Below are 122572 nucleotides of genomic sequence, written 5' to 3'. Positions count from 1 at the left end.
CTCCCGGGGATGAGGGCTGTTACACTGAAGTAGACAAGAGCCTGATAGTTAAAAATCAGGAGACTGAGGTTCAGGTCTCACTCTGTTCCTTGTCCAGTTCAGTTCAGTTCAGTCGCTCAGTCATGTCTTACTCTTTGCAACCCCATGAATCGCAGCACGCCAGGCCTCCCTGTCCATCACCAACTCCTAGAGTCTACTCAAACTCATGTCCATTGAGTCGGTGATACCATCCAACCATCTCATCCTCTGTCGTCCCCTTCTCCTCCTGCCCTCAATCTTTCCCAGCATCAGGGTTTTCTCAAATGAGTCAGTTCTTCGCATCAGGTGGCCAAAGTATTGGAGTTTCAGCTTCAACATCAGACCTTCCAATGAACACCCAGGGCTGATCTCCTTTAGGATGGACTGGTTGGATCTCCTTGCAGTCCAAGGGACTCTCAAGAGTCTTCTCCAACACCACAATTCAAAAGCACCAATTCTTCGGCTCTCAGCTTTCTTTACAGTCCAACTCTCACATCCATACGTGACCACTGGAAAAACCATAGCCTTGACTACACGGACCTTTGTTGGCAAAGTAATGTCTCTGCTTTTTAATATACTGTCTAGGTTGTTCCTTGCTAATTAAGCCTTTGAACTTTAAAACAGATGGCTCACGCCCTTAAAGGCTATCCAGTTTAGCTCCTTCCACTGACGTCTCTAATATGTGGGGACACTGAGGTCAGTTAGATGAGAAGATACACAGTTAAGGACATAGATATCAGAGGTGGACAGTCTCGCATTCAAATCTCTACTTCATCACTTGCTGGTTGTGTTACCTTGGGCAAGTCACTTAATCTCTCCAAGTCTCAGTTTTCCCATCTGCAAAATGGGGTATGATAGCCAGGTTCCAAGATGTCCTCCAATGAACCTCACCTTCTGCTATTTATACCCTTTATCAATATCCTTCCACATTGTACCAGGTTTGGTCCGTGTGACCAACAGAACATGTCAAAAGGGATGGCATCCACTTCCAAGGTTAGGAGACTAGGTTATTAAAGATGCTGAGACTCTATCTTGAGTTTCTGTCTCTCCCTCCCACTCGCTCTGGGGGAAGCCAACTACCTTGTCCTGAGACCACTCAGGCAGCATATGAAGAGGCCCGCATGGTGAGGAACTGAGACCTCCCAATGGCCACGTGGATGAGCCTGAAAGTGAATTCCCTGACCCCCGTTGGACTTAGTGATGGGACAGCTACCCTGGCTGACAGCCTGCCTGCAGCCTCATGGGAGACCCAGTGCCATCCAGCTAAGCCGCCCCCAGATTCCTGGCCCTCCGAAGCTACAGGAGGTAATCAGTGTTTGTCATTTTAAGCTGTGAAGTTGTGGAGTAACTTGGTACACAGCAGTGGGTAAATAACATGTGGGGATAATGCTATCTGCCTTGTAGGTTTGTTGCGAGGGTGAAATTCAGGTGAGCACTTTGCATGGTACCTGATGCACGTTGAGGGCTGTGTGAAACATAAAACAGTGAGGGCATAGAGCAGATCATTGGCAACTCCGAGGTCACATGGCACGGAGGTGACAGGGTTGACGATCCTGTGGTTCCCAGATGCCCAGTGTTCACCATTTGTGTCCCCTGAGGCTTAAAGACCTTGGTGAGCACCGAAGGCTTTGCCAGAAAGGAAATGGCGGGACTAGGGGGTGTGGGGGCGGGCGGGAGATGTGATGGTGGTGGTGACCGTCCCTGGGCCTCTGGGAGGGAGAGCAGCCAGGGTATGTGCGTGGGGGTGTAGGGCTGAGCACAGGAATAGTGTCTGGGTGCATGTGTGTGCACACATGTATACATGTATGTGCATATGTGTAATGGTATATGTGGATGTGCATGTGTGCAAACACATGTGAGCATATGTGTATGCACACACATACATGTACATCTGTATGCATGTACATGTGAACGCGTGTGTGTGTGCATGTGTGTGCGTGCATGTGCGTGTGTGTAGGTCACCTCTGAAGACCCTTCAGCTCAAGAATGGCTGATAATCTGATTCACTGCTTGTTTCTGGGCCTGCTGTCTGTGGAAGGCTCTGGAAAACCATGGCAGCAGAGACAATTAACGAGCAGGAATGGGGGAGGCCAGGAGCCAGGGCATCTCTGAGGTGACAGAGAAAGAAGCCCAGGAGGAAGGTCCACTGGAGTTTGTTTCCCTGGCCCTCATGAGGCTTCTTGGTAAAGAGATACCAAAGAGGGTCTGAGTGGGAGGTAAGGCCCTGGGCCTCCAGTTCCAACATTCCAGGAAGCCCAGGGTTCTCAGTACCCACCAGATGGCTCCCTTGGGTCATCTTCTCCAAGGTCCTGGACCACTGAAGCTAGATGCATTGTTCTTGGGAGGGCTGGCCATGGTTTCCCCCGGCTTCTTAGATGGGACTGTAACCTGAACCATGGGAAATTCCTAGATATCACTCACTGCAGAGACAAGAGTAATGGGGGCACAGAGAGGCTAAGGAACCTGCCTCAGATCACACAGCAGGCTGTGACGGACTCAGGCCTGGAATCCAGGCCTCCTTGCTGAACACTCTCTCCCAGGGTGGAGCCTCTGCTAGGTGTCCTGGGATGCCCTGGTCCAGAGGCCTTCTGCGTGCATAGCCCCCTCTGGCTGGTAGGCCTACTGCCAGGAGAGTTGACACACCTTTGCCCCCTGCCTGGACCAGATGGGCCACTGTCTCACCCCCATCTTACCTACCTTTGTATTTTCACAGGGAAGAACTGGAGAAGACAATTCTGGGGGAATACAAAGTCTGCCAAGTTTGAGTCTGGCATTAACATGAGCAGCTGGATATCAGGTAGGTTGGAAATAGAATTAGCAAAAAGGGTCCCTCGGGAACTGCTGGGATCAGCTTGGCAACTGTCTCTCCTGGCTTCTGCCAGACCATCCATCTCAGGGATGTCTCCTCCTAGCCAGATCCTGCCTGCCATGTACCAGGAACATCAGAGAAAGAGTGTTCTGGAAGGTTCTAGAGTGTAGAAATAGGTTACAAGGGTCTCAGTTATGTACTTGATCACATAGAAAGGGAACTGGTGTGCATCTGGAGAGCCTGCTGGTACAGGCAGTGAGTGAAAGCCTTGCACACCCTTAGCTTCCCTCCTCATCACACCTGGGGTACAAGGCCCCGTGTTACAGATGAGGAAACCGAGACTTAGAAACTCTAGATTACTCCACCAAGGTCAGCCGCCTTCTAAGTCGCAGAGCTGAGATTTGAATCTAGATCTGTTTAACTCCAAACCTTGCCTATTTCCATCTCTGATATCTCTCTGAGTACCCTCTACACCCACGATGTCCAAATACCAGTCTGGATACTGGAGACACAGAGGTAAGTGGACCCTGGGCGTTGCCCTCAAAGCACTCATAGTTTAGAGAGGATATTAGCCATCGCTGCTTCGTTAATGCTGTGTAACAAATAGTCCCCCAAATCTCAGTGGCTTATAACTCTAAGCAGTTATTGCTCTTGCTCACAGTGGTTGCGTCGGCTGGAACGGCCTGCTACAGGCTGCAGGTTGGGTCCAGTGTGGCTTCTCTTGTCTCCATCTCCTTCTGACAGTGGCTACTTAGTTCTGCTTCCATGACTGGGCAGACATATACAATATCCTCTAAGGCTCCACGCTGAAATTGGCGCACTGTCCTGCTGCTCATATTCTAGGGCAAGTTACACGGCCAAACTCTACGTTGCTGGGGTGGGGAAATTTTCCTTTTCTACTTAGTGGGAGGCACTGCAAAGTCACAGGACAAAGGCACAGATGTATAACTTTCTAATAGGAAAGCAGGAAGAATAGTGAACAACAATCTAATCATCTTCTGGGGGAAGACAGACGGGCCTGTGATGCTAATACTGTACTGCCTTTCATTCAATCTAAGAAACCATCAACTGTAAGACACACCAGTAATTTATGTACCACCAAGAAAGAAAAGTGGCTGCCAACTGAAGTATGACATGACGCTTTCTCAGCTCACTGTATTTTATTTTATTCCTATGGAAAGAGCTATTCGATGCTTACGTAAACGTGGACGTGACAACGATATGAACCGTGTGATCAGGCCTCCTCCTGGCGCAGGCTGTGACAACTGTGTCACTGCAACCATTGTCCAAGGAGACTGTGAGATGCCATGGACTGCAAGACACAATCTGTTTTTAAGTATGTGAAAACACGTGGGTCTTAGAATCAGTGAAATGAATTGTTTACTCATGGTGAACACTTGTCCACAAATGGACACTGTGCTGAATAGTCTATGTGGATAAAGCACTTGTACTTTATGACAACTTAAGGGGAAAATATCCTCCCCATTTCAGAGATGAGAAGAGTAAGGCTCAGAGCAATCAGCTGTCTTCCCCAAGACCCACATTTCCTCATGTGTAAAATGGGGTTGCAGAAGTAACTACTGCATAGGTTGTGAGACATATTAGACTATTGAAAGCAGAGTCAAGCCCAGAGCGCTCACAGCATGCTGGTCACTCTGATGGGACATTCTGCCCTTCTGCAGTGAACATCAGTGTAATAAAAGCTATGACTGGACTAAGAGCTCAGGTCTGTGGGAACCCAGAAAAGAAGACTGGTGGCTTAACGATTTGGGGGGATTGTCAAATTAGATATGAGAAAAGAAAAAAAGAGTGTATGATCCATACACACATTTATTTACGCAGACACATTTGTTTACCTACCATGTGCAAGCCGTACACAGTGACTGAATTTGAAACCAAAAATTGGGGGGGGGAGCTAATTTTTAAAATTTGAGTTATAATTTATTTTCAGTTAAATGCACAGATACTGACTGTTCCCATTTGAAGATTTTTCACAAATGTAAATGCCTGTGTTACCACTGGCCCAATCAAAATAGACAATATTTTCATTACCCTAGAAAGTTTGATTGTATACCTTTTCAGTAAAATGTCTCACTCTCTATCTTGTTTTTAAAATTTTTGTCATTATAGATTAACTTGCCTGTATTTGAACTTGATATAAACAGGAACATACAGAATGTTCTGTTTTCTATCTGGCTTCCTTCACCTGACATAATACCTAGAAGATTAATCCCTGTATTAGTAATTCTGTCTTTTTCATTGCTGGGTAATATTTCACTGCGAGCTAGCTATTCACGATTGCCCTGCAGCTCTAAACTCATCCTTTTTGCCTGCAGACTGAAAGTGAATCTGGGCCCTTTAAACTACCCACCTGGCCCCGGCCACACGGCAAGCTCAGCCTCAGCCGGTAGGGGGCGCCGGAGTGGCTCGTGGCCACCTGCCCCGCCCCAGCTCGCCCCGCCCCCCGGCTCGCCCCGCCCCAGCTCGCCCCGCCCCCTGGCTTCCCCCACTCCCAGCTCGCCCCGCCCCCTGGCTTCCCCAGCCCCAGCTCGCCCCGCCCCCTGGCTTCCCCAGCCCCAGCTCGCCCCGCCCCCTGGCTTCCCCCAGCCCCAGCTCGCCCCGCCCCCGGCTCGCCCCGCCCCGGCTCGCCCCGCCCCTGCCTTCCCCCACCCCCAGCTCGCCCCGCCCCCTGGCTTCCCCAGCCCCAGCTCGCCCCGCCCCCTGGCTTCCCCCACCCTCAGCTCGCCCCGCCCCCTGGCTTCCCGCGCGCGGTCTCCTGAGCACGTGCGGCGTGTCCCGTGCGCCTGGGTGGTGTCTCCCGCCAGGTCTCCGCGGCCGTGGTGTAGCAGCCGGCACCCCGCACCCCTTTAAGGCGGTTTTGTAGTGGGGTGACTCTGGTGAGACGCCTCTAGTGAGCGGCCCTTGTGGCATTCCTCAGGGCAGACTTCTGGTGAGTCCCACAGGCTGGATTTCTAGCAAGTTCCGTGGGTGTGCGTCACGGACCAGCTTTCCGCCCCACAGGCGTGCCCCTCAGTGAGGTCCAGATGCCCGTGCTGGGGGGTGTGTGGGCACTGCTTTGGGGGCTCTGCTTCGCCCAGGGTCTTTTCCTGGGGGTTTCATTTCAGCTTTAGGAGGGGGCTCTTGGGGGCTCTGCCTCAGCTCTGGGTGGGAGGTCTTCTTTGGGCGGGGGCTCTCTCACCTTTTGGGGTTCTGTCTCAGCCTGGTGGGAGGTTTGTTTTTTGGGGGGCTCTCTGCTCCGTATTAGCCCGGGGATCAGGGGTGCTCCCTGGGGGCTCTGCATCGGCCGTGGTTTTGGGGGGGGCTCTTTCTTTAGGGCTCTACCTCAGTCCTGGGGGACTCGCTCTGGGACTTTTACCAAAGCCCTGAGAAGGTCTTCCTTGGGGACTGGATCTTAGCCTTGGGGGTGGGTAGTGGACGCTTTGAGGCTCAATCTCAGCTCTATGGGTTGTGCTGCTTCTTGTAGCTGCTGTTCTTACATTAACTATAGTTCTTTCTATTAGCCAGTGTTTGTTGGTTCAGTCTCCTGTTACAATTTAATAATTCTTCATTTGAAATGTTCCCTGTTAAAATTACTGTGTGATTTCTTTTTCTCAGTTGGACCCAAACCAATATAGAATTGGTTTCAGGAGAGATAACAGGAGATTGACCTGTAAATATGAGATTTATGGGTTAGTTTTTTCTTGTCTTTGGGCTTGAGCATGAGCCCTTGCTAATAGGAAATGGAATGCTGGTAACCCAAGGTGTGTAGTGGCCATACAATTAATGGAGATATTACGCGTGGTGGATTGAGATAAAGCGCCACTCAGGCAGATCCCTTGGGAGCCTGAGTGGTACTGCCCTTGACTGTTAGGGCGGTAATGATGGCTGTAAGGACTGTGGGATGGGGTGGATTCTTTGGAGGGCTCTTGAGTACTTACACAGAGAAAGCAACAAGCTCAGGTCCATTAACTCTCTCTTCTCATCTGGTGTGAGAACCAGAGAGCTTCCATGACAGCCCCTTACAAAAGCTCTTATTTCTTGCAGCCCCAGGGCTGATATTGCTGAAATTCAAATAAAAAAATTAATTGTGCTGGTTGCTGAATTATAACCACAATTGAATTCACATCTTGACAAATTGCTCATGAGGAAGTTAGGGCATTAACTGGGAAAGAAGGGGGTCCTGAAATGTGGGGTGGGGACATCTGTGGGGCCCAGATGAAACTGGTGGTCTCAAACTCCAAGTGGCTGGGAGCATCCCATATGGGTGGTGGGAGTTTTCCTTCCAGTGTCTGAGGAGGGTGTTCTTCCTCTGCTTAAAAACCCAGTAATAACCTCAGCAGAGGCAGATACCCTGAAAGGGGATGCCTGTTTTCCTTAAGATTCAACATAACCACCCCCTCTTGTCACTAGACTTTTAAGGGTCAAATCTCAGTCCATTCCTTGGTGACTGGAACTCAATAGGACCTATGAGGGAAAATTCAAAAGAATTGCCACACTTTGCTAATATATATCAGCAGAAATGTGGGAAATGTGTATGGAAGTGTATTATAAGAGTTTTTGACCCAAGAGGGCAGAATATCACACTGGTTTGGGCTGAGTTCATTGCTGTGGATGCCCTGACTAGAGATTCTGGGTTTGATTGTTAGCATGTGCAGCGGAGGGTGGCTCTGACAGTTTACTTGGTTGACTCACTGAAATCTGGACTCAATGGTACAGTTAATGGGGTTGTGGGGTCGTGATGTGGAGGAGGGAATTCAAGGGCTTGGGGAGACAGGAGTGTTGGGCTGGATGTATTCCATGAAACCTGCCGTTTCCAGATCCACGCTGATTCACAGACCCAGAAGCCCTCCGGAGGCCAGGTCCTGTGGAAGAAGGGGCCTGCATTATTGCCACAAGCACTTGCTATAAATATTCCTCCGAATCTGCCCCACAGGGACTGGCAGCCATTTACCAGAGTGGCTGTGCATTGGGGCACAGGAAATGTCCGCACGGTTCTTAAATTACTAGGCATAGGCTCTGAATTCGCGCTGATTCCTGGGGACCTGCAGTGCCGCTGTGGCCCATACGTCAAAGTGGGGCTTAGGGTGGGTAATAGAAAGAGCCTTGGCTCCCGTCTGACTCACAGTGGACCCACCCCGAGGTTATTTATGCAGTGTCTGAGTGAATTCATGGAATAAGCCCTCTTGGCAACTGTTTTGTTTTCTCCCCTTTCCAGTTTTATTTCACATGCAAGGTTTTGGAAGCTAGCTTTAAAGTATAGTCTTTAGGCAACAATATTCTGTGGAACTGTGACTGAACTTGAGGGGTAATAAACACAGTCTTATGACTGTGGGGCTGTTGGTTTCATTTTATGGAGAGGGTGAGAACTTTGCTTGTAAGAAGGATAGCTGTGTCTTCTTAGGTAGAGATACAGAGTTGTGTTGCCGTACAGGGGTTCAGTTCTACGAGAAGGGCTCACGTGGAAACCGAGTCATCAAAGAGGTGGGTATGCTGGATAAACTCACCCTTCTTGCCTGTGAACTGAAAGTGAAGCTGGGCCCTTTAAATCCCACCCCCGCCCCCGGCCACACGGCAAGCTCAGCCTCAGCCTGTAGAGGGCGCCGGAGAGCCACTCGCCCGCCCCGCCCCCGGCTCGCCCCGCCCCCCGGCTCGCCCCGCCCCCGGCTCTGCGCGCGCGCGGGCGCCTGAGCACGTGCGGCGTCTCCAGTGCGCGTGCGCGGCGTCTCCCGCGCACAGGCCCCGTGGCCGCTGTGTAGCAGCCGGCACCCCCCGCATCCCTTTAAGGGCGGTTTTGTCGCGGGGTGACTGGTGAGACGCCTCGTGTGAGCAGCCCGTGTGGCGTTGCTCAGGGCAGACTTCCGGTGAGTCCCCCAGGCTGGATTTCTAGCAAGTTCCGTGGGTGTGCGGTGTTTTCTGCCCGGGCCACAGGCGTGCCCCAGTGAGGTCCGGGTGGCCGCGCCGGGGGTGGGGTGGGGGGTGGGCATTCTTCGTAGGGTTCTCCTGCAGTCTTGGGGAGCTCCTCTTCGGGCGCGCTCATCCTGGGGGAGGGGTGCTCTCTCGGGGGCTGTGTTCGGTCCTGGTGGAGGTGGTGGAGGCCGTCCCTCGGGGTCTCTGTGTCAGCCCTTGGGGGGTTTTCCTTGGTACTGTTCCCTGAAGTTCTCTTTACTTCTTTCTAGCTAGGCCTTGTTAATACAGTCTGCTGTTACGGTTGATAATTCTTAATATGGAACTTGCTCTGTTCAAATTGCGGTGTGCTTTTTCCCTCCTGTCGGTTGGAAAGCGATATACATTGTACATATAGATCATAAGTTTGTTTATCCATTTTCATGTTGATATTTCCAATTTAAGGCTGTTACGAGTAATTTGCCATACATATTGTCAAATGGAGAAGATTTTCTGTGTGATATACTTTCATATTGCTTGGATAGATAACCTCGAATCAGTTCCTTTGTGAAGGCCAGGCTAATGGACTTTAACTTTGTCTGGAGGGTGCTGAGGAATTACTGGGAGTTTTATGGGGTGTTTCTTTTTTTTTTTTTTGTAGCAGTGATGGGATTCAGTGTGGGTCTTGCTTGGAAGGATTGCTTGGCCCTGTGTGAGTTGGTGGGGCACCAACCTTCCATTCCCTGGGATGAAGGTGGCAGCTCAGCTTGGTGGCTCTGCCGTGTGCTCTGTCTGCTGCTGCTGCTAAGTCGCTTCGGTCGTGTCCGACTCTGTGCGACCCCATAGACGGCAGCCCACCAGGCTCCCCCGTCCCTGGGATTCTCCAGGAAAGAACACTGGAGTGGGTTGCCATTTCCTTCTCCAATGCATGAAAGTGAAAAGTGAAAGTGAAGTTGCTCAGTCGTGTCCGACTCCTAGGGACCCCGTGGACTGCAGCCCACCAGGCTCCTCCGTCCACGGGATTCTCCAGGCTAGAGGACTGGAGTGGGCTGCCATCGCCTTCTCCATGTACTCTATCATCTATTTGTAAATCTGTGAAATGGGAATGTTCTCATGCATCTACAGAATTGTTGGCGGGACTGAGTGGGATGATGCCAATGGGGCCTTTAGCATGGGGTAGGTGTGCATGGGGCATTGCAGCCAAAATGCTGGTTTTATCGGGTGTTTTAAGCCTGGGTGTTCCAGTTTTTCCCTGGCACCAGCTCCCGTATATCCAGAGATCAGAGCCGAGAGGGGTGGACACGGGTCTCAGCACCCTGCCCAGAGGCACCTCTGGACCCAGAAAAGGCAGAGCACGGAGCGCGGCTGCCCACTGCTGCTCAGTGCCTGGCACTTTCCGACACCTTCTTGTGGCTTTCCTCTGGGGAGTGGACCCAGAGGTGGCCTTGGGTTCTGGGCTCTTTGCCCAGCCCCTTGACAGTCACCTCAGCTGGCACCCTGCCAGCCTGAGCCCCGAGCCACCGCACCCCAGCAAGTCAAACGGCCATGATTAGTCAAATAAAATTTCCATCTGTTGAGGAATTTACAAGAGTTATTACTGGCTATAAAACCAATCGGAGGAGAATGGCTCTGAGGGGGTAAGTGCCTCTAATTGTGCGGTAGTAACTTTTAAATAAGGTTGCAGATGTCCTTATCACAGTGATCCAGATCCCCGTGGTGAGCAGGCCGAGGGGGGCTGGGCTATGCGGGCCTCCTCCACTGCAGAGGGAGGAAGAAGAGGGCCCTCTGCGTTGGAACCTTGGGGGTTGTGGCATTTCAGCATGGTCCTGGATGCACGCTGCAGGCGCTTAATGAATGCATGTTTCTGCTTTCTCTGCTTCCCTCCATCTTCCTCTGGGGCCCGAGGCAGGCTCCTGGTCAGAGGCAGCAGTCTTTCTGGGCCAGGGTCCCGTTGTAATAGACTCTGTGTGACCAGCAGTGTATAACCCCCCTGGGCTTCCATAGCTTCATCTCTGAAATGGGACAATGAATTGCCAAGCGTCCGTCCCAGAGGAACGCCGAGAGGAACGGTGTTTGGGAAGGTGGGCCCAGCCTTGTTCTCGCACAATAGGCGGTTTTGCTCTCGTGCCTGACTCATTTTGCTGCCTCCGCGTCTGGGGGTGGAGGTGGCAGCTTCCGTCTTGGATGCGGAGGTTTGAGGTGGCCGAGGGACTCCTCTCAGGTCACCTGGATGCCGGGGCTCCTGAAGTCCAGCCCCTTCCTTCGTCCTTCCTGAGAGACTGAGAGCAAGACCGTACTTTGGGGCAAACCCGAGTTCCTGGTGGCTGGGGTGAGCCGGCGAGGTCGGGGTTCTTGCCGAAAGGGATTCAAACAGCACTGAGGGTGGAGATAAACTACCCGCTCCCAGAGAGGGTGGTTCCCAGGGTCCAGACCCCTGGAGGCAGGGCTTGGGCCTGAGACCTGAAGACACACAGTCCCCGGCCTGCTAGGCCAGAGGTCTCTCCGTGGTCCCTCTGTTCCTCCCTGGCCTTCCTGCCCACCTTGCGGTCAAGTGCGAATGCGCCTGCCCCTCCGTCTCAGGCCCTTTAAACTCGGGGGCGTGCACCTGGGTCCACAGCCGGCTACTCTCCTTAGAGCCGCTTGTCGAATAACCTACACCCGGGGCCAGGAGCCGTCGGGGTTCCGCCCGTACTGGCCTGGGCTCCCTTCTAGACAGGTAGCTCTGACGCTGGGCCCCTTTCCCTGCCAGGCACTTTGAGGCGGACCCTTTGGTTGGAGTGGCCGGAGTCCCTGGGGACGGCGGGGGCCGATGCTGATGTGTGAGGAGCCGAACCCTGTGGTGGGGCCTTCTCAGGGACGCCTTCTCTCTGGGTACCCCCCCCCCCCCCACCAGGCCTCGGACTGGGCGTTCCTGCAGCTTGTTCCTTGGGGCTGCTCGAGGCTGTGGAGGGGAGAATCGGCCGCGCAGGGGCTTCTGGCTCAGCGGCAGCTCCATGATCTGCTGTGTGAACCGGGGACTCAGTCTCCATCTCTGTAACGGGGAAGGTAGACCTGCCTTGTGGGGTCAACGTGACCATGCGGGAGAGAAACTCCTGGCAGGAGGAGCAGGTCTCCAATTCCTTGTTTCCCCTTCTGAGGCATGCGAGGATGCCTCTGGGGAGGGGAGGCTTTTGGGGCTGGAGTGAGGATCTAGAACTTTCCCTGGTAGTCCACTACGGGATGAAAGACCCTGTGATGGGGTTGGCGTCAGGGAAAGGCCTTGGTGCCTGTGAGCTTTGAATAACAGTGGGGTTTGCTTCTTTGAATGAACTTCCATCGTGCTGATGACTTCATCCCCAGAGGGGTCTCATGGTGTCTAAAATAGTGGGGGGTGGCTTTGTCAGTGTAACGCCTGGGGTGGTCCTGGCTTGGCCCTTGGCGCACGCGTGTGCCCCCATTGGTGCCCCACTCGCTCCCTTTACATTCCTCCCTCCCCCTAACTCCCACTTCTTCTGACATGAAGATAGCAGCACAGCCATCATCATTCCTTTTACAAATGATGAGACAGGCCTAGGGGCTGGGGCTCCAGTGGAGAGAGTTGGTTTCAGGTCTCAGAGCTCAGACTTCCTGTCTCTCTAACAAATACAGCATTTACATAGTGAATGTGCCCTTTGATGCCCGATGCTGTAACAAGGCAGGAGAAGCCAGCCTATCCAGTGCCCCTGGTGGGTGGGGAGACGGGCAGTGAACAAGCCAACCCAGGCATGGAAGGATTCCAGGGTACAGCAGCGCGGAGACCACTGTTCAGTGGGTGGCGTCGATGAGGTCTGGGGGTGGGAGAGGTGCGTCCGGGGTGCCCTCAGTCACGCTGCACGTTCCTGCCCCCGTGGTTCTCCCACCTCACCCTGGGGAAGCACGGGCTGGGCGGTGGGAGCCCCCGCCTGGCGTCTGGCCCTCCGAGCCCCTCCTGGTGCCCCCACCTCCCTTCCCTGGGGCGACAATGTAGGGCCTCTCGCCTGGGAGGAGAGTCTGGTCAGTCCCCTCTGGAGAGGATGGTGCGGAGGGCGCAGAGAATCCCCCTCAGGCTTGGAGAGGCTTTTCTGAGGGGCTGATTTCATCTTTTCATCCCAGTTTCTCATCAGCTGGAGGCCTTCTCTGGGGTTGCTGGGTTCATGCCCAGGCCTCGGGCCCTGGGAGGCTTACAGCAAAGTGTCCCTTTGTCTTATTCCTCTGTTTTCCCTTCTGCCCGCCACCCCCTGCCCAAAAGAACAGGGGATTGGGGGCTTCCAGCTGAGCGGTGTAGTGGGTGGTGGGCGTCCGCCGTCAGGAAACCTGAGTTTGAGGCAGAACTCTGAGCTTTACCGGCGGATGGCCCAGTGAGTCTGAGCTGGAGCTTCCTGTTCGCCGAGTAGGGGTGTGAGCTCCCAGGGCTGTCAGCAGGGCTAAGGAGACAGGGACTTCTCTCGTGATGACAGTGATTTTCGGCGATATGTCCCAGATCCAGTAGCAAAGGACAGAAACAGAGCCACGAGGCGTGGCGCTGGCTGAGGCCCCAGAGCTGGCGGCAGAGCTCACCAAGGTGCCAGGGCCCTCGATGCACACGGCGTCTGGCTGGCCGCTCTGCTCAGGTGGCCGGCCTTGGGCTGGTGCCCTTCTGTCCCTCCCCAAGGTCCCTCTGTCTTTCCCTGAGAGTCTGGCCCTCCTCGAGTTTATCGGTGTCCTCTCCAGCTCTGGATTTCTCTTCTTTTTTTTGTAGCTTGTTTATTTTAGGCTGTGCCCGGTCTCCGTCGCTGCGCAGGCTTTCCTCTGGTGTGGCGAGCAGGGGCCGCTCTCCGTCACGGTGCCCAGCCTGCTCACTGCCGTGCTTTCTCTTGTGGCACACGGGCTCTAGAGCACAGATCAGCAGTTGGGGGTCGCGGGCTTAGTTGCCGTGCAGCACGTGGGATCTTTCCGGGTCAGGGATCGACCCTACGTCTCTGCACTGGCAGGTGGATCCTTCACCTCCGAGCCGCCAGGGAAGCCCTGGATTTCCCTTCTTGACCAAAGGAAAGAGTGAGTCCTGTTTCAGTAGGAGGCAAAGAAAGTATCAGTCGCTCAGTCGTGTCCGACTCTTTGCGACCCCGTGGATTGCAGCCCGCCAGGCTCCTCTGTCCATGGGATTCTCCAGGCAAGAATACTGGAGTGGGTTGCCGTGCCCTCCTCCAGGGGATCTTCCCGACCCAGGGATTGAACTCGGGTCTCCTGCGCTGCGGGCAGGTTCTTTCCCACTGAGCCACTCATTCTGTTGCAAGTTCCCTGCGGGTCAAGGCTGGCCTGGGCAGGCCGGTGACTGCAGCATGGTCCTGCCTACAGAATGCTTAGTTGGAGTTACTTAGATATGATGGAGCGTGATACGGTGCATGGGAGCACAGAGAGTGTGCAAACTTCCCCTGGGGTGGGGAGTAGCAGGGAAGGCTTCCTGGAGGAGGTTACATCTGAGTGGACTCTTGAAACACGAACTGCAGAAAGCAGGCAGACGAGAGGATTGGAAGAATGACAGGCCAGGAACAAAGAAGGCTTCTGGGCTGGGATGACCTGGGCTGTGTTGCTGCTGGAGGGTCAGGCGTGGGACAGGGGACGGTGAGCGTTGATGGGGCAGAGCCTTGAATGTCAAGCCACGGAGCTTGGGTTCCATGCCGAGGGCGATGGGTGCCAGGGACGGTGTGAAACGGGGACGGTGAGATCAGGCTTGTTCTTTAATGGCTTTTCTCTCTCTAGCCCAGTTGTCTTTACTGTGCTTTTTTTTTTTTTTTTTTGCCCTTCAGGGGACTTTGGTTGTCAGAACTTGGGGGCAGGGGTGCTACTGGCATTTAGTAGGTAGAGGCCAGCGATGCTGATGAATCTGTCACACTGCACAGGATGCCCTTCCCCTACGACAGAGACTTATCCGGCCCCAAATGTCAATGTTCCTGGGCCTGTAGACGGTCCTCAGTAATGAGAATTACTGAATGAGAAGCTGGCGCGAGGCCGGGCGATGCGTATGGAGTTAGCCTAAAATTTGGGAACTTTCTTCCCCTTCACATGCTGTTTCTTCCTGCTGCTCTGATCACTGTGGCCAGGGATGTTCCAAGATCCCCACAGGCAGGACTGTTTGAGTCTGGGTGCCCGCAGTGGCCCAGCCTCCTGGGCCCCCCTCCGTGGACCCTCCTCCTGATGCCTGGGTTCCTTCCAGCCTCCTCCTCCTCGCCCCACCCAGGCGCTGCTGACAATCCACCAGCCCCACTGAGGATGCAGCCCCAGCCTGGCCCGAGAGCCGGGGTTTTAATGGCTGAATATTTCTTTAAAAAAACTCGGCTTGTGTACAGGCCCTCATTCCTCTGACCCTGCCCGCCTGGCTCCCTGTGGGAGTTCCTGCAGAAACCGGTGTGTTAATAGGCCCGCAGAGTCTGCGGGCTGGCTCCCACTTAGCCTCCCGCGGAGAAGGCCTTGCTTCTCTGCCGCTCCCAGCCCCTGCCTGCAGCCCAAGCTGTGCCTGATTCTGGGCCCCTGTCCAGGCACCAGGGGCTGGGTGGGCAGAGAATGTCAGAGTCTGCCGGGTGCCGTGAGCTGCGGCTCTGGGACTGCCAGACCCTGGTCCCGTCTGGGGCGCGGTCGTTTACTGGGGACGTGTCCGGTCACTCCCCTCTCCGTGAGTGAAACAGACAGACGCCTTCAAGGCTGTGCTGGGGGCAGACCCACCCCCTCTGCCCGGCTCTCCAGGCCTTGTGATCTGCCTGCCCCTAGTGCCTCCCTGGTCACTGCAGAATTCCTGGGACGCTTCTCAGTGGTAACGAATCTGATTGAAAAGCAGGGGACGTGAGAGACAGCAGTTCGATCCCTGGGTCAGGAAGACATCCTGGAGGAGGAAACGGCAACCCACTCCAGTGTTGCTTCCTGGAAAATCTCACGGAAGGAGGAGCCTGGCGGCTGCAGTCCATGGGGTCACAGAGTCGGACACGACTGACGGAGTGTGCACACACACTCACACACACAACAACCTTATGTAATAATGGACACACTGTTATTTCCCCCAGTTTACCAGGAAGCTGAAACGTGGAGGGGTCACTTGCCCAGGGTCACACCTCTGCTGAGTGGTGGTCCGGGCTTGGACCCTGGTTGCTGCTACTGAGCCTGCCACCCCCAGCCGGCCTTCCAACCCTCACAGGTCTCCCGTGACTTCCCTGCAGTTGGATGAAATGAGGAGCAGCCTCAGTCTGTGGAGTCAAAGGGCAGGACTGGCTTCTGAAGTGAGAACTTTCTAGCAATAGACCAGTCTGTTTGTGTGGTGGGCTTTCTCCTGAGGTGGTGAGTGCCCTGTTGCTGGGGGTATGCAAGCAGGGGGCTGATGGCCACTGTCCAAGTGGGTCAGAGTAGACTCTTCTCAGGTGTGTGAAGGACTGGATTGGAACCTGAGATCAAAATCCTCTGAGCCTGGAGCTCTCTGAACCTGGGAGTCAAGGCTCCCATTCTCAGGATGAGGAATTGAGGCTCAGAAGCAAGCGTTTCTGTGCCCAGGTCACCTGTCCTCCCCTCCCAGTGACCCCCGGGCCAGGTACGGAGCCAGTCACCCCTCGGGTCTTGTGCAGGGGAGGAAGGAGGCTTTGATCTGGTTAATAGTCTCCATCTTCTGTGCTGAGCACTGCCGTGTGCCCGGCCCTGGGCACTCAGGGCTGAGGGGGTGATGGGCAGACAGGTTTGCCTGTCGTCCTCTGGCATCCGGCCCTTGCTCAGACCTGCAGAAGCTCTCCTGTGGGGTGGGGCCCCGGGCTCTGTGTTAGTCACAAGCTGCCCAGGAGGTGGACGCTGAGACTGTGATTCAGGGACCGGGACACAGGTCTCAGTGGGCAGCTGTGCGGTGGTTGGAGGGAGGGGTGCCATTGGAACCCAGTTCAGAGGCAAGATGGGATGATCCGGAGGCTCGCGGGAAGGGACCGTGGCCCCAGGGCTCTGCTGGAGCTGGGCCGGGGCCTTCCTGCTGCGCTGGTCCCTGGGGGCCGGGGTTTGTATCTCCTCCAGTTCACCACCACGCCTTGGTGGCTGACCTGGGTCTGGCACAGAGGAGGGGCTCACGCTTCATCAAGGGACAGCCCCCCCCCGGCCTCCAGACCACAGTCTCCCCTTGAACCTAATGGACCAGACCCGGAGCTCAGTGCTTCGTGTCTGTACGCTCGTTACACCTTCCTCATAACCCCAGGAAGGAGGCACACCCTCCAGGAAGGAGGCACGCCCTCCAGGAAGGAGGCACGCCCCCCAGGAAGGAGGCACACCCCCCAGGAAGGAGGCACACCCCCCAGGAAGGAGGCACACCCTCCAGGAAGGAGGCACGCCCCCCAGGAAGGAGGCACGCCCTCCAGGAAGGAGGCACGCCCTCCAGGAAGGAGGCACGCTAGTTACACCCATTTGACAGACTAAGAAACTGAGGCCCAGGGAGGAGAGGGGGGATGCCTGGATCCCTCTCCATGGCTGGCTCCTTGTGATCCTTTAGGGCTCAGCTTCGGTTTTGCCTCCGGGGTCTGTCCTGAGCCCTGGGCCAGTGACACAGACTTCAGCCTCCTTGTTTTGTCTGTAGCACGTAGAAATGTCCTGTCTCGACTGCCCTGGAAGGTGAGGTCTCTGAGGACAGCGTCTGCCTCGTGGCGGTCCCAGGAGGGCGGAGCCCGCGGATCTGGTGTGCCATCTGGGCTCTGTTCTTCCCAGTCGCCTGGCCTGACAGGAGCTGTGAGTCTGGTATGGCCTTGGCGTCGTTTCCCAGGACCCTGACGTGCGGCAGAGGTTTCCCCGTGTGTTTATGGCCCGGCTCCCAGGCAGTTAAATCTCAGCCCAGGTTTCAGATCAGGCGAAGGTCATGCAGCCAGCCCTCCAAGGAGTAATTACTGTAATTTCCCCTGCATAACCCTCAGCTCTTGGCTGATATTGTGACCGAAATATAAGGAGCCGTGACACTCCCTGCCCTTGTAATTGAGGCTTTGAGAGCACAGCCGACGTCTCCAGAGGGAGATGGGGGATCGTGGAGTGTGTTGGAAGCGTCGTCACCTTTGGACTCGGGCTCTTTGGCTTTGTGGCTGCTGTGTGCATAGAATCGTGACTGAGGGGTGGGATGCTCTGGTCCACTGCCCCGCCCTGCTGTGTTCACAAGGCTGGTCCAGTCTGGAGTCCCGCAGCGGCCCAGCGAGACACGGTGCTTGGCCCTGACATGTTGGGCGGAGGAGCTGTGTGTCTCCCGGAATTGCACAGCGTGTCACTGGCAGCGCCTGGCTCGCGCTGGGTCTCCTGTCCCCACATCTTGTGCTCCCCTGCTGTCTCCCACCCCTTCTTCCCGGAGGCCCCCTTAGTGAGGACCTCCTGAGGATTCTGCCACCCGGCTGACATTTGAAGAGCAGTCACATAAAAGCAAAAATCATAACCTTGGGCACTCACGGCTCATCAGACGCCATCCGCTTCGCCTTGTATAGTAACGCATTTCCTCTTCCCAGCCCGCCAGGGTGGAGGCTGTCATTATCCCCAGTTTACGGATGAAGAGCTGAAGCCCAGAGACAGTGTGCTGACCCAGGGGCAGGCGGATGGGAGGTGATGGGGCTGGAACCCAGGCAGTCCCTAGGGCCAGGCCTCTGATCATCCTGCTGTGTGCACTGGTCAGGAAGTCAGCCTTCCTGGATGTACTCTGGTTTTTCTTCAGGGACTCCATTCATTCGCTCAGCCCTGTTTATGGGTCCCGACTGTGGCCCAGGCATTGTCCTCGGTGTTAGGGATTCAGTCCTGAACAGAACAAGGTTCCTGCCCCCATGGAGCTTCCGTTCCAGTTGGGGGAGACAAACCATAAGCAGACGGATAATTCCATTTTAGAATGGGAGAGCTGTGGAGAAAGATGAGTTAGGAAGGAGGCCACTGTGATGGGAGAGGGGAGACCTTAGCTAGAGAGGCAAGGGTGGGTTAGAGACCTGAGGGAAGCCAGCAGTGAGCCATGAGAACATGATGGGGAAGAGGTTTCCTGCAGAGGGAACAGGGTGTGCAAAGGCCCCGTGGTCGGGCTGTGCGGGGCCAGCCCAAGGACCCGTGGGGGGGGTGGTGGAGGAGGTGAGGTCAGAAAGATGAGAGTGGGGAGGTGCCGGGTGGCGACGAGGGCATTCGGGCAGAGGAGAGTGACCTGACGTGCGCTGCTGAGGACCGGCTGTGGGGTGATGCTGCGGCAGAGGAGGCAGGCAGAGGTGGTTGCCGTGGTGCGGAGGGGAGATGACGAAGGTCCTGGCTGCCTAGGCCACAGTGGTTCTGCGGACGCTCTTAGAAGCCTCTCCTCTCCCCTTTCGTCAGTCGGCTGGCTCTGAGCACCCTCCCTCGTGTCAGGCCTTCCCTGTGCTCTGGGGAGCTGCGTTTGGCTGCCTCTCTGCCCAGGGCCCCGGGTGCTGTCTCATCCTTTGGGCTCGCTGCGTGGTCAGCCCTGTGCTCGCGGACACTGAAGACCCATGTGTGCTGTGTTTATCCTACTTAGGTCCTTAGTGTCACTTTCGACATCTGCAGAAATACCTGCTTTATGTGTAGTCTGCTCAGTTACGTCTCATGGTTCCCTTTTATTGTTTTCAAGCAAGAGGTCCCACCCCCTCTTGGTTTCTCAGTGCGCTTGGATTCTGTTTTGCTGACGTGGGGGAATTAAGCTGTGTTGCTTAAGCCATTGAAATGTTGGCTGTTTCTCGAAAGTGTAAGGGTTTTGGCCTCTGTGGCTCCGTGGAAGTGGTGCCCATGAGCCTCTCTGATGGGTGTCTGTGGGCTCGGCTCTGGGAAGCATGTGGGAGCACGTATGTGATGTGGGTTCTAGAGAATCAGTGAGGGCTCTTTTCTGCAAACTTCAGCAGAAATGGAATTGATCAGAAGGAAGTTTATGGGATCAGGTTGAACTGAAGGACTGGCTTTAAAAAGCCAGGAGCTCAGGTAACTCTAGGGAGGTGGTCTCTTAGCAAGATGTGTTCAAAGTCTCTGGGACCCCACCAGGATGGGTACTGTGTGTGTGTGCAGTTGTGTCCAACACTTTGTGACCCCGTGGGCTGGAGCCTGCTGGGCTCCTCTGTCCATGGGATTCTCCAGGCAAGAACACTGGAGTGGGCTGCCATTTCCTATGCCAGGGGATCTTCCTGACCCAGGGGTTGAACCTGCATCTCTTGAGTCTCCTGCATTGGCAGGCAGGTTCTTTACCATTAGCACCCCCAGGGTGGGCAGCCCCACCTTTCAAGGACCTTGCAGGATGGAATTCTGTGTCCTGGGAGAGATGGATCTAACTGAGGGGGGCTTTGGGTGTGTGACCAGTCTGGGCTTGGGGGCGTTTAGAATTTGTGATCAGTAGTCCCGCCAAGACTGGATTTTGCAATGGAAGATAAGTCCTGGACAGGAATTTGGGGTGCTGGTATCAAAAGAAGAGGGGCTGGGCATGTAACCACTATAAACACCTAATGTTCCCTCAGAGGATCTCAAAGATGTGTGAGCTGCATCCTTCAAGATGCTAAAGGCAGAGGGTGGCACCTTACGGAATATTAGAGAACAGGACCAAATTCCTCCGGGCAAATGAAGGAGCAGAGGTCGGGCGGACAGAGGTTTGAGGGGCTGGGGATGGTTGTGGGAACTCTGAATCGGGGTGATCTTGAGTTGGAGGGGCAAGTGTGGGGAATGGTATTCAGAGCGAGGCTCACCGCTTGGGTTAAGTCACAGAGGCGGGCACGTGCCTGCTGCGTTTAGTGGAGGCGAGTCCAGCCGGCGACTCACGCTGGTGGGGAGCGGGGAGTGTGGCTGGAGCTGCAGGTGGAGGGTGGGGCTGATCAGCAGGCGAGGGAGGGTGACTGGCTGGCTGGGGTGGGAGCGGATTTTGAGGCGTCGTGGGGCACACTGATTTATGGGGGACCTGGCGACTCAGACAGTAAAGAGACCATCTGCGATGCAGGAGACCCAGGTTTGATCCCTGGGTTGGGAAGATCCCCTGGAGACGGGAGTGGCTACCCGCTCCAGTGTTCCTGACTGGAGAATCCCATGGACAGAGGAGCCTGGAGGGCTGCAGTCCATGGGGTGGTAAAGAGTCGGGCATGACACTTGACTGCGTGCCCGACACTCTGCCAAGTGCTTCGTTGTGGCTTTGTCTGACCTCCCCAGCAAGACTGCCCAATGCTACTGTTACTCCTGCCTGCAGGTGAAGAGATGGGCTCAGAGAGGTTAAGTGACCTCACCAAGGGCACAGCAAGCAAATACCAGAGAGGGGATTTGAGCCCGGCCCAGCTGATGTTCTCTGCTCATCTGAGCTGCAGTCATCAGCTGTGAAGGTAGGGGCTGCCTGGCCGCCTGTCCTGGGCTGCGGCCCCATTCTTTTTCCCCCAGCCTTTTCTTCCTTGGTGTTCCTAGATGGCATTGGGTGCGGCCGTGGGCAGGTAGGGGTGGTGGAAGACAGGGGGTTTGGGAAAGCTCCGAGGAGACTTTCTCCCTGTCTCTGCAGAGCTTTCCCTCCTCCTTCCCTGCTCCCTGCAAAGAGCTGGAGCGAAGCTGGCAAAATTGGAGTCAGCAGAAAAGTCTAATTTTTACCTTAGACACGTTTGCAGCTGACAGATATTAACCCAGCATCTTGGCTCTCCTTCCAGACAGGTCTGAGCTCAGTCTTGCCCTGCGTGTTGGGAGACTAGCTTTGTCATGAATCTGCTGTTGCACTTTAGGCATGACGTTTTTCCTCTGTAGGCCTCGGTGTTTCTGCCAGTAAAATGGGGGTGCGGGTCCTCGGGTGGGACGTCACAAATTCAGAAGCCTACAGGGACCCTCTGGAAGAGACGAGGTGTGAGGAGCATGCTGGGGACAGAGGGGCCTGACACGCGGGCGCCTGCCTGCAGGGACGGTCCCTCGTCAGGGCCAGCCGGTGGCTGCTACCTAGTGTTGCTATCGCCCAATCTTTAGGTTCTTTTCCAAAAAAGGCAGAACTCTGAATTGTGCTGGAGAAAGATTTCAAATGTTAAATGTTAGCAGCTTAGTTAGACATTCTGTGGAGGCCGGTAGGAGCGGCCCCCGCTCTGACGCTGGCCCGTGGGCGGCCGGCTCGCGGTGCCTGGGCCGCTTTGTTTGGGTTTCTGCTAGCCGGCTGAGACACGGCTGTGTTTAATATGCATATAAATAAAAGTCAAATATTTGCCTTCCAGATATATTGATTTGTATTTATGGATGAGCTCTGTGGTTTATAATGTGCATCTAAGCTCAGAGTTAATAATGGGGCAGAAACCTCGTTGAGAAACTTTAATCTCAGATTAGGGACCCGTGTGTCTGGACCTCCCTCTGGAGTACTTCCGCCTGGAACGTCTGTCTTTAATCCTTCCTGATGCAGATGTAGCCTAGCCTAGTTTCCATGGCAACAGAGCATGCTAGCGTCTCCCCTCATCGTATATTCACAGACAGCGAAGAACTGGGAGGGAGGCCTTGAGATTTCCATAACCTGGACAGCAGTCCCAGGGACTTCTGCTTTCTGCTTCTGGGAGATCGTGGGCAGGACGTGTTTATTCGAAGCCAGTGGGCAGCCCAAGAGCAAGATTTATTGGCTCTCATAAAGTTTTAGAGGCCTCTGGCGAGAGCTCCTGACTTCTTCATCATATTTGCTGCTGTCCTCAGACTGGCGGGTGCTTGTGGATCGATCTTTTTTTTTAGTATCCAGAGAGCAGTGGGTTTATAGGCCCATTTAAGGGTGGGCTTGGGAAAGACCGCAAAGAGCCACGAGGATCAGAAGATGATCCGGAGGTCATAGTGGCCGAGGAGCTGGCCAGGCAGTCTGGTCATTCCCGTGAGGCACGGTGAAAGCCACGAGGGCTGATAGGCAGGGGAGGGAGACGGCGCCACGGCCTGCGGCGTGTGACAGACGTCAGCCCTGGGCTCCGACAGGAAGAGGGGAGTGGGTGAGACGCTGACACTGGCATCAAACTGTCTCGGTTCCAGCCTGGGTTCCACCACCACGAGGCAGTGGGACTGGGCAGCTGGGCGATTGAGCTCCTGCCTCTTTGTCTGTAAAGTGAGGGTCGTAGAAGTCAGCTCCTTGTGGGTTACGCTGAGGATTGAGATGATACATGTAAAGCGTCTAGAATAAGAACCTGCAAACTGTTCCTGTAAAGGTTCCAGATAGTAAACATTTGAGCCTTTTTGGGCCTTGGAGTCTCTGCCAAACTCCTCAACGCTGCCGTAGTAACTTGAAAGCAGCTGTAGCCAATATGTAAATGATGGACAGGGCTGTGTTCCAATAAAACTTTATTTTTATAGGCACTGAATTTGAATTTCATATACTTGCCATGTGTCACCAGTGAATCCTCTTTTTTGATCCCCCCCCAACCATTTAAACATGCAAAACCCATTCTTGGCTCACAAGCCATACATATAAAAACAGGCAGGCGGGCGGATTTGGCCCACGGGCCAGAGTTTGCTGATTCTTGATGTAGAATAATGCCTATTCTATGTTCGTTAAATGTTAGTCACTGAAATTACCTTTATCTTCTTCATTATCCTTTTCATCCCTGGAGGGTGGGTTGAAGGCAGTAAAATATTTGGCCCAGAAAGAGCTGTGGGGAAGTGAGGGTACGCGGTGCCTGTGCTCAGGGAGGGGCGATGGAGTTTGTCCCCCAGCCCCCAGGGGTGTCCTCTGCGCCTGACAGGGTTTTGGGTCTGAGGCCTCCAGCAGCTCGAGGTACCTGCAGTTGGAGCAGACTGCCTTGGGCGTGGTGGGCTCCTGCCCCGGAAGTGCCCAAGCAGAGGCCAGATGCCGCTGCCGCCTTGCTGCAGGGTCTCGTCACTGGGGGATGGACGCGGGATGCTGGGGTCCGAGCTGGGTTCCTGCAGCTCTGGCCAGGGACGGGGAGGTCGGGCAGGTTCGCCTTCTTCCATGTCCCCTTTCCTGATCCTCAGCACCTTGCCCTCTTGCTTCTTGAGTCATCTGGATCCGGCATTGCTCCTCTTTAACGGGAGGGGGCTGGGAGGATAGAGGATGAGCTGGCCACATGGTCGGAGCCGCCAGCTAGGCGGGGGGCATGATGGGAACAAAGACTGTGTCCCTGACCTGGCTCGGACCCCAGCTCTGCGGAGTCCTACCTTTGTAAGCCGTTCTGAGCCTCAGTTTCCCCATCTGTGAAGTGGAAGTGTATTACCTCCTTGACAGGGCGGTCACGAGGCTGAAATGAGTTGTTGTTGTTCAGTTGCCCAGTCGTGTCCGGCTCTTTGTGACCCCATGGACTGCAGCACGCCAGGCCTCCCTGTCACTCACTGTGGAATGAGTGATTGCACGTGAAATGTAGCATCCCTGCTGACGGACGGTCGGGGTCCAGTCTCTGCTCTCGTGTCCACCCTGGGCCCAGGCTGCTGGGGTGTCCTGGGAGGGTCAGGGAGGAGCTGCCCTTCGGGATGTGGCCGGTCCACTGTGGATGGCCGTATCACTCCTCTCTTGGCCTTGTGTGCCGGCATCGTCAGGGCACGGATGGCTGTTAGGGATTAAGGGACTCCAGCCCAGCGCAAACCTCTCTGGGCCCACAGGGCAGTGGGGCTGGGTCTGGGGCAGAGTAGCTCACCATGGGAGTCAAGGTGACAGCAGATGGGGGTGGGGGGGTCCCAGGTTTCATGCTCTGGGCCCCCTGCACGAGCGACTCACGTGGGGGAGTCCATGAATCCTCAGCTGCTCAGTGAGGAGGGTTTAATTTTCACCCCATCACGTGGATGAACACACTGAGGCTGAGCCCAGATACCCATCTGGGGCCGCAGAAGAGGAAGGGAGAGCTGAGATTTGAATCTGGGTCTGGCAACAAGAACCTGCACCTGCTGACCTGGCATCCCCACCTGCTTCCATCTTTCAGCTGCCGCTGGAGTTTACGGGGGGACTGATAGTGTAGCCGACGTTTTGGGGGTGGTGATGATGCCCCAGGCATTGAGCTAAGCAACAGTGTAAAAGGGTCAATGGTCTGCTACGTTGATTAACTTTATAATCGTCACAACCACGCTGAGCTGTTCCCATTGTATAGCTGAGAAAACTGAGGCCCAGAGAGGTTGTTACAGCTCGCTCGGGGTACAGAGCTGAGCAGTGGAGCTGGGACTTCACTCTGAAGCCGGTTCTCACTTGGCTCTCCTGCCGTCACTGGACACAGAGCAGGTGAGCTGTTAACGTAAAACCTGCGACTGCGGCCCGCATGACGTTATTGGTGGGTCTTGACCCCCGCTGGGCGTCACGTTCCCACCTGTGTGACGGCACGTGATCCCCATCACTGCTTCTGTCCCACGGGATGGTTTGTGCGTGAGAAGAGCCCCCCTTCTCTGTAACAGACCCTCTGAGCGCCTCAGTGCCATCGCGCTACGTGAAAGCCACAGGGCTTATTGGAAAATGGGGCGAAGAGCGCAGCACCCAAGCACATGAAAACGGAGATCGGAGGCAGCGGCGGCCGTGTGTTGTCCGCGGTTGAGGTTAAGAAGTACGTAAATATTAAACTAGTAAGCGTGGGACTCCGTCTTGAAGGAGACCTGGTGTTTGCTCGTGGGCACGTGTGCCATTTGGCCTGCTGGCTGCCCACGCAGTTCCCATGCCTGCCACCCAGCGTGCAAGAGGAAGGAAAATGAAAGCAGACACAGAAAGAAAAAGCCGAGAGGATGGAGAGAAAAAACAAAATGGGCCAAAGGGAGAGAGTGGGGAGGGTGTGAGGGGCCCCGGGAAGCGGTGGGAGGGAGGTCGTGGGGAACCGGAAGGAAGGCCTGTGGCCCCAGGTGTGGGTGGCCCGTGGTCCAGTGAGGTGTGCGCGTCTGTCTTCCTGCCTGGGTCAGCGGGCAGGTGTTCTGTTTGCCTGCTGTTCCTTGTGGGTGAAATCTCGTGGAAGCAAATGTAAAATCTGCATGATGCTCAAATTGTCCCCTAATACAGGATTGCCCTGGAACAGATTTGCGTTTTCCAAACAAACGCTGTAGCCGAATTGGCCGGACTTTGAAAAGTCAGGTGTTAGGAGGCGTGGGAGGGTCTCCTGAATAGGGACTTCCTGTTAAATGTCGCCTCCCCTGAGGTGGGGGGCTGGTGCTCCACAGTTCAAGGCTGGGATGTGCCGGGGGCTCGAGTGAGGTTGAGCCTCCCCTAACATCTGTCCCCTCTGACTCCCATCAGCTGGTCTCTCAGATCTCAAGGCACCAGATCGGGTCCTCTACTAAGTCCAGCCCGCCTCATGCATCCCCAGCTCCCTGGAGCCTCTGCCGTTTGGCCGGAACGCCCGGGGCCGAGGGATTTTCTCCAGTCAGGCCCAGGCCGTCTATGATCTGCTTTCCTTAGCAGCAGAGTCCACAATGGGGCCTCCACGTGGGTAATGAGGTCTGGTACGTGGCTCCTCCTTGGAGCAAAGAGGGAAAAAAAAACACAAAAGGATTGCCCAGAATTTATTAGTCTAATTACATTTTCCTAATGTGGTTGACCCCCGCACGCAGCAGTGTGCTTATCAAAGCCGCAATCACACCAGCATTATTGGAGTTTTAATAAGAGTCAACCGATTATTGTCCTTGCGGCAGCGGACACTGTAGACGTAATCCCCTGAAGCCCCCTGGGGAGGCAGGGAGCTTGCTTTCTTTGCCAGAATATTATTTACATTAATAACAAGGATTAGGGGCCTGGTTTATGTGTTTCGGAAAAGTGGACGTCTTAGTTCAGGCAGCTTCCTGCCACCAACTGGGTGCCTGCTAGCGCCCCCCTGAGGTCAGGAGAGCAGTGGACTGGAGCTGGGATTCACTGCTCACGGCAGCTTGCTGTGTGAGCTCAGGCGCGTGGTCGCACCTCTCTGATCCCTCACTGAACTGCGAGAACTTAACAATGACAGTGAAGGGAGAACGCACGGAAGCACTTTCTCTCAAGTGTGGATAAGTGCCGGCTGCCTCAGAAGTGGCCGAGTAAAGGGGTAGCTCAGCCCCACTCACACGCGTGTGTTTATTTGTGCTTGACAGTCTTGCAGTGTTGTATCTGGAATGAGCTTTTCTAGAGCCGGTTTCTCTCCTGGTTTGTGTCACGTGGGGAGTGGTCTTGCTTGGAGGAGAAAGAGATGGTGTCTCAGGGGCTCAGACTTCTGCTCTCCTGTCGGCTGTGTGACTTTGGATGCCATTCTCGACCTCTCTGTGCCCAGCTTTCCCTGGCTGTGAACTGGAGCTAGGAGGAGGATGTCTCTTGCAGCGTTAATGCGAGGTTAAACGCAGTGGCAGTGCAAAGTGCTAGCGCAGTGCTTGGCCCCTGCTGGCTACTGGGGGGTTGACAGGCTTTCCAAGCTTCTGTTTTCTGGGTAGTGATGCCACCTTTGTAGGCCGATGAAGAGGGTGTGGTGCAGTTATGTCTGTGCGATGCCTGGCGTGTTGGGAGTAGTCAGAGATGGGGGTCTGTTCTCACGAGGACCCCAGAGGAGTCTCTCCATTCTCTTTCACAGACAGGCACAATCTGAAGTGCATACTGCAGACAGCAGACTGGGAATTAAAGTCTGGGATTTTCTGAGTCCCAGATCTGGGCTCCTTTGGCTCCAGTGCGGGGGGCAGTAGGTGGCTTTTATGACCAGAGACTCAGCAGCCTGACAAATGACGGCTTCCTGTATTTGGTCCTGGTCCTGCATTCCCGCCTTTGGGCAAAGGGGGGGCGCTCTTCTGCCAGCTGAGCAGCTGTGGTGCCCTTGGTCTCAGCCACACTGGGCATCTTGGTTTATTAATGGCTCAGAACTGTGCCAAGGCGGGAGTGTGGACTGCCTGGTCCACTGTGATGTCTTCAGGGCCAGACACAGCTCCTGGTACATAGTAGGTACTCAGTAAATGTCAGACAAGCACCCCTGCTTGTTTGGAGCTTACGGTATGTTGGATGGTGGTCAATGTAAAGGGGAAAGATAAATCAGGGGGTGGGACTGGGATTCTGGAGAGTATTTCAGGAAGCTTCCAATTTTAACTCCCCAGGGGCCAAGAAAGACCCACTGAAAAGGTGCTGTCTGAGCAGAGACTCTACAGTGGTCAGAGAGAAGCCATGCAGCTATCTAGGGGAAGGGGGTGCCAGCAGCAGGAACAGCGAGTGCAAAGGTCCTGAGGCAGGCACACGCCTTAGTGTGTTTGAGGAGCAGACGGGAGCCAGGGATCCTGGAGTGCAGTGAGCAAGAGGGGTGACGTCAGAGCTCTCCCTGCTTTGACAGCAGCTGGGGGCCCCAGAGGGCTTCCCAGGGGGCGCTCATGGTAGAGAACCCGCTTACCAGTACAGGGAGATGTAATAGATGTGGGTTCGATCCCTGGATTGGGAAGATCCCCTGGGGAAGGGCATGGCTACCCACTCTAGTACTCTTGCCTGGAGAATCCCATGGACAGAGGAGCCTGGCGGGCCACAGCCCAGAGGGCTGCAAGAAGTCAGACACGATTGAAGCAGCTTAGCGTGCGCGGGAGCGCCAGACTGAGCGGGGGTGGGGGGGCAGCTGGGAGGGGCCGAGGAGCGCCTCCTGGAGATCTTGTGCCGAATCTTCACCCGGCCTCTGGGGACAGGTGTCCCCTCTCACCTAGTGGGATGCGCCTGCCTTGTCAGGCTCCGCCTTCTCTTTTGACACAGCCTCTAGCCTTCATTAAAAAAAAAAAAATGATTCATATGTGGAAGCCTTGGCCCTGGAGCCTGGGAGTGAGGAGAGAGAAGTCTAGAGGAAGTCTAGAAGTCTAGTGCTTCCTCCCCGGGATTCAGGGAGGGTGGTCCCGATGGCTCCTTGGAAGGGACTCGTGAGACCAGAGCGGAATTAACTGTGACTCTCCACCTGCCTGGAGAGAAACTGAGGTCAGATGGGGCAGCGTTTGGCCAAGTTCACCTAACAGGTGGACTCCCAGGGCTGACATCAGGCCAGAAGTGTGGGGCCCAAGGCATCCAGCAGAGTAGGGGCAGGAATGGGGGTCCTGGGAGGGGCCTACAGAGGCTGCACCCCACCCACCCCACTGATGGGCTTCTGGAGCCTCAGTTAACTCTGGAAGTGATGGAAAGAGGAGGTGCCTCTTGGGGTGGGGGTAGCCAAGAAGTTCATGAATCAGCAGCGGGCTGGGCAGGCAGGAGGTTTTGTAGAGAGAAGCGGATGGGGGGTGCCAGAGGCCAGGCAGAATAGCCGGCCAGGTCTGCGCCATCAGCCGAAAGCTCAGGTGTGCCCAGGGGTGACAGTCAAAGGCAGCCGTTGTAGGCCTGGACCAGGGCGGACCGTCAAAGGCTGCAGCCCCTGGCAGGGTCACCTGGACTGCGGACAGCAAACGCTCACAGCCCCTTCAGTCCTCAAAGAGAAGGCTCTCTGGGCCTTGGCCTGACTCGGCTGCACACCCTGTTTCAGTGGGAGCAGTTCTCTCTTGGAGCTTCCTGGGGTTTCTCCCGACCTTCCTCCTTCCTAACCCTCACCTGCCCTAGATGTCTCTGTCTAGTGGGGTGGACAGACAAAGGCTAGTAAAGCCAGCATGGGGTGGACAGAGGGTCTTAGAGCTAGAAGGGGTATCCTCAGACAGCGAGGAAGCAGCTGGTCTACCTGGAAGAGTCAGGGAGGGCTTCCTGGAGGAGGCATCACTCAGTGAAAGGACTGGAAGCAGAAAAGTTACCTGGGAGTATAAGGTGTGGTGAAGGAAGGTCACTGCAGGCAGAAGGGCACGGTGATAGGAGGACAGTGTGTCTGAGAGACGACAGAAGGTTCCACGTGGCTGCTGTTATTCTCTGAGGCTTGGAGAAGAAAAATCGTGGGAGGTCTCGTATAGGCCAGTGACAGAGGCCCCCTGAGTGTCTGTGGGGTGCAGGGTGCACATCTCTTGTCCTCAGTGCTGGGAGTAGCCATCGTCATCTCTACTGCAGAGATGCCAAGGGGCAGGTGGCAGGGTCACCGGCCAAGGTCACACAGGCAGGAAGTGACAGGGATGGGGTCTTGACCTTTTAGCCTTTTCTTCCTGACCAAGACTTGTGACCTGTCCCTGAGGGCCACAGAGAGCCATGGAAGGCTTTAGAGCTGGGGACAGAAACTTGTGATGAGAGCAGCGGAAGGTCCTGGGAGGATGCGACCCGCCCAGGCAGCCTTCACCTTGCCCTTTCCGCCGGCTCTGGGAAGAACTGTCCTCTTTGAGAGGTGCTGCTGTGGACCTGGAAGATGGCGAAGATGATGGCTTTGAACCAGATCCCGTGTCAGCCCCTGGGGCCGATGAATCTGGGAGGCTCGGTCCCTGGAGCAGCTGCAAGAACCTCCGTGTTGGTCCTGAGCTTGCCTTGCTCCTGTTGCGGGCGTCTTGGCTTCGCTTCCACCGCCCTGCGGCTTCCTCCTCCCAGCCATGCATCCCGATGGCCTCGTTTCCCCTTGCAGGCGGGCGGCACCATCTGCGGCCCTGGCAGTCTGGGCTATCTCGCGCACATGCTTGTGCCTGGCGCACTTGTGAGGGTGTTAAGGAAGACTGGTTCTGGCCCCAGTCCTTAGGCTGACGTTGCCTTTCACGTTTTCCCTCCAGGGGGTCCTGTGTGACCCTGTTCTTTTCCTTTTTCTAAGCCAATAACCTAACCACATTAGAGGAGGTGAAAAATGCAAGTAATATACATGTTGCACCCCTCCAGACCCTTTAGGAAGTCTGAAATTGCGTGTCCTGGTTCTCAGGGAATCTCGTGACCTCTCCAGAGCACTGCCTGATGTTTTACATTATGCAGACGCCACCTTCCCCTGCCCATCATTTCCTCGTGCCCAGCATCTCTCACTCAGCAGGGTGCCACTCGAAATCCCTTTTCCCAGGCATGCTTCCTTCCACCTCTAGGTCCGTCCTGATTCTTTCACTCACGACATCAGACAAATGTGTGCCCAGAGGTGAAAGACAGCCCTCGTGTCTGAGATCCTTGGCTGCGACGGCAGGTGTGGAAAGTGGCTTTCCTCTCGTGCGCCAGCTCTGATGGATGGCTGCTGCTGACCGGAATGGGCTGTGGAGGCATTCCAGGCTGTGCTCCGTCGGGGAGGATGCCGTGATTGATTAGTGATGTCTGCTGCGACTGCAGGGGGCGGAGTGGTGAACGGAGGGCTCGAGCCTGCCGTCTGGGGCCGGGGACCTCTGCTCTTGCCTTTTCTTCCCTGGTCATGTCTGTGCTGTGACAGCTGGCTTCGCGGGTGGAGGCGCCGCTGGCTGCTTGGAGAGCTGAGTGGGAGACAAGTTCAGGCTTGGGAGACAGTTGGGAATTGCTCTCTTCTGAGATACGTGTTTATCCAATAGCACGTGTTCTGCCAGCAGCCAGCATACATTTTGAAAGGGTGAACAGGAAGTGATTACCCGGGCACCAAGCCTTGAGATTCTTCTAGCCTTGGTGCGCGGGGCCTGCTGTCTTCTCAGTGGAGCCTCACGGCGCAGAGGGGCTGCGAGGCTGAAGCTCTCTTGGGCCACAGCCCAGGGTGTCTTGCAGGCTCCTGGGGAGTGCAGGTGGGGAGGAGCCTGGGGCTGGCGGAGCACAGGGCCTGGTTCTGCCGGGACCCATGAAGGCGTCCAAGCTCAGCATTTGCCCCTGAGATCCTGGGTCGTCTTTCCCCTCCTCCGTGCATATTAAGCCAGAACTGACACCCAGTTGGCGGAAGGTGTGTTGTTGGGCATGGCTGCTGAATCAGCGAAGGGCCAGTTTCTGGTGACATGAATCCCAGGGACCCCGGGATCTTAAGAAGTGGAGTAGTAAAAGAACAGCTCGCTGGGGGCCCAGTCACCATGCTGTGCCGTGGATTTGCTGTGAGGCTTTAGGCAAGTTGCTTCCCCTCTCTGTGCCCATCTTTCTTCTCTGTACAGGAAGGGGGATGACTAGACATCTGAGGCCTTTCCTGCTCTGACTGTGGAAGTGGGCTGTCCTGGGCTCACGTGGGATCTGACTGCCCTCAGGTGGAGTGTCTGTGGCTTGAACCCAGTAGCCAGCGGTGGTGGGTTCCGGGAGCCCACCCTCCCCGTTGCTGACTGACACTCCTGCGGGCTGCAGAAGCGCCAGGGCTGAGCGGCCGACAGGGAGACGACAGACGGACCGATGACAGGCTCTTCCACGTCAGGACAGACACGTCTGCAGGCCACCTCGGTGCTGGTTTTCCAGGCATGACCTGGGAAGGCCTCTGGTCGCCTCCTCCCCCACGGGGGCCCCTGTCTCTGCCTCTCCAGCCCTCGTTCCCTGCACACCGCTGAGATTCCAGCCACGCTCGACAGTTCACGGCTCCTTGTTTGATTTCTCCTCTGGGTATTTGCACCTGCTGATCCCTCTTTCAGATCTTTCCTTCCTCTGCCTCCGTTCATCCCTTTAACATTCAGCTGGGGTGGACCTCGGTGGGAAGCTGTCTCTGCCCTCTGCCCTGTGCCTTGCACCTGGCCTGTGTTAGAGGCAATCCGAGACCCCCACCACTCACCCCCTTGCTTGTTCAAATCTTTGTCTCACTGTCTGCTTTTTTTTTTTAATTAACAAAATTTAAAAAAATCTTCTGGCCACACTGCACAGGGATCAAGCCCAAGCCCTCTGCATTGGCGGTGCGGTCTTAACCACCAGGAAAGTCTCTGCCTCACTGGATTTGACTGCTGTTGGTGTGTGAATTTGTGGAAGGCCCCTTTACTTTCTGCTCAGATTCCTCATTATCAGATCAGAGATGGTACCTGTGTTAGTCAGGTGAGGCCAGACTGTGCTGGACTGATAAATATGTCCCGGGACTTCAGTGGCTGAAACAGTCAGGTCTGGCTTTTGCCTTTTCCAAGTCTGAGATGAATCGGGTGGCTCTCCAGGATGGCTCCCTTCCGCTTTGTAGCTCAGAGATCCAGGGTGGACCTTGCTTCCACCATCTCAACGTGGCACTTCTGTTGTTGTTACTGTCTGCTCACTCAGTCGTGTCCAACTCTTGGTGACCCCATGGACTGTAGCCCACCAGGCTCCTCTCTCCATGGGATTCTCCAGGCAAGAATTCTGGAGTGGGTTGCCGTGTCCTTCTCTGGGGGGTCTTCCCGACCCAGGGATTGAACCTGTGTTTCTTGTGTCTCTTGCACTGCAGGCGGGGTCTTTCCCACTGCGCCCCCTCAGAAGCCCTGGGGGCTCTCATGGTCACTGCTAAGGGGCAGCGGGTGGAGATGGCTCAGTGCCTGTGCCCAGGAGGGACCGCTCCTGCTCATGTGTCACGGGCCAGAACCGGTCTCGGCCCCACCCAGGGCTGGGACGTCTCTTCCATGTGCCTGGGGAGGGGGACTGCGTCTGGATGAGCCCTGAGGACTCGCATCACAGTCCGGAAGTCCAGGTTGGGTCAGCGGCTCTGATTTCCTGACGGGCAGTAGCCAGGAAGGGACGTTAGCCTGAACAGACTTGGAACGCCTCCCGTGTTGCATTACAGACGGGAGAGCTGCGGTCCAGAGGGGGCGGGGGTCCTGCCCGAGACGGCACCTGGGGTCTGCAGGGGCAGGGAGCTGTTCCCAGTCCTCCCGTTGTCCAGACACTGTCCTCTCCTCCTCATGCTTCTGATGTGTCGCTGGGTAGTCCTGCTGTCTCGTCCTGCTGTGTGGTGCAGGCGGGGATGGGGGTGGTGCCGCTGTGGCTCTTGTGAAATTATTTTAAGACCTTGGAAAGCAAATTAGAATTTCAAACCATCCGGCCTTCTTGAAAGCAGACTGGGAGTGTGTTAGAAGTGATTTAATTTTTACTTTGTTTTATTAATAGGATGTGGGAGGGGAGGGTGTGAGTTGTGGCTGAGGGTGCTGGCTTCAGAGCCTGGGTGGATGGAATCGACACTGAAGCAGGAACGCTGGAGAAGGGCGGGCTGGGGGTGAGGGGGCACCCTGAGGCTCCAGGGCAGAGAGGCAGCCACGGGGAGCGTCCAGGGGGCTTAGGCCTGCACATGCGGATTCGGAAAAGTGGAAAGTGTTAGTCACTCAGTTGTGTCTGAGTCTGTGCGACCCCATGGACTGTAGCCGGCCAGGCCCCTCTGTCCATGGGATTCTCCAGGTGAGAATACTGGAGTGGGTTGCCATTTCCTTCTCCAGGGGATCTTCCTGACCCAGGGATTGAACCCAGATCTCCTGCACTGCAGGCAGACTCTTTACCCTCTGAACCACCAAGGAAACTGTAATGGGTCTATAATACTTTTCACACAAATAACATAAAAAAGCAAACACAAAAATAAAACGTTTTCAGCCTTATAGTACAGTACCTTGAAAAGTACAGTAGTACCAGCTACATCAGCTTCCCAGGTGGCTCAGTGGTAAAGAATCCGCTTGTCAGTGCAGGAGATGCGGGTTCGATCCCTGGGTTGGAAAGATCCCATAGAGAAGGAAATGGCCGCCCACTCCAGTATTCTTGCCTGGGGAATCTCCTGGCCAGAGGAGCCTGGCGGGCTACAGTCCGGGGGGCAGCAGCAGAGTTGGACACGACTGAGTGGACAACAGCAGCCAGCTGCATCACCGTGGCTTGCCGACAGGCTGGGCTTGACGTAAAGATGCCGCCCTGCGCACCCCGTGCCCTTCTGTGGAGCACCCAGCAGCGGTGCCGCTGGCGGGGGAGGCGCGTCGTGGCCGCGGCCGCCGGACACGTGACCCTAGTGACTGGGCCTGCCAGCGCGTGGTTGACTCTCTGAAAGCTCACAACTCGACGGTTCCTGTGCAGGGGACTTACTGTATTTCCAAATAAGGTCGTATTCTGGAGTTCTGGGAGGACGTAAGATCTGGGAGGGATGCTGTTCAGCCTACTAGAGAGCCCAGTCATGGGCAGGCCTCGGGGGTGCAGACCTCCTAGAGCCACCATGAAATTCCGTGTGTGTTTCCACCTAGGAGGACATACAACTGTCTGCGATTTGTCGGAGAGCCCCGGGATGAGAGCCCTGCCGCTGGCAGGACACAGATCTGGCAGGTGGGACCCTAGGGCAGAGGACAGGTCATGGGCAGCACAGGAAGAAGGGGGACTCTGAGGAACTGGCCAGTGAAGGAGCCTGATGGAGCAAGAGGAGCTGGGAAGCAGGGTGCTCTGGAGCGCCTGGCACAGGGCCACACGTTCCGGGGGCCACGGCATCTTTAAGAAGACTGGAGCTTCCCTAGATGTCCGGTGCCGCTGCACTCTGTGCTTGCACTGCTGGGCCCAGATTCGCGCCTGCTCAGGGAGTTAAGATCCCTCAAGCCACGCAGCACCCCCCGACCCCCCAAACATAAGAACATCATCTTTTCAGTGTCGTCTGCAGGAAAATGTCCTTCCTAAACACACCTGCTTTACTCTGTGACTCAGTGGGCCTGTGCCTGCCCCACCCTGAGGCCCGCTCCTGGATCCCCAGAGACCTCCGTTAGGACCCCCACAGGAGGAGAAGAGCTTGGAAGAGCAGAGAGGGAGAAACGGCGAGAAACACCGCAGACAGCGTAGACGGCTCGGGTCGGATTTGGCAGTTGGGGACCCGCGGTGGAAGCTGCTGCGTCTGCTTCTGGTTTGGAGGATTACAAGAGATAACATGGGTGACAGTGCGCCCGGGTTTTAAAAGCTAAATTACTCATTTCATTTCATTTTTTAGTTAAACTGTAGAAAGCACTATCTGTTCACAGTAAGAAAACATGCAGATAAGCACCAAGAAAGAAAATCCCTTTAATCTCATTCCCTGAAGATCGCCCAGGTAATTCCTCTGTCCATGACCTTGGGAACCTTTTCCCCTGTATTCTGTTTGACAGGAAGGGGATGATAATATTCGTAATAGTTTTATGCTTTTAATAAAGCGTAAAACTCACAGTTCAGTTCAGTTCAGTCGCTCAGTCGTGTCCGACTCTCTGCGACCCCATGAATTGCAGCACGCCAGGCCTCTCTGTCCATCACCAACTCCCGGAGTCTACCCAAACCCATGTTCATCGAGTCGGTGATGCCATCCAACCATCTCATCCTCTGTCGTCCCCTTCTCCTCCCGTCCCCAATCCTTCCCCGCATCAGGGTCTTTTCCAATGAGTCAACTCTTCGCATGAGGTGGCCAAAGTATTGGAGTTTCAGCTTCAACATCAGACCTTCCAATGAACACCCAGGATTGATCTCTTTTAGGATGGATTGATTATTCAGGTGTATTCTTGCCACCTCTTCTTAATATCTTCTGCTTCTGTTAGGTCCATACCATTTCTGTCCTTTATCGAGCCTATCTTTGCATGAAATGTTCCTTTGGTATCTCTAATTTTCTTGAAGTGGTCTCTAGTCTTTCCCAATCTGTTGTTTTCCTCTATTTGTTTGCACTGATCGCTGAGGAAGGCTTTCTTATCTCTCCTTGCTATTCTTTGGAACTCTGCATTCAGATGGGAATATCTTTCCTTTTCTCCTTTGCTTTTCGCTTCTCTTCTCTTCCCAGCTATCTGTAAGGCCTCCTCAGACAGCCATTTTGCTTTTTTGCATTTCTTTTCCATGGGGATTTTCTTGATCCCTGTCTCCTGTACAATGTCACGAACCTCTGTCCATAGTTCATCAGGCACTCTGTCTATCAGGTCTAGACCCTTAAATCTATTTGTCACTTCCACTGTATACTCATAAGGGATTTGATCTAGGTCATACCTGAATGGTCTAGTGGTTTTCCCTACTTTCTTCAATTTAAGTCTGAATTTGGCAATAAGCAGTTCATGATCTGAGCCACAGTCTGCTCCCGGTCTTGTTTTTGCTGACTGTATAGAGCTTCTCCATCTTTGGCTGCAAAGAATATAATCAATCTGATTTTGGTGTTGACCATCTGATGATGTCCACGTGTAGAGTCTTCTTTTGTGTTGTTGGAATAGGGTGTTTGCTATTACCAGTGCGTTCTCGTGGCAAAACTCTATTAGCCTTTGCCCTGCTTCATTCTGTACTCCAAGGCCAAACTTGCCTGTTACGCCAGGTGTTTCTTGACTTCCTACTTTTGCATTCCAGTCCCCTATAATGAAAAGGACATCTTTTTTGGGTGTTAGTTCTAGAAGGTCTTGTAGGTCTTCATAGAACCGTTCAACTTCAGCTTCTTTGGCGTTACTGGTTGGGGCATAGACTTGGATTACCGTGATATTGAATGGTTTGCCTTGGAAACGAACAGAGATCATTCTGTCGTTTTTGAGATTGCATCCAAGTACTGCGGTTCGGACTCTTTTGTTGACCATGATGGCTACTCCATTTCTTCTAAGGGATTCTTGCCCACAGTAGTAGATATAATGGTCACCTGAGTTAAATTCACCCATTCCAGTCCATCTTAGTTCACTGATTCCTAGAATGTCGACGTTCACTCTTGCCATCTCCTGTTTGACCACTTCCAGTTTGCCTTGATTCATGGACCTAACATTCCAGGTTCCTATGCAATATTGCTCTTTACAGCATCGGACTTTGCGTCTATCACCAGTCACATCCACAGTTGGGTATCGTTTTTGCTTTGGCTCCATCCCATCATTCTTTCTGGAGTTATTTCTCCACTGATCTCCATTAGCATATTGGGCACCTACTGACCTGGGGAGTTCATCTTTCAGTGTCCTATCCTTTTGCCTTTTCATACTGTTCATGGGGTTCTCAAGGCAAGAATACTGAAGTGGTTTGCCATGCCCTTCTCCAGTGGACCACTTCCTGTCAGACCTCTCCACCATGACCCATCCGTCTTGGGTGGCCCCACATGGCATGGCTTAGTTTCATTGAGATAGACAAGGCTGTGGTCCGTGTGATCAGATTAGGTAGTTTTCTGTAATTTTAGTTTTAGTGTGTCTGCCCTCTCGCAACACTTACCGTCTTACTTGGGTTTCTCTTACCTTGGGCCTTGGGTAATTCCTCTCGCCGCCGTCACCGCCGCCGCCGCCGGCCCCAGCCCCCAGCGCCCGGCCTGGCCTAGCCCCTCTCGGCTGCTGCCCCTGGCCACCGGCCCGGCCTAGGCCCTGTCAGCCGCTGCCCCCGGCCAAACTCACAGTTTAACCTTAAATATTAAGTATTTCTTCATGGGAAGAAATGATGGTCACGAAGCATCTTTCCTGACTGCATAGGCTTCTGGTGTCTGGATGTATGGAACTTACCAGTCTTCTGCTTCTGGGGCACGTTGCCCTGTTTCCTGTCCTTCTTTGTAAACGATTCTGTTGTGAACATCCTTTCAGCTTTTTGTAGATGTGCATCTGTGCAGGGATGTGTGTTGTAAGCCTTGAGCAGTAAAGTTCTCTGTGGATTTCCCATTTCAAAGCCTTTATTTGACACTGGGTCTGTGTGGTGGTGGGGGCATCCCTGGCAGCTCAGCTGGTTAAGAGCCCGCCTGCCAGTACGGGAGACGCAAGAGACCTGGGCTTGATCCCTGGGGCCGGAAGATCCCCTGAAGGAGGGCAGACAGGCAGCCCGCTCCAGTGTCCTTGCCTGGAAAATTCCGCTGACAGAGGAGCCCATGGGGGTCATGAAGAGCTGCACATGGCTGAGCTGGCCCGCCCCCACGCTCGGTGTCGGCAACGGGGGCGCCCAGAGTGAGGGTGACCCCGGGCTCTCGTGCTTCCTGGGATCGTGGCTGGGTCTCTGCATTAGGTCACGCCCAGGGGCTCTCTGTCTGAAGGCCGCGGTGGTGATTTTTTAATTTTCCATTGAAGCATCATTGATTTACGATGTTATGTTAGTTTCAGGTGTACAGCATAGTGATTCCGTGTTTCTATAGGTTACACACCACTTAAAATCATTGTGGAAGGTGACCGTGTTCCCCGTGCTGTCCATGATATCCCTGATCCCATTCATCTTATACCGAGTAGCTGGTACCCTCTTAGTGGTACCCCTTGCCTGTCTTGCCCCTCCCCACCCCTCTCTCCGTGGGCAGCCACAGATTCGTTCTCCACGTCTACGAGTCGGTCTGTGTAAAGCATTCACTACTCTGTGCCTGTGTCCTGCACTGGACTGGCCTGGAGCAGAGGAAGAGGCACCCGTTCCCACCGGCCGCTGGCACTCTGTGTCTTCCGTACCTCCAGCCCCAGCGTGTCCTGGAGATGAGCCCTTGCTCTCGCGAGGTTTAAGGGGTCTAGAGCCGCGTGCTCGTGGCTCGAGGGATGCTGTCTCCGGCCTCTTCTGCGTGTAGGTGTGTGCGTGCGTGCTCGTGGCTCGAGGGATGCTGTCTCCGGCCTCTTGTGCGTGTAGGCGTGTGCGTGCGTGCTGGTGCTCCGGCGCTTTGGTCGTGTCCGACTCTGCGACCCCTTGAACTGTAGCCTGCTGGACCCCTCTGCCCATGGGACGTGCACCGCAAGAGTACTGCGGTGGGTCTCCATGCCCTCCTCCAGGAGGTCTTCCTGACCCAGGGGTCGACTCCAGGACTCCTGTGCCTGCGGCACTGACAGGCGGAGTCTTGACCACTGAACCACTGGGAAGCCCATGTAGTGTTCATTCCCATTTTAAGGGGAAGAGGTTCTGTTTTCTGGGGTTATGCGTTTCTTGGGTTCCACTAGCCTGGAATTCTGGAATGAGCAGTAGCTCTTAGCCTGAGCTGGTGAAAAGGGGAGTCTTAGCCAGTAGGCTGAAAGCATTTGAACTGTTAATAAACTTAGAACTTAAAAGTTTCTGGGGAGGGTCCTCTGTTGCCCTCTAGATCTAAACAGGAGTCTGTCTTCCATCCTGCCTTACACTGTGCGGATTGGGCAAGTGGTTCAGCCATTCCGGGCCTCAGTTGTCTGGTCTCCGATGTGGGAGGACGGCCTTTCCCTTACTTGAGCCCTGTGTGTGAAGAAAAAAGGGCCGTATGCTTGGAGGAATGATGTATATTAACCCATTGCTCCCAGAGGTCAGAAATTGGACTTCTGTTCTTCTTGTCCTCGTTGTTTGGAAGGTCCATGTAGTCAAAGCTGTGGGTTTTTCCAGTAGTCCTGCACAGATGTGAGTGTTGGACCATGAAGAAGGCTGAGTGAACTGTGGTGTTGGAGAAGACTCTTGAGAGTCCCTTGGACTGCAGGGAGATGCAGCCGGTCCATCCTAAAGGAAATCAACCCTGAATATTCATTGGAAGGACTGATGCTGAAGTTGAAGTTCCGATACTCCAATACTGATGCAAAGAGCCGACTCTCTGAAAAAGACCCTGATGCTGGGAAAGATTGAAGGCGGGAGGAGAAGGGAGCGGCAGAGGATGAGACGGTTGGATGGCGTCACCGACTCGATGGACATGAGTTTGAGCAAACCCCAGGTGATAGTGAAGGACAGGGAAGCCTGACGTGCTGCAGTCCGTGGGGTTGCAAAGAGTCAGACATGACTTAACAACTGAACAACAGTGGTAGGAAAGAGGTCTCAGCACTTTCCAGGTGCTCCTCCAAATGCTGTCTGTGCATCAGCCCATCTGCTCCTCAGGAGATGAGCCCCTCGCTTCTCCCCATTTTACAGATGGAGGAGACTGAGGCCGGGAGGCAGCGTGGTTGCTGAGAGTGAGGGCTGTGGTTTAGAGGAGACAGAGGGTAGAGCGTGTGACCTCGGAGGCTCTGTGTCACCTGTAGAGGGGCAGCAGCCCCTGTGCACGGCGGGGGTGGGCGCTGCTTCAACACACGTGGCCAGCCGTCCTCCCTGGGAGTGTCCTTGCTGCAGGGTGCTGTCGGCTTGTGTGTGTTTTTTTTTTTTTTTTTTAAGGCATAGACTTTATTTTTTAAACATTTTATTTATTGATTCATTTTGACTGTGCTGAGTCTTCCTTGCTGCTCAGCCTTTCTCTAATTTCAGCTCGTGGGGCTTCCCCCTCGTCACGGTGCCTTCTCCTGTTGCAGAGCACCAGCTCTGGGGTGTGTGGGCTCCGTCGTTGCGGTGTCCGGGCTCCAGAGCACAGGCTCAGTGGTTGTGATGCGGGGGCTTCGTTGGCTCCACAGCTTGTGGGGTCTTCCCGGATCAGGGATCGAACCCGGTCCCCTGCATTGGCAGGCAGCTTCTTTACCACTGAGCCACCAGGGAAGCCCGCTGTTGACTCTTGAGGAGAGGATTGGGATGGTCCCTTCCGTTCCGTTTGATGGTAAGAGCGTCCATCCGATAGGTTGTTGCGTTGACAGTTGAGACTTGTAAGGTTCGCTTTTCCTTCCGTCCTTGGTCTCCTCCCTGGTCCCTGGGGTCTTAGGCAGCGACCCTCCGCTGTGATGGGGATGCCGTTCTTCATCCTAATGGCCGTTTCTTACAGGTCTTGGTTCACCATCAGTTCACCCTTTTATTTCTTAGTTTGATGAGCACGTTGGTTCTCAGTTGCCTCATCATCACAAATAACAAGATTTAGAGGCGGGAAACAACCCGTGTTTACTGTCTCACGGTTTCTCCGGCCAGGAGCCCAGGCGTGGCTTGGCTGGGTCTGATCAGGCTGCAGTCAAGTGGACTGGGCTGTGTTCTCCTTTGAAGGCTTGATCAGGGAAGAATCTTTTCAAAACTAGTTCAAGTTTTTGGCAGAATTCAGTTCCCTGTGGTTGGATGACCAAGGATGTAAGTTCTTTCCTGGCTGTTGGCTGGGGCTGCCCTCCAGTCCTGTAGGCCACCCTCAGTGCCCCGAGGCTCCCCGCAGACCTGGGCCTTGTGACCTCTCCACGAGCAGTTTACAACTTGGCACTCTGCTTCTTCCAGGCCAGCAAGGGGGCAGGGGGTGGGGGTGGGCATCCCTTTCTTAGTCTGCTGAGACAGAGTCATGTAATGAAACACAATCGTAGTGTGATATCACACCAGCTTTGTGATGGTCTGTTGGTTAGAAGCAAGCCTACCTGCCAGGGGAGTGGATTATGCCGTGGAGTGGATCCCCAGGGTCGCTTTCAGGCATGGCTGCCACAGTGGGTTTGATAGGCTTATTAAAATTGTATGAAATAAGAGTAATTAGCTCAAAGCACTTTCCTCGGGTAAAGAGCATATAATCCTTTTTGGCTGTTAGATCTCTTTTTGCTTTGTAGTTCCAACCTGTGTTCTGGAGAGTTAAGGAGGCCAGATCAATAAGGTATTACTTCTCATTTGGAATCTTTTTGTTTTTCTTGTCTGAATTGTATGACCCGAGAGGAAGAGTGAAGAAAGCAGGGGATGAAAGTGAGCGTGAAGGCAAGAGGAATGAAGGGAGGGGGGAGCAAACGTGGAATTTCTCTGCACACTTTTCATAGACAGCTTTATATAAATGCATAAATATTGCATTGTACATTTTGGTGTAATTTTCCTTTCTTTTGTTTATTCCCCTAACCAGTGACCTAGAGAAGGGAATGGCTTCCCACTCCTGTATTCTTGCCTGGAGACTCCCATGGACAGAGGAGCCTGGTGGGCTACAGTCCATGGGGTCACACAGAGTGATAGGACTGAGCTACGACTGAGCAACTGACGCTAACCAGTGACATAATCCTCCCTGATTCCCACTCTGAAACCATACTAATGATCTCATGTAGATCCTTTCATATATTCCCATCATCTCAAAATCGTATATAAACATCTCTTAATGTTTTCACATTCCTAGATCATCACTCATTCAACAGTACTTTGTGGAAATCCTTCTGTACCAATAGCTACAGTTCTAGTTCATTCTTTTTAGCAACTGGTTAATATTCCAGAGCCTGGATGTCCTGTAATCTCATTAGCTGTTCCCCCATCGATTGTCATTCATTTCCTGTTTGTTATTATAATAAGCAGCATGAAGATAAACATCCAACCACATGCACACCCTTCAGTTTTATTTCTCTGGGGCCTAATTCCAGGTGTTGAATCACTAGGTCACAAGGTTTGTGTACTTTCAGTTTTAGTAGCTGTTGCCAGCTTGATTTCCCCAGAGGCTGTAGCGGTTTCACCCCAGTAACTGGAAACTCATCTTTTCCCTGTATCCCACCAGTAAGGCTTGTTATCGGTCTGGTTAGTTTGCCCAGGTTGAGAAGTATTGAAGTGACAGGTCATCATTACTTTTAATTTGCATCTCCCCCACGAGCAGTGGGTCTGCACAGCTTTTCATCTGTTTGGCCATTTGTATGCAATCGCCTGTGAATTGCCTGTGTGAATCCTTTGCTCATTTGTCCGAAGGGTCATTTGTCCCCGTCTTGTCGGCTTGTCAGCTCTCTGTATAGCATAGATGTTAACCTTCTTTTGGCCTCTGCGGAGCAGTTCTTTTGCAAGAGATGCTGCATTTTCTGTTAACTCTGTTTATGGTTTCTTCTGCCATACAAAAGTTTAGAATTGTCATATAGTTAGGAATACTTTTCTTTTTTTTAAATAATATTTTTAATTTAAGATTTTTTGATGTGGGCCCTTTTTAAAGTCTTTATTGAATTTATCACAGTATTATTTCTGTTTTATGTTTTTTTGGGGGGTGCGAGGCATGTGGGAAGTTAGCTCTATGAACAGGGATCAAACCTGTACCCCCTGCATTGGAAGGCGAAGTCTTAACCACTGGACCACCAGGGAAGTCCCAGGAATATTTGTTTGTCTGTGGTTTCTGGGTCTCTGTGGTCATCTTTGGTTAAGAGGGCTTCCTCACCCGCCCGTGTTTGCTTTCTTTTCACGTCACAGTAAAGTCGAAGAAACATTTGTCAGGTGTACGACTGGAGGCAGGGGCTGGGCCACACACCGCAGACCTGGGGTCAAGGAGAAGCGTCTCCAGCCTCAGGGAGCCCGGTGTCACGCGGGAATTACAGACCGGAACACGGGGGGCGGGGTTCAGGAGGCCTGCTCCCTCAGCTCAGGGCCCCCCAGCGAGGCTTCAGGGTGCAGGTGTGCCAAGACCCAGTGCCCCCAACCCTCAGTGTGGACAGGTGGGGCCTGGAGTGGCCCAAGCCCCCAGGAAGGTCACTGCCTGCAGCCACATCCATGGACCCCATACGAGTATCATTTTCTCTGTTGGATGTCATGGGGTTCCCTTGGCTGGTACTTTGGGGATGGTGGCTGAGTTAGCCAGATGAGGAAGGGGGCGGGGGTGCAGGTCCTGGGGGGCAGTGAGAGGGTGCAGCGGGGCTTGTGCTCCCTGAGGGGTCCTGACCTGTGGGAAGAGGTGGGTGCAGGGGAGGGTGGGAAGCTGGAGAGGGGTGCCCAGGACCAGGCCTCAGAAGGTCAAGTGCAGGACAGAAGGAGACCCAGAGCTGAGGCCCAATGTCGGGGGACGTGTAGGGGAGAGAGAGGAGCTGGTGGGCTTGCAAAGGTGACTCCTGTCCGGTGCGTCTGTGGTGGAGGAGCAGGTGTCTGCCAGCTGGCCTCCTGGCTTGCCTTGGGCATCTCGGGGCTCCTGATCAGTGGTCGCTAAGTGGGCTCTGTGGATGCCCAGGAGGGCGTGAAAGGAGCCATGGAGAGTGGGAGGCAGAATTAGAAGTTCAGTTCTATTTATGTCCTCCTTCCTCCTCTAAAGGTGTATTTTTGTGTGTGTTTAATGATGTACATAAAATTAAGAAGGCAGTGCGTGCTTATAATGATAAACATGCACGTGGGGACATGATGCACAGTCAGGAGTTTGGAGGACTTTGATCTTGTGGGGTGAGTGATTTCGGCCATCCCCAGCCGCCCCAGGAATGAGGGGACCCCCTGACACAGACGGGAGGGCTGTTGACATGGTTGGGGAGATCCGAGAGTGATCGCGGGGAGGAAAGAACTCCTCCCACGCCCCTGGAACGCTGCCGCTTCTCATCTCTCACCTCCTCGGAACAGCCCCCTTCCAGTGCCTCTTACAGTTTGTTTTAGCATCTGTTTTCCTTTCCTTTAGAAAATCTTCTATAATTTGTAGTTGCTTGATCTGTTGAGCGCCTTGCCTGTGTCCCCACTGGACCGTCAGGAGGGACCCTGAGAGCGAGAATCGGCGTCTCAGTCCTGGGCGTCAGCTCCGCGGCACCTGCCGCACAGGTGGTTCTCGCTGCCGTCTGCAGCGCAGTGGAGGGGTGTATTGAGACACAGACGCAAACTCCGGGAGTTAGTGAAGGGCGGGGAAGCGTGGCGGGCTGCAGTCCATGGGGCTGCAAAAAGTCGGCTGTGACTGAGTGAGGGAACATGTACAGCAAAGGTGTGCCCCGTGGAGGTCGACGTCGCTACCTCCGTTTTGTAGGTGGGAAGCTTGGGTTCAGAGAGGGTGGGCGGTTCGCTCTAGGTCACACAGCTGTTTGGGGATGGGAGCAGGAGGAAGGGCGTTTACCTTTTTTCCTTCAGTGTCTGACTCGCACTCCATTGGCTGTGAGCAGGCCTGTTCACCGGAGAGTGGACTGAGGCTCAGAGGTGGGAAGTGACTTGCCCATGGCCATGCAGCTAGGAAGTGGAAGAGCTGGGATTTGAACTCAGCTCTGTGTGGGGCCCACGCACATCCTCTTTCCATCCTCCACAGCAATTCTTTTTTAAAAAATTGACGTATAGTTGACTTGGGGCTTCCCACATGGTGCTGGTGGTAAAGAACCCACCTGCCAGTGCAGGAGACACAGAGACGTGGGTTTGATCCCTGGGTGGGGAAAATCCCCTGGAGGAGGGCACGACAACCCACTCCAGTATTCTTGCCCGGAGAACCCCATGGACAGAGGAGCCTGGCGGGCTGCAGTCTCTTAAGATTGCAAAGAGTCAAACCTGACTGAAGCTACTTAGCACACAACATATAGTCGACTTACAACATTGTGTTAGTTTCAGGTGCATAACAAAGTGATTCAGTTATACGTGTTCATGCTGCTGCTGCTGCTGCTAAGTCGCTTCAGTCGTGTCCGACTCTGTGCGACCCCATAGACGGCAGCTCACCAGGCTCCTCTGTCCCTGGGCTTCTCCAGGCAGGAACACTGGAGTGGGTTGCCGTTTCCTTCTCCAATGCATGCATGCATGCTAAGTTGCTTCAGTCGTGTCCTACTCTGTGCGACCCTATGGACAGCAGCCCACCAGGCTCCTCTGTCCACCGGATTCTCTAGGCAAGAATACTGGAGTGGGTTGCCATTTCTTTCTCCATACATGTTCATATATCTATTCTTTTTCGGATCCTTTTCCCCTGTGGTGGTGGTGGTTTAATTGCTAAGTCATGTCCCACTCTTTGTGACCTCACGGACTGTAGCCTGCCAGGTTCCTCTGTCCATGGGATTCTCCAGGCAAGAATACTGGAGTAGGTTGCCAGGCCCTCCTCCAGGGGATCTTCCCGACCCAGGGATCAAATCTGGGTCTCCTGCATTGCAAGCGGATTCTTTACCAGCTGAGCCACCAGGGAAGCCCCCTTTCCCTTATAAGTCATTACAAAATATTGAGGATAGTTCCTTGTGCTACACGGGAAGTCCTTGTTGGGTATCTGTTTTATATATATATATAGTAGCATGTATGTGTTCATCTCAAATTCGCAGCAGTTCCTTTCTTCACAGTCACCTCAGGGGCTGTGGTGTCCCTGAGGTCCATCGGGGGCACATATGGGCTCACACTGAAAGGTAGGCTCCCTGGCAGACTCCTCGCTGTCTGCAGGCGATGAGGAGGCCGGCTGGATCGGGCACCCGGTGGAGGGCGCTGATTCGCGGGCTCCAGGCCCTGGAGCCCGGCTGATTTGCCTGCCTGACAAGGAGGGTGATGTTTTATGCATGGCGCCTAATTTTGCCCTGGCAGTCTCGGGCTATATTTAACACCATTAATCATTATTGTTGGCTCCCAGGGGGATGGATCTCTGATTACTGTCAGAAACATATCACACGAGGAAGAGAGGGAGGAAAAAATAAGAGCTCGTCCCCAGGCTGGTTCTTCCAAACTGGAGACAGGAGGCGTGTTCGCGGCCCCCTTCTCGCTGCCATCTGTGAGGTTCGTGACTCGCGGCTGCCTTGGGTTGGAACCCTGCCCCTCCGTGGCTGGGCTGGAGCCAGGCCCCCACGCCTCGGGACCCCACTTCTCCGCATCAGAGCGGCTCAGTCGACTGATGACAGCTGCCTCGGTCTGAGCTCGATAAAGGGGCACCCACGCACTTCAGGCGCCTCTGGGCAAGTGTCCCTGCCGAGGGCCGCCTACCTGAACCCCGTCACTCCAGCTCTCTCCTTCCTGGGAGATGCATTTTAACTCTTCCTAGTGAAAGGGGAAGCCGCTCTGTTGTGTCCGACTCTGCGACCCCGTGAACTATCCAGTCCATGGTCCAGGCCAGAATACTGGAGTGGGTAGCCTTTCCCTTCTCCAGGGGATCTTCCCGACCCAGGGATCGAACCCAGGTCTCCCGCATTGCAGGCGGTTTCTTTACCAGCTGAGCCACAAGGGAAGCCCAACTCTTCCTAGAGGATGTGACAGATTGGAAACTGAAGCACAGAGTTGGGTTTTACCGGGCTGTGACTGGTTTGATCAAATGTGGAAACAGCCCTCTCCTTTGTAAGAACTGTTTGAAAGTAATGTGATCCTGTGACTTTGCTTTCAGGTATCTGGAAGCGTTTTCTGGTTGCATCAGACCCAGGAAGAAGCCTCATCTTTCTTTTTTAAATTTTTTATGCGTTTTTGAGTGTGTGGGGCCTCCTCTAGCTGCGGCGAGCAGGGGCTCCGGTGTTGCTGTGCAGGCTTCTCTCTGTGGTGGCTCCTCTTGTTGAGGGACACGGGCTCTCGCTCTGGGCGGCGGGAGCTGGGGCGTGAGGGCCTAGTCGTTGGAGCTTGTGGGCTCGGTGGCTGTGCCCGGGCTCAGTTGCTCTGCGGCATGTGGGACCCTCCTGGGCCAGGGGTGGACCTGTGTGCCCTGCACTTGCCTGTGGGTCCTTAACCCCTGGGCTCCCAGGGAGTCCAGCCCGGTGTGTCTCACCATCCGACGTAAAGCCCCGTGGAGGCCGAGGCTCGAGGACGGCATTTTGTTGTCTCCTCCCTTCAGGCCTCAGACGGGTGAGGGGCAGTGGCTCCCGTCTCATCCCAGAGCTCACGGGGGCCTCTCCCGAGCAGCGTCCACCTCCTGCTCGCTTATCCATGTAGCCAGTTAGCCGAGGAGTGTTCGCGCTTTGCGGGTAAAGATGGGTTTAATTTCCCCACCCTTAATGGAATTCCTTCGTGTTCTCTTCTTGGGCCTTAATGTCCTCAGGCAGGTCTCCCTCTTTTCTGGCCCTTCTAGGTATTAAGTTTAGCCCAGTCTGTTTCAGAGCTCTGGGTCTTGGGCCTCATCTAAAGCTGTTTCACTCCCACCCTGGACTGTTGGCGGCTTTCTCCAGGAGGTGGGGGAGGAAGGGGCCTGCTCTGCTGGACCGGGCAGGCTGCAGCGGGGTGGGGTGGGGGGGACGGGACGCCTGTCCTGCTTGGGTGGGTTCTGTGCACTCTGGCGGGCTCTGCCCTCTGACAGCATCTCCCAACACCGGCTCCCCGGTGATCGTCACCTCCTTGCCCGTCACCTCTCCATGGCCAGCACGCTGATGTCTATAAGCCTGCACTTCTGGACACAGCGTGTCAAGAGAGTTGGTGTCCTGGGCTGGCTACCCGCCTCCTGGGGAATCCTGGTAGGGGACAAGAAGGGGTGGCCTGGCCCGTTTCCAGCAGTTACTTGTCAGCTGTCTTGACCCTTAGGGTACTTGGTCTTCCTTGCCTCTCATTTTAGTTTTGGTGTAATCCCAGGCACCAGGAGAGGTCCCCTCACTTCTTTTCTTGCCGCTTTCTTTCTTGTTTCTGGGATTAGTCCCACTGGTAGGTGAGGAAATAGCAGCTCGGGCAGATGCAGTCACTCGCCCAGGTCTCTCAGCAGCAGGTAGCGAGTGAGGTTTGAACCCAGGTGAGGCTAACCTCGAACCCCTTGGTGAAAAGCCTGGATTATGATGCTTGATTTCCTGGATTGGGACCTTGGCCCTGACGTTTCCTAGATGGGTGACCTTGGCCAGAGTTAACTCTGCCTTGATTTCTTTAGCTGTAAAATGTGGATGGCGGTTCATCCTAATACCAGTGGTGGCTGGGAGGATAGAGTACTTCACACTGCAGGCCTCATGACTGCACACTGCGCGGTCCCCCGTGCCCCAAGCTCCATGGGGAAATGCCCTTCAGGCCTGGGAAATGGGTTTCGAGCAACAGTCCCCATATGCTGGTTGTGTGTCCCTGTTTGCTGTGTCTGCTGGGAAGCCCAGTCAGAGTGCCGCAAGTGTACGTGTAGGCCTTCCTGAGCTCACTATTGTTCTCTACTTTTTTCTTTACAGTGATTTTTTTCCCATTGTGTCTTATTTCCTACCGTACGAAGTTAGGTAACATTTTCTAAATTCCTCTGTGAAGCTCTGGTTGCCATTGGAGGGGAAGTTGAGGGTAATGTAGAGGTTCTAGTTCTTCCCCCTCAGAGAAAGCGTCTTTAAAAACAGAGCTGCTCCTCTTGAAGAGGGCGGTCAGCGATACTAGAAGTTCCTGGTGACCCTTTAAAGGCTGAAGCTGTAGACGGTCTGCTGATGAGGTCTGCAGAAGATTCCCTCAGACACAGGTCCTTGTATCCATTTATGATTAATGCGGAAACCTCCCAATAAGAGGCTTAAGCAACACAGAAGTAGATTCACTCTTAAGTTCAAATAGTTTAGAGGAGGCTCTGCCCCGGCGTGGCGCCCCGCTGTGTTGGGATCTGGCTTCCTCTATTTCTGCACTGTAGTCATTTCATTCGCCAAGATACCCGTGTTCCAAGACATGGGGCTCCAGCTGGCAGAAGGGGGCAAGGACAAAGGAGGACACACTTTCTCCTCGTTAAGGACCTTCCTCAGCGTTGCAGACAGACGCCTAACCCTCTACTCCCGCTAACCAGTTTCAGGCCCACATGCAGCTTCACGGAGGCTGGGAAAGGAAGTCCTTATCCCACGCAAACCTGGGCTTCTCCGAGCCTTTCGCTTCTGCCAAAAACAGCGTCACCACCTCACAGGGTTCTTGGGAGGATTAAATAAGAATGTGGTAAAATTTAACAGGTGTTCCACACATGTAAATTTCCTTCTATTTTTAGTTTTCCGTTCCCTCCATTGCTTGGGACTAAGAGGGAAGCTTTAGCTACTCCAGGAAAGGTTTAGGAGCAGTAAAAAGCAGAACACTCTTTGAGAGGGAATGGCGCGCGCACGTGAATGCTGGGAGGACGGCCTCCCTTTGGCTCCATTCAGTGAGGCTGTAAAATCGGAAGGAGAGAGCGGGGTGTGGGACCCATGTGGATCACTCGGGGTTAGAGACGTGTGGAAGGGGGTCTGGACCTGGTGACCTTGGAATGACCTCCCCCACCTGGGATTCCCCCGGATCGCTGTGATTGTCGTCCCTGAAAGTGCGTGACACTGGCACACGGCCGTCTGGGTTTGCACATGTGCACACGTGACTGTTTCCCAACTGGGGATGAGCTCGGGCAGTTCCAAGACCGCACAGCAAGCAGTCTGCCGTGGGGTATAGCGTGGTACAGCCCCTCCCCCCATGCCACCCTCTCCCTGTCAGGGCTCAGCCCCCGGGAGTCCCTCGGGGGCCAGCGGGCGGCTCACTCTGTCCAGCAGAGTCCGCTGGGAGTGCAGCTCTTCCCCCGCATCTCACCGTGGTGGGAGGTTGAGGTCGGGTGGGCGGCAGGTCCTGGTGGACCCCGGGCTGCCCTGGCGGCCGAGCATGCCAGACCCACTGCTGGGCACAGTGTGATTCCCTGAGGATAAAGGAGAAGAGCAGGACCAGGAGGTAGTTTTGGGGCGTTTGATTTGATGGGTGTGTGTGTGTGTGTGTGTACACAGCCTGGCACAGGAGACTGGAGAACTTTCCAACCCCCAGGCTCACACAGATACCATGGGGCTGGTCTGGGATTCAAATCCCAGGCCCAGCTGGCTCCAGGCACTGACAGTGTGTTTTTTTGCAAATTAAAAAAAACAGTTATTGGGATCTAGTTTATTTGCGGTGAGACAGGTTGCTTCTTGATGTCATCTTCTACCCTTGCCAGTGGACCCCTCTCTGCAGTATGATGGTGCGTTCCGGCCTCAGCCTGCACCCAGTAGGAAGGATTAGGTGGCAGCTTGTTGGGCTGTCACCTTCTTGTCCTACAGTCGGCTGCTTGACCTCCAAGCTGGGCCTTTCCAGAATGACAGGCTCCAGGGCGGCCAGGCCAGCCCCGAGGGCCCAGGTGGAAGGCAGAGTCCACCCTGGCCGCTGACGGGCGCCCTCTGCTCTGGCCTCTCCAGAGTGCAGCTGCGGGCGCTCGCCCTAGTGGCCCAGTGCAGGGGCCTTCACTCTGGGCCCTCTTCCCCCACCACAGGCTTCAAGCGCAGTTTGGGAGCCCCGTGAGTAGGAAGCACTTGGTTCCCGGAGAAAGTACAGGCCTCGCACCAGACCAGGTTGGAGACACAAATCCGTGCTGCCTGGCTGGTGGTCCAGGGCCGGGCCCCCCGCCTCCCAGAGCCTCCGTGTCTGCATCCTCTCGGGGGGCACCGCCTCGGCGGCTGGGGGACTTGGGGTGACGGATGATGAGCCCCGCCGTGTAGGTGCTCCGTGCGTCGAGGTCGTCGGTCATAATGTTAAGGACCCCTGTCTTTCCTGTGAGGCCATGGTTGCTTAGAGTTGGGCCCCATCCTTCCTGGAGCTGACCTAGTACCACATGGGCGTCTCCCAAGCCATGTTCTGCAGACCTGAGCGTCCTGGGAAGCAGTGACTGTAGCGAAATGTGTGAGAGATGCTGCCGTAAACAGGTTCTCAGGGTCCTCAGTATGCCAGGGAGGTCGTCAGTGTCTTCAGGGTACACAGGGCGAGGGTGTAGCATTTCTCAGACTTGCCAGACAATCAGACCTTCTTCTCATCCTTCCTGTGGCATACAGTGTTCTAGAGCATCCCTAAGAGAAGGTTCTGGAAACCTGTGGGCCTGGGCATGGCTCTGGTGGTGTCCTCCACACATTAGATGTGTGCAACCTCTCCAAACCTCAGTTTGCTCATCTGTGAAATGGGAAGAGGGATCCTCAGCTTTCTGGGTGCTCCAAGGATTAAGTGATGGGACAAACATAAAGCTGTTAGCACAGCGCCAAGCATGTTGTGGGTCTGCAGCCAGGGCAGTCTTATTACCAGCAGAAGGGGGTGTGGGGTGGGGAGTAAGGAGTCTTGAGTTGGCTTCAGAGGAGATGAGGTGGGACCTGGGTTAACGAAGATGCTAGAATGCCCTCGGATCTGGATGTGGAGAGGATGGAGGCGAGGGAGGAAGTTCCCGTCTCTCCATGATGGTTTTCTCGTGTAGCTAAATCCCCAGGTAAGTTCACTGTCCTAGTCCTCTGCCATCACCGCGCTGCTCCAGTGGCACCTGGGTTCTCTCCGAGGAGCTCATAGTGTTAGCTCATTAGTCCAGCTCTGCCTGGAAGGTAGAGGTGAGGTTATGTCCGTTTGGAAGCCTGTGAAATCTGCGGTGCAGCTAAGCTGCCTCGCCAGCCTGGGCTCTGCCTCCCCGCTGGCCGCGGGCCCTGCGGTGAGAATGCTGCAGGATGCGGCGTGTGCTGTCACTTCGCTCTGCAGACAGTCACCGCCTTTGAGGTGCCCGGAGCCGGGACACGGGACAGACGAGGTCCCCCCAAGGAGCTGACATCTTGTGGGGAGCTGGGCAGCAAAGGTGCAGTTAGGATGCACAGCTGGGGTGGGGTCTGGGAGGGCAGAGGACCCTCTTGATGCTGGGATGCAGGGCCTGGTGGGCAGCATCCTGGTGGGGGCACAGGCTCTCAAAGGAAGACTCACAGCTGACCTGTGCTGAGTGCAGAGAAGGACAGTTGAGAGACATAGACAGACAGACAGAAAGGGAGTTTTTCATGGACATATGTGAGAGTTAGACCATAAAGAAGGCTGAGTGCTGAAGAATTGATGCCTTTGAACTGTGGTACTGGAGAAGACTTGAGAGTCCCTTGGACTGCTAGGAGATCAAATCAGTCCATCCTAAGGGAAATCAACCCTGAATATTCCTTGGAAGGACTGATGCTGAAGCTCTAATCCTTTGGCCACCTGATACAGAGCGCCAACTCATTGGATAAGACCCTGATGCTGGGAAAGACTGAGGGCAGGAGAAGAGGGCAGCAGGGGATGAGATGGTTAGGTGGCCTCACCGACTCAGTAGACATGCATCTGAGCAAACTCGGGGAGATAGTGAAGGCCAGGGAAGCCTAGCGTGCTGCAGTCCATTGAAGTCGCGAAGAGTTGGACACAACTTAGTGACTGAACAACAACAGCAACATGAGAAGAATCGATTGGAAAGGCCCATAGAGTTTCCTTGGGAGCTGTGGTTCCAAGGTTAGTTCGTCTGAGCCCTGCCCTGGTTTCTACCAGGGAGTTGGAGACACACGGCTTTTCAAAAGCCAAAACCAATTACTCAAGCTTCCCCTGTTGCCCCCGGGGGGAGCCAGCTCGTGTCCTTCTGCCCCTGTCGGGGCCGAGCCCCGGGTCGCGCTCTGCCCGTCTCTCATTCCCGGGCCCGGGTCCCCTTCCTTCGGCGTGGAACACACGCTCTTGCATTTTTCCTCTGTCCTGAGGTGTGTGTGTGGATAAGAAGCGTGTAGGCTTCTGTGTTAATTCCCATCACCGGTACTGTGCTGTTGAAGAGCTTGTTCCTTTAACTGTTTCCCTTCACGCGGCAGGTAGGACCCCGGACAAGCCCGTGTTTCATGGATGCCTCAGGCGCTTATTGCACTCATCTCACACGCTAAAAAGTAATGCTCAAAATTCTCCAAGCCAGGCTTCAGCAATACGTGAACCGTGAACTTCCAGATGTTCAAGCTGGTTTTAGAAAAGGCAGAGGAACCAGAGATCAAATTGTCAACATCCACTGGATCATCGAAAAAGCAAGAGAGTTCCAGAAAAACATCTATTTCTGCTTTATTGACTATGCCAAAGCCTTTGACTGTGTGGATCACAATAAACTGTGGAAAATTCTGAAAGAGATGGGAATACCAGACCATCTGACCTGTCTCTTGAGAAACCTGTATGCAGGTCAGGAAGCAACAGTTAGAACTGGACATGGAACAACAGACTGGTTCCAAATTGGGAAAGGAGTACGTCAAGGCTGTATATTGTCACCCTGCTTATTTAACTTCTATGCAGAGTACATCATGAGAAACGCTGGGCTGGAAGAAACACAAGCTGGAATCAAGATTGCCGGGAGAAATATCAATAACCTCAGATATGCGGATGACACCACCCTTATGGCAGAAAGTGAAGAAGAACTAAAGAGCCTCTTGATGAAGGTGAAGGAGGAGAGTGAAAAAGTTGGCTTAAAGCTCAACATTCAGAAAACTAAGATCATGGCATCTGGTCCCATCACTTCATGGGAAATAGATGGCGAAACAGTGGAAACAGTGTCAGACTTTATTTTTTGGGGCTCCAAAATCACTGCTGGTGACTGCAGCCATGAAATTAAAAGATGCTTACTCCTTGGAAGGAAGGTTATGACCAACCTAGATAGCATATTTAAAAGTAGAGACATTACTTTGCCAACAAAGGTCTGTCTAGTCAAGGCTGTGGTTTTTCCAGTAGTCGTGTATGGATGTGAGAGTTGGATGGTTCTGAAGAAGGCTGAGCACCGAAGAATTGATGCTTTTGAACTGTGGTGTTGGAGAAGACTCTTGAGAGTCCCTTGGACTGCAAGGAGATCCAACCAGTCCATCCTAAAGGAGATCAGTCCTGGGTGTTCATTGGAAGGACTGATGTTGAAGATGAAACTCCAATACTTTGGCCACCTCATGCGAAGAGTTGACTCATTGGAAAAGACCCTGATGCTGGGTAGGATTGGGGGCAGGAGGAGAAGGGGACGACAGAGGATGAGATGGTTGGATGGCATCACCGACTCAATGGACGTGGGTTTGGGTAAACTCTGGGAGTTGGTGATGGACAGGGAGGCCTGGCGTGCTGCAATTCATGGGGTCGCAAAGAGTCGGACACGACTGAGCGACTGAACTGAACTGAACAGGCGCTTAGTTGCTCCCCAGTGGTGCGTCTCCCTGAGCAGGGCCCCGTGGCGGGTCTGCAGGGGGTGTAGACCCAGGACAGGAAGAGCTGACACTGCGCGTGCCTTTGACATTCACCCGGCTCCACCAGCTGGCTCTCCAGAAGGTCCCGGCGGGGCCGGGAGCTGCCTCTCCCTGCGTCCTCACCAACACTTGGTGACTTTCTAGTTTTGCTAACCTGATGTGTGCGAAGCGTCTCCTTGCTTTCCTGTGTGCTGTGGACGAGCATGTGGCCGAACACCTCTGTGTGCTTGCTGGCTGTTAAATGGCTGATCTGCCAGTCACCGCGGTGAATCGACTCCCCATCCAGTTAGTCGTTTCCTCGTTTGGGGGCATTTTTCTTGTTGGTTTGTAAGAGATCCTTCCTTGTCACTTTTAGATGTTGCCGGTATCTTGTCCTCTTTTGATAGATTTCTGTTAAATGCATCTGTGCTTTCACTGAATAGAAGTCTATCGTTTTTATGTTCTTACATCTCCCCCTCTCTCTTGGCCTTATGAAGTGTGTGTATGCATATATTTTTCTGTCCTGGTTTTAGAAGTCCTTCCCTACTCCAAGGCCAAAAAGATGCCCCCATGATTCCTTCCCTTAGCTTTCCTTATAGTTATACTTTTAAAATTTAGGACTTTAATCCATCTGGATTCTGTTCTGTTTTCTGTACTGCAAGCACACAGCTTTATTTTTTCCATACTGTCAATCAGTGCCACCCCCTGCCCCCTACCACCCACATTCCATCCTTCCTCCTTCGGTTTCTGGGACCACCTTTATCACGCTTTGATTTTCCAGTCCCAGAAGATTCTATTTCTGGGCTCTCTCTTCTCTCCTTTTGGTTCATGTGCTTTGCATGTGAGCATCACAGCTGTTTTTATTGCTACACCTCTGGAATCTCTCTTAATCCCTCGGAGGCCAGGTGTTTTGCTCTTCCTTTTTGAAATTGAGCACGTAAAGGACATTTTCTTCTTCCAGATGACTTTTAAAATTAATTGATCAAGTTCTTAAAAAAACCTCACCGTCATTGTTATCGAAATTGCATTAAGTTTTTAAGATTACTTTGGGGAATTAACATGTTAATAATGTTAACCTGACATTTCGGTTTCCTGTTATTTTTTTTATTTGGGTTTTTTTTTGGGGGGGGGGTTATTTAATAGTTTTAAACTTGCCCTGTTCAAGTCTTGGGCATGTGGGTCAATTCCAAAATCGTTTCTGTGTATATCTGTAATTCATGTATCTTTGGCGCTTCTGGGTCTTCGTTGCTGTGTGGACTGCCCCAGCTGCAGCGCGCGGACCTCTCGCTGCGGAGCGCGGACTCTAGGTTTGCGGCTTCAATCGTTGCGGCTCCCGCAACGCTGGCTCGGTAGTCGTGGCCCATGGGCTTAGTTGCTCTGTGACACGTGGGATCTTCCCGGTCCAGGGATCGAACCTGTGTCTCCTGCACTAACAGGTGGATTCTTTACCACTGAGCCCCCGGGAAGCCCTGGTTTATATGTTTGATTGATGACATGAACAATATCTCATCTTCCGTTATGTTTCCAGTTGGCTATTGCCAATGTCGAAGAATGCTGATGATTTTTAAGTTTCTTGTTCCGCTCCAGATTCTGTTAGATGTTTTTGGTAAATGCTGACATTTTTATCTGAAATGCAAACAGTGATACTTTTTTCCTCTCTTCTTCTGATTATCTTGTGTTTTATTTTGTCTTGTCCTGCGGAAAGTGCCAAACTCCGGTGTGGAGTAGTGGTGACAGGGGCCTGACTCCCTTGCCGTATGTCTATCTTACGGGGGGGGCTAAGACTCTGGGCCGAGGGTGGCGTTTGCGCTAGGTTTCACTGTGTAGCGTTGACCCAGTTAAAGGAACTTCTCTTCAATTTCTTGTTTGAGTTTGAAAAAATAAATAGATGTTAAATTTGATCAAATGCATTTGTCAGTCTTGAGAAATAATTCCTGCTCTTCCATGGTAAATCCCACTCTGTCTAAAAGTACTTATAAAGGCCGTCTCTGCCAGACTGAGCTAGAAGTGCTTTATAAATATTAACTCAATCCTGCTAACAACTGTATGAGCTAGGCACTGTTTATTATCCCTCTCTTAGATGAGACAAGGTAGGCACAGAAAGGCTAATTAACCTGCTCAGCGTCCCACAGCCAGTCGGGCCCACTCTGGCATTTGTAGATCCAGGGGAAGAGTGTACGTGGATGCTCATACACCAGTTATAAATATTTAAAGTTCTGAAACAAGTTGACAAACTGTTAAATATATTCCATCTTCCTATTTGAGAAACAGACCTCAATCAAACCCTATAAGATGCCAATCTACGAGATACCAAGATGAGAGAATTTAATTATTTGTACACATTTCAATATTCTGTCGATAACTCGGAGCTATTTGGATGAGTCACAAAAAGTCATACATATTTCATAATTTATACATATATTCCATAAAACTTAGTCTTCTTGCCTCCAATTCAATAAAGTAAATTTTGTAGTGATTCAGACTTTCCTATGGTTTGTGTTGTATTGATAGTAGTGATATAAAACATTAAAATATGTAGCAAAATTATGTTTAGAGTATATAAAATTAAACTTTAATCAACTATGAGATAAATGCAATAAATTTCTTCACCTTTCAAAAGGTTATTCATCTAAAATGTAAAATTATCTGCAGACCTTAGAAAGCAAAATATGTATCAATAAAAGTTGACATTCAGACTTAACTTAAAGCTTGAATTTATTTACCCTTTGAAAATATAATTCTGGCGTTCAATATCCATTTAGTTGCCAGTATAAATAATTAGTATCATGCTTTTACGAATTGCATCTAAATCTAGGCTTAGCTTGCTTTATTGCGCTTCGCGGATGCTGTGTTTTTATTACGTGTTCATCTGTCTTTGGCGGTGCTGGGTTGTCCTCAGTGTGGCGGCTTCTCTTGTTGCGGAGCTCGGGCTCTAGGGCGCAGGCTTCCGTGGCTGTGGTTCACAGGTTTAGGTGCTGAGAGGCGTGTGGAATCTTCCTGGACCAGGGATCAAGTATGTCCCCTGCGCTGGCAGGCGGCTTCTTAAGCACTGGACCAGCAGAGAACTCCTGATATTGTGTGTGTGTGTGTGTGTGTGTGTGTGTGTTTTATAGAGTGAATGTGGCGGTCCGGCATCAGGCAAGTCTATCGACACCATTTTCCAGCAGTGCCTGCTTAGTCGGTGTCATGGTGTGGCACTCCATGTCATTTTGATGATTAATCTTGCAATATTTCAAACGTTTTTATCATTATTATATTTGTTATGGTGATCCGTGATCAGTGAGCTTTGGTGTTACAGTTGCAAAAAGATTATGACATTCTGAAGTCTCTGGTGATGGTTAGCATTTTTTTAGCCATAAAGTATTTTTAATGAAGCTATATACATCGATTTTTTGAGGCATAATGCTGTGGCATGCTTAATAGACTGCAGTGGAGTGTGCATATAACTCATACGCACTGGGAAACCAAAAACTTGCTGTGCCTCACTTTACTGTGATACTCGCTTTCTTGGGGTGGTTTGGAACAGAACCCACAGCGTCTCTGAGGTCTGCCTGTGCACATGTGAGCCCTGTGATTTTCCCAGTGTTTCTGTGTATAGATATATTTTTCCTGCACTGGGTGTACACTGCTGTGCACGGGCTTCTCTGGTTGCTGCGAGCAGGGGCTGCCCTGTAGATCCGGTGTGCGGGCTTCTTGTGTGTCGGCTTCTCTTGCTGCAGAGCATGGCTCTGGGGCACGCAGGCTGCAGTACTTGTGGGGTATGGCCTTCGTTGCCTTGTGGCATGTGGAATACTCCTGGACCAGGGATCAAATCTGTGTCCCCTGCATTGGCAGGGGGATTCTTTACCACTGGGCCACCAGGGAAGTCCCAGTGTTTCAGAATGTTCCTGAGGTGCCACATGGGGCTGTTACGAAAACTGTTCTAATCTGGCAAAATCATGAATCCCTTTTGCCTCCTGCAGATTAAAACACACAGGGGCCAGGAAGTGGGAGCCCCCAGAAGCACTCGTGGCTCTGCGGGACCCTGCTGCGTGAGCGCTGGGGGAGACTGGACAGGTCCATCCCTTCTCCTCCTGAACCGCGTCTGGCGCTCAGTCCCTGCTGAAGCTGGAGGCCGGGGTCCTCTGGTTCTGCAGCCGCATGGCTCCCTGCCGCTGTGTCGGGCAGGAGATGCTGCAGAGTGTCTTCTGGGGCCCAAGTCTCAGTCTTGGATGTGGGTGCTGACTTGGGGGTTTTGTTGTGCCGGCGCTGTGATGGAGGGGGTGTGCAGGCATCTGTTATAGGCGGGGTCCAGGGCAGGGACCCTGTCACCTGGGCCTCAGAGAGTTACTGCAGTGAGTGCGGAGTGGAGGGGTTGAGTTAGAGCCCAGCTGACTGCTCCGCCTGCCAGCCACAGCACCACACGCCTGTCCACCGGTCATTCTCAGCTGAGCCTTACACTTGGCTAGCTGGTCCTTTACTTTGAAAGAATCTGTTCATAAGTGAAATGGGCCTATGGTTTCCTTTATTGTATTATCTTTATTCCATTATGAAGTTCAGTCCTTACCAGCCTCATATAATAAGTTTGGTAGCTTTCCTTTTTTTCTGATATTCTGTAAGCTGGGTATGATCAATTTTTAAAGTTGGAGTTTTAGTTGCTTTATGATGTTGCGTTAATTCCTGCTGTATAGCAGAGTGGGTCAGCTAAATATGTATTTATATGTATATTCTTTTCCATTGTGGTTGTCACCGGATAGTGAATATAGTTCCCTGTGTGTGCAGCAGGACCTGTTGTTCGTCCGGTCTGTATATGCTGGTTTGTGTCTGCTGACCTCGGACTCCCATTCCTCCCCTCAAGCCCCCTTGCCCTTGGCAACCACAAGTCTGTTCTCTGTGTCTGTGAGTCTGTTTCTGATTTGTAGGTAAGTTCATTTGTGTCATATTTTGGATTCCACATAGTTGTCTTTGTCTGAGACAGTTTCACTTAGTACGATAATCTCTAGGTCCGTCCATGATGCTGCCGATGGCGCTATTTCATCCTTTTTTGTGGCTGAGTATTATTCTAACGTATGTATGTACCACATCTGCTTTGTGGGGATAATCAGTTTGGTAGAGCTCGCTCATACAGCCGTCTGAGTTTACGGCCCTTGGGTCAGGGCGTCTCTGATCCCATCTCAGTTTAGTGAATAGTTTGTTTGGTTATTTGGTCCACTCAACTTGTTTGTTTCTTTTACCACTGTTGGCACTTGATGTTTCCTGGATGCTTTTGTTGGTTTTCAGACCTGTGACTGAGCCGTGAGGGCCCCAGAGAGAAGGCGCAGCGTGGGCCTCTGTCCGGCCTCAGACACTCTGCACCCGTACTCCCCCGGCTGCCCCCTAAGCCCACACTTCGGGTCGCTTCCTTCCAGCCTCTGGGTAACTCGCACTTGGGGGCCTGCGCCGCTCACCTCCCCAGACACCCAGGTGCTGTGTGCAGCCACTTTCCGGTCTCACGCAGATGGCGTCTTTTTAGAGAGACCTTTTCTGATCAGCTCATCTAAAATAACAACTTCTTTCTCCCATAATACCTACCACCATCCATTGCTGTATTTTCCTTTAGAGCCAATGTTTTAGAAAACAAATGTTTTCTAACACACAAACACACCCACACACTCACCCCAATGACAGCTCCGCTGTCTCCTTGATCACGGCTGTACAGGCCGACCTCGGAGGTGTTGCAGGTTTGGTTTCAGACCTTGGCAATAAAGCCAGTGTTGCGGTAAAGCGAGTCACACAAATATTTTGGTTTCCCAGTGCATATAAAGGTTATGTTTACACTCTACTCTAGTAAGGACTTTCCTGGGACTCAAACGGTAAAGAATGTGCCTGCAATGCAGGAGACCTGGATTCAATCCCTGGGTAGGAAAGATCCCTTGGAGAAGGAATCGGCAACCCATTCCAGTATTCTTCCCTGGAGAATTCCATGGGCAGAGAAGCCTGGCAGACTACAGCTCATGGGATCACAGAGCTGAACACGACTGAATTACTAACTTAAACTTTTTTATTTCATACTGTTGTCAATTCAGTTCAGTTCAGTTGCTCAGTCATGTCCGACTCTTTGCGACCCCATGAATCGCAGCAAGCCAGGCCTCCCTGTCCATCACCAGCTCCCGGAGTTTACCACACTCAAGTCCATCAAGTCGGTGATGCTATCCAGCCATCTCATCCTCTGTCGTCCCCTTCTCCTGCCCCCAATCCCCCGCATCAGGGTCTTTTCCAATGAGTCAACTCTTCGCATGAGGTGGCCAAAGTATTGGAGTTTCAGCTTCAACATCAGTCCTTCCAATGAACACCCAGGACTGGTCTCCTTTAGGATGGACTGGTTGGATCTCCTTGCAGTCCAAGGGACTCCCAAGAGTCTTCTCCAACACCACAGTTCAAAAGCATCAATTCTTCAGCCCTCAGCTTTCTTCACCGTCCAACTCTCACATCCATACGTGATCACTGGAAAAACCATAGCCTTGACTAGATGGACCTTTGTTGGCAGAGTAATGTCTCTGCTTTTTAATATGCTATCTAAGTTGGTCATAACTGTCCTTTCAAGGAGTAAGGGTCTTTTAATTTCATGGCTGCAGTCACCATCTGCAGTGATTTTGGAGCCCCCCAAAATAAAGTCTGACACTGTTTCCACTGTTTCCCCATCCATTTCCCATGAAGTGATGGGACCAGATGCCATGATCTTAGTTTTCTGAATGTTGAGCCTTAGGTGTGCAATAATGCTATGTCTGAAAAGCCAGTGTACATACCTTAATTAAAAACATTTTATTTGAAAAAAATACTAGCCATAATCTGAACCTTTAGTGAGTCATAATCTTTTTTTTTTTTTAATTAACTGACTTATTTAGCTCTGCCAGGTCTTAGTTGCAGTGTGTGGGATCTAGTTCCCTGACCAGAGATGCTGGGCCCCCAGCAGTGGGAACATGGAGTCTTATTAGCCACTGGACCACCAGGGAAGTTCCGTGAGTCATAATCTCTTTGCAATAATAACATTAACGATCACAGATCACCATGACAAATACAACAATAATGAAAACATTTGAAATATTACAATAATTATCAAAATGTGACATGGAAACATGAAGTGAGCAAATGCTCTTGGCAGAATTGCACCCACAGACTTGTTCGAAACAGAATTGCCACAGACCTTCAGTTTGTAAAAGTGTAGTATCTGCAAAATGCATGGAGCGAGCTCTGCTCCTATCTGCAGATCCCAGCACAATGCCTGGCACATAGTAGGTGCTCAGTAAATATTTGTCACAGGTAGTAGCTCTAACCCCACCACATCCTCGTTAACAGTCTGGGAGAGCTTCCTTTCTCTCTCTTGTCTGCCTGCCCTTGTCCTAGGTCCAGGGCGGGAGGGCCCAGGAAGCAGATGTCCCCTGACCCAGTGATCTGGGCCAAGTGGCTGGGGCATTGGTGTGTCCACACTGGTCTTTGGGGGCAGCTGGTTAAAGTCATTGCTCCCCCAGCTGCTTCCTTTTCCTCCTTATTCTAAGCTGCCAGGACCTTATTAGCCCTGTTTACACGGCCGGGATGTCGAGCGATTAATTTTTAATGGCTTGGTTTATTGCATGTTTGAACGGTTTATTGAGTAATTCCCACATTTAAGTGATTAATTCTCCAGAGTTCAGAACGACTGGTTAGTTTTACATTAATCAGGGTTTCTGAATGCCAAGAGACAATCAATCAGTCCTTCCTGCCAGGGAGGGTAATGTTAAAATACCTCAAGGCACAATGAGGTTAAGAAAAGGAGTAATTAGAACCCTGTCTTCCCCTCATGCAAATTTGATGTCTCTTTCTGTGTCTCTGTACTGTGCCCTGTGCCCCCAACCCTTTCCAGAGTAAAGGCTCAGCTTGGACCCACATGGGCTTCCCTGGTAGCTCAGATGGTAAAGCCTCTGTCTGCAACGCGGAAGACCCGGGTTTGATCCCCGGGTTGGGAAGATCCCCTGGAGAAGGCAGTGGCACCCCACTCTAGTACCCTTGCCTGGAAAATCCTATGGACGGAGGAGCCTGGTAGGCTACAGTCCATGGGGTTGCAAAGAGTCGGGCGTGACTGAGCGACTTCACTTTCACTTTGGACCCACATGCTCCTTGGAAGGATCAACACCACCTTTTAAAAAATTTTTTGTTTGTGTAGTTTTGCCTACACTGGGTCTTCATCACCGCCTGCGGGCTTTCTCGAGTTGTGGCCGGCGGGCTCCTCCCTGCAGTGGCTTCTCCTGTTGCGGAGTGCAGGCTCTAGGCACGCAGGCTTCGGTGTTGGGGGTTTGCGGCCTTAGTGGCCCTGTGGCATGTGGGGTCTTTCCAGACAACAGGTCAAACCCCTGTCCCTGGCATTGGCAGGCGAGTTCTTAACCGCTGGGCCACCAGGGAAGTCTCTCAACTTCACTTTTGTCCTTAGGCTTCTTGTAATGAGTTTCAGCCCCTCTGCCTCTGGCAGGTGGGGCCTGCCAGCACCTCACCCCCAGGGAGGAGACTTGTGAGCCCATGCCTTCGGCCTGTTGTGTAGGGACCCTGGCTTCTGTGCTCCCAGCTTGGTTCCTGGTTTGCAGGGAAGCTGGGCCATGTCTGGTCTCGAGATAAAATGTCTGGTTTCACCTGGTAGTCAGACAAAGCCTGAGGGAGCCTTGGATGGGATCCACCCACGGGGGGCCGGGGAGAGTGCTGGGGTGGGCTCTGCCTTTGGACCGTCCCACAGAGCCCCGATGGCCAGGCCAGCTTTGAGCAGGAAAGGACCGTGAGCTGTTTTGGCGTCTGTTTGAGTTTTCTGTGGCTGCTGCTGTAACAAGAGACCACACACTTCATGCTTAAAATTGCACAGATTCAGTGTTTTACTGTTTGGAGGTCAGAGCACAGCGTGGGTCTCACTGGGCTAGAGTCAGGGCTGTGCTCCTTGGGAGGCCCTGGGGAAAGGCCTGTTTCTGGGCCTGTCTCAGTTTCTAGAAGCTGCCTGGTTCCTTGGCCTGTGGCCCCTCCTCCGTCTTCCTCCCTCTAAAGGGTCGTTGCGGTTCCACTGGAGAATCTGGGTAGCTCTCCCTAACCCACGGCCAGGTGATTAGGAACCCTTGTTGCCCTTTGCCCGGTGTCCCAGCACCACGGTCATGGTGGGTGGGATGTGGGCGTCTTCGTGCTGTGCTGAACACAGCAGCTGTGGGCTGAGAAGCACGGCGGCTGCCTGGTGAGAGGCCCCGACTCGAGAGCCAGAGACTGTGGGGTCTGACCCTAGTCCAGCTCCTCAGAAGCTGTGGGAAACAGGGCAAGTTTTCTGTGGCTCCGTTTCCTTAGACATAAAACAGGCCAGCGATAGTGGCTCCTTCACAGACGGGCTGTGCTCTGAAATGAGGACAGAAGTACCCGGCAGGGTGCCTGGGTTGTGGGAAGCACACTCCACCTTCTCCAGCAGCAGAGGGTCCTGGAGATGGGGTCCTGGAGATGGATCCTGGAGACGGATCCTGGGTACATAAATGGATGAACACTGGGATGATGGCAGCCACCCCTGGCACTAACCCTCCCCTAACCTCCCCACGCTGTTTAAGAGTCCCTGAGATTGGATCGGCCAAAAAGCTCATTCGGTTTTTTACGTAGGATGTTATGGAGAAACTTGAACAATTTTTTTTGGCTAACCCAATAGATAAAGTGCCAAGTGGAGAACTCCTTGCAAAATGTTTATAACCACAGAGCAATTCACAGGGGCCCCAGATGGAGCCCTGGTGGACAGACACTGCAGACCCTGGGGAGGGGAGAGGTGGTGGCCGGAGCTGAGAGAAGGCCTCTGGCAGACAGTTAACGGGAGCAGCCTGCCGCCGGGGCGCCACAGGTTCAGCAGAAGCGAACGTGTTAAGGTTTTGCACCCTGTCTCCTTCGAATGGTATTGCTAATCCTTCGAACATCCATGAAAGGGAGTTTTTCTCATCTGAAGACTAAGGCTTGGAGAATTGATTAACCTAAGGTCACGTGGTTAATCACGGTGGTAGTTATGAGCTGGGCCTCTGGAAACCCGCGGGCATGGGTTTGCATCCTGATTGCCCTGTAGCTAGGGTGTCTTGGAGCCAATTCCTTCACTTCTCTAAACTTGAATTGCTCCATCCCTAAACCAGGGATCGTACGAGAGTGCCGTGCCCTCGTCCTGGCGCCGTGCAGGCTGAATGGGATGATCTGTGGGAAGCGCCGGGTGTGCAGGGGCGCTCAGCGAGTGTTGTGTGCTCCGTGGAGGCACGAGCTGCCAGGTGGAAGCTGTCTGCTGTGCAGTCGCCTTTGGGAATGACGGTTTGATTGGGATCTCAGAGACCGGCGGGGTGGGTGGAGGAGAGCTGCAGACAGAAGAGGTGCGGGAACGGCCCGCTCTTTAAAGCAGCGTCTGCTGCAGCCCAGCTCCAGCGTCAGGTGTGTGGAGAGGAGAGGAGGCAGGGAGGGCTGCTGGGGGCCAGGGCTGGGGGGCCTCTGCAGACGGGGGTGAGTGCAGACTTCACCTCGTGGCCTGTGTGTGGGCCTCCTCGGGTGCTCAGTCGTGTGCGTCTCTTTGCGACCCCACGGACCGGCCTTCCAGGCGCCTCTGTCCAAGAATATTGCAGTGGGTTGCCATTCCCTTCTCCAGGGGATCTTCTCAAATCTCTTGGGTCTCCTGCATGGCAGGCAGGTTCTTTACCACGGGCACCACCTGGGACGCCTCCTGATTGGCTGTGGGAGCTGTTACGGGGTTTTGAGCAGGCAGGGAACCAGAAGCCTGCAGAAGGAACTATTGTTTGAGGGACATGGGTGCGGAGTCCATATGGAACAGTGGTGCTGCCAGCAAGTTGGTGTATTCTAAGAAATTGGTTCATTCAACCCAAATGGATTTAACACAAGTATGGCAGTGATGTGATGGGAACATGGAAGCAAAAGACAAAAACTCGTCCACCTTGGAATCTAGAATCCTGTTTCTTGAGAGGGAGCTAGATAGCTAGACAGAAAAGGAAGTAAGTGCTCACTTGGGTAAGTGCTGTGCAAATAGTAAAAGTAGCTAAGGTAACATTGGTTGAGCACAGACTGAGTGGTCCAGTGAAGCCTTCTCTGAGGGGTGACCCTTGAGCTGAGACTGGAAGGACGGTCTCCTGAAGACCTGGGACAGGTGTTTCAGACAGAAAGGGGCGCACATGCCGGGCCCCCATGAGAGGAAGGAACAGGCTGTGGTCCAGGGACAGAGGAACAGGAAGGGTCAGTGTGGCAGGAGACCGGCGATGTGTGGGAGAAGGTGCAAGACGATGTGGAGAAGTAGGCAAAAGGTTAATAGCACAGAGTCTCGAGTTAATTGTGGTTCTAATTCTACTTTTTCCGTCCGCTGGATTATTCCAATCAGCACAAGCCCTTATGCAGCATATTATTTCTCATCTTAAAAAACCCCAAACCTCCTGGGGTCCCATACCTCTTCACATCTGTTGTATTTCTTTGCTTCCTTTCATAGTAGAACTCATCAGAATTGTCTGCTGGCTGTCTCCAGTATAAACTAATTCCCTCCTCTCATCCTTTCTTTTTCTCAAAGCTTTTAATTTTAAGAACTGTTCATACCTAGAGGTGTAAGAATAGTTCAGTGCACTTCAAAATGCATCCTTCACCCATATTCAGTAGTTACTTTTTGACCACATTTGCTTTGAGGCTTTTTCTACATGTACATGCTTTTTTCCCCTGATCTATTTGAAAGTAAATTGCATGACATTCTACCTGTAAATACCTCTTCACAGATCTTCTTAAAATCAAGGATATTCTCTTTCAAAACCACAATATAGTGATCAAGGGCAGGAAATTTAACATTGAAAATATAACCCATATTCACATTTTACCCATAGTTCCCGAAATGTGCTTTTTAAAAATTTGTGTGCAGTGAGTCACTCTTTTTGACGTGTAGTTCTAAATTTTGACAAATGCAAACAGGTATGCAACCACTCCTGCCGTCAAGGTACAATCTAGTCCCACCCCTCACTGTCCCCCTTCCGCTGTGTAGTCTGTGCTTTCCCCACCCCCAGCCCCTGGCACATCAGTGGAGACGGCAGCAGATGGGCCGGCTTCCTCACTTAGGCCCGCGTTTGGGAGGCCCATCACTGCTTGTTCCAGTGGTCAGTCTCCTTGCATCGCTGAGTGGGGCACCGTGGGATGAGCGTACCACAGTTTGTTTACCTAGTCACCAGTTGAAGAACTGGGGAACCACCCGTTGTTCCAGTTTTTAGTGGTTTGCATTGGTATAAAGTGATTTTTACATTGGCATAAAGGCTTGTATGTGAACCTAAGCTTTTATTGCTCTTCAGAGAAGAATTGCTGGGCTGAGTGGTATGTGTTTAACTTGGTAAGAAATGTCCAAGCTCTTTTCCTAATTGTGCCTTTGTATATCCTCACCAGCAGCATGTGAGAGTTTCCATTTCTATAACCTTGTAGCAGATGGTATTGCACTTTAATTCTATGTTAGCCTTTCTGGTACATACGCAGTAGCATCTCACTGTGGCTTCAATCAGCGTCTCCATCATGGTATTGAGCATCTTTTTGTGTGCTCACCATCTACAAAGTCTCTCTGATGGCACATTCACACCTTTTGCCTAATTTTAAAATATTCATTTCCTGTCATCTTTTTATTTTTAAATTGACATATACTTGACTTATAACATTATATTACTTTCAGGTGTACAACGTAATGATTCAGTCTTTGCATACATTGCAAAATGATCACCACAGTAAGTCTGGATACCATCTGTCACCATACAAAGTCACAAAAAGTTTTTTTGAGTGATGAGATCTTTTAAGATTTATCCTTAGCAACTTTCAGATACGCAGTACAGCATTGCTGGCTGCCCTCGCTGTGCTGGACGTTACATCCCCGTGGCTCACTCGTTTCCTAGCCTCTCCCCCCTTTGCCCATCGTGCCCCCTCCTGGCAGCCGCCAGCCTGCTGTCTGTGTGATTTCTGTCCATTGGTGTTTACGTTCGACATGTGAGTGAAATCACACAGTATCTGTCTTTCTCTGTCTTATGTCACTTAGCATAATACCCTCAAGGTCTGTCCATATCATCACCAATGGCAAACTTTCATTCTTTTTTATGGCCGAGTACTATTCCATTGCACATGCGTGCATGTGTGTGCACACACACACTCCTGTTTCTATTCATTTGTTCACACTTCTCCCAACCTGCTTCTTTAAAAATAGACCCAAAGCCTCTAGATGTGTGGTGTACCTGTAGCCTGCCCCTCTGGCTGAAGCTCCAGGGCAAGTAACCAGGCCTTTTCCACAGGAGGCCTGGGAGTGTGTTGCGGTCTGAGGTCTGTGCCGTGCCCTGCAGCTGGTACCCTGCCAAGGAATGTCTTCGATTGCTTCAGGTCCACGGGGCCCGGAAACGCGAGCCCCCTTTGGACACCAGAGCCAGGAGCTCTGGTGGGGGGCTAACCGTGCCCACCAGCTGTAGCAGGGCCACGGGGGAGTGTGAGGCTGGGCACGCCTGCCGGCTTCAGCGGGGTCAGGGGATAGCATGGAGGCAGGACCTGCCCCCTGGTGCTCGTGGGGTGGAGAGGGCGCACACCTAGGAGGCTGGCGGGCGCCTCCATCCTGGGCGCGCCCCGCGGACCCCGTCCCTGCTGCGGACGCCACACGGCTGGCCAGTCCCTCACGCGTGCTCCCGGCGCCGACGTGCTCACTGCTTTTGCCTGGGTCCTGGGGCTAGTGAGGCTGCCCACGAGGCCTTTCAGAGGGGGTTCTCTGGCTCGACAGTCCCCCTGTCCTGCGTCTGACAGCTCCCTCCTTGTCCTGAAATGCAGCAGGGAGTCTCTCTTACTTTGGGGGGACCTCTCTCGGGCTCACAGTTCGGCCCTGCTCCAGCTGGAACGTTTCCACGCCTCCCCACAGGGCCCTCCTCACCCCACGAGTCTCTGTCCGCCCTCTTGGCCCAGTGAAGCCCGACACGTTCATTTTGCAAACGTGTATGTCTCAGGCTTAGCATGACCCCCCAAATAAAAGGGATACATGCACGTTCATTTGCAAACGTGTATGTCTCAGGCTTAGCATGACCCCCCAAAATAAAAGGGATACATGCACGTTCATTTGCAAACGTGTATGTCTCAGGCTTAGCGTGACCCCCAAAATAAAAGGGGTACATGCACGTTCATTTGCAAACGTGTATGTCTCAGGCTTAGCATGACCCCCCAAAATAAAAGGAATACATGTTAAAAACAGTGGCGTCTCCACTCCTTCTGGGTGTAAGTTCTGTTGGTATTCAAAGCCAGGTGCACTGGGGCTTCTGTCTCCAGCGCAGGTCCCAGAATTGGGGTGCCCGGTGTGAGATCCAGGCCCTTCTCTCCTCAGAGAGAAACGCCGTACGTGTGAGACCCCCCAGTTGTGGGTCCCTGTGCCGGGGATGCGGTTTTGGGTGAGACAGAGTCTCTGCCTCTTTTATCCTTTGTTGTCAAGGAGCAGTTGAGCTAGTTTTCAGAGGGAATTGTCCCATATGTAGCTACAGATTTGGTGTGTCCCGTGGGAGATGGTGAGTTCAGGGTCTTCCTACACTACCATCTTGTACCACGTCCATTTCTTTTCTTATTATTGATCTTTTGATAGCTCCTTATATTCTAGACACAAGTCCTGTGTCAGAAGTTTGACTTGCAAATACACTTGACCCTTGAACAAATGGAGGTCAGAGACAGCGACCCCCTGTGCAGTTGAAAATCTGAGTGTAGCTTTACAGTTGGTCCTCTGTATCCACCTTTCTGCATCTCTGGATTCAACCGTGGGTAGCATAGTATTGTCGTGTGTATTTATTGAAAAAGCCTGCGTGTGAGTGGACCTGTGCAGGTCAGAGTGTCTGTATCGTTCAAGGGGAAATGGTATTTTCTACCATCCTATGGCTTGTCTTTTGAATTTTCATTAATAGTGTCTTTCAAAAAGCAGGAGTTTTGAATTCTGATGAAGTCTGGGATACAGATTTTTCCTTTTATGGGGTTCTACTTTTGATATTGTATCTAAGAACACGTAGATGTTCTTAGATAAAGTCATAGAGATTTTCTCCTTTGTTTTCTCCTGTAAGTCTTACAGGTTTTTTGTTTTTGTTTTTTTTTTTATAATTGTGATTTACATAATTCATTCTGAGTTAATGTTTGTATTAGAGGTGAAGAATGGGCTGAGTTTTTTTTTAAACCTCTCAGAGGGATTCAGTTTTTCCCAGCATCGTTGGTTGAATAGACTGTCTTTCATCACTGAAACATCCGTGCATCTCTGTCACAGTCAGTTGACTGTATTTCTCTCAGTCTGTTCCTGGGGGCTGTTTTCCACTGGTCTGAGTTCCCATCCTTTCACCAATACTGTACTTTCTCGATTACTATAGGTTTACAGTAGGTCTTGGAATCGCATTGTGTGTCAGTCTTCCAACTTTGTTCTTTTTCAGAATTATTTTGACTATTGTAGTGTCTTTGTTTTCCTGTATAAATTTTAGAATCATCTTGTTGATATCTAAAACAAAAATCCTACTGGGATTTTGAGTGAGTGAGTGAAAGTTGCTAAGTTGTGTCCATCTCTTTGCAACCCCATGGACCATAGCCTGCCAGGCTTCTCTGTGCATGGAATTCTCCAGACCAGAATACTGGAGTGGGTAGCCATTCCCTTCTCCAGGGGATCTGGACCCAGGGACTGAACCCCTGTCTCCTGCACTGCAGGTGGAGTCTTGACCGTCTTAGCCACCAGGGAAGCCTGATTTTGATTGGGATTAAATCTAAAGATCAATTTAGGAAGAATTAACATTTTAATGAAATTGAATCTTCTAATCCATGAACACAGCATATCTATTTATTTAGGTTTTCTTTGATTTCTTTCATCAATATTTGTAGTTGTTAGCATATTGTATTCAGTATAACATGTTTTGTTAGATTTATACCAAAGTATTTATAGTTTTTGATGTTACGGTAAAAAATTTTGATTTCCAGCTGTTTATTGCTAGTTTATAAAATACAGTTGATTTTTAAAATATTGAACTTATCTCATGGGAGTTGTCCAAGCCCAGTTATTACTACTAGGATACTTTTTTGTAAATTCCTTGGGATTTTCTCTGTAGACAATTGTGTCTTCTGCAAACAAGAACAGTTTTATTTATTCTTTTCCAGTTTATATGCTCTTTATTTCATTATTTCCTTGCCCTGTAGTACTGGCTAGAACTTCCAGTTAATTGAGTGGTGAGAATTGACCTCCTTGTCTTACTCCTGATCTTACGAGGAAAACTTAAGTATATTATTTGTAGGGTTTTTTTTTTTTTTTTGTAGATGCTTTTTTTAGGTTAAGAAAATTCTCTTTTATCCCTAGTAGTTGAGAGTTTTTATTATAAGTTTATGTTAGATTTTATCCAATTTTTTTTTTGCATCCACTGAGATGGTCATATACTTTTTCTTCTTTCTTCTGTCAGTAGGTTGAATTATACTAATTTAAAAATCTTAAACCAGCTTTACATTTCTAGGAAAAGCCCCATTTAGTTGATGAGTATTGGGAAGATCCTCTGGAGAAGGATATCACAACCCACAGCAGTATTCTTGCCTGGGAAATCCCATGGACAGAGGAGCCTGGCAGGCCACAACCCCTAGGGTTGCAAAGAGTTGGACATGGACACAACTTAGCGACCAAACAACAAAAATTAACAAATTATTCTTTTTATATATTGCTGAGTTTGCTGATGTTTTATTCAGAATTTTGTTCATCAGAGACTTTGGTTTGTGTTTTTCTTTTTTGTAGTATCTTTGATTTGGTCATCAAGGTCACACTGCTCTCATGAGATATGGTACCTTATCTTTGGCTTTCTGGAAGATGTTGTATACAATTAGAATCATTTTTTCCCTTAAGTTTTTGGTAGCATTTACTAGTGAAGCTATTTGGTCTAGAGTTCTCTTCATTGGGAGGTTTTAAGCTCCCAATCTCTTTAAAAATCCAATCTCTTTAATAGTCATAGTGCTATTCAGGTTATATATTCCTTCTTGAGTGAACGTGCATAGATGATGTCTTTGAAGGAATTTCTTCTTTTCACCTATGTTGTCAAATTGATAGTCACAGAATTGTTCATGATCATTTCTTGTTATTCTTTTCATGTGTGTAGTGTCAAAGTAATGTCACCTCATTCCTGATAGCAATCCTTTGTGTCTTACCTCTTTTTTTCTCAATCTGACTAGAGTTTTATCAATTTATTAATCATTTCAAAGAACCAGCTTACGGTTTTATTGACTTTTCTCTATTGGTTTCCTATGGATTTTGTTCTTTATTTCCATCCACTGCTTGCTTTGAATTTAATGCATTCTTCTTTTTCCAGCTTCTAAAGGTGAAAGCTTACTTGAAACATGTTTTTTTTTTTTTCAAATATAAACATTTAATGCTATAAATGGTGCTGGAGAAGACTCTTGAGAGTCCTGTGGACTGCAGGGAGATCAAAACAGTCAATCCTAAAGGAAACTAATCCTGAATATTCATTGGAGGGTCTGATGTTGAAGCTGAAACTCCAATATTCTGTCCACCTGATGTGAAGATCCGACTCATTGGAAAAGACCCTGATGCTGGGAAAGATTAGGGGCAGGAGGAGAAGGGGATGACAGAGGATGAGATGGTTGGATGGCATCACTGACTCAATGGACATGAGTTTGAGCAAACTCTGGGAGGTGGTGATGGACAGGGAGGCTTGGCGTGCTGCAGTCCATGGGGTCACAAAGAGTCGGACAAGACTGAGTGACTGAACAACAGCAATGCTATAAATTCCCTGAGTACTGTTTTCGCTGCATCTCCCAATTTTTTAGATTCTACTTCAATTTTGATTTAGTTTAGATATTTTCTAATTTTTTTCTTTGACCTGGGCACCATTTTAACTTAATTTTCACATTTTTGGAGATTTTCCAGATGTCATTCTGATTTTGACTTCTTTTAATTCCTTTGTGACCAAAGAACATGCTTTATATGCCTCAAGTCAGTGCTGCAAGAGAAAAGAGGACCCAGAATGAACGGCAGCCTCACCCTCCATGGGTTGCTGCTCTGATTGTGACTTTCCTCCTCGACCTGAGCTCTGCTTTCCCTTTGCTTTTCAGAGTCTCCAGGTAGTTGCTTTTTGTATGTTGTCACACTTGTTCGTATCTTTCACGGTAGAGAGGGCTGTAGTGCGCTTACTTCATTTTGACTGGCACCAGAAATATGTTATTGATGCTCTTTATGGGAATTCGTTCCTCATTGACCCAGGATCAGAAAACGTACATCGTGTGGGTGGCCATGTCCTTTAATTCTCAACGCTCCCTGAAGATCGCTTTTTGTTTTGTAGAGAGCGGATGTTTCTGCAGAGCAGGCTCGGTTCTGTAGAATCTGTCTCCCACTCCTCAGACGTGTCTTCTCACCTTTCCAGTGAAACTCTCTTGCCTGATGGCTTCTGTGTTGCTTCATCCAGTAGGTATTTCTTTGTCTTCATCTTGATTTCTCAGCACACGCAGTTCTTCTCTTCTTGAAATATTTTTTCTGCTTGGCCTTTGAGACAGTCTCTCTGGGTTCCTGCTCGCCTCCATGGCCACTGCTTCTCTCCTCCTATTGGTCCCTCTTAAGGCCCGGCCTCCAGACCTTCAAGTCCCCTCAGACATCAGTCTTCCTCTACACTGAGTCCCTTCATGATCTCGTCCATCCCCAGAATCTGCAGTTCCACCCCTTCACTAGGGCTCCCCAGGTGGCGCAGTGGTAAAGAGTCCACCTGCCAATGCAGGAGACACAAGAGACAGCAGTTGGTTCGATCCCTGGGTCGGGAAGATCCCCTGGAGGAGGGAATGTCCACCCACTCCAGTATTCTTGCCTGGAGAATCCATGGACAGAGGAGCCTGGCGGGCTACGGTCCATGGGGTCACAAAGCATCGGACGTGACTGAAGCGTCTTAGCATGCGTGCACCCATCCACTGATTCTCAATTACAGCTCCAGCTCAGGCAGCTCTGCCTTAAGGCATCCTCATGTGTGTCTAGTAGGCATCTCAGACTTTCATCACGTCCAAAATCAAATTCCCGACTTCCTCCCTTTCCGAAACCTGTTCCTTCCGTAGTCTTCCTCTTAGTGAATGCACACACCATTCTTCTGGCTTTTTGGGGTGATGGTCTTGGCGTTGCTCTTCATTCCTCCTCTGCCTCACACTCCACTGTACCCGTCTTCCTTAAGTACACCCAGAATCCGACCACTTCTCGCCCTCTCGGTAGTTAGCTACTAGCTTAGTGCGGGCCACCGTCATCTTTCACATCTTTTCTCCCTCCTGCTTCTCCTCTTGCCCTCATGGTCTGTACTTCACATCAGCCCAGTGGTCCTTTTTATAACTCAAGTCCGATAATACTCATTCCCCAATTCAAACCCTTAGTGGTTTCTATCAGCTCGAAGCACAGTACAGAGCCACCTAAAAGCCCCATCCGAGATCTTCAGCACCCTTTCCCTTGCCCACCGTGTCCCCCATACTGGCTTCTAGGCTGCTCTTAGATCACAGCTGGCAGTTTGTTGCCTCAGGGCCTTTGCACTTGCTGTTCCTTCAGCTTGGAATGATTTCCCAGGTAATCACATGCCTTGTTCTCTCACTGAATCCAGTTCTCTGCTCAGCTGTCACTCGGTAAAGAGGCCCTATTTAGAGCAACGCCAAGCCTCTCTGCCCCTTTTACTCCGTGTTGCTTTTAACAGATTTTCTTTTTCTTTATTGCACTAATCCCGCCTGGCATGACACATTTGATCAGGTGCTTACTGACGGTCTTTCTCAGTAGAGTGTAAGCTCTAAGAGAGCAGGAACCATATCAGAATGATTTGGATCCATAATGCTCAGTAAGGGTTTGTTTTATACAATAGGTGACTCAGTAAAATGCTTTTGAACGTGTACATTTTAATCTCTGTCCTGGGGATGGGCTCCTTGGAGCCATTCAGACTTTCTTCCTACAGTCATGGTCCAAGGGACGGATGGCCCCTTGCTCCCCATCCTCAGGTTCCCAGGCCAGAGCAGCTGGGCCACCCACCTGGAGGCCCCTCAGGGAGCAGCTCAATCAACCATCACAGTGGACATTAACCTGCCCACGTCTCCGACTCCCTGTTGCCCAGCCCTTGAATGCAGAGAGGTCGGCTGTGCGGCCTCCTGTCCTCCAGGTGCCTGTTTCTCCGTCACTCTGGGTCCCAGCAGGCAGGGGAGGAGGCTGGTTCCTTGGTTCCATCTTTCTCCTTCTCTTCGCTCTCTCCCATCTATTGTCAGAGCTAATTCAAGGAAGCCTAATCACCGCCCCGAGCTAATTCAAGGAAGCCTAATCACGGCCCCGAGGTTGGTGACAGCGGGCGGCTGCTGGCCAGGGCCAGGCGGTGGCTGTCACGCTCTGTAGTGACAGGTCGGTGCAGCTGCTGCTCAGAAACTGAAGCTGGGCACGCCGCTGGTGGAGTGACGGCTCCGGAATGTGGCCTCGGGCTGAGCTGCCTCCCGGGGTGGCTCTATCATGCGATACACACGTGCATCCTTGGTACCAAATCTGCCGAGTGGGTGATGGTTTGCATTCTGCAGGGGGATTTCATGTATCTTTCATTTGTCTCCACATCCACTGGGTTTGCTCCTTAATTTTTACTTAGAGTAAAAGCCACTCTTTTTACTGTATGAATGTGAGAGTTTTGACAGATGCATACAGTTGCGTGCCCACCACCACAGTCAGAATAGAACCTCACCCCCCCAGTGCCTCCATGCCCCTTGCGGTCAGCCCTTCTCCGCCTCTGGCTGCTGACAGCCACTGATTTGTTTTGTCATAATAGTTTTGCCTTTTCCAAAATGTCGTATGAATGGGAACTCCTACAGCACACATCTTTTGAGTGTGACTTCTTTTGCATTTGAGCTTAATGCATTTGAGCATTATTCATGCTATTGTGTGTATCAGTTATTCCTTTTCTTGCTGAGTGTTAATCCATTGACTGGAGATTTGTCTGTACCTCTCCAGTTGATATTCAGGTGGTTTCTACACTTGGGTAATTATGAATGAAACTTCTGAAAACATGAACATGTGTTTTTTGTACAAACAGAAGCTTTTATTTCCCTCGGGTAGATCCTTGGAGTAGAAGCACGATGCTGGATGGTAGGTGTCTATTTAACTGTCTGAGAAGCTGCCAAACTATTTTCTAAGGTGGTAGCACCGCCTTGCATTCCCGCCGGCAGCGCACATGCGGGTCCTGGTCCCTCCGCCTCCTTGTCAGCTCCGGGCGTAGTCAGCCTTCACCTTGAGTCATTCTCACAGGCGTACAGTGGAATCACCCTGTTTTTAATTTTCATTTTCCTAGTGACGTTGAACATCTTTTCACATGTATATTTGCCACTCCTATATTGTCTTTTGTGAAGTGTTTAAATCTTTTGCCCATTTAAGAAATTGGGTTATTTTCATGGGCTTTCCTGGTGGCTCAGATGGTAAAGCCTCTGTCTTCAATGCGGAAGACCTGGGTTTGATCCCTGGGTCAGGAAGATCCCCTGGAGAAGGCAGTGGCACCCCACTCCAGTACCCTTGCCTGGAAAATCCTATGGACGGAGGAGCCTGGGAGGCTACAATCCATGAGGTTGCAAAGAGTCGGACACGACTGAGCGACTTCACTTTGACTTTTCACTTTGATATTACTGGGTTTTGTGAGTCCTTTATATTTCTTGGATAAAAGTTCTTTATCAGGTATATGATTTGTAACTATTTTCTCCAGTCTATATCTTGTATTTTATTCTCTTAATAGTTTCTTTTGAAGAGCAAAAATTCTTAAGTTTGATGAAGCCCAACCTCTCAATTTGCCCTTTTATGAATCAAGCTATTAATGTTGTATCTTAGAAAACTTTGAGATCACAATGATTTTTCTGGTATATTTTCTTTTAAAAGTTTTATAGTTTTAGGTTCAATATCTGGGTTTATGATCTATTTTGAGTTAGTTTTGAGCAAAGTATGAAGTATGGATTAAAGTTGATTTTTTTTTTTTGCATGTGGATCTGTAGTTGTCCCCTACCATTTATTGTAAAGACTCTTTTTTCTTATGTCATTGTTTTTGCACTTTGTGAAGATCAGTTGACATTTTTTGTGTGGATTTATTTCTGGATTCTCCATCCTGTCCTGTAGATCTGTGTGATTACCCTCTTACCGATACCACATAGTCTTAGGTAGTATAGTTTTCATCGTTAAGTCTGAAAATCAGGTGGTGACCATGCCTACCTTCTCAGCATGTGTTTTTTTTTTTTAATTGCCCTCACTTTACAGATAAGGAAACTGACCACAATCATGATTAGTTGTCTCACTTACAGCCTCTTGTATATAGTCTGTTAGATCCTCAGAACGTACTCAAAACCCACATCTTCTCATCAGCCTAGCCTGATGCTCGGTGAGTTCTTTGGAATTTGGTTCAGGTTTAGGTCTCAGCCCTGCTTTTGTTAGTGTGGCCCTGGGAAAGTAATTTTAATCTCTGTGCCTCAGCTTCCCTACCTGTCAATGAGTGTCATGATGGTACTTGCCAAATAGATTGTGGTGGTGAAAATGAAATGGGACCATTTGTTGGGTCAAGCCCTATGAAATTGTTGATATTTGACCATTTTTGATGGACACACATGACGGTTTTGCCTCCCTGCTGATATTTGACCGTTTTTGATGGACACACGTGACAGGTTTGCCTCACTCCACCTAACATCCAGCCTCGCAGCGCTGGACAGATAAGGGAGCACCCACTGCAGAGGTGGTCGCCACGGTTGTTGTCACCGTCATCACTACTTGCTGCCCCTGTGGTCTCGCTGTGACTACTGAGGATGGCGGCCCCTGCAGCTTAAGCTTCGTCTTTCGTGTGTCCTCAGTCAGGCAGCCAAAGTCCACCAGGTCCATCCTGTGTGACAAGCTTCTTAGGAGTCTGCAGGATGAGAGGGCCTCTGGGAGCAGAAATGCCCACTTGGTGTGGACAGGTGCGCCAGGGCAGGAGGAGAAGCTGAGTGGGGGGTGGGGCGAGTGGATTGGCCGGACGTGCCGGGTAGGGCCTGTTAGGTGGACTTTATAGAATGAGTGGGAGTTCGGGAAGAACCTTCCAGGTGCCGGTTACAGCTTGTTCAAAGGCCTAGAAAGGTGAGCAGGTGAATTCAGGGGAGCCTGAGGTTGGACTGTGGGGTGGAGAAGCCAGTGGCGGCCTAGAGTGGGTTCATAGTCACCCCCTTCCTCTCCCTCCACAGGTGGCCAAACTTCCCTGCGGAGCCGTGAGCAGACCTCCCACCCCCGCTGCCTCCGCCATGTCTGCGAGAACCATCATCATCGACCACGGCTCTGCCTTTCTGAAGACGGGCTTGTCGGGCCGAAACGAGCCGCAGCTGGTCTTGCCCAGTGTCGTGAACTACATCCCCTGCCGGGAGAACCCGGGCCCCAGCTACGCCCGGCGGCGCGTGAGTCTCGGCATCGACATTTGCCGACCCGACACCTTCAGCTACCCCGTGCAGCGGGGCCGCGTCATCAACTGGGAGGGTGTGGAGCACATCTGGTCGTTTATCCTGGAGAAGCATCGGCTGGAGCATGAGGACTTCCCTGTGATCATCACAGGGAGCCCCCTGAGGGAGCCCGCGGACCGTCAGAAGACCCTGGAGGTAAGGGCTTCTCTGGGCTGCCCCTCCAGGGAGCAGGCCTGACACTGTTCATACCTGCGTGGGCACAGGAGCTCTGCCTTCTAAAGCATTCATGCCGTGGATACTGACTGTGCCCCGAGTGTGTGCCCAGCACTTGTATTAGGGGAGAGGGGGCTCACAGAGCTGCTCCTGGGGAAGGAGGCACAGGGGTCAGTGCTCTGTGAGCAGGGTGCTACGGGGAGGGGGCACTCTGGGTACTCACGGGCTCCATAAATGTTCACAGAGCCTCTTCTGGCCCTCAGAGAGCTTCTGTCCTGGGGGAAGGCTTGACCGTGAATAAGTTAACAAAAATTCCAGGTAGTAATCAGTTCTAAAACCAAAGTGGAATGGGGTGATAACTGACTGAGGGGAAGAAGGGGAGCCCCTTTGAAGAAGGTGATCAGGGAGGCCTTCTCTGGGAGGCTGGAGCCCAGCAAACTAGGGAGGGTGGCAGCAGGGAGACGGGGGCCAGATTTCATAGGTCTGGTAGGCTGTGGGATGTGGTTGGATTTTACTCTAAATCAAGGGTTGGCAAACTATAGCCAGTTGGTCAAGTGTGGCTTACCATCTGTCTTTATAAATAAAGATTTATTGAAACGTAGCCACGCCCGCTCATTTACATATCACCCATGGCTGCTTTCACCTTGCAGCTGCAGAACTGAGTAGTTGGAAAGAGACCGTAGCTCATAAAGCCTAAAAGATACTTACTGTTGTAGGTCTGCTAGATAAAATGCATGGTAGATTGAAATTTCCCATCAACAGCAAGTAATGTTTCAGTGTATCAAATATTACATAGGATATAGTGAAACATTATTTGTTGTCCATCTGAAATTCAGATTTAATTGGGCATCTTGTATTTTTCTTTGCTACATCTGGCACCCTGAACCATTTATAGGAAATGTTTGCCAACCTGTACTCTGAGTGAATATGGAGCTCCTGGAGGGCTTTAAGTGGGGTGAGCGGGTCGCATTTGATTTTTATTTGAAAAAGAGGACTTTGGCTTCCGTATGGGGAATGGATGGTAAGGGGACAATAGTCTGAGCGTAGGGCCGGCTGGAGCTGCCTCCCCCTGAGGGGAGAAGATGGGTCTGCAGGCCTGCAGAGGCGGCCAGAGGCTCCAGAGCTGGGCCGCGAGAGCCTTTCTGCGACGGGGAGTGTCAGAGCCCTGGGGACGCAGCCTGGGCTGGGCGGCTGGGGAGGAGGGTGTGGGGGTGCTCTGTAAAGACTGAGGGGGGTGACAGGCAGGGGGAAAATCAGCCGGGGGACTTGCCGAGCTCTGAAGGTCAGAATTCCAGCTTTGTCTCGGTGTTTGGAAAGTGTTTGTCTTAAAAACCAGGCTTCACGTGTCAGGAGCTGAGCGTGTCTCCCTCCCCCGCCCGCGCCTTCCCTTCCTGCTGCCCCACCTTTCAGGGGGCAGTGGTCTGTGTGCAGCACGTGTTTCTTCTCTCATCACTTCTTTCTTACTAAAAAAATGGTTCAGGGACGTCCCTGCTGGCTCAGTGGTGAAGAATCCACCTGCCAATGCAGGAGACATGGGTTCGATTTCTGGTCCAGGAAGGTCCCACGTGCCATGGAGCAGCTAAGCCCGGGCACTGCAACGACTGCACCTGCGCTCTGGAGCCCGGGAGCTGCAACCACGGAGCCCACGCGCTGCCGCTCCTGAAGCCCAAGCCCCCGAGAGCCCGAGCTCCACAAGCAGAGAGGCCACCACAGTGGGAGGCCTGCGCTCTGCAACTGGAGGGTGGCCCTGATCGCCGCACCTGGAGAGAAGCCTGTGCAGCCGCAGAGGCCCGGCTCGGCCAAAAATTAAAAAAGGCGATGGCACCCCACTCCAGTCCTCTTGCCTGGAGAATCCCAGGGACGGAGGAGCCTGGTGGGCTGCTGTCTATGGGGTCGCACAGAGTCGGACAAGACTGACGTGACTCAGCAGCAGCGGCAGCAGCAGCGGCAGGAACAGGATAGTTGAGGCTGCAGGTCCGGCCCTTGGCCTGGTCCCGGCTTGTGAGCGGCTCACACGGCCAGTCCTCTCAGCGCCTGCGCTCACACGAGGAGGCTCTTCCCACCCCTCTGCCAGAACGGTCTTCTGAAAGGCCATCGTCACACAAGCTCCCGAGGGCCGCCTGGCTCTTTCTGATCCTCCAGGACCCTTCCTGAGTCCCCCAGGGTGAGCCGCAGGGGCCGGCTGGTCCCTGGAGGACACGCGTCTCTGCCGGCTTCCGCGCTGCCCAGCACGATCCTGGGGGAAACGCGCGGATCGGGGCATTCTGGGGAAAGCACACTGAGCATCTGTCTTCTCCCCTCTTGCAGATCATGTTTGAGTTGCTGGACGTCCCGTCCGTCCTCCTGGCCGACCAGATGGAGATGTCCCTGTACTCCTCTGGCCTGCTGACGGGCGTGGTGGTGGATTCAGGCTGTGGCCTGACCCGCGTGCAGCCCTTCCACCTGGGCCGCCCGCTGCAGCCCGGGGCGAAGACGCTGGAGTTCGCGGGCCAGGACCTCTCGGGCTATCTCTTCAAGAGCCTCTTCAAGGAAGACTACGATCGACACAACCTGTTCCAGCTGGACACGGTGGCCAGCACTCAGATGAGTAAATGCTACGTGCCGCACAGCCTGGGCGAGGAGCTGGACTTCTACCAGGGCCTGCCCCGTGGCGTCGACAAGAGCAACAGCTACCAGCTGCCGGACGGCACCCCGGTGGAGCTGACCCCCATGCAGCGGCTGGCCCCCGAGATGTTCTTCAGCCCCCAGGTGTTCGACCTGCAGGGGCCCAGCCTCCCCCAGGCCGTCGTGGAGTCCATCGAGGCCTGCGAGGCCAGCCTGCGCCCGCTGCTCACCTCCCACGTGGTGCCCTGCGGGGGCAACACCCTCTACCCCGGCTTCACCATGCGTCTGTACCAGCTGCTTGCCAGCCATTTCTCTCCCACCAAGGCGTCCGTGTTTGCGGGCTCCAATAGGCACTTTAGTGTCTGGCTGGGAGCATCTGTAGTGGCTCACCTGTCGACTTACAAGTCCGAGTGGATGACCAAGGAGGAGTATGATGAGAGTTTCAGGATGTAACCAGCTGGCCTGCTCCTGCGGCCCAGCTCCCCTCAGACGGGCGTGGGTGGATTCATCCCAGCGAGAGGCTGGGCTGGGGTGGGGTTAGCTGGCTTTGGGATTCAAAGGTCCTGGGAGATTTTTTTAGGTTCTAGGGTTTTATCTTGTTTCAAGAGTGGGATCCAGCCCGTGGGAGGACAGGGTGTCACCCTGGAAACCCTTCGGTGGGGCTAGTCTGTCACTGGGACGGAGCGGCCAGCTGCCATCTCACGCTTAGCTGTTGCTTGTTTTTTCCTGGCATTTCTCATGGGCGGTCCCATTCTTTGATTGAGTAGCTTTTAACGGGCAAGGGAGAATTATTTTTGAGTAGGGGACAGGGTGGGTGGGGATGGGAGAGTTGAAGTCTGTAGACCTCCCCGCTCCTTCCCGCTGAGTGGGAGTTGGTGCAGGAAGCCTGGCGTGCCCTTCCTGCCCTTGGGCCTGTGGCCGAGGTCTTCTTTTCTGGATGCAAATAAATAACTTGTTTGGAAGTGCTGGCTTCTGCGGTCATGGATGGGGGCAGGGTGGGTAGTCCCTTTGGGGGGACCCAGGAGCGTGAGCATGTGAGTGCCGGCGGGGGGGGCCCGGGCCGCCTGTGGGGACTTCAGGGACCTGTGAGCAGTGGTTCCCCCTGAGCCCGGTGGGCGAGGGCCTGGAGCACCCTTCTCTGACGGCCGCGTCCTCCCCCCTCATTCCGGATGTCCCGGTGCTCTGCAGAAGGCGGCGTTCCTTTTAATATAATGTTTATTTGGTCAATACCGGGGACCCACTGTGTGCCTGGTATTCTGCTAGGCACTGGGGACTTCACGGTGGAAAGACGCCTGAGGTTTCTGGTCCCGGGAGGTTGTCGTCTCCTGCGGGGGCACACGTGGCCGGCACAGGCAGGCCTGGGGGATGCTGGGGGTCCGCGTCCAGCTCGCTCTGAGAACACGGGTATCACGGGAGAGCCCTCTGAGTGTTTCTGTTCCCCACTGCGCATAAGAGGCTTCCCCTGGTGGCTCAGATGGGAAGGAACCTACCGGCAACATAGGAGACCCAAGGTCAGTCCCTGGGTCGGGAAGGTCCCCTGGAGAAGGCCTTGGCAACCCACTCCAGCATTCTTGCCTGGAGAATCCCATGGCCAGAGGAGCCTGGCGGGCTGCAGTCCATGAGGTTGCAGAGTCCGACACGACTGAGGACTAAGCAGCAGCAGCAGCAGTGCATACGAAAGGTATGTTTATGCTGTAGGCTGCTCAGTGTGTAGTGTCAGTACACCTAAAAACACACACGACCTAATTTAAAAATGCTTTATTGCTGGGACTTCCCTGGTGGTCCAGTGGTTAAGAATCCACCTTGCAATGCAGGGGATGTGGGTTCGATCCCCGGTCAGGAAACTAAGCTCCCACGTTCCTCGGGGCTACTGAGCCCACACGCCACAAGTAGAGAGCCCAAGCGGCCCACCCACCGCGCCCGCACACCACGCACCGCGCCCGCACAGCGCATGCCGCGCCCGCACACTGCACACCGCACAGAGGTTCCCGCGTGACGCGGGGAAGGCGCCATGTGCCTCAGCTGAGAGCTGACTCAGCCAAAACAGAAAAACTACTTTGTTGCTAATGTACGCTCTTACCTGAGCCCTCAACGTATTGTAGTAGTAGCATGGAAGATCACTGACTACACATCACCGTTACAAGTATAATAGTGATGAAGAAGTCTGAAAGGTGGTGAGAATTGCCACACTGTGGCCCAAAGTGAGCCAATACTGTTGGGAAAACGGCCACCTATAGACTCGCTCAAGGCAGGGTTGCCACAAACCTTCAGTTTGTTTAAAAAAAAAAATGCAGTTATTTGTGAAGCGCAGGAAAATGAGATGTGTCTGTAGGGAAATCTGTTTCAGGAGCTGATGAATGAGACGCATTAAGTGCCCGAGGTCACACGATCCGGAGTGTGGCAGGACCCGTTTTCAATGGGGTGGACTGAGCTGCAGGTTTCTGGAGACTGTGGGTGCCTGGGCCCCCTCCCTCCTCAGCACGCTGTGAAGTCACACTACCAGGCATCCTTGGGGTTAGGACCGCATGACCACGCATCAGTACTGGCCAGTTCAGTGTGTGCCTGGTCCTTAAAATTGCTCTGTGAGCCCCTGGGAGGCAGTGGCTCTGATGGGGGAGGGGAAGAGCTGCAAGGGGACGGAGCCTAAATGACCGAGTGGAGGAGAGTCTGCTCCCCAAGCCCACCAACCTGCACGACGGGGACACGAGCAAGAGCCCGCTGTGCTCAGCCACTGAGGTCTGGGGGTTGCTGCAGCGGCTGTTTGCTCATTCTGTAATACGGAGAAAGGAGTCCTAGCTTACTGTTTGTTTAAGACTGAAGGCAGGAGGAGAAGGGGATGACAGAGGACGAGATGGCTGGGTGGCATCACCAACTCAATGGACATGAGCTTGAGCAAACTCTGGGAGATAGTGAAGGACAGGGAAGCCTGGTGTGCTGCAGTCCATGGGGTGGCAAAGAGTTGGACACGACTGACTGAAAAACAACAACAACAAAAAAACAATTTTTCCCCTTGTAAACAGAAGTGGGGTTCAAATCAGATCTGGGCTCTCAGCCACCCTGTTGTATGGCTGCTTCTGGAGGGAGACACTGGTTCCCTCATGGTTGGTTCCCATCTGCCCCTTAACACCAGGGAACCAAAAGTATAGTGGGTGGAGGGCTGATGCCCAGGGAGCCCTGATGTTCCAGGAATTTGTTGTTCAGTTGCTCAGTCATGTTCAACTCTTGGTGACCCCATGGGCTGCAGCACGCCAGGCTTCCCTGTCCTTCACTATCTCCAGGAGCTTGCTCAAACTCATGTCCATCGAGTCAGTGATGCCATCCAACCATCTCATCCTCTGTCACCCCCTTCTCCTCCTGCCCTCAATCTTTCCCAGCATCAGGGTCTTTTCCAATGAGTCCAGTGAATCAGGCTGCCAAAGTATTGGAGCTTCAGCTTCAGAATCCATCTTTCCAATGGGTATTCAGGGTTATTTCCTTTAGGATTGACTGGTTTGATCTCTCTGCTGTCCAAGGGACTCTTTCAAGAGTTCCAGGAATAGGAGGAGGAATTTGGAGACCAGAGTCAAAATCACCTCATCTTTGACACATGAACCGCATTCTCTCATCCACATCCTTAGCCCTGAACCTTAGCCATCAGTGGCTCCCAGAGGCAGAATTGGGGCCTCAAAATGCCCCATGGACTTGGAGTCAGACTTGAGTAACAGGCTGGCCCTGCTCGTAATGAAGCTACCTTGGGCTTCTGTATCTTCTCTGAGTCAATCAGGTGAACAGTAGGAGTGAAACGCCCTCCACTCCGAGGTTTGGGGTTGAGGAGGAACCAAAACAAAGGGCGAGAAGTCACATTGAAAAGGAGAAAGGGCATTGAAATATATTACTTTAAATTTTATAAGTTGATACTTCTCTCCTATTAATCAGGAGTATTAATAGCAACAGCAGCCACTGTGCCTTGTCAGGCATTGTGGTGAGTGTTTTACAAAGGGAACTGCATTAACCCTTCTATGCTGCTGCTGCTGCTGCTAAGTCGCTTCAGTCGTGTCCGACTCTGTACGACCCCATAGACGGCAGCCCACCAGGCTCCGCCGTCCCTGGGATTCTCCAGGCAAGAATACTGGAGTGGGTGGCCATTTCCTTCTCCAGTGCATGAAAGGGAAAAGTGAAAGTGAAGTCGCTCAGTCGTGTCCGACTCTTAGCGACCCCATGGAGTATAGCCTACCAGGCTCCTCCGTCCATGGGATTTTCCAGGCAAGAGTACTGGAGTGGGGTGCCATTGCCTTCTCCGTAATCCTTGTATACACACTGTGAAATAAGTGATACTTGACCCCACTGAACTTCAGAGATACTAAACACCTGCTCAAGTTCACACACATGCTAAAGCTAACAATGAATTGCCAGTTAGGAATGGATTCAGCATTCCTGAAGGAAAACTAGACTAAAAGTGGCTGAAACATATTGGGATTTTTTTTTTTTTTTTTTTGGTCTCAGGTAGCAAGTAGGCAGTCCAGCGGACAGTGGTATATCTATATAGTCAAGGACTCTTCCACTTTTAGTTTGTTGCCTTATGGTCACAAAGTAGCTGCAGCAGCTCCTGGTATCACACCCACAGTTCCTATGGGAAAAGGTAGGTTGAAAAGAGTGTGCCATTTATCTCTATAGGAAAATATCCAGCCAATTTCACCAACTTCAGCATGTGTCCCTTGGCAGAAGAGGGATTTGAATCTATGTCTATCCATACTAGGGCCCATATTGTTACCCACAGTTTCAGACTACCTTCCCAATTTTCTGGGCCTTGTTGGACCCCTTGACCTGAGAGATGAAGATGTGTGATTTTTCCAGGCTTGAGTGAAAGCTGCTTTTGAATTGAAATCAAGGTGTTGACATATCAAGCAATAATCTTTGTGCTCCAAACTGGTTTTATTTGTGTAATCTTGGCAGAAGGGGGAAAACACGGAAATGAGTATGAGAGAAAAGAGGTTGCTGGAGAGGAGCTGGGCAAGGGGTATTTTTTATTCCTTGTGTAGCTCTGGGCAACTGTCATAAGAACTCTTTTTCTCATTTTATTCTGAATGTAACATTTAACCTTTCTGTTCAAGCATCAAATCAGGCTGCCTGGTGTATAATTACGAACTTTTCTTTGCTTTCTCTCCCCTCCCTCCACCCCAAAAGCTTTTAAAACTCCCTTGCTGGGTACCATCTCTCTCCTCTGACTCTCAAATTAAAAATAGCACCTCCGTGGGGCTGTGCAGGGCCATCAACCTAACATGAAACTGCTGGCCCGCCAGGCCTGGTAGGGCAGTGAGTGGGGCCCAGGAGATGCCTGCCGGCTCGGGCACGGTCTGGCAGCTGCTCAGAACTGGGGGAAGCTTATCCTCCACGAGGGGTCTGGGGCTGCCTGCCAGGGCAGCCAGGTGCAGGGGAGCGGGAGGGAGGGTCTTGGCAGCTGGGGAAGGGGCTGGGTGGGGCTGGCAGAGGGGATAAAGGGAAGAGCCCCCGCAGGGCCATTCACAGCTGTGAGGGCTCACTCCTGCCAGCTTATAGTGCCAGTTTCTGTTGGAGCTTGGCACCCTTGTACTTGGGTTTGGGTGGGATTTGGATGCCCAAGTTTCCTGAGATAACCCCGGTAAAAGCTTTAGGTTCTGTTGATGCAGAGAACAAAGTCAATGTTAACACTGAGGACCTTTCTGGTGGCTCAGATGGTGAAGAATCTGCCTACGATGCAGGAGACCTGAGTTCAGTTCCTGGGTGGGGAAGATCCCCTGGAGAGGGAAAGGGCAACCTACTCCAGTATTCTTGCCTGGAGAATCCCATGGACAGAGGAGCTTGGTTGGCTACAGTCCATGGGGTTGCTAAGAGTCAGGCATGACTGAAGTGACTTAGCACATACGCACACATACCCTCCTGGCTCTAGAAGAGACGTTCAGTGTCTCCCACCTCTAGGTCCCCTTTCCCTAGAGAGGTAGGTGATGAAATGGATAATGGATCAGACTCTGAAGCTGGACTGTCTGGGTTAACATTGTGGCTGTGTTGCTTTCTAGCTCTGTTGCCTTGAAGGAAGTTACTTAACCTCCTGTGCCTCAGTTTTCCCATCTGAAAAACTGACCCAATAAAGACATCTACCTCAGCGTGGTTTTGCTGATTACCGGATGGCTTTGATGAGTTAACATATGTAAAATACTTAGAAAGTGCCAGACACAAAAAGTTAGCTATTATTATATCTGTCTTCACCAACCCATATTGAACAAGACTTTAGGCAAAAAGACCCTGGCTTTTCTGTTTCTTTTTACTTGGTCACATGCAGGTAGGTGATACAAAATGTCAAAAAATGCTACTTTACTTTCCAGAGGAAGGCATTAAAGGGTAATTGAGTGCTGGAGCAGATTCACATTCTGTACACAAAGGTGTCACAGGGATGGAGAGAAGCTGGTTACAGGGAGTGACAGGGAGTGGTGCTTGAGATGACTTTCACCAGAGGAGTGGGACTTAGCTGAAGCTGGACTGTCTGGGTTAACATTGTGGCTGTGTTGCTGGAATGCCTGTCCCTGCTACCAATTGCATAGCTGCTTTTCACTTAGGGAAAAAGCTGGCTTAAAACTCAACTTTCAAAAAATGAAGATCATGGCATCCCGTCCCATCACTTCATGGCAATAGATGGGAAAATGTGGAAATAGTGTCAGATTTCATTTTCTTGGGCTCCACAATCAATGCAGATGGTGACTGCGGCCATGAAATTAAAAGATGCTTGCTCCTTGGAAGAAAAACTATGACAGACCTAGACAGTGTGTTAAAAAGCAGAGACATCACTTTGCTGATAAGGTCCATCTAGTCAAAGCTATGGTTTTTCCAGTAGTCATGTATGGATGTGAGAGTTGAACCATAAAGAAGGCTGAGCGTGGAAGAATTGATATCTTTGAACTGTGGTGTTGGAGAAGACTCTTGAGAGTCCCTTGGACTGCAAGGAGATCAAACCAGTCAATTCTTAAGAAAATCCACCCTGAATGTTCATTGGAAGGACTGATGCTGAAGCTGAAGCTCCAATACTTTGGCCACCTGATGCGAAGAACTGACTCATTGGAAAAGACCCTGATGCTGGGAAAGATTGAAGGCAGGAGGAGAAGGGGACGACAGAAGATGAGATGATTGGATGGCATCACCGACTCAATGAACATGAGTTTGAGCAAGCCCTGGGAGATGGTGAAGGATAGGGAAGCCTGGTGTGCTGCATTTTATGGGGTCGCAAAGAGTAGGACATGACTTAGCAACTGAACAATGAACAGCAACAGTAAAGTGTGGGAGTAAATAGATGGGCTGCGTAGAATGGCTGGAGAATGAGGACAGTAGGGAGTGGGGCGGGAAGAAGGTGGAGGTTGGTAGGGCCAGCTCTGGAAGGACGTTGAGTGTCCCACCAAGGAGTGAGGACTTCACCCTGAGGGTGATGGGGACGCCGGTCCGAATTGGAGGCAGAGTCTTGACATCACCTGCAGAGCTGGGGCTCTGGGAATGGCCTGGAGAATGGCCCAGGGAGGGGTCTGAGCAGAGCAGTGCGATAGATGATGAAAACCTGCATTCCATTAGACTAGGATAAGCTGGTTTTGTCTGTCCAGGATGCTTTAGGGTGGGAATTTGGTATTGGCAGTATCTGGGCTTGTGGGTTTAGGGGACCAAAACATCTTCCTGTCGTCTGGCTGAGGTCTAGTTGTCAATTACAGAGCGACCCACCCTGGATGGTGACTGGAGAGGCAGCCCCCAGTGTGAGGCCTGGGGAGAGTCATCTCCAAGGAGGACGAAGGAGATGAATTCAGGTTGAGAACAAGACGCACCCCATACCAACTGAGACACGGGGGCTTGGCTCCAGGGGCCTTTTCAGCACTGCGAATGCCGGACAGCTCCCTGGCCTCTCACTTCCCACCGCATTCATGGTCCCCTGCTGAGAGTGACCGAACCGTGGCTGTGTTTCCTAAGAGCTCTGGTCAGAGTCAGGCAGACGAGTCTCTGTTCCCCACTTGGCTGCTGTGTCCCCTGGAACAAAGGACGGCCCCTCTTTGGTTCTGTGGCTCCACTGTAGGGAGGGATAATAGTACCCACCTCACCGGGCTGATACGGGCTTTGAGTTATGTGTTCGTTCAGTGAATATTTGTTAGCCATATACTTTGTGCTGAGCCCTTTTCTAGGCTCTGTTAGATTGAAGAATGTGTCTGAAGTGGCTTAACACAGTGCCTGGCACATAGTAGGTGCTCATTAAGGGTTAATTTTCTGCCTGAGTTATTCATCTGTAACAAATGCAACCAGCCACGTTACAAGGCGTCACAAAGCATACCCCAAAAGCTTATGTGCTGCAGGCAAACTTCTTTTTTCATCCTGTCCTTTTGATGACCTTTTCCAGTAAGGTATTATGATCTTGATGTACAACCACTCTCAGGGATCTTTGGAGTTTTAAAGTGGCCCTAAAATCATAGTGTGAGAGGTGGGTCCAAATTCTTGGTTAATAAGGTAGAATTCATTGGAACCCTTTGCCTAAATTCAGGCCACTTGTTCTGACCTCCAGTTTTGTGGCCAACACCTCAACTTTCACCTCCCTCTGGGGAGAAAACAATGCTTAACTCAAGAACACTGGTGGGGATGAAGATACAGATTCATTTTGAGTCTCACTGAACCCAAGTTGGGTGCTTGGTGCTGCCCAGGACATAGAGGACAGACCTGGTCCCCACCACCCAGGATGCGATAAGGGGTGGACAGGGTAGCCAGAACCATCTCCTCTGTAACCCTGACTGTGGGCGTCACCGCCTTGGCCAGCAAACCAGGCTCCTGGAGCGGGTGGAGGAGCCCAGCAGCACCCTTCCTGCTGGAGACATTCGGCTGGGGGAAGGAGTTGGCCGTAATCCGTGTTTAATTTCTCTGGGGCCTCCCTTATAAATTCCATAACTCCTCCAGTCAAAACATGACTAATTCCTGGGACCGCAGCCCCACCAGGGAGTAGAAAGCCCTGCGCTGTGTTGCTGCCTTTTATCACCACTAATAAAGGCTTGGCAGTCAGAATTTAGCGGCTGTGGGTGGTTTTCTTTTGCATGTGAGTTTCTCCCCTCCCCCCCCACAAGATCGCTCTAGAATAAATGCTCGCTTGCTGGGCTGGTTTTCTACCAGCTTTGTCATATTCCCAGCCTGAAAAGCTGTGGGCCTGGGGGAAGTTTGCGGAGAAGGAGCCACAGTGCTCAGGGTTAGCTGGGTCTTTGCTGATTCTGAGAAGGGCAGGAAGCTGTGTGGTTCATAGGGAAGAATGGGTCTGTTGAAAGCGAATAGGACAGAATTGCAGGTGTGATGTTTCGCCTGCTGGCACACTCCCTCACCCAGCCAGCTTAACAGCCCTGTGCGAGTGGGCTGTGCAGGCAGTGCCGCTCCATGCCGCCTGGCTGTGCTGCCCTGGGCAGGTGGCTGCACCTTCTTGAGCGTCAAGCTCCTTACCTGTAAGATGCTGCAGACAAGCCGTCAACCCTGTCTGTCCTGTAAGGCTCGTGTGAGTATGCGTTTAGTGAGGTGCCTGGCCCATCGGAAGAAAGCCAGCTAAGCAAGGTTGGGGGAGAAAAGTCCCCTAGGGTCATGCCATTTTATCTAGCACCTTAGTTAGTATATACTCATTAAAAATGTTCCCCGAGGGCCTTACTAAGGTATTAGTCTGTTGTCTTTGCAATAAGCAACCAACTTGGCTTTCATCTCTAAATATAGAGCCTGTTTCCAGCCTGCTCGGCCCCCTACCTGGAGTTACGGTGGCCTCACTGTAGGTAGAAAGTGGTTGGTGGGTGGAGCTGTGCTGGGGGGAGTCGGGGGGACGTGGGTGGAGGGTGTGTGTGTTGAGAGCTGGCCTGTCCCAGAGGAGAAGGCTGAGACAGTGGTTCTTCAGTCGCTCAGTCGTGTCCGACTCTGCGACCCCGTGGACCGCAGCACGCCAGGCCTCCCTGTCCATTACCAACTCCCGGAGTTTACTCAAACTCATGTCCATTGAGTCGATGATGCCATCCAACCATCTCATCCTCTGTCGTCCCCTTCTCCTCTCATTTTCAATCTCTCCCAGCAGCAGGGTCTTTTCAAATGAGTCAGCTCTTCACATCAGATGGCCAAAGTATTGGAGCTTCAGCTTCAGCATCAGTCCTTCCAATGAATATTCAGGACTGATTTCCCTTAGGATGGACTGGTTGGGTCTCCTTGCAGTCCAGGGGACTCTCAAGAGCCTTCTCCAGGGGCCAGGGTCTAATGATGACGTGATGATGAGAGGTGGGCCTGGGTGGCGAGCTCTGGGAGGGGCCTTCCAGGGACTGAGAGCCAATCGGCAAGGAATTGTAGGGCCCGGAGAGCAGTTAGAGAGACCCGAGTGCTAGCTCTGCTGCTGACATTTTCTAGCAGTATTGAAACCGCAGCCCAGCTTGGAGGGAACTCGAACCTCGCCGAAACTCAGACTGGGGCTTGAGCCCCCAGCCCCTGACTTAGGCAGGGACTCGAGTCCACTGTCTTTTGATTGCAACTGCTTACCTGGTGCCAGGGCTTGCTGAAGCTCAGGTTCTTTTGTCTCACTGCAGGAAGAATTCAGCATGAGGTGAAGAGGTGGAGAGTGAGTTTACCAGCATAGGAACTTTGTGAGAGATTAAAGTGGCCAGGCAAGGGAGTGCAGCCCCGAGAACAGCGAGGGCTGCATTTTCATAAAGAAAAAGTGAGGCGGGGAGAAGACCGCCTTCTTCCTCAGCCTGAGGCGACGTCAGGTCTTATATTAGTTCCTCCTTTGACCCTACGTGGTCAAACTGGAACTGTCATGGTGCTATTTAAGTCATGTTTATTAGCAAAAGGGCAGTAACATTTAATAAAATATGGTAATTAATCTCAGGTTTCAGTATCAAGTCCCCTTTTATCTAGTTTTTTCCCCTTTCCTCTGTATTTCTGTCTTGACTACATACAGAAAGGCTACTTTTCAAGGACCGTTAACTCCCTGACTTTGTAACAAGATCCAGGCCCCACATCTACTGTCTTCTGCTTTAACTCATCAGGCTTTGTGGCTTGAGTGTGCCTGGCCCTTGGATGTAACTGGCCTTCCTGCCAGGCGACTGGATTCTTTTCTTCAGTAGTTACCCAAACTCCCTTAAATTCCCACTGTCTTTAATCCCCTAGTGGGACTCCTAAACTATTTAATTACCCCATTCTATCCCTCTCAGTGTGACCTTAGGCTGATTCTCAGTATCTCTGAGTCTCACCCTCCTTATCTGTGAAACGGGGGTTGTAATATTACCTACCTTATGGCAGATAGAGTTGTGTGAGCCACTGCAAACAAGGTGCTTAGCACAGTGCCTGGCACACAGTAAACATTCAATGAATGCTAATTGCTCTTACTATTGTGATTGTCATGGTGGTAATTATTACATTTCTCTGCAGCTGGGCCAATGGGGGGAGTCACTGGCATGAATAGCCACTTTTGTGGTTCTGGGGTTATTGGCCATGCCAGGGGCAGTGAGTTCACTTTCCAGGTGTGGTTGGACCCCCTACAAAGGCTCACTCCCCCAAGCTTTGCCCAGCACATCTTAGACCAGCCTCAGCAGAGCTGGTCTTGCACCTGCCCTGAGGTGGTTAATAGTTTTAATGTGAAAAGCCTCTTTTCTTCTAGCTCCTGGGGGATTAGGGTGAAGAAGGAGAATGTCAATGTCAGCCACGGACGCCTCTAAGCAAAACTGTTGACCTGGTGGCCAAGACCTTGAAATCCAGATTCACCTTGGATGAGCCAGAGTAGCAATAAATAATCCTCCTGTTGTCTTTCCTTTCAAAACACATCCAGAAACAGTCACGTCTCACCCGCTCTGTAGCTACCGCGGCAGGCCTTCCTCTCTCCCCTTGGTTCCCGCACGGGACTCCGGCCTGCCTGAGCGTTTCCAGCTTTGTCCCCAAGCAGGTAGTTCTCTACGCACGCGGTGGCCAAGGCCTGTTAAACGCGATGTCACATCGCGCTCCATTTGGAAAGACCTCCCTGCTGAAAACTGGCCATCGGCTCGTGCCTCACTCAGAGTAAAAGCCTCAGTCCCCGCTGTGTCCGTGTGCCCTGCTGGAGGACGCGCGGACCCCTCGCCTCTCTCGCCCGGGTCCCCCTGGTGTGGCGCCCCCGTGGCCCTCGACTTTGCTGGCTGTGCTCTGGCCCAGGCCTTTGCACCCCGCTGTTCCCTCTGCCTGGAGCGTCTTCCCCAGACAGCTGCTAGCTCGTTCCCTTGCTTCTTCAGCTACCCAAGTGCCGCCGTGCTGGGGAGGCTTCCCTGATCCCGCACCCCTTTCTTTCCCCCCGCTGCTTTGTTTTTGACATTTCCCACTAGAATGTAGGCTGCGTGAATGCAGGACTTCGTATCCTGCTCACTGCTGAAGCCCCGGTGCCTGAAAGAGTGCCAGCGCGCCCTCAGTGAAGGTTTGTTGAATGAACGAATGATCACATCACCTTCCTTGAGAGAAGTAGTGCAGTCTACAGAGAATGGGCAGTTCAGTAAGTTCAGTTCAGTCTCTCAGTCGTGTCCGACTTTGTGACCCCATGGACCGCAGCACGCCAGGCCTCCCTGTCCATCACCAACTTCCGGAACTTGCTCAAACTCATGTCCATCGAGTCAGTGATGCCATCCAATCATCTCATCCACTCTTCTCCAGTAGCATATTGGGCGCCTACCGACCTGGGGAGTTCCTCTGTCAGTGTCCTATCTTTTTGCCTTTTCCTACTGTTCATGGGGTTCTCAAGGCAAGAATACTGAAGTGGTTTGCCATGCCCTTCTCCAGTGGACCACGTTTTGTCAGAACTCTCCACCGTGACTCATCCATCTTGGGTGGCCCCACACGGCGTGGCTCATGGTTTCATAGACAAGGCCGGGGTCCATGTGATCAGTTTGGTTAATTTTTCTGTAGAGGATGGGCAGCCAGTGCCGCCTTCTCCCCCAAACCAAGCAAAAGTGTGTGACTCCAAATACCAGCAGGATGTATTTGGATGAGCTGATCACAGCGTTTTCTGGCGTTGAGTTAAACACTGGCATGATCTTGTGGGCACATTTATTGAATTGACTTTTGAAGAGGTTTGAAAGCCTCTTAGCAGCAGGATTATGTATTTAGGTAGCTGCCTGATAGACCTTTCTGTGGGGAGATAGGGGTCTGATTATAGAGATAAAGAAGAAATCCGAAGAAGTGACAGGATGCCCTGAAGACCCCCTGCTTACTAGCAGCAGTGCGCATGCATGCTAAGCTGCTTCAGTCGTGTCTGACTCTTGGCAACTATGGACTGTAGCCAGCCAAAACAAGGTCTAAATTAGGTCACCTCATTTAGCCACCCTCATGTCCATTTGGGCTTTCCAGATGGCGCTAGTGGTAAAGAACACGCCTGCCAATGCAGGAGGCATAAGAGACGCGGGTTCAACCCCTGAGTAGGGATGATCCCTGGAGGAGGGCGTGGAAACCCACTGAAGTATTCTTACCTGGAGAATCCCATGGACAGAAGAGGCTGGTGGGCTGCAGTCCACGGGGTTGCAAAGAGTCAGACATGACTGAAGTGACTTAGCATGCACACATATCCATTTACTGAGCACCTACTAAGTCTTAATCTCTGAAGATTCGCAGATGGATGGCTCCTGTTCATGAAGGGCTCACTGTCTAGACCCTCAGTCTTACCACCTAAGCCTCTCATCCCAAATCACATCATTTAAAGCTCTGTCAACCTTCCTCCCAAATGCTGGAATATTTCAAGCACACGCTCCATCTAAATATTTCCACCACCTTCCCCCCGTCACTGCCCTGATGACTCCTGCTGGTTTTCCTTTTCCCTTCCAATTCAGTTTGGCTCAAACACCATCTCGAACTTCCCTGGTGGTCCAGCAGTTAAAGATTCTCCTTCCAACGTAGGGTTCGCGCTCTGGTCAGGGAACCAAGATCCCACATTTGGGGCCACTAAGCCCTCCTGCCCACGCACTCAGGAACCTGGGCGCCACAACTAGAGAGAAGCCCACGGGCCACAAAGAAGGAGCCTGCACGCCTCAGCAAAGACTCTGCATGCTACAGTTAAGACCCAGCACGGCCAGAAATAAAGAAAAACACCGTTCCCGGCCCAGCTCAGTCTGCGCCCTGGCCCTTGCAGGCAATGAGTTGGGGGCGATGCCTCTCTTTCTTGGGTGTGCGTGGGAGGCTCAGTGTTGATTCTCTTAACCTGACCGTGGCTACTGAAACCCAGGAAATGCCTCTCACAGTCCAGGGGCAACAGAACAGCTCCCTGGGGAGACCTGAGGCTGTGTTGTTAAGTGGGAAACCCAGCTTCCAAGCCTGGGCTCACTGTGAGCCTCAGGGTTCTCATTCATAAATGAGGATGAGAAAACGCTTCGTCATTATTGGGGAGGTACGAAGAGTCACAGCGTGTGAGGGGTCCATCACGGCACCTGGCCTGTTGAAAATGGGCAGTGCAAAGCTTGTGAGGTGGTGGTTAAAGGCGTGCTTCCTGGAGCCCGAAGGCCTGGGTTCAAATCCTGCCTTTGCGGCTCTCCAGTGCTGTGACCTTGGAGAAGTCCCTCGGCCTTTCTCTGCCTCATTTGCAGGCTGGAGTGGACATCTGCCCGAGGGGTGGTGGGAGTTCCTGAGAGCCTGCGGTGTCTGTAATAAACCCATAAATGGCTTAGGGAAAAGACTGGAATCTTGTAGGAAAAAAGAAATAGGAGCAGCTTCCTGATTTACAAATGGGGAAACTGAGGCCCAGGGAGGCAGAACAGAGACTCTGCCCTCTCTCAGACCCGTGTCACTGTGTCTGCTGTCCCCAGGGGCTGGCTGCACCCCGAGGACCCTGGAACACCTCTGAGGGGCTCGTCCCTGGGGCGGGGCTGGAGCTGACTGCCAGGAGTCAGCTTCGTGTTCCACGGCTTCGTTCCCCCTAAATGAGAAAAAACGCCTTAGATACGCTTTGTGTCACAACCACCCCTCGTCTGCAAACCCTGTAATTCTCCAAGAGAAAGGAGGGGGGAAAAAATGCCGACGTAGTCTGCCGACTCCTGGGCCAAGATTTAGTGATGGGAACTGTAGTGAGGTCTCGCATTACTGAGCCTTCATTACTTTTACAAAATATGTTCCGGTGGGTTCACCCGCAGCTATAAAGCGCTGTCATAAATAATTAAACTCTGCTTGTCAAGGGGGCCGAGAAGGGGCTGGAGGAACCACGACTCTGCAGGGAGCAGGGGGCCGAGAGAGGGGAGGTCTGGGACCCGTGGGGGCTGTCTGCTCCCTGTGACCTTGAACAGCAGTTTCCTCCATCCGGGCCTTGGGGAAGCCAAGCTGAGGCGGAGGTCGGAGCAGGTGGTCTCCAAAGCCCCTGCCGGCTCTGACAGTCAGTGATACTCTGTTCCACGGAGCAGGCATTTTGGGGAGGGCGGTTCTGTGCATCCTTCCATTAATCCAAGCTCCAGGCGTACTGTCAGACCCTTGGAGAGCAAGTCTCAGCTCACAGGTCAGTGGAGAGAGCCAATCAGGAAACTGATTACAACGCTAGGATAAGCCCAGGTCCGAGGTCAGCTCTGGCCCGGCTGCCCCACCTGCCCAGCCTGCTCCTCCCTGTCCTCCGGCTCCCGTGGCACGCGGGAGGTGAAGGGAGGCATGGTTGGACCAAAGGTTGGAGTGACTGCTCTGGACTCAGCTTCCCAGGTGGACCAAGGCACTCAGAAAGGTCAAGCTGAACAGGCCCCTGGAGATCTGGGCCAACCTCCCACTGTCAGTAAGGGGACGCTAAGCCCCAGATTGGGGAACATCACATGTCAGTCCCTCATGAGGCAGTTTCAGGATAGGGGCTGATGGATTTCAGTCCATCAAGCAGCTTGTCAGCTGAAGTGTCTGAAGACCTCCCAACTCAGATCCTTTCTCCGTGGCCCCAGCCCTTGTAGCTGTTCCCGTCACCTCTCCCCGGAAGGCGGCGGGGCTCCTGGTGGCCTCTGTCCCCACCTGGCCTCTGCGTGGCAGCTACCCTCCATCAACAAGCAAGGCCACAAACCCCCTTCTAGCGGCTGCCTGCCGCCCTTCCAGGCTTCTCTCCACTCAGCTGCCAGAGTGAAGGTTTAAAAATACAAATTAGACAATGACACTCCCTGCTTAGAACCCTCCAGGGGTTCCCCTGCGGTTAGAATAAAATCCCTTCAGTAGGAGTCTTTCTTGGTTCTTCTCTATAAAGAACCAGATAGTAAATATTTTTGGCTTTGTGGACCGTATGGTCTCTGTTGCAACCATGCCAATGCCAAAAAGAAAAAGAAAAAAAAAAAGCGCAGAAGCAGCCACAGGTCACAAGTGAATAGATAGGCACGGCTGTGTTCCAATAAAACTTTATTCACAAGAAAGGCAGTGGACTGGATTTGGCCCCGGGGCTGGTGTTTGCTGACCATGACCTACAAGGTCTTACACGATCGCTTCCCCAGCTTCCTCTCCTGCCTCATCACTCACCATCCTCCTCCCATCTCTGCCCAAGCCACTTCATCCACCCTGATAGCTCTCAAAAACTGCAGGCTTACCCCCATCCCAGGGTCTTTGCATTTGCTCTTCCCTCTGCCTGGAATAATTCCCCACAGATCTTTGTAAGATGGACTCTGTGTCAAAATGCAGATCTCAGGGCAAAAGTCACCTCCTCAGAAAGCGTTTTGTGGCCTGTCTGGCTAACAAGCATTCCTCCCTGCTAACTCTTGCTCTATCTACCCTGTTATATTTTCTTCAGAGTGGTCTCTCAGAGCTCTCTGAGATGCTGCCTCCCAGGCTGCAGTCCTCATTTTGCCCCAAATAAAACTTACCTTTCAACTCTCAAGTTATGCATCTTCAGAGCACAGAATTTGCTTAATCACTTATTTGTTAATCCACCCATCCATCATCCAACCACAAGTCCATTCATCTACCTGTCCGTCCATCATCCGTCTATCCATTCATCCATTTACCCAAACATCCATCCATACATCTACTTGTCCATCCATCCACGCATCCTTATATCCATCCATCCATGCGTTGTCTAACCCTCGCTTCCAGAGTGTCAGCTTCACCAGGGCATCATTTTGCCTGTTTTGACCACTAACCTGGCCCCACTATCAAGACTCATGGGAGACAGTGGACATGGGACATGCGCACTACTGTGTGCCAATTGCCCAGCTGAACTGCTCATCCAAGGTCACAGAGCTGCTGTGTGACCAGATCAGGACTGGCCTGCCCTGGCGTAGAGGAAGACTCAGGGAACCTCTCCAGGTTTCCCCAGCCCCCACCCCAATGCAGCAGCTCTCCCCCTGCTGGAAAGCTCTTTGCCAGCTTCTGGGCCACCCCATCCTTCTCCAAGGTAAAATGAATCTAAAGAATGAAGAAGTCACCACCTTTGGGAGCCTCCACATGAGCACAGTTCTGGTTGAGTCAAGGAAGCTGTGCTCCAAAGGCTGAAATGATGTTGAAGCCCTTGAAAATGAAGTGTCTCCCATATGAGTGTTTAATTATCCTTTTATAGGACAGCAACTGGGCATTAGGATTTTTTATAATTATTAATAGGGTATTAAACAATGAATTATCATGAACAATTAAAATTAATTGCATTTCTTGGAGTTAATTAAATTATTTCTTTAATAGAACAAGTGCCTGAGCAGACATAAAAATGAAGAACCAGTCCTATGAAAGTCTGCAGGGGCGCGTGTGATGAGGGAGGGCGCTTTCCCTCTCCCACCAGGGGAGGGGATCAGCGAACAGGCGGGGGCCTTGGGAATCCCACAGTCTCCCGGGAGGAGGATGAACTGGACCCAGTGGACCCAGGCTGCCTGCTCAGCATCCTGTCTTGAGTCCTCACCCATCAGGCCCAGCTCAGAGCCTAACTCCTCCCTCCCTTTGTTTCCTTTCTTTGTTCCTCTTTCTTAAGCCCTTTCTTCTCTGTTATGATCCAGGAATGTCCTAGGCCCTAGAAACACAGAGACGAATCAGTCAAAATTCCATCCCTCCTGGAGTTTATGTTCAAGCAGAGAGAGCCAGCACTGTATTAATAATGGCTAAGAGTCAGACAGCTGCGGTTCAAGTTTGGACTCTACCTCTTACCAGCTGGGTGACCTTGCACAAGTTACTTTCTCTGAGCCTCAGTTCCACCATCTGTAAATTAATACCCATATCGTGGGGCTGTTAGGGGACCAAGTGAGTTACTACATGTGAAGCATTTAGTACCAGTGCTTAGAACACAGTGAAGTGAAAGTGAAAGTCTTAGTTGCTCAGTCTTAGTTACTCAGTCTATCTGACTCTTTGTGATCCCATGGACTGCAGCCCGCCAGGCTCCTCTGTTCTTGGAATTCTCCAGGCAAGAATACTGGAGTGGGTAGCCATTCCCTTCTCCAGGGGATCTTCCAACCCAGGGATCGAACCCAGGTCTCCCACATTGCAGGCAGATTCTTTAAGAATAATCTTTTAAGAGAATTAAGAGAAGTTTTCTAGAAAGAAAGTCCTTATCTGAATCTTGAAACATGAGTAGACCTTGGCCAGGCTGAGATGTGAAGGAAAAGATTTCCAGGCAGAGGGAACAGCATGTGTGAAAACGCAGAGGCTTTGCAAGGGCAATGCCAGGAAGTGCAGTAGTTCCCGTTCCAGCAGCATTGCCTGAAAGTTGCGGGGTGGGGAAGGATGTGGCCTGGTGCGGGGAGGGTTGGGAGCCAACCTACAAAACGTCTCCTGCCCTGTGTAGCTGCCTCCCACACTGTGCTGGGGTCGGTGTGTATTCCTGAAGGAAGAGAGCTGGAATGGCGATAGGTCACTCCTGAGGCTAGATCCTGAAAGGCACGGTGGCTTCTCTTTTGCTCTGGGGTCACTTGCTTGGTGGGAAGCCTGCTGCCATCTCAGGCAGCCCTTTGAGGAGGACACTGTGGTGAGCAGCGGAGGCCTCCGGCCAAGAGCCATGTGAGTGAGCCATCTGAGAAGTGGATCCTTCAGCCCCATGCAAGCCTGCCAGTGGCCACCGCCCCAGTCGACACAGTGACTGCAGCTTCAAGAAAGACCTAGAGTTAGAAACACCCAGCTGAGTTGATCTTGATGTCTGAACCCCCAGAACCTGGATGAGATCATCGATGTTTCTCATTGCTTTAAGCCACTGCCTTCTGGGATAATTTGTTACACAGCAGTTGATAGCTAATACAAGTGCTTAGTGGAATCCTGGTTGTGAAGGGTCTAGTGGGAAGCGCTTTCCGTGGGAGATGAAGGCAGATTTGCAAATTAGGACGATCACTCCAGCTGCATCAGAGAGGATGGAGTGAGGAAAGATAACAGTTGCTAGTTATCGCTCATTTATTATGTGTCAGGCACAGTTACGAATGCTTCATATAAACTCAATCCTCTGAACAACCCTATAATGTGGGTACTATTACTATGCTAATTTAATTTTTAATTGAAGTACAGTTGACTTAAAATGTTGTGTTAGCTTCTGATGTGCAGCAAAGTGATTTAAAAGAACCAAAGTGAAGAACTAAAGAGGCTCTTCATGAAAGTGAAAGAGGAGAGTGAAAAAGTTGGCTTAAAGCTCAACATTCAGAAAACTAAGATCATGGTATCCAGTCTCATCACTTCATTGCAAATAGATGGGGAAACAGTGGAAACAGTGGCTGACTTTATTTTTTGGGGCTCCAAAATCACTGCAGATGGTGACTGCAACCATGAAATTAAAAGACACTTGCTCCTTGGAAGGAAAGTTATGACCAACCTATACAGCATATTAAAAAGCAGAGACATTACTTTGCCAGCAAAGGTCCATCTAGTCAAGGCTATGGTTTTTCCAGTAGTCATGTATGGATGTGAGAGTTGTTCTATAAAGAAAGTTGAACACTAAAGAATTGATGCTTTTGAACTGTGGTGTTGGAGAAGACTCTCGAGAGTCCCTTGGACTGCAAGGAGATCCAACCAGTCCATCCTAAAGGAAATCAGTTCTGAATATTCATTGGAAGGACTGTTGCTGAAGCTGGAACTCCAATACTTTGGCCACCTGATACAAAGAACTGATTCATTTGAAAAGACCCTGATGCTGGGAAAGATTGAAGGCAGGAGGAGAAGGGGACGACAGAGGATGAGATGGTTGGATGGCATCACTGACTCAATGGACATGAGTCTGAGCCAGTTCTAGGAGTTGGTGAAGGACAGGGAGGCCTGGTGTGCTGCAGTCCATGGGGTCGCAAAGAGTTGGACAGACAGCACAGAAAGTGATTTAGTTATACATATATGTATTCTTTTTCATATTCTTTTCCATTATGGTTTATTATGGGATATTGAATACAGCTATACAGTAGGACCTTGTTGTTTATCCATTCTATAGATAACGGTTTGCATCTCCTACTCCCAAACTCCCTCCTTAAAGCCCCAACCCCCACCCTCACCCTCCCACACCTGGCAACCACAAGTTTGCTCTCTATGTCTGTGAGTTTGCTTCTAGTTTTGTAGATAAGCTCATTGTGTCATATTTTAGATTTCACATGTAAATGATATCATATGGTATTTGTCTGTCTTTTTCTGACTTACTTTGCTTAGTATGATAATCTCTAGGTCCATCCATTTACCTGCAAGTGATATTTCATCCTTTTCGTGGCTAAGTCATATTCCATTGTATATATCTACACCACAGCATCTCTATCCATTCATCTGTTGATGGACATTTAGGTTGTTTCCATGTCCTGGCTATTATAAACTGTGCTGTTATGAACATCAGTTCAGTTCAGTTGCTCAGTCATGTCTGACTCTTTGCTACCCCATGGACCTCAGCATGCCAGGCCTCCCTGTCCACCACCAACTCCCAGAGTTTACCCAAACTCATGTCCATTGAGTCGGTGATGCCATCCAACCATCCCATCCTCTGTCGTCCCCTTCTCCTCCTGCCTTCAATCTTTCTCAGCATCAGGGTCTTCTCAAATGAGTCAGTTCTTTGTATCAGGTGGCCAAAGTATTGGAGTTTCAGCTTCAGCATCAGTCCTTCCAATGAATATTCAGGACAAATTTCTTTTAGGATGGACTGGTTGGATCTCCTTGCAGTCCAAGGGACTCTCAAGAGTCTTCTCCAACACCACAGTTCAAAAGCATCAATTCTTTGGCCCTCAGCTTTCTTTATAGTCCAACTCTCACATCCATACATGACTACTGGAAAAACCATAGCCTTGACTAGACGGACCTTTGTTGGCAAAGTAATGTCTCTGCTTTTTAATATGCTGGCTAGGTTGGTCATAACTTTCCTTCCAAGGAGCAAGCGTTTTTTAATTTCATGGTTGCAGTCACCATCTGCAGTGATTTTGGAGCTGTTATGAATATAGGGGTACATGTATCCTTATAAATTATAGTTTTGTCCAGATAAGAGCGGGATTGTTGAATCATATGTGTATGTTTGTGTGTGCTTAGTTGCTCAGTTGTGTCCGGCTCTCTGTGACCCCCTGGACTGTAACCCGCCAGGCTCCTCGGTCCATGGGGATTCTCCAGGCAAGAGTACTGGAGTGGGTTGCCATGCCCTCCTCCAGGGGATCTTCCCAACCCAGGGATTGAACCCACGTCTCCCACATTGCAGGTGGGTTCTTTACCGAGTGAGCCCCCAGGGAAGCGCGGATCATATGACCGCTCTGTTTTCAGTTTTCTGAGGGACCTCCATGTGACCCCCCATGGTGGCCGCACCAATCCGCACTCCCACCAGCAGTGTAGGGGCGCTCCCTGTCCTCCACAGCCCTCCAGCCTTTGTTATTTGTATGCTGTTTAATCCTGGCCATTCTGACCGTTGTGTGAAGTGGAACCACTGTAGTATTTTGCGTTTCTCTAATAATTGTATGCAAATTTTAAAGACAAGTAAATTGAGAAAGGTTGGAAAACTTGCTCTGTATCCCACAACTAATAGCTTATGGTGAAGCTAGGTTTTGTACCCAGGCAATTTCTTAACTCTATGTTATGCATCCTTCCTGGAGGCTGGGAAGATTGCCAGTGCCAGACATGTAAGCACAGGAACAGGTATGTACTGGGTGTGGGAGAGGCAGAGAGTTGGAGTTGAGAGCTGTGTGAGAACTGGAGCTGGCAGGACTTGGTGCCCGACTGGACGGAGAGTGACGGGGAAGGGGACGCGTCCCCCCAGGGGACGCTCACCTGGGGTCCGGGGTTGAAGTGTCCCACCCTGAGATGGCGAAGCCAGAGGAGGGGCGGGTTTGAGGGCAAAGTGAGGACGTCTTCGGGGATGTGATGAGTTTGCGATCCGGAAGGGCATGCAGGTAGCTCAAGGGAGATGTCGGTCTGAGATCAGGTATTCCCTGCATCCCACAGCTCCCCCTTCTTAGTTCTTATCAGACCTAAGAGTGACCCACATGCCTTTCTCCCTGACATTCCCCCGGAGCCCAAGCTGGGTCATCTTGGGTCCCCCATCCCGAGCATGCAGCTGGGCCCCCGGGGCTGCTGGGGATGCTTGTGGATGGCGTGGCTGAGCCCGGGCGCTCAGCTCTTGCGCTACCAGCCGCTCCCGGGTAGCTGCGGTGGGGAGCGCGGCTGGCACCTGGGAGCCTGGAGCCACGCGGCGGATCCTGACGGCAGCTCAGAAGTGTGGCCTGGCCCATGTCTCTACCCCATCAGCTGGTCTCTCCCCAACTCAGCTCATCCAAATCAGGCTTCTTGGAGCCTGTGGGGTTACGTCACCATCCCTTCTGTCACATTCGGTGGGCTGCCAGGGCCGGGGTCCCCTGCTCACAGCACCAGTGCCTGGTTCCTGGTTGATGCTGAGAGACTGTATCTCCTGGGCCCGGGGAGGGGCTGGGAAGACCCCCTTCAAACCCATCACGGGCCTCTCCTTCCACCAGCCCTCCCCTGCAGGGTCGGAGTGCCGGCCTTGGCGTTTATCTCCTTTGCATCCCTGGAGTTGCTTCTGCTGCTCCGGGCCCCACGCTGGCTCTGATAGCACTTGGTTCCGTGTAGGAATTTCCTGGGACAGATGGCCAGGTCCACGTGGGCAGTTTCCCCTCACATAATCACATGGGCTGGCCAAGACCCAGACGTCCCCACCTGTCTGAAGGATTCCATCAAGTGACTGAGTATCAGGTTTTTGAGGGGCTTAACTGAGCAACCCTGACCTGGAGAACCTTCTAGAAAACCATGAGGAGATCAGAGGGACTGTTTAGAGCAGGGGTGCTCAGCACGGGGGACTTGGTTCCCCAGGGGTCATCTGGCAACGTGTGGTTATCACTGAAGGCTGGGCGATGCTACAGGCCTTGGGGGAGAGGCCAGAGGGGCTGATGACCACCTCCTACGATGCACAGGAAAGCCCCATGATGCATAATGATCAGCCCCAAGTTCAATGGCGCTGAGGCAGAGACATCCAGCCCTGGGCACCCACAGCATCCGGGGAGGGACGAGCTGCTGTACGGACCCGGCACGTCCTCCCCAGGTTCTGAGCGGATGCGTGCTCGCCAAGTCCTGCTCCTGGGACAGTCCCCGGGGCCGCCATCTGCTGAGATCTGCGGTGACAACGCAGACGTGGGGAAAGAGGGGCTCCCCACGGGCAAGGGTGGGCGGCATGCAGCCACCCTCCCCTGCACACGCCATCCCCCTGGGCAGGGGCGGGGGCGGGGGGAGAAGCTTTCAGACTGTTTCCGGAAGCCCCCGTTGGACACGGGGGAGGTTGGGAGGGTGGGGTCTGCGGCTCCTCCTCACCCAGCAACTCTTTCTGTTGTTTTCAAATCCCGGGGCTGCCTGCAGATGAAGGTGGATTTCTAAGCCTCCTAGCGTGGTGTGCCAAACACTGTAACTTTATTTTTCTCTCCCTGAACGGAATTTCTGTCCCAAGCTCCCTTTCTGCCTGAGGGCAGAAAATGTAATCTCAGACAATTCCAGGTAAATTCAGTCCTTTCGTTCGCGCTTAGTTCGACTCAGGGCTGCGGTCCCTCTCTGCTCCTCAGGGTGCTAGGTTCCGGGGGCATGGCGACTGTGGCAGGCGGCATCCCGTGCCTGCCGTCAGCATCGGTCCACGCGGGGCCTGCCCGTGGGGGTGGTGTCCAGTGGGCGCTCGGCGGGCTGGCTCCTCTTCAGGGGCACCCACGCGCTCTCAGGTCTTGCCCCCTCTCTGCCCCCCTCCTCTTCCTCCCTTCCCCGCCCCACCCCTCCTCCTTCGCCTCCCTGCTGAAAGTGAAAGTGTTACTGGCTCAGTCTTGTCCACTGGCCCTAGCCCACCAGGCTCTTCTGTCCGGGATTCTCCAGGCAGTACTGCGGCGGGTTGCCATTTCCTTCTCCAGGGCATCTTCCCGACACAGGGATCAAACCTGGGTCTCCTTCATTGCGGGCAGATTCTTTACTGTCTGAGCCACCAGGGAAGGCCCCTCCCTGGTGGAATCCAACAAATCTCTATGCTCCTCCAGGCAGAAGCCCAGAAGTTAACCCCAATTCCCCAAGGGCAGCAGCCTGCATGAGCTGTGTTTGCAAAGCACTTTTGGAATCTCTGGCTGGTTTCAGACATCTCAGGTGAGCTTTGCGGGGCAGAGCCAGAAGCTGCAGTGTACCAAGCGATGTTTACCTAAGAGCCCTGTCCTCCCCTCACTCAGGTACTATCTAGAGGCCCCACTGCAGAGCCTGCCCGTCCCTGAAGTCACTCCGGGCCTCGCGGGGAGGCTAGGTGTGGTGGGGGAGGGAGTGCACGCCTAGGGGCCCAGTGGGAGATAGCTGCCTTTTCCCAGGGGGATGCCCGCTGGAGTTCAGAGAAGGATGGGCATTTGTCTGGGTCATTCTGCTGCAAAATGATGGAGGCTGGCTTAGCCTTTCCAACAGCTGGGGAAGGGTGGCAGGGGGGTGAAGGCAGAATCTACCCCACTTCAGTCACAGAGAGTGCCCCATGGGAGCTGGACCACTGGGTGCAGAGGTGTGACCTTCCCTTTCTCCCCTCTGACTTCCCACAGAGGGGAAATGGCCCTACTCTGTGCCGTGATCTCTTTGATCCACCCAGTGAATCTACAAGATGGACATTGTTAGCTTATAAAATTATTTCCATTTTGCAGATGAAGAAACTGAGGCTTGCCCGAGTGGTATGCCCAAGTCCCACTGTGAGTCAATGACAGAGATGGGAGTTTTAAAAATTGCCGTTGCTTTGTTTTTTAAACATACCCTCATTAAGACAGTTTAAACAAATGCTAATGTGTGTGGAATATGATTAGACTGCCTCATCTTGCTTTCTCTTTCTGTCCTTCACGTTGGCTTCCCATCTGAGGCTTCAGTGCTACTTGCAGACCTATAAATACACACAAATGTGCACACTTACAGAGAGACACTGGGGGAAATGCGGGATGCAGCTGTGCTCCTCCATAACTTTTCTTTAATGTGTTTTTTCCTTAATGGTATCCTTTTGCTTGAAAATGGATTCTGAACACCTCAGGTCAACACGATGGGTATAGGCTACGACTCGTATAGTTTTTGAGTGGCTGGCAGCATGATCCGCAGTGTCCAGTCTGTCCTTTGAATGCCCCTCCCCTCTGTTCAAAGGTTTCTGCTCTTACAACCCTATGATAGCTACCCTGCAAGGGACGCCCATCGTTAATGGTGCTTTAATGTCTGAGGATCGATTCTAGAAGCGGGGCTGCAGGTCAAGGGTTATAAACATTTTATGTTTTCATAGATATCAGAGGCAGGATTTGAATTCGAAAATATCTGACTCCAGTGCATGAGAAAGACCCAGGATACAAGATGCTGACACGACCCCTGGGTGCCATCCTGCCATCAAGCCTCCTACCTCACCTGCACAGAGCATCCTGCCTGGGGTGCAGGGAGGCTGGCCTCTCAGCCTGGCAGGAGCCTCTGGTCACCTGACCATGGCTTGATCCATCCTCCGAGGCAGCCCATGAGGGGAAGGGTGAACTGGGTGTCATTTCCATTCTGCAGATGGGACCCCTAGACTGTCGAGTAGTGGGGGCGGGGCCAAGGCAGGAACGGGGCTTTGGGGGCTGAGCAGAGGGGAGACTCACCAAAGACCATGCAGCTGGTCAGTTAAGCCTGGGAATGGAACTCCAAAGTGGGGGTTCCAAAGCAGTGTCAGTGGGGCAGGAGGACTCCTCTCTGTTCCCTCGGGGTGGAGACGGGTGCAGGCGAGCCTCCTGACCCTCTGCCTGTGGCCTGCTCCAGGTGTGGGCTCTGGGCCACCTTTGGAGGGAGGACTTGGCTGAACCACGGGCTGTGCTCCTCCGAACAAGGGGGTGGATTCCCTTCTGCTCCAGCTGTTGGGGAGGCTGGGGATGGCCGTGGATGGCACCTGTTCGTGAGATGATGGATGTGCTGCTTGTCTCGAAGAGAGAAGCCCCAGGAGGGGGCCCCGCGGCCAGATGCCGGGAAGGGGAGGGGGAGCTCCCACCCCCTCCATCATAAAGTGACTGACAGGTGGGGGGCGGCGGGAGGCAGGCCCGAGGAGGGCAGGGCCAGGTGGGGAAGGATAGCCAGAGCTCCAGGCTGGTGAAGGAGGCAGTTTCCCTCTGCAAGGAGCTGATCTGATGGGGAGGTGCAACTTCCCAGTCTCATAGGAGAGGCACAGCTTCCACCCTCGAGGAGCTCCTGGTCTGCTGAGGTAAGTAGTCGTGGCCCTTGGAGACCTCCCAGCATCATGGAAATGATGGAATAATGGTAGAAAACTTGGACACAGCTTTCCGTCACTGAGAAACCTGCTTCAAACACGGGAAGAGGCACCTACTCAGGAGTGACATGATGGGCGACGTGGCCTGGGAGGGAGGACACAGGTTTCGGAGTCTGGTGGAAATCCGTACCCAACCTTCCACGACCTGTGTGACCTTGAGTGCATTACCTTGCCTCTCTGAGCCTAGTTTCTCACCACATACAGGGAGATTATTAAGTGAGTTAATACTCAGGTAGCCCCAAGTACAATGATTGGCTGTGAATGCCCAAATCATGGTAGCTACTCCAATCTTATTTGGGCAGGTTTAAATCATGGAGGGCTTCCTGCAGGAGGAGAACCCTGAGGCTAGACTTTGATGACTTGGGCTTCTTTCTAAGTTCCCCTGGAGGATCTCAGCCTTTTCGGGCCTCACTGCTTCTCCTCACACCTCTCCTGGGCAGATGAGCCAAGCAGTTCAGGAGTGATGATGCCTTCAAAGTAAGAGGACACGTTTAAATGGAAAGGTGTAATGAAGGTAATTAAAGGAGATGGATTTGCCTGAATTGACTTCCCTGGTGGCTCAGACCGTAAAGCGTCTGCCTACAATGCAGGAGACCTGTGTTTGATCCCTGGGTCAGGAAGATCCCTGGAGAAGGCAATGGCAACCCACTCCAGTACTGTTGCCTGGAAAATCCCATGGACGGAGGAGCCTGGTGGGCTACAGTTCATGGGGTCGCAAAGAGTCGGACATGACTGATCAACTTCACTTCACTTCAAAGGAGATGGAAGATGCCCACGGAGGGTCCAGCTTATAATGGAGAAGCCAATGGGTTTGGGAGCCCCCTGGGGCCCCCTGTCGGGAACACTCCGTGCATTGCCACATCGGTTGTCTCTGTTCACCTGACGTGGTCACGGTCAGTGCAGACAAATTGGAAAATGGAGTCAGGACAGGCTTCTAGAAGCCGGAGTGTTAGGAAACAGTCCAGACAGGTGATGAGCAACAAGCAGGAACTGCAGCGGGCAGGAGAGGCTTGAAAGCTCTGAGGGTCTAGGGAGGTGGACTGGGAGGCAAGCAAGCTGCTGGGAGCCCCTTCTTTGTAGATGGTCAGCCAGCTTAAGGGCTGGACACTGCCTGATGCACCTCCCTCAGTGGGTCTCTCTGGCCTTGACCTTCAGGCTACCTGACCCGAAGGACTCATGATTCGGGTCCTTTCTGTCTGTTTAAACTCCAGTTCAGTTCAGTTCAGTTGCTCAGTCGTGTCCAACTCTTTGCAACCCCATGGACTGCAGCACGCCAGGCCTCCTTGTCCATCACCAACTCCCGGAGCTTGCTCAAACTCATGCCCATTGAGTCAGTGATGCCGTCCAACCACCTCATCCTCTGTCGTCCCCTTCTCCCACCTTCAATCTTTCCCAGCATCAGGGTCTTTTCCAATGAGTCTATTCTTCACATCAGGTGGCCAAAATATTGGACTTTCAACATCAGTCCTTCCAATGAATATTCAGGACTGATTTCCTTTAGGATGGACTGGTTTGATCTCCTTGCAGCCCAAGGGACTCTCAAGAGTCTTCTCCAACACCACAGTTCAAAAGCATCAGTTCTTTGGTGCTCAGCTTTCTTTATAGTCCAACTCTCACATCCATACATGACTACTGGAAAAACCATAGCTTTGAATAGATGGACCTTCGTTGGCAGAGTAATGTCTCTGCTTTTTAATATGCTGTCTAGGTTGATCATAGCTTTTCTTCTAAGAGGCAAGCATCTTTTAATTTCATGGTTGCAGTCACCATCTGCAGTGATTTTGGAGCCCCCCAAAATAAAGTCTGTCACAGTTTCCATTGTTTCCCCATCTATTTGCCATGAAGTGATGGGACCGGATGCCATGATCTTAGTTTTCTGAAGGTTGAGTTTTAAACCAACTTTTTCATTCTCCTCTTTCACTTTCATCAAGAAGCTCTTTAGTTCTTCGCTTTCTGCCATAAGGGTGGTGTCATCTGCATACCTGAGGTTATTGATATTTCTCCCGGCAATCTTGATGCCAGCTTGTGCTTCATCCAGCCCAGCATTTTGCATGATGTACTCTGCATATAAGTTAAATAAGCAGGGTGACAATATACAGCCTTGACGTACTCCTTTCCCAATTTGGAACCAATCCGTTCCATGTCCAGTTCTAACTGTTGCTTCTTGACCTGCATGCAGATTTTTCAGTCAGTCAGTTTAGTTGCTCAGTCATGTCTGACTCTTTGCGACCCCATGGACTGCAGCATGCCAGGCCTCCCTGTCCATCACCAACTCCCAGAACTTACTCAAAATCATGTCCATCGAGTCGGTGATGCCATCCAACCATCTCATCCTCTGTCCCCTTCTCCTCCCGCCTTCACTTCTCAGGAGGCAGGTCAGGTGGTCTGGTGTTCCCATCTCCTGAAGAATTTTCCACAGTTTGTTGTGATCCACACAAAGGCTTTGGCGTAATCAATAAGGCAGAGGTAGATCTTTTTCTGGAACTCTCTTGCTTTTTCGATGATCTGACGGAAACTCCAGGCCCCGCCCTGTGTGGCCTGGGTCCCCAGGTGGAGCTGATGGGCACTGTTGCTGTTGTGACAGGCTGAGCCAGATGCAAGCCAGTGGGAAGGGAGAGGGCCAGGACCCAGCGTCTGGTGTGGCAGGAGATCAGGCCTTAGGTGATCAGGGCTGGGATGTGGGAGGGTCACTGCGTGTCCTGTTCCTTGCGTTTCATTCATTGAGCAATTCCTCTGCCTTGGATGCTGTGCCAATTATGTGCATTATCACATCGGATCCTCTCACCCACCCTGTGAGTGGGTGCGACTGTTATTGCCACTTTGCAGGCAAGAAAACAGATTCAGGGAGGTTAAGTCACTTTCCTCAGTCACACAGCTACCTGGCGATTGGGTCAGGATTCAGGTGTAAGCCTGGAAAGTTCCAAAGGGAGTGTTCCAAGCAGGCTGGTCCTAGAGCGAGAGCTCGTGGGCAGGCGGGGGTCAAGCCCTCCTGGGAGCGTTGCCGCTGGATGGAAGCTGTGGAGCGGTATTGGGAAGCTGGAGTCCTCCTCGGTGGGGCTTTTCTGTACCTTCACCCCTTCCGCAGATTTGGCATTGGTCTCTATGTCGGGGCTCTTCTGGCTTAAAGGTGTGGTTCTTTGGGCCCCAAGGAAGTGCTCTTTCTGGGCAGAGTCGTTCAGGTCTCCTGACTGTGGCCCCATGCCTTGGAGCACTCTGCGTGTTCCCCACCCTGCATCCCAAGAGGAAACCAGGGCGCTCATGACACTTACCCTCCTTCCAGGGGTCCCCGCTCAGGGTCAGTCCTCGCCTTGAACATGCCTCCTGGGTCTCTCTCGTGGCCCTACTTTAGGCTCTTCCCTTTGCCGGCACAGCTCTTGGTTTTGGTTGTGGGTGTCCTCTCCCGCCTCTACCTGCTCCCCGCCCCTCGGAACGCTTATCCTGCCCAGCGTGTTACCTGAATCCATGCCTGAGCCCCCGGCTCGTGGTGCCTCCGGAGGTGTCCGGTCCCTGCCTGGAGGGACCGTCTGCCTGATTCCCTGAGCTCCGTGTTGACCAGAGCAGAGAAGGGAAGGGTTAAGGCAAGTGTGGTGCCTGGGAGGAGGAGAGAGAGAAAAAACACCCCCAAGGCTCTTGCGCTGCAATCCCTGCTCTCCAGGACAGGGCTGCTCTCAGATAAATGGGCCAAATAGCACGAAGGTGTGTAATGACAGCGTCATTTCAAAGCGATTATCTGGGATAACAGTAATTATGTCCAAGAACAGAGAAGGTCAAACGGGCTGGCTGCACCACTCGACTCCAGGGAACCTCTTGCCAAGAAAAGGCTGTGTGTACAGGGGTGCAGGCAGGTGCGGGAAGGCGGGCAGGGGGAGGAGGGCATGGGGGGCCGGGGGCAGAACCCCCTCTCGACCAGGGTCTCATGTGGGGCTGCCCCAGGGCTGAGCTTCCGAGACAGCTTGGCTGTCCGTTTCTGGTGTCCGCCCATCTCCGGTTGGTCCTTGGTCCCCGTCTGGGTGCGACTCTCTTTCTGTACGGACCTTAAAAGTCGCCTCTGAAATGGACCTGTCCCGGTGCCCGCGGCCAGGTGAGGCCTCCCTCCTCTTGGCCTTCCTGTCTGCTCTCCGTTCTCTGTCTCCATCACGATGCTCTCCGCTCGCTCACGCATCTGCTCATCTGTCCTGTCACCTGACTGTCCCTCACCCTGAAGGCCTGGAGAGCCCTGCCGTGCTCCTCCCCCCCAGTCACCCGTGGGCTCCTTCGTCCCCCAGCTGGGTTCACTTTTCTGCCATCCACCTGCCCACATTTCCAACATTCCGCTGGCTCAGGTCCGCTCTGAGCCTTGCCACGTGCTCATGTTAATGCCCGTCTCAGGTCTGCTCTGAGCCCTGCCACGTGCTCGTGTTAATGCCCGTCTCAGGTCCGCTCTGAGCCCTGCCACGCGCTCGTGTTAATGCCTGTCTGGCAGCTGGTCAGCCTGCCCACACTCGTGTGCTTGTCTGCCTACCCGCTCTTCCGTCACCCATCTCTCATCTCGTCCCTCCCTCCCCTTCTTTTCCCATCCGTTCATTCCTTCCCTCCCAGAACCATCCACCAGTCACTGGCCTTCCAGCCATCTGCTGTTTACCGTCTGCCCTCCGTCCCTCCGCCTTCCAGACTTCACGCCTGCCCCCTGGCCGCTCGTCCCTTCTCGCCACGTCTCTGTGCCCACAGACCTCCCCACCCCCATGAGTCCGCGCTCGTCTTCTGTGTGACCCTCCCGATCAGCGCTCTCGGCTGACCCCCGCTGCTTCCCGCCTCTTTGAGTTCCTGCTGGTTTGCATCATGGCGCCAGCAGCCTCCTCCTCCACTCTGATTGCTGAAGTCATACTCGCCCTGCAAGGTTTATTCTAGGGTAACTATTTCAGGCAAGTGCAGCATACGAGGATCTGCAGCCAGAGAGAGTGGTGTAATTTGGGCTTGAGCTTTTCACTGACTGCTTGACCTTGGGAAGGATACTCAACCCCCCCAAGTCTCCATCACCTGGTATATTAAGGCAGTTGATGATCCCTACTGTGTGAAGTAGTTAAATAAGATTATCTTCAAGGAGCCCAGCACATACCTGGACCTCCCTGGTGGCTCAGCAGTAAAAGAATCCACCTGCAATGCAAGAGACACAGGAGACGCAGGTTTGATCCCTGGGTCAGGAAGATCTCCTGGAGAAGGAAATGGCAACCCACTCCAGTATACTTGCTGCAAAAAGCCTACAGACAGAGGAGCCTGGTGGGCTGCAGTCTACGGAGTCGCAAAGAGTTGGAAACACTGAAGTGGCTGAGCACGCATGCACGTATCTGGCACCCTGAGATTCTCCACAAATGTTCAACTCCACTGAGGAAGAAATGCAAAACCAACCCACGATCCTCCTAGACTCAGGGTATACAGATGAGGTGACTGCCTGGGACAGGCATGTTTCCCAAGTCTGACTCCTTTTACTTTTGTTCTCTGCTTTGCATCGTCTCCACTTGAATTTTTGCTACACCCACCAGAGACCCTGAAAGCAGAGACAAAGAGTGTGCAGTGTGGACAGGAGGCTATGGTTAAATCAACTTCATCTCAGCAGAGGGCCCAGGATGAAGCCGTGGGCATCATGCCAATTGCTCATTAGAGACAGAAGGACCTGCTCTGCCATGAGTAGCAGTGACTACAGGGGGCTAGGGTTTGATATTGCCCAAGGGAGTGGGATATCTGTGGGAAAGCCCTTTGCCTGGGTCCTGTGGTCACGGAGGCCCCCCGCCGTCGAGATGAGCAAGGCAGCTGGACCCCCAAAGGAAAGTGCACTGAATTTTTTACCTCCCACAGGGAGGCTCAAAAATTCCAAAGTTGGCGCTATTTCCTGCAGTGAAATGTCCTTTATGAGTGAAGACGGCTTTCTCTTAGTCATCCTGGTGTGTAGTGGAGAATGGTAAAGCCATCCTTTGGTTTGTGACCACATCCAAGGCTGTAATATGCTGATAAGTGTGTGAAAACAGTCTCTCCGGGACACTAATAAAAGCAGGAACAGGTTTGCAGGGATAGCCGGTTTCCATGGTGTGAGCACTCACACTCTGCCTGATTGCAAGCTGCCGGCTTCACAGAGAGGGGAAATCTTTGAAGGTGGAGTTGGAAGAGCGGTAAGATGTCATCAGAAAGCAGTTTCATCACACAGATACAATGGGCTTAGAAACCTTCAGAGTGGAGATAGTAAAATACAGTAAAATAATTATGATGTGGTTAATTTGGAGAATGTGTTATCTTTGCTTTTCATGCAGTTTATTTCATGGTAAGTTTGTAGAGTTTAATTTTAAAATAATGACTATGTCAAAACAACTGGCTCACAAAATTCCTGAAAATTTGACAGTTGGCTCTCATGAGCTCTGCTTATTTTAGTTCAGATGAATTTGTTTTTCCCCCAAAGATGAGAGCATCATGCAGAAGTCTGAGCTGGGGAAATGGAGAAAACCACCTTGGCTTTGAACTTCTGCTGTGGTACTATCGGTGTGAGTAATCCACAGGGCTGACCTGGTGCCAAGTTCACGAAGAATAGATGGGAAAGTGTGATTTTCATGCATCATTCAGTTAAGGGGCAAATGGTGGGATGGACTTTGACCTACATAAAGCCTGGGTTATAGTTCAGGTTTTACCAGTTGGTAGCAGTGTGACTTTGGGCAACTTACTCAACCTCTCTGAGCCCCTTGAGTAAATTGGACAATTTATTAATTCAACAAATTTTTATTGAGTACCTACTATGTGCCAGGTACTAGAAATAGAACAGTCAATAGCTAAATAAAAACCTTTCTGCACACATAGCTTATACTCTTGATGAAGGATCCAGTTGTCTGCCATATGGCAGATATGTTGCCTGTTATTGACATATGATTGACGCTACTTAGGTTTGTTATATGGACACTGTCGGTTCCTCCACCTACAGAAGTTTGGTGAAGTGACGGTGGATTGGATTCTGGTCTTTTTAAAAACAGAGACGTGGTGCTACCAGAAGCACCCTGTGCTCTTTCATAGGCTTCGACGTGTGTGGCTTTTCTTTTTTTAAAGTTTTATCTTCTTGGAGCATAGTTGATTTAGAATGTTGTGTTAGTTTCTACTGTACAGCAAAGTGATTCAGTTTTACGTATATATACTAGGTGTGTGTGTGGGTGTGTGTGCATTCTTTTTTATATTCTTTTCCATTATGCTCTAACACAGGATATTGAATATAGTTCCCTGTGCTAAAGAGGAGGACCTGTTGTTTATCCTTTCCACAGGTAACAGTTTATATCTGCTAACCCGAAACCCCATCCATCTCTTCCCTCCGCCCTCCCTCTTGGCAACCACAAGTCTGTCTTCAATGTCTGTGGCTCCATTTCTGTCTCACGGATAAGTTCATTTGTGTTGTATTTTAGATGCTACATATAAGTGGTATCATACACTGTTTGACATTTGTAACTTTTGAAAACAGAAGCCGACTGCCCGCTCTGGTGTGTTACCTCTTACCTTGGTTTCACGTCATCTGTTTGTTAATCATCTGTCAGTCCGTCTGCTCATCCATTTATCCAGCCAGCCACGTGTCCATTCAAGAGGAGTGCCCCTCCAATTCTAATATTTCCTTTCATGAAAAAGTAGCTTAATTAATGTGCATTTTGGGTTGGCAGCTCAGGTGGTAAAGAATCTGCCTGCAATGCAGGAGACCTGAGTTCGATCCCTGGGTTGGGAAGATCCCCTGAAGAAGGGAATGGCAACCCACTCCAGTATTCTGGCCTGGAGAATTCCACAGACAGAGGAGACTGGCGGGCTACAGTCCACGGGGTCTCAAAGAGTTGGATACAGCTAAAGTGAATAGCACGCCTGCGTTGGCCGTTCCCGTCTGTCCCAGGGCAGGTGGAGTTATTTATCTGGTGGGTGATTTTGGCCCAGGTAGTCTCTTCCTTCCCCTCTTTTCCTGCTTGAGTCTTGGGAGCAGCATAATTCCTTAATCCTCTGAGACTTTTACTGTCCAATATGGCAGCCTTCACCGCAGGAGGTTATTAGCATTCGACATGTCGCTAGTCCAAACTGAGATGTGCTGTTAGTGTAAAATGCACTCTGGAATTTGAACAGTTGATGTGAAAACAGAATGTAAAATATCTCATGAATATTTTTTTGTTGTTGCTTATGTATTAAAGTGATCACATTTTAGAGCTATTGGGTTAAACAAAAAGTCTTAAAATGAATATTATGTTTCTTTTTGTATTTTTACCATGGCTACTAAAATTTTAGAATTGCACTTGTGGCTTGTGTTATGTTTCTGTTGGACAATGCTAGTTTAGATGTGGGCTTTGTTCCTGCGATGGGGCTTGGAGGTGGGTGGCTTGTCCTCACTGAGTTGTCTGTGACAAGGTGGGTCGATCTGCTTAATTCTGGGGTTCACTGAGCGGGCCCATTTGGCTTTCACAGAAAGCTGTGTTCTGCTCTCCAAATTAGCCTTGATCGGTACCAGAGGTGACGTGTTGGCCTCCCTCTGCTGCTCCTTTGTCTTATTTTCCAGTGTGTTCAGGACTTGGGTGGAGAAGAGGAAAACTATTTCTGGGTCTTGTTAAGGACCCCCTGCCATTCATCCAGACAGTACGTACCAACCATTTACTGTGTGCATGCCCTGTGCTGGGAGCCATGCATAAAGCGGTCAAGCTGTTCAGCATCCTGCCTGGCCTCCAAACGGGCCTGAGACTTTTGGACAATGAAGATCACGTGGGAAAAATTCACACATATACCTAGATCTTAAATTTTGCTTATGATTTCAGGGAGCTGCTTAGATTTCTGGAGTGGCATCCGTGGCCCTGCTATGGGTCCTAGAACTCCTGGCTGAAATCTCTTTCTTTACAGCAGGGCTTGCCAGCCTCAGTGCTGTTGGCATTTGGGGTTGGATAATTCTTTTTTAATATTTTTGTTTATGTATTCATTTGGCTGCACCAGCGCTTAGTTGAGGCACGCGGGATCTGTTGTTGCGGCGTATGGGATCTAGTCCCCTGACAAGGGGTTGAACCCATGCCCCCTGTGCCAAGAGAGTGGCATTTTAGGCACTGGACCGCCAGGAAAGCCCCAAACGGGTAACTCCCTACTGTAGAGCTGTCCAGCAATCGTAGGGTGTTTAGAGGCATCCCTAATCTTACTCGATGCCAGGAACATGCCCCCAACAAGTTACAAAATCAAAAAATGTCACCAGACATTGCCAGATGCCCCCGAGGGGTCACACAAGCCCAGCCGAGGGCCCCTGAGCGGGACGGAGTGCCGCTGCCTGGGCTCAGGCTCCAGCATCGCGGCGATGCCCTGTTTCTAGAGGGGTGTGGGCTCCGTGCATTCTTAGCCTGGTCTTACTCATCCTTGCCCCCACTCCCAGCCCCTGTGCTTGGTCTGGTCTCCCCTGGTCCCTCCTGGTGCTGAGTACACAACAGTTTGAATGGAGACAGAAGGAAGGGCTAGAGGCCCTTTTATGGTTCCCCTCTCATGACACGCAAAGCTCCCTAGGACCCAGTTCTAAATCTCCTGTCAGGCCCTAGGGACGTGCCAGCTCTAATTGTTTGTAACTCAGACAGGCTGAACCATCTCCCTCACCTCCCAGCTAGAAATCACTGCTCCTGAACAAGCAAGATGAGGACGTCCCTGAACAGCCTCAAGCCAGATGTTCCTGGACCTCCCCTGGCCTCTGCCCGCCTCCCCGCCTGCCCGCCTCCGCGCCTCCCGCAGCTGTGAGTCCAGCAGACACGCGGCAGCCCGCAGACCCCTCCCCGGCTCTGTGAGCGGCGCTGCTGCCCTCCGTGCAGACCCGGGGTTGGGAATTTTCATGGTCTCCAGAGAGCTGGCCTCCCTGGGGCCTGGGGAACCCGGCTAAGTCCGGAGCTGGGTGAGAACTGGCTGTCTGTTGAGTGAATGTAACAGAAACCAGGCAACAAAGAGAATGAGGTCACGCCGAGCTGCCCCCGTGTTCAGACCCCAGTTGTGACCCTTCCAGCTCGTGTGTGACCTCCAGGAAGTGGCTTCCCCTGGACCCCTCTTTCTCCTCTGGAAATGGGAATGCGGGTTGGTTATCTTCTGCACTGATGTTGGAGGGCTATTTTCAGTCCGGGTGGCTGGCACTGGCTCTTGCTTTGCTTTGTCCAGGAGAATTTACTTCCCGTTGTTCGGTGAGCAGAGCGAAACGGATTCCACGTCAGCTCTTCTGCTGTTTTTAGGTTTCTCACCCCCAGGTGGCTTCTGCTGTCTGCACCCTCTGAGCTTTGATTTCCAGGCTCAGCAACTATCCAACCAGTGGGAGTTAACTTGTTTTATCCACCCTCAGTTTCCCCATCTGCACAATGGACATAATAAGTAGTTCCTGTCTAACAGAACGATGATAGTATTATTTCCTCTTTGTGGGGGAAAGAGACTGGTGAGATGTCTTGCCCAAGGTTACGGAAGAGCAGGGGCGGAGCTGGGATTAAACCTGGGAGGCTGAGGCCCAGAGCCCAGGTTCTGACTCATCTGGGGACATGGGCTTCCAAGTCAGAGACTATTCTTTCCAAAACCCCTGGGAGAAACTTACTGTGAGATTGCACAGAAGGCACACAGTATGCAGGATGCAGGCGGGCCCACAGATGGGAGTATGTTAAGGGCTCACCTGTTACCCAGAAACCTGAGGGTCTGCCTATGTGAACCCGTATTCACCCCCCAAAATGTCTGTGGAGCATTTAGGCCGTGTCTGGCACCCTATGGGAACAAAATCTCTGCCTCTGCTGTGCTGACAATCTAACAATAGGAGACAGATAATGATGATAATAATATACGCATCTGAGAAGGAGAGAGCGAGGTACAGTGGTGGGTGAAGAACAAAGACGATCTAGAGAGAGGAAAAGGGGGGGCGATTTTAAACGGGGAGTCTGGTGCGTGTGTTCTGTGTCAGTCAGGTCTGACTCTGCGACCCCATGGGCTGTGACCCACCAGGCTCCTCTGTCCATGGGATTCTCCGGGCAAGAGTACTGGAGGGGGGTGCTGTGCCCTCCTCCAGGGGATCTTCCCGACCCAGGGATCGAACATGAGTCTCTTACGTCTCCTGCACTGGTAGGGTTCACCAGCTGAGCCACCAGGGAAGCCCATCAATATTTCAGCAAAAATCTGAAGGAGGTGAAGGAGTTGGCTGTGTGTCAGTGCAAAGGCCCTGTGGTGGGCCTATGCTCGGCATGTTGGGGAACAACAAGGAGATCAGTGGGGCTGGAGTGGAAGGAGCAAGTGTGTTTGAGGCCACAGAAGGTCAGGGAAGTGATGGAGTGAGACTGTATAGGGCTGTGAGGAGCAGAACAGGGACGTGGGCCTTGATTCCGAGTGAGATGGGAGCCACGGAGGGTTCTGGGTAGAGGGGACTTGGATGTGTGAGTCAGAATCGCTCATCTGGGGGCCCCGCCTCAGATGGAAGGTGATCTAGGACTCCTTCCCTGTGGCCTCCGGCACAGAGTTCCAGTGCAGAAGTAGCCACCTCTCCAGGAAGCCCCAGAAGCATCTGAAACGCCGCACTCAAGGCCAGGGGTGCTTGCTTCGGGCTCAGCTCCCCGGCTCCTCGAACATGCCAGCTCCTTGAGACTGAGCTTCCCCTCCCTCGGCCCTCCGCAGCCCTGGGCTTTTCATCTCGGGCTCTGTCCCCTTGGGCAACTATTTATTATTTCCTTCTCCACAGTGTTTCTGAGACACGGCTCTTGTGAAAGATGCTACACTGAATAAAGTGGGACGGCATCATAATTCACCCTGGATCCTGCTGAAATATTTGAACGACAACACATCACTGCCCAATTTTGCTGCTCTCCACTTCGAGGGAGAGGCAGGAAACCCCCGCTCGGCTGTTCTGAGCTCTTTGCAGCGTGGAATGAAGCCGGTTTGGCAGCCACGGTACTGAATGGGTCACAGGATGGGGGACTGAACCGGCAAGGCCAAGAGGGCCTTTGGCTCTGCTGCCCTGCCTCCTCCTTCAGACTGGAAGGTCCTGCAGGAAGGGGATCTGACTCTTCTCTTTCCTGATGTCTCCCCAGTACCTGGTCCGGGATGCAGAATGAGACCTTATGCCAGAATGCAGCTCTGGAGTCAGGCTGGCTTGATTTAAATCCCAGCCCGACCTCTTGGTAACTGCGTCCGTCCTAGGGCTCAGTCCAGGACCCGGATGTTGTTGTTCAGTCGTCCAGTCGTGTCTGACTCTCTGCGACCCCATGGACTGCAGCACGCCAGGCCTCCCTGTCCATCACCAGCTCCCAGAGCCTGCTCAAACTCATGTCCATTGAGTCGGTGATGCCATCCAGCCATCTCATCCTCTGTCGTCCCCTTCTTCTCCTGCCCTCAATCTTTCCCAGCATCAGGGTCTTTTCAAATGAGTCAGTTCTTCGCATCAGGTGGCCAAAGTATTGGAGCTTCACCTTTAGCATCAGTTCTTCAATGAACATTCAGGGTTGATTTCCTTTAGGATGGACTGGTTGGATCTCCTTGCAGTCCAAGGGACTCTCAAGAGTCTTCTCCAACACTATGGTTCAAAAACATCAATTCTTCAGCCCTCAGCCTTTTTTATTGTCCAGCTCTCACACCTGTACGTGACTATAGCTTTGACTAGACAGACCTTTGTAGGCAAACGAATGTCTCTGCTTTTTAGTATGCTGTCTAGGTTGGTCATAGCTTTTCTTCCAAGGAGCAAGGGTCTTTTAATTTCATGGCTGCAGTCACCACCTGCAGTGATTTTGGAGCCCCCAAAAATAAAGTCTGTCACAGTTTCCATTGTTTCCCCATCTATCTGCCATGAAGTGATGGGACCCGATGCCATGATCTTAGTTTTTTGAATGTTGAGTTTTAAGCCAGCTTTTTCACTCTCCTCTTTCACTTTCATCAAGAGGCTCTTTAGTTCCTTTTCGCTTTCTGTCATAAGGGTGGTGTCATCTGCGTATCTGAGGTTACTGATATTTCTCCCGACAATCTTCATTCCAGCTTGTTCTTCATCCAGCCCGGCATTTCACATGAGGTACTCTGCATATAAGTTAAATAAGCAGGGTGATAGGATGCAGATGACTAACTACCAAGAACTAGACTAGCTAACTAATATACATTATCACATGGATCGTCATGTGATAATGTGTGTTAGTTAGCTCTGGCCGAATAACAAATGAACCCCAAATTTAGTAGCTTAGAGCAACAAACAACGATTCTTCCATACGGTTTCTGAGAGTGGGGTATCTACTGATAGTTGCAGCTCAGCCCGATGGCTCAGAGTCTCTCATGGGGTTTATTTTGTTTTCAAGATGCCAGCTGGGTCTGTAGGCATCTGCAGGCTTGCCTGCGACTGAAGGACTGGCTTCCACAGTGGGGCCCTCAAGTGCAGCTCCCAGAGGGCCCCTGTGTCGTGACATGGGCCTCTCCAGAGGCTCGTGACGTGGCAATGGGGCACAAGTGACCAAGAGAGCCACCACAGTGGCAGCCACACGCCGTCCCCGCAATGGTTTTAATACATTTACGGGACAATCATCTCCACAATCCAATCTGAGAACATTGCTGGCTTCCCCTGCGGTCAGATGGTAAAGAATCTGCCTGCAATGCAGGAGCCCTGGGTTTGATCTCCAGGAACATCCCCCGGAGAAGGGAATGACTACCCGCTCCAGTATTCTTGCCTGGAGAATTCCATGGACAGAGGAGCCTGGCGGACTTCAGTCCGTGGGGTCGTGAAGAGTCACATTCGACCGGGCGAGTTTCACTTTTCATTATCCCTGCAGGTTACCTTGTGCCCCTGTCCAGTGAACCCCGCCCCAGCACTCTCAGCCCCAGGAAGCCGCTATTCTGCCTTCTATCTGCATACTAGTCACTGCATGTGAATGGAATCATGGAATACGGGGTTTTCCGCCTGGATTCTTTCACCTAGCGAAATGTTTTATTGTTATTTTTACCACCAATTTGTTGGAAAACTATTTCATTGGGGATTTATATAACAGAATGTAAAAGTGGGCATCTTCCTTCACTTGCATCCTGAGGGTTTCACAGAGTGTGTGGTCTATCAGATATAAACTTCAGTGTGAAAATAAATGCCATATGATGATTTATTTTAAACCAAAGAGTTAGCCCTGTGGTTTTTCACTCATTTTTGTTGTTATGGAAGTACAGTTGGTTTATAATGTTGTGTTTTAGGTGTAGAGCAAAATGATCCCGCGCGTGCACGCGCGTGTGTGTGTGCAAGCTTAGTCACTCGGTCGCGTCTGACTCTTTGCGACCCCTTGGACGGTAGCCCGCCAGGCTTCTCTGGCCATGGGGATTCTCTGGGCAAGAATACTGGAGTGGGTTGCCATTTCCTTCTCCAGGGAATGAATAGACTATATATATATAGTCCAGCAAAATGTTTTTGCGATTCATCCTTGTTGCTGCATGATCCAGAGTTCATTCCTTTTTCTTGCCGAGGAGCGTCCCATTGTACGGATGCACCGCATTTTGCTCGTCCGCTCACCTGCTGATGGGCATTTGGATTGTGTTCAGTGTTTGCTGTGATGAATAATTCACATACATGTCTTTCTGTGGACGTATGTTTTTATTTCTCCCTACGAGTGGGAACTGCTGGGTCACGATACATTTACGTTCATCTTTTCACACAAACTGCCAAGCTCTCCTCCACGGGGGCCCGCACCGTTTCAATTCCCACCAGTAACGGGCCAGGGCTCCGGCTTCTCTGTATCACATCAGTGCTTGGCGGGATCTGTCTTCTTGATGAAAGTCATTCCAGCGGGCGTGTAGCCGTGTCTCGTTGCATTTCATTTGCATTTCCCGGATGATTAATTGTGTTGAGCATCTTCTCATGGGCTTGGTAGCCATTCATATATCTTCTTTGATGAAATGTCTGTTCTTATCTTTTGCCTATTGGGCTTTTTATCTTATTGTTAAGTTATAAAAATCCTTCATATGTTCTGGTGCGAGTCCACGACCAGACGCAGGACTTACAAACACTGTGTCTCGGGCTGTGGGTTGTCTTCTTACGCCCCTGGCGGTCTCTGCTGAAGTGCGGGAGTTTTTAATTGTGATGACGTCCAACTTAACAAGGTCTTTTCTTTTATCGATCATGCTGTTTGGGGATGATCTGTTATGTGATATTTTACTGTCATATTAAGAACTCTGTCCAACTCAAGGTCATGAAGATTTTCTCCTATATTTTCTTCTAAAAGTTTTATAGTTTTAGTTCTTACATTTAGATCCACGATACATTTTGAATTAACTTTGGAATATGGTGTAAGGTCAATGTCTAAATTGATTTCGTTGAAAAGGTTATCATGTCTCCATTGGTGTCTTAGAATCTTTGTTGAAAGTCAGTTCACTGTAAATGTAAAGATTCATTTCTTGACTTTTAGTTGTGTTCTGTT

At 52.1% G+C, this 122572-nt stretch overlaps 1 protein-coding gene across 2 annotated transcripts; it reads left to right on the top strand.

Annotated features, from left to right (window-relative positions):
• The first annotated feature begins 5591 nt into the window (after positions 1-5591).
• Positions 5592-81552, top strand: ACTL8 (actin like 8). Of its 2 annotated transcripts, none has more exons than XM_081580892.1 (3): positions 5592-5777; positions 77564-77968; positions 80294-81552. In XM_081580892.1, exons 2-3 carry the CDS (start codon positions 77621-77623, stop codon positions 81041-81043), a joined length of 1098 nt encoding a protein of 365 aa, XP_081437018.1. In that variant the 5' UTR covers positions 5592-5777; positions 77564-77620; the 3' UTR covers positions 81044-81552. The 2 variants fall into 2 exon arrangements, with proteins under 2 accessions (XP_081437018.1, XP_081437017.1); XM_081580891.1 differs by lacking the exon at positions 5592-5777 and adding an exon at positions 8533-8688.
• Positions 81553-122572: the final 41020 nt, after the last annotated feature.

The sequence above is a fragment of the Giraffa tippelskirchi genome, chromosome 3 (genome assembly GCF_054371585.1).
Source record: "Giraffa tippelskirchi isolate mGirTip1 chromosome 3, T2T-mGirTip1v1.2.pri, whole genome shotgun sequence".
NCBI classification, from domain to species: domain Eukaryota; kingdom Metazoa; phylum Chordata; class Mammalia; order Artiodactyla; family Giraffidae; genus Giraffa; species Giraffa tippelskirchi.
The sequence above is the reverse complement of the archived record's forward strand: the minus strand, read 5'-3'. Positions and strand labels throughout refer to the sequence as shown.

Excerpts from the sequence above, each read along its gene's own strand:
- ACTL8 (XM_081580892.1), top strand. The coding sequence starts at position 77,621 with ATGTCTGCGAGAACCATCATCATCGACCACGGCTCTGCCTTTCTGAAG. Across the intron at positions 77,969-80,293 it reads ACCGTCAGAAGACCCTGGAG|ATCATGTTTGAGTTGCTGGA; the intron begins GTAAGGGCTTCT and ends CCCCTCTTGCAG.